This window comes from Cupressus sempervirens, chromosome 5 (assembly GCF_028749045.1).
Source record: "Cupressus sempervirens isolate cs-2001-9-10 chromosome 5, ASM2874904v1, whole genome shotgun sequence".
Taxonomy (NCBI): Eukaryota; Viridiplantae; Streptophyta; class Pinopsida; order Cupressales; family Cupressaceae; genus Cupressus; species Cupressus sempervirens.
The window spans coordinates 722487553-722631731 of NC_143122.1; the positions used below are offsets into that span (position 1 = coordinate 722487553).

The 144179-nt window shown below is 34.5% G+C and overlaps 1 protein-coding gene across 2 annotated transcripts; it reads left to right on the forward strand.

The window, feature by feature from the left end:
• The first annotated feature begins 36531 nt into the window (after window positions 1–36531).
• SURF1 (Surfeit locus 1 cytochrome c oxidase biogenesis protein) lies at window positions 36532–99992 on the forward strand. 2 transcript variants are annotated; one of them, XM_089832466.1, is made up of 6 exons: window positions 36532–36901; window positions 58908–59005; window positions 59519–59775; window positions 64374–64548; window positions 64821–65104; window positions 99504–99992. In XM_089832466.1, exons 1-6 carry the CDS (start codon window positions 36772–36774, stop codon window positions 99571–99573), a joined length of 1014 nt encoding a protein of 337 aa, XP_089688592.1. In that variant the 5' UTR covers window positions 36532–36771; the 3' UTR covers window positions 99574–99992. The 2 variants fall into 2 exon arrangements, with proteins under 2 accessions (XP_089688592.1, XP_089688591.1); XM_089832465.1 differs by lacking the exon at window positions 99504–99992 and adding an exon at window positions 98491–99038 and having other exon boundaries at window positions 36621–36901.
• Window positions 99993–144179: the final 44187 nt, after the last annotated feature.

Sequence of the window (144179 nt, forward strand, 5' to 3'; positions counted from 1 at the left end):
ATCAAATTGTCATGATCTTCCCAATAGAAGATGGAAAGCATCCATAGGAAATATGTCACAAATCAACCTATCCTTGTATCCACCAACAGAGAATTCCACCCATGCATGTTCATTCACAAAGATACTTCTCCCTTTATTCAACCATGTCACCTTGTATGAATTGGTGTGGGGTATCTTCTCAAGTCTGAGCTTCTTCACTACCTCTTAAGAAATGATGTTATTTGTGGACCCTGAATCTACAATAACCTTGCATACTTCACTAAGTATTTTACACCTTATTTTGAATAAGGCTCTCCTTTGCTTTGGCTCCTCCTTCATAGGTTGTCTGACCAAAACCCTCCTAAACATTAAGTTTTCCCTTATTTATGACTCAATTTGGTTGATCTCAAGTGACTTGACACATGATGTGTCTTCTTTAGCATACCCAATCCTTTTCTCATTGTTAGAAGAGGGTGCTTTCTTTGGACACCTATAAGTGGGATGACCCAATTATCCACAACTATAGCATTTCATGCTAGCAAAATAAGAGTTGCTTCTACCTGAACCCCTTACTTTGTTAGAACCTCCTTGAGATCCTCTACCTCTTCCATGGCCTCCTCATGATTTGGTTTCATTCCCATGCTTTGGAGCTTTAGACTCCACTTGGCTTCTTGATTTAGTCCCTCTACCTTAGTAGCCACCTCCATGATTTCTCTACCTTTTTCTTTGGAAGTCTATTCATGTTTTCTTTTATTCTTCTCTTCAATATTTATAGCCAACTGATAGCATTGATGTATTGTTTTAGGACTAAGAAGAGTCATCTCTTCTTGAATATTCCATCTTAGGCCACTAAGATATCTAGCTAGCTTACTTTTTCCATCCTCTTCCACACGTGACCTCATACAAAGCTTTTGAAATTCCTCAGTCTATAAACTTACATCAAGATCTCTTTGCTTCAGATTCTACCTCTTTTGATGCAACTAAATTTCATAGTCTTCTGGCATATATGCCTCTCTCACCTTAAGAACCATCCCTTTCCATGATGTGATAGGTTTCCTGCCTTCTTTTTCCCTCTCTACCTAAAAAAATTTCCACCATGTCAAAGCAAAGCTTCTCAATCTTGACTTTGCTACTCTAACTTTCTGAGCCTATGTGATGCCATCACACTCAAAATGGTCTTCCATCCCTTCTATCCATTCTATGACTAGATCTACTTCCATCTTTCCACTAAATAATGGAATGCCTTCCCACTCATAGCCTTTAATGCCTTCAAGAAAGGCTCCTCTATCAGAACAGGTTCTGGTGTGGGAACTTCATCCTCTACAAAAACTTTTGGTTGTTTCCCATCAACCTTTTCCTTGACTTCATTAGTCTTTTCTTACACTTGATCCAACTTATCCTCTAGTTGGGCTAATCTCTCTCTAAGAGACTTATTTTCTTCCTCTTGCTCATTCATCTTTTTGACCAATTTTGAATTGGTCACGGTTATGGTTTCTACTACTGATTCTTCTTCAATCTAAAACATCTATCCATAAGCCAAATCTTTTGTGGCTCTGATACCACTTTGATAGGGAGGTTGGACACTCCCAGTCTTCTTACAAGAATTCTAAGGTGTCTCTTCCACACCACTTGCCACCTATAGGACCTTAAATTTCCTAACCTAAGGATCCCTTAGCCTCACTAACCATCCCGAATATCAAGAAAGATCACACTAACAAGCCAAAACTTGATCCATTCACACTTCCTTCACTCTAGCCCTCAAGGCAAACATAAAGACTCACAACCTCCAAATCTTGAACTAGGCCTTGTAGAGGTATCAAGATATTGAAAAAAACTTCTACTCAACCAGTTAGGTATGTTTGAAGTCTCACCAAGTTCATCTTCCCATCTGATCTATTACTCTCTCCATAAATAGGCCTAATAGGCTAAGAGCCCCAATCAGGTCTCCTATAGCGATAAAATAGGATTTTTCTCCTATGACTTCCAAATTAACCCTACAAAATATTTTAAGTTTCTTGTTCCAGTTGGAATACCCTTAAATATGTTTGGGGTCTTGGTGTCATACTCTCCCATCCATTACCCTAACCCAAATTAGGTGAAAATAGGGCTTTTTAGGCTTAATTGTTTGGTCCATCAAGCAAGGTTGTCTTGGGATTGTTATGGAATTAGTATGAACCTCTCTCCTTCATGAGATGATGGTAAGAACTTATCCTTCAATTTCCAAAAGGAATTTGGACTCTAGATTTTCTCATCTGCAACAATTGTACACTTTAATGTGGTCTTCCCTAGCTGAACTCACCACAGGCTTGCCTAGGGCAAGACCTTAAAAATGGATGCTCTATATTTTAGGGCCCTTTCTTCTGTAAAAATGGTGTACATGGAGTCTACTCACTATCCCCAAGAGTTCATACATATTGAACGTTGGGGAAGTGAGTTAAAGCTCCAACTTCAAGAATTGCTTGGACAAAACCAGTGGCAGTGTAGAATCAAAGTAATTTTACAAAAGGGAATAAAAATAGTAAAAAATCCAATCTACTAGTGCATAGATTCAATAAAACATTCAAACTAAAATATTTTCAAGTGACAGTATCTATCTTACATACATAACTAACCACTATCATCAAAAACTAAAAAAATGCTCACAAAATGCTTTGGAATGTTGATTGTAAAGACACACCATCTGTACAATGGACTTCCAACCCTACTCATAGGTATTCTCCAGCCTTATATATGGTTATGGGGTGGTTATAAGCTCCTTACAACTCCTTCTCGACAATTTTTAACTATTTTGCAAAAAATTGCTCAAGCAACTTTTAAAAATTGCAAAGTTGCACAATGCAACTTTTACAACTTTTTTCAAAATTATTTACTAACTTGGTCAAATGACCTTCCTATCTTCACAAACTTCACCATAGACCCCAACTAAGGTAAAAAAAAACCCCAACTCTTCCTAGACCCTATTGACCTCATGATGATGTTATCATCATGCCTTGTGCCAATCAAAGGGTTTTACAAATTCCTAACCCCTAATTGCATATAGTAAGAGGCCCTAAGAACCTATGAAAAAAAATATCTAGTGTACTCCAACTATGGTCAACATGACCTTATATTCCACATCCAAAATTCCCTAAGGATTACACTTAAACAAAAAAATAAGAAACCTTAGATTGCCTAAGCAATCCTTAGGTGCTCCTGTGCCACCAATAAGGGCATCTTAACTTAATAAGAGTGTCCATGGCTGAAAACATGCCTACTACAACATCACCTCTCTTTAAATAAGGATTCCATACCAACTTAAAGAGACAATACTCAATAAATGCATTAAATGAATGATAAAGGTGAAAGGACAACTTCTTAATCAATGAGAATCTAAGTGTGAGATGACAAGATATCAATATAAATATTAATGATAAAAATAAAATTTGGAGATACAATTTAAGATATTAATTATTGAGTTGTGGGATTGACAAAGGGATGGGGAAAGAAAAAAACAAAAAACAAAACGAGATTAAGGAGGGTAAGGATGAGGGTAGATAATAGTTTCATTATTGTCATCAGCCCCCTTGTTTGTTAATTTATTGGCAAGGCTATTGCCTTCCCTAAAAATATGATTAATAGTTAATTCCTTAATGTCATCAGCCCATCCTTCTAAACTTTTCCATTGTTAAAATTTTATTTTGGAGAGCTAACCATAAAAAAGGCTCCCACTTTAGGACTTCTACAAGTTGTTAACAATTATCTTACTAGTGAGATTTCTACAAGTTCAACATTGGATTTGTACAAGTTGTTACACTATAAGTAAATATACATTTGCCAATAGATTGCATTTGCAGGTCCATAGTGCAATGAAATTTACATTATTCTAGAAGTTGAATGAAGCATAAGCTTTCTATTAAACAATCAAGAATGAAAAAGTATAGGGTTTAAGTGTTGGTGATTGTCAAGATTATATTTATGATTTGGAGACTCAATAATTCTTTGCCTTTAAAATGCATGTTCTTTGTTGATCATAATATTGTTGGCCAATGCTTCTAGGTAGCTACAAGTAATTAAGTTGATAGGGAGGATCTCAAAAGTCCTTGGTCTTATGTAGGGTCTCGTTGTTTGTAAGTATTACATTTAACTTTTCCTACGTGATATTTTATTGATTTTTGAAAGTGTTAAATTAAAAAAATAAGGGGCCTTAAAGCCTTGATTTATGAAATCCCCCCATTACATTTAATCCAAAAACATAATCAAACCCCTTTGAAAATGGGGATAAATGCCCCTATTACTATCTAACATTAACAAATACCCTACCAAACACTAAGAAGGACTTGCAAATGACACATATACGAGTAAAACAACAAGGAAGTAGGTCCCAGTACAAAAAATGGGATTCCAAATTATACCCAATCTAGAGCATACCCATGTTGCCCCCCAACACACCATCATGTCCTCCCTTGACTCATTGATCATCACTCTACCCAACATGTCCACTATGCCCTTTTCCATTTATAGAAGGTAACACCTCCCTTACAATTTTACCAAAATCTCATCCCCTGACTTTGCTTGGATTAAACTTCCTCTTTCTCCTCCTTTCCTCTTCCATTCACCTCTAGTTCTCCTCCCATTTGACCATGAAATGAAGCAATTCCATTGAGGAAGAACAAGCCCTCCTGTCCTCTACCACACATGAGTTGAAGTACTGAAAATTATGAAAGGTTGCACTCCATGCTTTGGTCCTTTTACATGTCTTCAAACACCCTCAATTATTCAAAATCTAACTCCCGCTTCTGCTATGTCAAGCCACCTCTGAAACCCCATATGTTAATCAAGTTCAAGACACAATTTGATTATTCTTGCAACCTCCTCCTTGTTATGAGTTAAGAGGAAGATCCTAGCACAAAACATAGATGTGATATCTACATTATTTTGTAGGTGAAAGTCTTTCCCCATAAAATCCTTACCAAAAAAATATCGAATGATTACGATGAAATCCTCTTCATCTATGTAAAACACCTCTGGAAGATGACCTGGCAAGATCTCACTGCAAAAACCCAACATTTATTTTTTTCTTTCACATCATAATGGAAAGATATGTCATATGTAATTTAGTTCTATTTAAGATTTTCCTTTATCTAGAAAGTTTACCAGGAATCTACGTCATTGGGAATGATTCCTACCCATTGTAAATCCTGCACACATACATGTACCTTCAATATTTGCCTAAGGACATCCCATTGATGAAAATTTCTCCTAAGTCCTCTATCACGTCTTGGTTCTCTCCTAAGTTTACACCAAAGCTAGCCATTTTATTAGCTAACCCGCTCACTTACCTTCTAGTGTGAGTGACTAGAAAGCATTCAAATCTATCTAGTAGCCTTGATATTCTTCTGATAAAATCATCCATAAACCAAGTGTCCATATTACCTTTTATAATACCATCTATCACAATCTTTGAGTCAACATAGAGATGGATCTCCTTTCCACCATGTTTCTTGGAATTTTTTAGAGCAAAAATTGTTATCTGAAATTCAACCACAATATTCGTCCCCTTCGGTAATGCCTTCACTCCTATTGCCAAAGCATTATTATGTCCATCTAAGATGGAAAACCCAACACTACTACATCCCAGATTACCTTTTGGTGCCCTATCAAAGTGAACTCTAAACCATCCTTCCTTTACCCTAAAATCCTTCTCCTTGATTTCTTTATTTGAATTTGAAGGATTAACACTTGGAATCCCATTAACAGACTAATATTACATTTAACCTTTATCAAGCATAGAACTTCATTCAATTTAATATTGACAAGTAACATAAGTATTATATATATCCATTATGGATTGCACGTGCTTCATATAAATGTGCATGGTAATTACCTAACTGGAAATATGCCTTCAAAATTTGAGAAGCTTGGAAGCCTTAGTTATTTGTAAGTTATAGCCTATATTAATAATATAAGGGTCATGTTATGAACAATAGTTGTGCATTGATAACTTAAACACAGTCTAGTCAAAGTTAGCATGACAAGTGAAATTCTAATGGTTTTATATAGAATATATCCTCAAACAATATAAAGGGAGTGATTCTAATAGAGCTAGGACATACCATAAATCTACATACATTGTGAGTTGCAAAACATTATTCTAGTAATCCAAGATATGAAATCATTTATTTGGATCCCTAAAAACCTAGTTTAATAATGTTTAGTTGTAGGAATGTAGGTTTTAGGGCTCAAGGGACCAAAATAATAGCTTGGAGTCTTTTGTTAATCATGTAACTAAAAAATCTAATAAAACTCAAGTGCAACTCATCAATAGTGAAATGAACTTATTTAATACAACTTTCACTTAAACATTTGAAAAGAGAGGGAGATTTCATGTCAAGAATCTTGAGATTCTAAGAAAGGTATGAGTGTGATCTGACAAGTATCATATCACGTGTGAAAATGAATTGAATCATTATTTTTTGAATATTCAATCCATTTTCACGCACAATATAATACTTGTTAGATCCCACTCACACCTCTTCTTGGAATCTCAAGATTATAGAAACTAAGTATCCCTCTTTGTTCAAATTTGTAAGTGAATATTGTATTAAATACCTTCATGTTTACTATTGATGAGTTGTGAAAGTGTCATTAATTTTGAGAGATTCCAAGAATTTTTTTGGTCCCTGAAACCTCCAACAAATATTTTGTCAAAATTATGTTGAAATTAAAAGAAACTTCTAACATCAAAATCATAATTCTAATGAAAGGTGTTGTTAATAACATGTTCCTTTCATTAAAGACAATTTTTGACATTGTTGGTATTGCAATGAAATATCTTAATCCATATGTCAAGGAGAATGGTGTCTATCTGATGCCAAATTCATTGTGTTCAACAAATGTTCATCACAAATTTGATGCTAGAAAATTGGACATGCAACTTGGAAATGGGTCAAAGAAGCAATAATTTTTAATGAATTTTTATTGGATAAATGATTCCTAGTTTTTATCTCTGTTTTTAACAAAACTTATTTGACAAAAGAAAGTTCTCGATATTCGTCATTTTTCGAACAGATTGACATTGTAAAAGCAACAAATGTTCATAAAATATTTGACTTAAATATACTAGTGGGTGAAAATGCCAAGCAATCATAAAGAGCTCAATTACTTCACATTTTGGGGTGGGATTAACAGTAAACCTCAAAGGGAAATTAAGGAGGTTGATCCTTTCAATTCCTCCTAGGAGATTAGTACAAACCAAATAATGAATGTGCGCTAATATAAACAAAGATTGAATGATTATAGAATTAGAGAAAGAATGCAAGATCCTTAAAACCTTAATGTAATAAGAGATATGAAATATAATTTATGATTATAGAAATGGAAAGCACATATTCTAAAATGAAGAAATAAGAACAAATGACTTACCTTTAAAAGTGAGGTGGAATATTGAATCTGATTTTCTAATTTTTGTGCAACTCCAAACAATGAGCAAATTGTGTTTCAAACTTGAAACAATGAGATCTTCAAAACCTATAAATCTTTAGGCTTTTGTTCAAGGTTGATATGGAAGGCCAAGGTTGACCTGGAAGATCAGGGTAAATTTGGAGTAGGATCAGGCTTGCACCATGTCCCTAATTTGTAATGTCTAATCACAAAACAATTTTCAAATCTCTGAAGTTTTGTGAAAAGGGTATCTGAATATACGCTCTATTTTTCCTTTTTAAATATGTTACCTACAAGAAAATTTGTTTTGGTTTCTTGATGGGGGGTTTTCCTTATTCAAACCCCAGTTTAGGAATTAACCTGAAATTGAAATAATTGAAATACTGGAAATGTAAAGTTAATGCACGAATTCACCTTACCATACTAGGATTTATCATATGAAATGCAATATGCTCACTTTACCAATTGAATCGATCAAGAGGATATGAATGTAGAAGATGAATGAATGCATAAACCCTCTCTTAATAACAAGCTCCATTATCACCAAAGGAGGATGTTAGGTCACAAAAGGTTGTGGCATAAACATGGAAGATAGATGATGAAGCCCCCAAATGAACTTCTTGAAGCTCCTTGAAAGCATCGTGAATTCAAGATATCTCCTCTCCATTGACTTGCATCCTTATGTATACTTGGGATTACTTGAATACATAAACACGTGAATTATTGAGTGCTTGTGCGCTAGCTATGTGTGTCTTGGGAGATTATGGATTAAAAAATGAGGTAAATAGACTCACTTATAAAGGGATTGGAATAAAATTAGTCCCACTGATTAATTGGATACAAAATTAATGCCTTAGATCAAACTCTATATAAGGCCTGAGAAGGGGACCCAAAAATGAGTCTAGTTTAAGGACCCATTGCATAATGAATTACACAATACATCATTAGTGATGCACTACATCCTTGATTCCAAGGTATAGAAATCCCTAAGATTCCATTGGGGTCCCATAACAAGTACCAATTTTAGGAAATTAGTTGTAAATATCAAGAAAACTCAACTCTGTTGTGGAAAAGAGATTTTGAGTGATTGAAGAAAGGGAAGGGAGGACCCAAGTGGATAAGACCTAGCTCAATCTATGTGCCATGAAATAGAAATACCAAGGAGGATCTATTAGGTCCTACCCTAATTACATCTAAGAGGAATAAAAAAGAAGAGAAAAAATGGGAGAATGTGAATTAAACACAAGTCTAGCATTAAATCTCACTAAATAGGTGCTAAACCATCATTAAATTGAAGTGCTTTCAATTTAAGATGATATAGAGTGAAAGTCTTAGAGATATGTTTGGCAAGTTCAAAGAGCACATTAAGAAGAAACAATCTTTGTCAATAGAGAATATTGTAAACTATATTCTTAACCAAATCAACACAGCCAGCGATAAACATATAGCAAGCAAGAGAATTCATGTCTGCATTTGTGCAACAATAAAGAAAACATATTTTTCAAAAATCTTAGAGAATGAAGAAAGGATAGAAAAAATTGACCTGACATAGGAGAGCTTGCCAAGATGAATAAAAAAACAACCAAAATGATAAGTCTTCGCTTGTCAAATCTTGGTCCTACTAACTCATCAATTAAATTCATTAGAAGGGAAGCTTACAAAAAAATAGTTGGACGCAATAAAGTTGGAATGAGGCCAGTTTCCTCAAGCCACAACTCTTGAAGATAATGCAAATCACATCAAACCATTAACAAATTTGAATACAATATTAAATGGATCATTGCTTTCGAGTCACTCTTCCAAGCATGGATTGTTGACGAGGTTGCAAGAAATTTACCATGACATAAAAAAATATTGATCTTCAAAGCGAATCAAAATAAAGCACCCTAAAAAAAACTTGTCGAATCATCTCATAATTGATCAATAGTAGCATGTGAAAGTACTGTCAATCATCTCTATATATTATTTGTAATGGCTCAAGTTATTTTTAAAGTTTTCAAACTTTGTTTCTTGATTAGGATAAATGTAGCAGATGCCAATTTACTGAACTAACCTATCAAATACAAAAATGTACGGTTGTAGAGAGGTTATTATACTAATTTTGATGTTGAGTTTTTATATGAGGTAGATTGACCTAAATTTGTTTTTTCTCCCTTCTTTCTATAAAAGTGAATCTGGGGTCATTTGATCAGGGTTATGAATTTAGGTATTGAATTTTGTAAACAAAATCACACGTATTTGAATTGTACTACCACTCAATGAATTGTATCATGTATACTACTAGTTAGTAAGAAATTAAAGACCTATGAATTATATCACGTGAATTGCTATATTTTCAAAAAAGTAATAAAAATATCAAATAATTATATCAGATCACATATGAGTTAAACAATATAATTAAAAACCAATATTAGTTGTAAAAGTAGTTTTGCACATAAAAAATACTATCAAGTTATGAAGTTTCAACAACAATGATTAATAATTATACAGATTTTACATTCATGATTTTGTAATATGCATGGTTGATGATGAGAACACACTACAATAAGAGGTATAATTATTAATAAATACCTAGGACTTGATACTACTAAAGTGGATTAAGTTTGCCACATCATCTCATCATTGACATCCTTAGATTGCTTGCCATCAAATTCATATCTGCCATGACTATTCACTATATTATCTTCACCCTTTGTTTGTATCTCAAACTCAATGCTACTAATAGGTTGTTAGCCCCCATATGGACCCAAATTTAAAAATTCAAAATGTGGATCTTCCCCAATCTCAATCCTTGCTTGGAATTTTTATATCAATTTGGCTTGGGTTTTGAACCTAATTGAACTAAGTTCAAAATGGTTCAAATATTTTGACAGGTTTGTGCAAGTGCACCTGAGTTCAAGATGGCTCAAAGTGATTCATCCAAAGATAGTATGGTTTAAATTAGCTTGTGTAGATGCTTCCAAGTTCATTCAAGTGAAATGCATATCTTAAACTCTTTTGAACTAATCCAAGATGGTTCAAAATGGTTCAACTCATTCAAATAGGTTTAAGTGGTACAAGCAAGTTCATACTAGCTCAAATAGGTTCATACTGGTTCAAAGTGGTAAAATAGGTTCAAGACAGTTCAACTTGGTTCAAACCAATTTAGTGAGGTTCAAGGAACTCCATAAGGTCTTAAAATCTGAATGTTTATCTATTTGTTGAACCACTTTGAACATAGTTCAAACTAGTTATTTGGTGAAATGCTTGACAGCAGGCTTAATCGACATTGCACTAATTTTGGCATCACAATGTTGAATAAAAATGATGACAGAGATTTATATGAATGTTTATGTGGGATATCATCACCAAAAAATGAATCTCAACTCAAATTGGTGATCTACGTGTAAGAGTTGATATGGATAATATTCATAATTTTTAATGCAACTTGTAACCATGGATTTGTTGATGACATAAAAGTAGTCATGTTGTCGGGGACATAAATATTAAGTCTACTTTTAGATCAGGCTAAAATTTGGATATGTTTGTGAAAACCTAATTCTCTAAATGCTCTTGAAAGCATTTTTCAAGATTCATTACAAATTAAAAGTTATGAATCTCTGAGTGAAACACTGTCGAAACAGTTGATGTCAGTCAGATACTGATAAAATGATGGGAGGAACATAATTTATTTCCATAAAAGAACCAATGTTTCTCACCTATCATAGGATACATGCAAGCAAAATTTGATGTGATAAATATCTTCATTATTAGCCTTATAATAATAATATATATAAATCATTAAGTTGGAGAAAAGAGGTTGAGGCACATGGGGCCTTTTCTATTGCTAAATTGATACATGTCATCATTCCAAATGGCAGTTGTTTAAAATAATTACATTTCAAACTTTGAAATGTTACACAACCTTTAACCTAATGCTTAAAGAAATTTTTAATAAAGGTGGAAGTCACTAGGAAAGAAAGCTAAAGGGAAGGATTAATTGAGAATATTTATAAGAAGTGGTGATTGTAACTAAAAAGGGGGAAGAGAAAAAATATTTATTGTAATTTACCTAGTAGTAATAGGGGTTTGACTTCTTTTCGAGAGGTTTGTAAGAGATAGACAGGGAAATATTTTTCCAGATCTTCTATTTGTAAAGGGAATGGGGAGTAAATTTTAATTTTTAGGCAATTTGTGTTCAATGAAAATTTGTTCTTTGAGACCTTTGTCAAGTATTTAAAGAGAGAAGGAGAATGCACATTATATCTCTAAGTTTAGGCATTTTTCTTCTACTAAAGCATATATTTGAGTCATTTTAATTGTCTTCGAATATTATTTTGTTCACAACTAGAGTTTCTATGAAATATTTGAGTCTTATGTAACTATATTCCATTCATTGAAATATTGGTAAGAGGTCGAAGCCAAGATTCATTATATTATGTGTGATTATTTATTACTATTTATTTAGTTTGTGTAAAGTCAAATCCAAGACCTCTTGAATAAAAGGTTCACAATTTACCGTTATGTTGTAAGCTCTTGCCTAAACTTGCAATAGAAGAGTTAAAATGATGGTCTTTGTGCAATATTTTTATATTCTTCCTACTTCCTCTCTCTCTATTTTATAATTAATTGTTAACATCAATGTCATAATTGTGACTAGATGTCAAACCACCTTTGTTTCTTTCTAGTGAAAATCATATTTATTTGTTCTTTCCATTCATTGAACATTATAAGAGGGAGTTGTACCTCACAATTTAGAGGAAGGTTATCAATTCAATGATAACCTATCCATCTATTAGTAACATTTGTACTTCAATATGGACATCGTGAGTCATTTTACGTTAGTATTTTTGAAGTGCAAATATGTTAACTAATATTCTTTTGTGACTTCATTGGGGAATGGAAATGAAGGTCTATGCCTAACTTGTTTCCCCAGTCATTATATTATCTCTCTGTGTAGGAGATTGGCAACTAAGTAGAATCACCATGCTAATTATAAAGGTTGTGAGGAATACAAGGCCTAATCCCACCATCATAAAAATCTATCTAATGCATGAAAAAGTATTGCACGAGTTCTTGGATAGTTTCAAAGGAAGCTTCTCCTGGGCTATTAGGAATAACATTAATTTTGAAAATGATCATGCATCTATTATTTTGTGGAGACGCCTTTGTACAAGATTTCATAAACTGAAAGATCTGCAAGAGTGTGAAAGAAAAGTATCTAGTCTGAAAGAGGAACTAATAGTTGATGATAAAGAACCTCTAGTAATATCATCTCACTTTATCTCTCACATCTTTTTTGTATTTGATGATCATGGTAGCACCCAAGAACCTATGGATAGAGATGAAAAATGTTCATCATAATATTTCTTTTTTCTTGATAGAGAAAGTTCTATGTTTAAAAATGATGACAACCATCTTGCTTTGAAGCATTCTGCATGTGAAAAAATTCTGAATAATGTGTAACTAACATTTGAATATTTGGTTTCCACTGGAGGGGTAAATAAAGATGATCCTTCATGCATAGAAATCTATAATCAACTCATGGTAAGGTCATGTCAATCTGAAGATGAAGTTCACGGTGATGATAGAGTAAAATTGCATATTGAAAAGATTTCTTCTCATGGTGTAATTTAGATTAAATAAAGAGATCAAGAAATTAACTTTCAGCCAAAGGATGGTTAAGTTGAAATGTTGAATGATATTCCCCCTGGCCAAGAAGAAAATATCATATACAAGTTATTGGCATCTATCAAACAAGAGGATTTCTATGTGAGTAAATTAGTATTGCAATTCGGGAAAACATTGGCCTATTCAAATGATATCTATTCGTGCAAGAACGAGACCGTTGAATGATCCTTGTCATCTATTGAACAAGAAGTTTCCAATAAAAGTGGTTCATGTATTAATCTAAACCACGGTGAAAATGTGATGATGGTAGATAAATCATTTTCATCTACTATATGTGATTTTGTTGGTGTAAATGGTGAAAATAATACTGAAAGGTGTGATGATACATTGGGGGAAAGAAAATATGCAATGCATTGCATATTTATGACAATTGGATTCTTGATAGAAATAAATGTAACATCTATCTATGATATCCCCAATCTTAGAGGTCAAACTAATTAAATGACACAATATTTAAATAATAAATATAATATATAAATGATTAATAAATAGTAATAATATGATATAATACAATATAACAATAATATTTATATCTTTATAACTAAATAAAAATAAATTATATTTTTTGTGACCAATTATTAATAATAAATTGCTAAGTCATAATTAGCATATAACAATGATAATGTCTAAAATAATACAATATTATATTATAAATTGATAAATAATAAAGTATGCTTTAAATAATATAGATAAATAAACAAATATGATAATACTATAATGTAATCAATATTATTATTTCATTTCTAAATTCATGATTTGAATACAAATATAATTTTATTTTAATATATATAATATTATTATATTATAACATAATGTATAATACAAATAAAATAATGTCAAAGGATAGTTAACATAGATGTTAAACCTTACATAGGTGATTTGTATAAACAAATCAATATATTACAAGGAGGTGCATCAAATCGATATGTCTCTTGGATGCATCGTATTCATCTGCAGGTATAAGAGGGCATTCAATCTCTCTTCATGAAAAAAAGGAAGAGGAGCAGTCTTCCAGCGATAAACCCACATCAATGTCCAACACCAAACTCTGTGTGGGAGTCACCAAATACAGTGCACAACACTTGAACAAAACTAGTACGAGGGAAGATAACCATCAAACATGGTCTTACTACCATCATGAGAAAAAGAGTGGACATAATTATACACACATAAGCACATAGAGCTCTGTATCTGTGAGACCAAATAAGGAACTTCACAAGACACAATAGAAGATTGAAATCCCTATGCAGTTATATTACAGGTTTCTTATTGAAGCTGATTTGCTTAGACATCTAGTAATTAAGCATAAAGATTGACAACGATCATTATTTCTTGGGTAGAATACTTCAAATTATAAGGAGCAATTAGATTGTGATCTAACCTGACATAATTAATCGCACCGATATATAAGACAAGAATGACAACATTGGTGATTACCATTACACTAAGTCTAATTTTGGAAACAACACCAACTATCCATTACAATCTTTTGCATCAATCTATACATAGAAACTCCATTAGTAATCATATTAGAGGCATCATTATCTATTATTCCAAACACTAGGTTTAATTTCATATTCATATTGTCATGCTTGACCATCACAAGTAGTTCGAATCATATAAATTTTACTTTAGACATATAATATTGAGGATTAGAAGGTGATATCATCCATGCTCTCTATTGCATAGTTCAATTAGAAGATTTTATTATGATGAAATATAGCTATTTTCCCAATATTTCAAAGATATCCTATTGGGGACATTACAGTGGTATCAGAGCATAATCCTGCCATCTTGTGAGTGAAGGCTTATGGAAACTTATGAGATAAGGGCAAATAAAACTACAATGAATGACTTAGAAAATGAAGTGAGAATATATATGGAGTAAACCCATCAAACCAACCAAACTATATTGAATCAAATGGAGAAGTCAAACTAGACCCTCTTGCAAGCATTACAAAACATGGGAAACTCGATCAATAACTTGAGACATCAACCTAACATAGGGAGAGAAAATAATTTAGTCCATTCAAAAAATAACAATATAACTTCAAGCTCCATCCTACCCCAACCTACATTCCTACCTAGAAGAGTAAATCTAAGAGAGGAGGAAGTGGTCGAGCAACCCCTAACTAGTACAGAAGATATTGCGAGGGCATATGCTACTCTAGAACCTAACATTAGAGAAGTGATATCTTTTAGAGAATTTTTTGATGATAACGAAGGGAGACATCTAGAAGGATGGTAAATGAAGAACTCAAACATAAAATTAACAAAATAAAGCTTCCACATTTTGATGGTTCAGAAAAGATTACACCGTGCCAATGGTTAGAAAAATTAAACATTTTTTTTCTAAATCCCATGACGGAAGAAGATGCATTGAAATTTTCTATAGTGCATCTAGAGGGAGTAGCATTTGATTGGTGGACCCATGGGCGTATCTCATTGGGACATAAAGATGTAAAATCCTATTAAGAATTCTCCCAAAAGCTCATGAATAGATTTGATGATAAGGACATCGAATGGTATTTCCAAGAACTAACTTAACTCAGACAAACTAGAACAATGAAAAACTGTGCTCGCAAATTTGAAGAGTTATCAGTTATGGTTCCAAACCTTTCCCAAAAGAGACTCACTCATATATTTATAGAAGGATTAAAAGACTCCACCAGGCATTCTGTTAAATTGCATGAAGCACAAAACTTGGAAGAAGCCATTAGAAAAGCAAAAATGGTAGAATCAAATTCATCAAAAGAAAGATCTAAGAATTTCTTCATAAAGACAAAGCATAGAAATGAAGACTCACACAAAGACTAGAGAGAGAAAGAATGTCATTTCTACAAAGCAAAATGGAGTAGAGGACAACAATGCCTAAGTAAGGAAGCACAAAAGAAAAAAAAGAGGATACATTGAAGAAAGACATATGTTTTAGATGCAGAGGCCCTTAGGAACTTGGATATAAGTGTGACAAGAAAAGTCAACTCCATAAAATTAAAACAATGCATGAAATAAGTAATGAAGATACTTCAAACAAGAATGTGAACAGCGATCAAGAGAGGATATGAAAACATTGAATTGTCGAAGCTTCGAGGAAGTTCAACTTGAGTTCAACTTTAGTGATGCATCAACTATTAGTTCCTCTTTCAAACTGGATACTTTTCTTTCACACTCTTGTAGATCTTTCAGTTTATGAAATCTTGTACAAAGGCGTCTCCACAAAAGAATAGATGCATGATCATTTTTCAAATTAATGTTATTCTAATAGCCCAGGAGAAGCTTCCTTTGCAACTATCCAAGAACTCATGCAATACTTTTTCATGCATCAGATAGATTTTTATGATGGTGGGGTTAGGCCTTGTATTCCTCACAACCTTCATTTCTGCAAAGCGAAATGGAGTAGAGGACACCAATGCCTAAGTAAGGAAGCCCAAAAGAAAAAAAAGAGGATACCATGAAGAAAGACATGTTTTAGATGCAGAGGCCCTTAGGAACCTGGATATAAGTGTGACAAGAAAAGTCAACTCCATAAAATTAAAGCAATGCATGAAATAAATAATGAAGATACTTCAAACAAGAATGTGAATAGTGATCAAGAGAGGATATGAAAACATTGAATCGTCGAAGCTTCGAGGAAGTTCAACTTTAGTCATACTCTAATCTAGAAATGTAAATATCAAGCAATACATATATGTAAATATTTTTATGATTATTAATAGAACTTTAATATTTAATTTAAATAAAAGGAAAGAGTGGCAATTAAGGGAGAACTGCCAATGACACCTTGTTGTTAGCGCCTTCCTAAGAGTGAAATTAAGGGAGAATAGCTAGGGTACCCTATTGTAGTGGTATGTTAGGGAAAATTGCGGTAAGGACACCCTATTGCTCTGTAATTAAGAGAGAACCACTAGAGCACCCTATTGTAGAATTAGTTGAGGGAGAACCATTGAGGGCACCCTATCATAGTGATAGTAAAGGGAGAATTGCTAGCAAGGCACCCTACTACACTGTGGTTATGGGAGAACTGCTAAGGCACCCCACTGCAAAGAATTTATTATAGAGATCTTGGGATGAGATAAAGTCTCACCTAAGTATTATAAAGAGGAGTAATACTAAAGGGATACCCATTGAGGCCTAAAGGAAAGATAAAGTCTTCCTTAAGGAAAAAAAGAAAGAAAGAAAGAAATGCACACTAAAAGATGATTGATACAAGGAAACACATAACAAGGAGCGTGGGAATACTAAGATAAGTTGTTTCTTTATTCTTGATATTTTCAATGAAATATTATATTTTTCAATTCATATTGTTTTTTATTAGATAAACAGGTTTTACAGGGATCTTGAAACCCGAGAGTTAAAACAAAATAGGTTGAAAATAAGCATTAGAAGCCTAGTCACAAAAGTAACAAGTCTAAAGGCTAATAATAAGCAGTAGGCCCAACCAAATAAACAAAGGCCAAAGATAAGGCCAAACAAAAAAGACAAGAGAAAAAAAATAGTCAAAAGCCATAACAAAAAGCCAACCAAAAAGGAAAAAGATAGGAACTAATCCTCGATCTTTCTTTCCAGGTCCTGCATGACTTGGGCAGCCTCCTAGGCCATCTGGTTCTCCTCGGCCTCCTCTTGGTGAGTCTTGTGTTCTTCCTAGTCTAGAGTAGAAAAAGTGATACCCGTGGTATTATCTTCATCGGATCTGGATTTAACCCTATCTTTTCCATCCACATCCCCTTGCATGCCTCTATCTTTAAGCCAATCAATTAAAGATAGAATGTTGTTATTGATTGAGTTGAGCAGTGAGATCATCTAGCTCGACATATTGTGATTATAATTTTCTAGATTATGGATCCTCCTTTCCGCTAGGCTATGCCTATCATCATAATCTATCCCTTTCTCCAGCCCCTTAAGATTCCTAGCTCCTTCCATTTGAACCACATTCTCCTTAAACTCCTCTAGCTCATGACAAATCCACTTGATTGACCTGTAATTGTCAATCATGCTGTTGTGGGCATTGTTCAAGAAGTTCATCCCAGATTCCCTGGCATTATTAGAGATAGCCACAATTGTAGGGTTAATGAGCTCTTCAAGATGCGGTTCCTCCTGATTGTCCACCAGGATCTGGGGGTTCATCACTTCTCTGAAAATACCCATTTTCGAAGTCCTTAGATTAAAATTTCTCCAGGCTTTCCTCCTATCTTTGGCCAGCACCTCCCCACTCTCAACTCTAAAACTATCCTTTATCTGCTCCTCCGGGTGGGCTTGGGGATGGACAGGGGAGAGAGGGAGTGGAGGAGAGTTTGAGTACTGCTGCAACCTCTCATCCTCCGTGCCCACCCTCTTGCATTTCTTCCCACCCTAGGTTTTTTTTTTTTCCTCCTGTCTCTCCTTTTCCTCATCTTCAGACTCCATAGCCTCCTCTTCATCACAGGTGTCCTGCTCCTCCTTCTCAAGCTTCTTCTGACCATGATCTCTAGGGCTTTTTCTTCTAGGGGTAATGGGGGAGGGCGACTTCTTAACATTAGGCCTAGCTTTTTTACCAGTGAAGGTAAGCCCCCCTTCCTTAGAACTAATGCTCTGTATATCATCTGAGTCAGAGGAGTAGCTAGAGCTTTCGATTTCCTCATTCCTAGCCTACGAAGGGATGTTACTTATCGTCTGAGCCTTGAAGTGCTCATAGATGAGCACTAACAACCCCTCATGCAAAGAAAGGTTAGCAAAGGGTTTCTTTTTGAAGCTTGACACCGCCTTGCTCATAGAGTTCAACAAATACAAAGGGAAAGAAACTTTGCTATCATGCCAAAAATTATTCAAAAGAACGAAATGGTGGGTGCAAACACAATCAAACCTAGGGTCAAGAGTAATGTACTCAATGACAACATGCAGAACATACCTCCAAATCTTCATTATAGAATTCAGATCATAAAACGTATCACTCTTTTTCAAGGCATTCAACTCCTTGGGGTTGTCGGCAAAGTCCTTCACTGCACTAGTCGAAAGCTTTTTGTCCCTAAAGAACTTAAAGCCCACCACCAGAATCTCAGTAATAGTCGAAATCACCTCCTCCGTTATCAGAAAAGCTATCCCATTCACCTTGACTCTACCATCCTTCCACAAATTGACCATGTTATTAGTCACATTTTGGTCGTAACCATGCAGCTTCATGACATACCTTGAAATCCTGCCCTGAACCAGCTTCTCCCACACTCTCCCTGCTTCTCCATTTCTCCATTTTCCCCATCGGTTCTTTTCTGCACCTTTCACCCACCATATTGACACTTGGCTCTCCCACAATTCTCATAAGCACATCTCTCTGAAACCTCACCACCTAATAGGGTTCTATGAGTTTTAGAGAGAGACTGAAGAAATAAGCCTTGTCATTGCTCAGGTTACAAATGCAAAAAATGACCCATGAAGCATGCTGAATAAACTATAATAATTCCCACTTCTTGCATTTACCAATGTAGTCTTTAAGAGTTGTACCCTTTCCCCATAAGCCTTTCCTATTCATAATTGCAGATTAATCTCCTTCGTACCCCCTTGGATCTTATCCAGCTCAATTAGGCTCTTAACATCCACCGAAAAACTCTTTCCTGGTTGCCAGGTCATTTTTTGATCAGATTGGACACCTTTATTTGCGAACCAATATGCCATCGGGTTTGCTTCCCAAAAAATGTGAGTGACATGGACTCTATCAAATTTAGCAAGATTCTCACATGTCTCATTAATTAGATTTGCAATTGACCACGAATAATGAGATTTTCCATTTAAACTTTTAATAATGTTATTCGAGTCCCCTTCAAGCCATAGATTAGTAACTCCAACTTTAAAAGCCAGTTTCACCACATGGCAGGCCACACTTGCTTCCGTAAAGTGATTAGTTTGGAATCCCAACAGGAGAGAGAAAGCAACTACTCCATCCCCGAATTCATTCCTAATTATGCCTCCACATCCCAAGGAGCCAAGATTTCCCTTAGAGGCCCCATCAAAATTGGCTTTATGCCATCCTTCTAGGGGGAGAAGCCACTTGGTTTCTTGTCTTTTTAACATTCTTTCTTTTTCCTTCTCCATTTTCCTACCGCCCACTTTGATCTCCCCCCTTCCTTACTAGGTAGTTTTCCTTTATATTTTTGTGAATCTTCTTCCTGAGAATAATGGTTGGTTCCTCTCTATCTCTAAAGATTCTATTATTTCTCTCCTTCCATATGCTCCAGCAGTAGTGGGGTAAGATCCAGGTACCTAATTCCTGCAAAATAGGGGAATTGAACAAGAATTTCCATTGGCAAAAAAAACCCAAGAGATTATCTGGCATGCACCAGCTAATCCTTAAGTCTTGGGTTAGGAAGTCCCAAACCTCCCTAGAGAAGGAACAGTGAATGAACAAGTGGTTGCCTATTTCCAGTTGGTTCTTACATGAACTACATCTGTTTGGCAGAATCTATCCTCTTTTTATAAGGTTATCCTGAGTGAGAATTTTGTTCTATAAGGCCAACCAAGAAAATATATTAATTTTAGGAGTGAGGCCTGGGATCCAAGCTTCCGACCAAGGAGGCTTCTCTTTTAAGCTCCAAAGAGCCATATACCCAGAACCAAGAAAGTAATTTCCACTGGAGTTGTCCCCCCAGATCATTTCATCCCTCTTGTTGCTGAGAACCATTTAATTTAACATTAACATGATTGGATCTAGATCATCAGAGATTATAGATAGATCTATCCAACCCTGGTCATTCCTATAGTTATAGACTTTTAGCCCAAAAAGTTGAATACAATGGTTTGCCCAAACATCATAGACGAGATTGTTCATTAGGGGGCCCTGAATAAGCCAACTATCAGATTAGAACTGGATATCCTCCCCATTCCCCAATTTCCAAGAAACTTTAGCCTTTGTCAGGTCCCTGGCTTTAAGAAAACCATTCCAGATAGTTGATCCTCTAGGAATGTCCTCGCTAAAAAGGGTGAACTGAATAGAAGGCCTCTTAATGTACTTATTGACCAATGTGTCTCTCCATTCCCCAATGTTGTTGAAGATGCGCCATAATTGCTTTGCCAAAAGAGCCTTATTAAGGTGAGTAAGCTTCCTTATGCCAAGATCTCCATAATTCTTAGGTAGACAAACTTTGTCCTAGGCAACTAGTGGGTATCTTTTTTTCCCTTCAACACATGTCCATAAGAAATCCCTCTGAATTTTCTCCATCCTCTCCATGAATTTAACTGGAATCACAAAGAGGCTTAAAGCGTACAGTGGCAAATTCTGAAGGGTGGATTTAACCAGCTGACATTTGCCAGCTTGACTGAGAATAGCTCCTTTCCAGCCAACAAGCTTTTTGTTGAACATGTCCATAATACCGTTCCAGAAGGAGTCAGGAGGAATCGAACCCAAAGGAAGCCCAAGGTAGGTAGAGGGAGACTTTCCCACATTACAACCCAAAATCCTAGAAATTTTCCTCGATCTATCCTCAGGGGTATTAATAAAATATAAAGAGCTCTTATCCTAGTTAATTAGTTGGCCCGACCCTCTGGAGTAGATATCCAAGACATTCTTCATGGCTTTTGCCTCCTTCACAGAAGCCTCCCCCCCCCCCCCCCCCCCCATGATAGTATCATCAACGAAATGTTGATGCGAGAAAGGATCACTTTTAGAGGAAGGTTTTATCCCTTTGATTCTACCTTCTTCTTTCTCTTAATAAGCCTTCCCATACATTCAGCTAGGATAATGAAGAGAATAGGTGTGAGAGAATCCCCCTGCCGTAGCCCTCTTAAGGGTTTGAAAAAATTTGAAGGAGCTCCAATAACCAACACAACAAGAGAGGAAGTAGAGACAAGCTAAGATATCAGTTTGCAAACTTTTAAATCAAACCCAAAAGCCTTGACACCATATCAAGAAAAGTCCAGTCAACTCGGTCATAGGCTTTAGATAGGTCCAATTTAAGCAGCATCCCTTCTCGTTTGCCAGCTTCTAAAGAGTGGATCACTTCATGCACCATCATGACTGAGTCTAAAATTTGTCTACCCGAGACAAAACCTGTTTGTTGTTGCGATATAATCAAAGGGAGGAGCTTGAGCAACCTAGAGGTAAGAACCTTCGAGATAATCTTGTAAAAGGAATTGCACAAGCTAATAGGTCTGAACTTGTCCAAAGAGTTAGCCCCAGGCACCTTAGGGATGAGGACCAGAAAAGTGGAGTTAATCTCCTTAAGAATGCTCCTAGCTCCAAAGAATTCCTGAACCACCTTTACCACATTATCCATCACCACCTGCCAATACATCTGAAAAAAGAAGGTAGGGAACCCATCAGGGCTAGGAGATTTATCCGTAGGCAAGGAAAAGAGAGCTTCACAAACTTCAACAACAGAAGGAATGGCATGAAGCATTAAGTTATGATGAGGTTGGATTATTTGAGGAATAGAAACAACCAAGTCTTCCTAGTCCACCTTTGACAGAAGAGGATCCCAAGACAAGAGATAAGAGAAGAAGGAGACAACTTCAGCTGATATTTCCTTTTCCTTAGTCATCAAATCCTGCCCTTTCATGGTGCCAACTTTTCTGTTATTAGCTCTATGCTTGAGGGTGGTTAGATGAAAGAACTTTGAATTCTGATCACCATCTTTAAGCTAGTTGACCCTAGATCTTTGCCTCTAGAACTTCTCCTCTTTGTTGATGATATTATGTAAGTCTGTAAGAATAGACAACTCAGCTTCCCTACTAAGCTCATCGTACCTGTCCTGTTGAATAGAGGCTTGAATAGAAATAAGTTTGTCAAACAAGACATCTTTCTCATGAAATATATAGCCAAAATCAGTCTTATTCAAAACTTTAACCACTCTCTTAACATTGCTTAGTTTCCTGGCAACTCTAAACATAGCAGTGCCTTCCACTTCTAAACTCCACCAAAATTTGACTTTATCCAAAAGATCAGGATGAGAAGTCCACATTTTTTCAAATCTAAAGGGGGAGTTCTTTCTAGGTTCTATAGGAGCAACTGAGAGGGAGATAGGAGAATGATCAAATCCCACTCTAGGCAGGAGAGCTAACCTACAAGAGAAAGACTTTAGCAAATCATGGGAGATTAAAGCTTTGTCCAATCTGACCTGGATGTAGTCCTTCTCCAAGTGTTTTTTTGACCAAGTAAAGGCACCTCCCATAAGATCTAGGTCCATAAAAGCCAAACCATTGATGAAGCTAGAGAGGTCGTGTTTACTTTCCCAGTTGGGGATCAGACCACCCATCTTCTCCCCATCCATAAGACGAGTGTTGAAATCTCCCATAATGATGCCTTTCTTTAAATTACTACTTTGCACCAGGTTTCCTACTTCAGTCCAATGATTTTTTCTATCTCTTTTATTGTTAGGAGCATATAAACTTAGCAAAAACCAATTTTCATTGGATTGAATATGATGAACATGACAGAGAAGAATATTACCCTCCTTAAACACTACTTCAACTCTGAAATGCTTGGTATTAAACAGGGTTAGCAAACCACCAGAGGCACCCTCTGCATCTAAAGCCTCTCCACTCATCATGCTACTTAACTTAATTTTCCTTAGAGATTCATTTTTCATCTTAATTTCTTGGATCATCAAAATATCAGGTCTTTGATCTCTGATCAAATTCCTAATAATTTCCTGTTTGTGGGCTCTGTTTAAGCCCCTTATATTCCATGATATGATCTTCATTTTCCATTCTTGGAAAACTCTTGAAGAGTTCTCTAGCGCCCATTCGCCAAGCATCTTCTAGTCTCCTCCTCTCTGGTTTGCTTCTTTGTTTTTCTACCTTTTCTAGCCTCTGTTCCCACATCCAGTTTGCAGCTACTTCTAGTCTCCACCGGAGAGGCCAAAGAGGGTTCTCTAAAAAAATTCTTCCTAGGCTTAGGGAAAAGAAAAGCTTCTCTTTCCAAAACAGTTTCCAAAGACCTAGATACTATTTGAGCTTTCTTTGGAGTTCTAGGAGGATCCTCCCAATCATCGAGCACCCTCACCAAAACTTCTTTCTCATTCTCCACAACACTTTCAGCTCCTGCTTTAGAGGAAACAAAATTATCCTCTGGGCCTTGATAGATAATTATATCCTTATTGACTCTATCCTTTTCTTCATCTTTGGCAGCCAAAATAGTTCTCCCTTCCAACTTAGGGATCCCTTCTGAATTTGCTTCCTTCATTATCTACTAAGGAGTTCCCTTGCAATCTTTAACCATAGGCTTTACCTGTTGCAAATCTGCTGCCCCTTCCATAATTTGAGAGTCTTCTAATTCATGAAAGTCAACTTGGTTTCCTTTTAGGGCATTTGTCTCTGTCTTTTCCTTTAGATCTGTAGATACTTCATCATTTGAAGTTTTCTGGGCATGCTCTTCAGAATGGGGAAAATACTTCTTATCTTTGGTCCAAGCTATTGCGACATAAGGTGTTGGCTTATGTGTAACGTCCTTCTTAACTTCTCTAGCCTTCTAACCAACCATAATAGGATCAGCCTTGTGGCCTATGCTGGTGGTCTTCCTCTTCCAAATTTTCTTGTCCTTATTGAGATGAGAGGAAAGGAGAGACTTCTTCTGCTTGTCCATCTTCACTTTCGTACATTGAAAAGCCTTATGTCTAGTCTTAAAACAATGATAGCAACCAAAAGGTACGCTCTCATAGTTCAACTATTATATGTGAGTGTCAAGCTTAGACTCGAAGCACACCACTTTCGGCATATCATCCCCTTCCCTTACTCCTATACATATCCTCACATAGGTAAGTCTGCTCTTAGATGCAGTAATAGGATCAATTGATAATAGTTCTCCAAAGGAACTGGCCACACCCATAAAAACATCCTCGTTCCAGAATTCCAAGGGCAGCTCAAGGAGTCTAACCCATACTGGAGCTTGCTAAAAAAAAGATCCATTTAAGTCTAATTTTGAAGACCATTTCTGCAACACCAAAGTTTCCCGTCCTATGCTCTAGGGCCCTTCACAAAGAATATTAGCCATGTCCTCATTACAGGTAAAGTCAAAAGAGAGAAACCCCTTAGCCATCACAGTAACACTAACCTGACCTTTAAGATGCCATTTCTTTAAGGTGAAGGAATGCACCACATCAATGTTTGGCCTCTGACCGATAAACTTTCCAACCATCATGGATGCCATTGAAGCTATGCTATGATCAACTAATTCATTTGGAATAGCAATCGTGCACGATCCCTTTTCCAGGCTTGATACAATCTTAACTGGAGGGAAAGATGACTTACCGGATGGTTTGACATCGAAGAGCGAGGCCCATTTCGTTGGAAGATTCCCTGGCCTGACCACATTAGGTTGCATTTTTGGCTTGATTTGGACTTCACCATCAGCACGTGGGTCCCCATCCCCATTTTTTGCCTCTCCACACTCTGCCTGAAAACCCTCCTTTGTACTTGGTTTCTTAGATCCTCCTCCCTGAGGACTCCCACCCCAAACCAGGTTTGAATTTTGAACAGATGCTTCCCGTCCGCTCCCCCGACCTCTCCCTCTCCCTCTCTCCATTTTTTGAGTGTCCTTGGCTACTTTTTTTCAATTTATATTGTTGTTCTAACTTCAAGATGGAATCTTTTTTTGTTTCAGGACCATGGGATTTAATATCAAAACTATGTATTGAGAGTTTGGATTGCTTGAGGATAAGCAATTTTGGGCGGGATGGACTGTGATATCCCCAATCTCAAAGGTCAAATTAATTAAATGACACAATATTTAAATAATAAATAAAATATATAAATGATTAATAAATAATAATAATATGATATAATATAATATAATAATATATTATTAGTATAACAATAATATTTATATCTTTATAACTAAATAAAAATATATTCTTTTGTGACCAATTATTAATAATAAATTGCTAAGACGTAATTAGCATATAACAATGATAATGTCTAAAATAATACACTATTATATTATAAATTAATAAATAATAAAGTATACTTTAAACAATATAGATAAGTAAACAAATATGATAATACTATAATGTAATTTCAATATTATTATTTCATAGCTAAATTTATGATTTGAATACAAATATAATTTCATTTTAATATAATATAATATTATTATATTATAACATAACGTATAATACAAATGAAATAATATCAAAGGATAGTTAACATAGATGCTAAACCATGCATAGGTGATTCGTATAAACAAATCAATATATTACAAGGAGGTGGATCGAATCGATATGTCTCTTGGATGCATCGTATTCATCTACAGGTATAAGAGGGCATTCAATCTCTCTTCATGAAAAAAAGGAAGAGGAGCAGTCTTCCAACAATAAATCCACGTCAACATCCAACACCAAACTTTATGCAGGAGTCACCAAACACAACACACAATACTCAGACAAAACTAGTACAAGGGTAGATAACCATCAAATGTGGTCTTACTACCATCACGAGAAAAAGAGCAGACATAATTACATAGTGTCTTCTTACGGGTTCAAAGCCAGAGTGAGGTCTCAAACACATCCACACATAAGCACACATAGCTTTGTATCTGTGAGACCAAATAAGGAACTTCACAAGACATGGTAGAAGATTGAAATCCTTGTGCAATTATATTAATGGTTTCTTATTGAAGTTGATTTTGTTAGACATCCAGTAATTAAGCATATACATTGACAATGATCATTCTTTCTTAGGTAGAATACTTCAAATTATAAGGAGCAATTAGATTGTGATCTAACCTGGCATAATCAATCGCACCGGTACATAAGACAAGAATGACAACATTGATGATTACCATTTAACTAAGTCTAATTTTGGAAACAAGACCAACTCTTCGTTACAATCTTTTGCATCAATCTATACATAGAAACTCCATTAGTAATCATATTAGAGGCATCATTATCTATTATTCCAAACAAAACTAGGTTCAATCACATATTCATATTGTCATGTTTGACCATCACAAGTAGTTCGAATCATAGAAATTTTACTTTAGACATATAATATCGAGGATTAGAAGGTGATATCATCAATGCTCTCTATTACATAGTTTAGTTAGAAGATTTTATTATGATAAAATAAAGCTATTTTCCCAATATTTCAAAGATATCCTATTGGGTACATTACACTATTCAAGAACTGATCCCATGCTAGATAAAATGTATTTCTTTTCTACAAACATACATAATGTTAAAAATGATAGTTATGGTGACAATGATGGTGAAAGTCATCCCCCTTTTCTTGAAGGAGTTCCTACCCTTTGTTTTTTTTTTCAATTTAGAATAGAAACTTATTTAAAGGATACTACATAAAAGATTGTGGGGGATGTCAAATTTATGATGTAAGATGGATCTTCAGGTATGATGTTGTGTTCATGACATCCCTACATACAACCAGTTCAGTTTCCAAAAATTAGGAGTTTTCCAAATGAAGGTTGTACAGGGTGATATATTTTAGGTGCAACCCATTGTTCGAGAAAGACTCTTACTTCTCCATACCGGTTAATGGGTATGTGTGAGTTCTTCTTGCCCTTTCATTCTTAAGGTGGAATCTTCCTACCTATGTTTATATTTGTAAATATGTTCTTTCTTTGATTTTTTTTGTGTGCATGGATTAGGTCACTTTTTTTAGCTTGTTTTAGTAGTGCTCTTAGTCTATGTGTTTTGGTTTGTTGTTTGCCCTACTCCCCTCCACCCATCTGCAAGCAACTCTCTGTGCACTCCATTTTTTACAAACTCTATTACCTAATGGTTCTTGGAACTAATTTATTTTGACCATAGACAGTAGAGTTCTCTACTCTTTGCATGAAAAACCAATCCCCTTGTAGAGCCTATGATAGGTCCCATATGGATCCTAATTTAAAAATTCAAAATGTGGATCTTACCCCATCTCAACCCCACATCTCAATCCTCACATGGATTTTTTAATTTTTAGTTTTTTTTTTGGGTAATAAACCTTATTTAACTAAGTTCAAAATGGTTTAATTGGTTCAAAGCAATTCAAATGGTTTGACAGGTTTGTGCAAGTGCAATTGAGTTTAGGATGGCTTAAAGTGATTCGTCCTAGTACAATATGGTTTAGATTGGTTTGTGTAAACACTTCCAAATTCATTCAAGTGAAATGAATATCTTGAACTCTTTAGAACCAAGATGGTTCAAAATGGTTCAGTTGATTCATACAGGTTTAAGTGGTACAAATAGGTTTACACTAGTTCAAACAAGTTCATATTGGTTCAAAGTGATATGACAGGTTTGAGATGGTTCAAACTAGTCTAGTTAGGTTCAAGTGACTCCTTAAAGTTTTAAAAGTTAAATGTCTATCTATTCGTTGAACCACTTTAAACACAGTTCAAACTGGTTATTGGGTGAAACGTTGACAACATTCTTAGTCAATATTGCACCAAGTTTGGCATCATAATGTTGGATAAAAATGATGATACGGATCCATATAAATGTTTGTGTGGGAGAGAATATTTAAACCATGAATCTTAACTAAAAACAGTGATCCATGTGTATGAGTTAATATGGACAATATTCATAATTTCAATGCATCTTGTAACCACAAATTTGTTGATGAATCATGTTGTGGGTGACATAAATTTTTAGTCCATCATTGGATTGGGCTAAATTTTGGATATTTTTGGGAAGACCTAATTCTATATATCCTTTCCAAAATGTTTTGCAAGATTCATTATGGATTGAAAGGTACAAATGTCTGAGTGTAGCACTGTCAAAATTGTTGATGCCAATCACATAGTAATAAAATGATAGGAGGAGCATAATTTATTTTCATAAAAAGAACAAATGTTTACCAATTGTCAAAGGATACATATAAGTGAAATTTGATATGATAAATGTCTTTATTATCAGCCTTATAGCTATAATATATATATAAATTACTAAGCTTGAGAAAAGAGGTTGAGGTAGATGGGGCATTTTCTAATGCTAAGTTGATATAGGCCATCATTCCAAATGACACTTGTCTAAATTAATTATATATATCATTCAAACTTTAAAATTTTACACAACCTTTATCCTAATGCTTATAAAGCATTTTTAATAAAGGTGGAAGTCATCGAGAAAGAAAGATAAAGGGAAGGATTAATTGAGAAATCTTTATAAGAAGCAATTATTGTAACTAAAAACGGGGAATAAAAGTATTAGTTATTGTGATTTATTTGGTAACGATAGGGGCTCAACTTATTTTCTAGAGGTCTATGAGCAACATAGACAAAGAGGAAAATATTTTTTCAAATCTTCTACTTGTAATGGGAATGAGGACTAAATTCAATTTTTTATTTTTTAGGCAAGTTGTGTTCAATTACAATTTGTTCTTTAAGGCCTTTGTCAAGTATTTGAAGAGAGATGGAGAATGTGCATTAAATATACAAGCTTATGCATATCCCTAAAAATAAAATATTTAGTTTAATATTTATTTTCTTGCAATATAAGAGTTAAAAGGATGCTCTTGTGCAATCTTTTTCTATTTTCCCCGTTGTGTGTGTGTGTTTTATAAATTCATTGTTAGCTTCTACGTCATTACTGTGAGTAGGTGTCAAACCACCCTTATTGCTTTCTGGTGAAAAGCATATTTATTTGTTCTTTCCATTGTTTTAACATTATAAGGGGGAGTTACACCTCACAATTCAAAGGAAGGTTATCAATGACAACCTATCCAACTATTACTAACATTTGTACTTAAATCTGGATGTCGTTAGTCATTTTATGTTGGTATTTTCGAAGTGTGAATCTATTAACTAGCACAGGTCCACTTCCACTTCCAATACTAGCACTAGTACATTAGTCAATAGCATCCTTTTGGCACTTCCAGTGCCACTTTGGTTTTAAATTGAAGTAGTTGAGCAATACAAATCCATAAAACCCAAAGAACACCTGCATGCAAGAACCTATCACATAGAAGAAAAGACAATGAAGAGGCACAATTTTTTCTCTAAGAATATGAAAAATTATATTATCAAACTGAAAAGATGAATGAAATTCACAATTGATCAATCCTTATAAAGGGAGATTGTAAAACCTAAACAAGAAACCCTAAGAGGTAAAATGACATTTAATAATTACTATTTAATTATTAAAGGGAAATGCAAGTGCATAAAGGGAATTCTTAAGAAGGGACAAAAGGTAATTTCATAAATGAAATTAAATTAATCCTTTACTCTAACAGGAATATTGTCAACCCTCTTCTTTGAAATTTCTTCCTTTATATTTTCACCACCTTATCATAAGAAAAAGTATGGACATCATACCTATATGTATATAATGTCAATGTTTTTTCAAATTATTGTCTAATTTATTTCTTAGATATGACTTTAGGAATCCTAAAACTCTCTCATCCGTCATTGAACCCAATATCATGGTGAGAAATAAATGAACAAGCTTGAGATTTTTTTATATTGATTTTGCTTGGAGCTAGATAGTTCCAAAGCCTTGCTATTGATCCCTCTTCGTGGGGATTCTACATAGATTTATAGTGTTCCCTTTTTATGTGTAAAAAATGGCTCAATTTCTCTCTTGAACGAGTTTCATCTAGAATCCAATTTATGGTTACTCCAATGACTTCTACAGGTTTGTAGAAATGCTTTATCGAAGTCAATAACTTATCTCAAAAAAAAGTTGAACTATTGAGACTCTGATATTGAGGAACAATAATAGCCATGGATTTAATTAGTTTGTCTAGAGGGAATATAATTATAATTTATAATGAAATATTAGGGGAAATTACTTTTGCAAGAGTAGTTATAAACTTAATGCTTTTGGAAAAAAGCCTCCCCTTGTAACATGTGACATTCGCTTCTTGGGATTCCTTCTTGGCTCTTTGTCCTCGATCTCAACCTTGGAATAATAGTGCATTGATATGTCAACTTTGTGTAAGCTGGCACATAACTCCTCATTTGCATTAACATGTAAATCATTATCGTGATTGTCCAAGTCCGTGCTTGTCATCCACTTATCAAATTTTACATCAAATAATGTTCTTTTGGATCGATAGATATTTTTTAGGGTCATATATGTCCTCTTATACATGTTAGAATATTGTACAATATATATCTCTCTTTGTTGGACATTTTCAATTATATCCCTTATTTCCTCTAACATAGGTAGAAGAGTTATTGAAATTAAGAGCATCTCTACATTAGTTAACTTCCAAAGTAGGATATGATATTTCAGTTGCCCTACATCATTGTGGTTTGACTTCATGAGTCCAAGCAATGATGGATATTATGAAAAAAACTTGATGGTTTGGTCCATCCAAAGAGATCCAAATGGTATCATTATCCTTAAGAAGCTTGTTCCCATCAGTTATTCTATTAGAAAAGAGTTGAATTTCCTAAATGGTTTTAGAATTTGACTTAAGTATTGGTAGATCTCTTTGATTAAAACTTCAATTTTTTTATTGGAGCATGTTTTCTTACAATTCCAAAAGCTAGATTCATTCTATGGGCCATACAATGAATGCCAATAACGTAGAGTGCACAATAACTTTCTATCTTTGCACAAAGATCATTCCTATGACCTTCCACTATTGAAGCTCTATTTGCTCCAACATACACCAATTTTTTAGCATTTCTCATGTTATCCATACCTCCATATTCAATTAAACTACTATGAACTAGTTCACAAATATTTTTCGTTGTCACACTATCCTTCATTTTAGAAACAAATAGTAGATAAGGTTGGCGAACAAGATTGTCTATAGTATTTAAACATGTGTGCATACCCAAGAAGTATTGAATGCATGACTACAACTTCTTCTAAAGATAATGGAATAAAATTTGACTCTTATTTTTGCATTTACATCTTTTTTTTCAACCTTAACAAAACAAAGTCACTCATTCCCATGCATTATTTATTGACAAGTGCTAATAACCATAGTTATGAACTTTTGTACTGCAATAAAACACTCTTTGTTGTGTAGTCTTCATAACATACCCTTTGCACAAAATATAAAAGACAACACTTAATTGAACAACCCATTTGTTCTACTTCCATTAATTTTCCAAGATAAGATTTAATAGAACCTTTAACTTCAACATTCTTCCTTTATATTGTCTTTAGAAAATCATATATTTTGGCATTTATAACATGCTAACATTTTTGTGTTATTTTCCAAATTGCCATGGATCTTTCAACCCCATTTGTTATTCCTTTTTGGTAATGTTTACTTGTACATTTTTCTATGATGTCAATTTTTATCTGCAACCTCTTTTCCTTTATCTTTATCATGGTGCAAATCTTGCATCTACACTCTATCCGAGGTTTGCCTTCAATTGGATTGGCCATTGGTTCAATGAATATATACTTTGAGGCCTAATCTAAATGAAAATTCCTCAACATACCATAACTCTAATCATTTTTGGAATTAGATTTATTTTCCCCTTCTGTGCTACATCATCATCTCTGGCATCCTTACCAAATTTGAAGTCCATTATATAATTTTGGCTAGTATGGGTATCTCCTTGTAAATCATCTTTGTTAGGAATAAGGTGTCTCAACCTTGGATAATTCCTATTCTTATTATTTGTTTTGTAAAATGTATTTCTTGCAAATAATGTTGATGTGTCGGCATCTTGAATTGTGTATAAGGAGATCATAGCTAAAATGATCATGACAGATTCCTATGACACATAAGAGCTATGTTAGGAAGATTCAATGACAGGTGAAGACATGTGGCAATTGATAAATTTGAGTACTGTACACTTTACCCAAATAGTGGGGTTTAGGGTTTCTATTTTCTCGAAGAATGGTAAAACCCTAATATGGTTACCTTTGGGAGTAACCCTAAAAGTGAAGTGCATGTTATAAGCATTTTTAGGGTTGCGAAGAGGAGTATGCGAAAAGTGTACTGTTGGTACTATGAGTTGCTACTGGAGTCTTCTATTGTCGCTGTTGAACTTGCATTGCAAGTGTATTGTAACCTTGTGTTGAAGATAATACATTGTGCAGGTTCTGGAGGGGTGGGGTTGTTTTACCGAAAGGTTTTTCCCCACCAGCAAATCTTTGTGTTATATGTTTCTTTCTCTGTCTAGTTTCTTTATGCTTGCTTGGTTGAAATATTGTTGTTTACATGATATTGAATCTGTAAGTGAAAAGATTTTAATAGGATTTGCACCATACTTCTCTTAAGAGATTAGTGTAGGAAGCTGTTTCCGCACCTGAGTTTCCTTACAATCTTTAAGTCCATCATCATCTAAAATATCAAGTTCTTTTCCCTATTCAATATGTTATACATGTTATAAATTTTGTAGATGTAGTCAAACTTATGATGATGTGGCTTCTTTAATATGTCGTGATGATGCACCTTCCTATTTGTCAACACAATATTTTCCACCAGCTGAGTATGATGATAAGGTTTTCCTTTTTGCTGACCTCTCTTGGCTTTCCCCACATCCAGGGTTCCTACCCTGCTTCCTGTTTGACATCTCCAACCAAATAAAGGATGCATATTAAACTTATGAAGAAGTGACAATACAATATAGGCTACATATAATAATAATGAATTCTTTGGCCCTACGACCTCGAATATAAAATCTAGAATGATGTTTGAGGTCTTGAGGGTGACTACTAACAACTAAGTTACTACTTACTAAGGGGTCCCCACTCAAATTTCAATAAGAATGAACTCAAAATTATAAAATTCTAAATAATATTATAACACTTCATAAAATAACCATTTACCTTTATCGTGACTCGCCAATGCACTCAACAATTCGAGACTTCATTATTGATCATAATTAAGAGACTACAACTGAGAAAACTGTGTAAACTAATACAGATTTACGAATGTGTCTAAACAATCCTTTGAATATTTTTGGTGAATTCAACAGGAATCTTATATGGTATGCAAATATTTGGTGAAGCCTATGTAATCATAACACATCTTATGTAATTTTCCAGGTGATTATGGGTTGTCCAATATTTTGGTATGGTTAAAAGAGTAGGCAAAATGGTGTGTTTTGAGACATGCATCAAAAAGATGGAAAGTGAATTTGTTGCCTCCTCTAAAATTTATTTGTAATACTAAGGGAGAATTAATCCTTTCCAACAAGACATGTTGAGAAATTTGGGCAAAAAAATTGAATTAATCATGTTCAAAAAATAGATTCCATTGGTGATTGGATCAAATGTTCAACCCAATATGTACAAACCAATGTGCGTTTGACCTGAGTGTTCAACCCAATAATTATGAAACTTCGATGACATGACCAACACCATTTGTTGGTTTTATTCACCAAATCCATGACCATCGATATGAGACATTTGCCACTAAAGAAATCCCCGCTACTAGATGTGGCCAATACATATCAACAAAAAACACCTTAGTTGTCCTAACTATTTGCTTATCTATATGCTTCTTTGCAATCATTTTGTGAAGAAATTTTGTGTAATTGATTATATTATAAGGAAATAATCAGTTACAAAGAATTTGAACAATTACTTTGGTGGTAGTTGTAAATACGCAATTTATTAACACTAGCGAGGTTAATTTTTTTGATAGAAGAACACATTATAGAATTGTGATTTTGTTTGTATTTAAGCTAAGTCTACAAATTTAAGTTTTGTAGATCACTTTATTTGTGAAGTTTGAAATTCGTGTAGATATTTTCCTATATTTTCCAAATTTGTCCTAATCCTTAAAATTTTAATCAAGTTTCCATTACAAACTTATTAATCAATGCATTGAAGTTCTATTTCACTTACCTCTCAAAAAGTAAAATGATTATGTTTCTAAAATCATATTTATTTAATATTTACAGTTGTTTCTTAAGTAATTTTTGTAGTGATGAGTAGATGTTAGGTAGGGGTCTCATGGAGGGGGCTTTGGCTCTTTTTTTTAAGGAATGGTAGGTTCAATGCAATTTTTCTTAGAGGCTAGATGCTTATTTGAATCTTTTCCTCCAAATAAGAGCTCCTAGATTTTAGGCCTCTAAATTTGTGTAGGTGAAAATAGGTTGGGCTTGAAATAATCCCACAAGCTTAGGAATTTTTCGGGTGTATGTCAAAAATTTGTTCATTTTTCCCACAAAAATTAAATGAATCCCTCCAAAAAGAAATTAGAAGGAAAATATTAAAAAAAATAAAAAATTATATGCTAGAGATCTTCACTATAAAATTTATGGGACCACCAACTTTCTTAAACTTAGGAGCTGGAACATGTAAGCTAAAACACACTATAAAATTAATGGGACAACTCACATTTAAATATTTCTAAAAAATCTCAGTGGTTACCCTTCATGAGACCCCACCTTTAGTTGGGCTTTCTACTTTTTGATTAAAAGTTTACCCATTTTCAAATCCATGTAATTAGAAGCATTTGACAAGGGAGTTGTACCTTTATTTAAACTCAAAGGGAACTAACCAATAGCTCACCCAATTGATTTTAACAATTAGTGCTTAGCATTTCTAGTATTAGAGAATTACTTTCAATCTAAATTTTAAAGGGATTAATCTCTTAACTAATAGTTTGTAAATATTTTACATTTTTATCATTATGGGTAATGGGTTGAAGTCTAGATCATTTATCATTTATTTATTATTTGATGAGATTAATTAATATTAAGTATTAAGTTTGAAAATATTTGAATCCAAGACCTCTCACATGAGTAGGGTGGCATTTTATCAATTGATTTCATTTGTGAATGTTGTATCACAAAAAAAATAGATATAACGATTGAGACGTACCACTATCATGCACAACTATTTATTAAGAACAAAATAATAGACACAATTATTTATTAAGAACAAAATAATAGACACAATTATTTATTAAGAACAAAATAATAGACTATCTTCTTTATAAGACTAACTATTACTATGTGCTAAGTTCAAGCAGACTCGAGCCAAAGACCTCCCTGATGAGAGACTTGCACCTTACCGTTGTGTCATAAACTCTTAGCTAATTATTTTACCTTTATTTGAATTAATTACAAATATCAATATATTGGAATGCAAGAATATGCGATTAAATGATAGGACAATTATATTTAAATTGATGGTTGACATGAGGATAATTGACTTCCACATAAGTAAGGTAACATTCTATCAATTGATTTTTATATTTTAAAAATTCAAATACAAAGATTAAGATGTCTCTACTGTTATACATGACTACTTGACAAGAACACATTAATATATCATATTCTTTATAAGCCTAAATTCATTCAACTCTATTTGAAATGTCCCTAGATCATATTTTTTATAAGCCTAAATTCATTCAACTCTATTTGAAATGTCCCTACAATCATGCATAATAGTTTGACAAGAGTGCATTAATATATCTATCTTCTTTATAGCACTAAATTCATTCACTCCTATTTGAATCAATTACAAATATTAATTTATTGAAATAAAGCTCAACCATCAAATGAAGATATATTGAACTAATAAAAATAATAATAATAATCAAATTCGTATTAGAAGAGGGGAAAAAAGTTAAACGAGTTTTTAATTAAAAAACGACCTCACTCTTCTTTTGTTAGGGTTGAATGCTCCCAGTGGGCAGGTAGCATAAATCATCTACTCCGTCGTCTCGAGGACAGCGAAACTACAACGCTCAATTTTCTCCTTAACGGGAAAATAGGTACCCTACCAAACTGATGTAAATAGGAAGAGTTTGCCGAGGGTTGCCAGGGTCAAAATCCAAAGAAGAAAACTACAATCAGTTATGTTTAGCTTTCTTGAGTAATGAGTCCCACCAAGATCCAAAGAGAGAAGTAGCCTACTTCGATATATTTTCAGATTAATGGCTCCATTTCCAGCGAGATTGAGAGGAATCAAAATGCATTTTAAAAAGACATTGCTGATGTCTTCTAATCGATCTCTGGGAGCAGAGACCCCAGCTTGCCTTGTTACATCCGTAGAAAAGTTTCAAGGTAACATCAATCTGTATATTTATCCATTTGTACATTACGGAAAATAGTCTCTTCATCAGACTGATAACATGTCCTGCACTCATCTGGGTGTCTGAAAGTATGCACGCTTAAAGTGAAACTAAGAAAAAATGGTTTAATCTATTATTAATTTTATCTCGCTTCTTTAAACGAAACGTTTGTGACCTATGTTTGGTTTTGAGAATTTAGTACATTGTACCGTCATCTGGAAACACGGTCCAGGATTAGTTCTAAAGAAAAGAGGGGAATTATCGGATTTGTATTTGGTTGACCAGGAGCTTCTGATCTGATACACATTTAGGTATTCTTGAAAAGCACCTACGTAATACGAATACTGTCTAAAAAAGGTTTAAGTGTCCAATGCTCAATTCATTCAACAATTTTTGATGAATCTTCCCCGAGTTATGTTTGGTTTTCCCGAATTAGGGTACTGCAGCTTAATTAGGAACATATGACGACTTCTGAAGGAAATTAAATGAAAGATTGTTAATGACGTCCATGAGACCAAGCAGTCTAAGGGACCAATATTCCTTTCAATTTCTAGTCTTCTGCTAGGGATCTTAACAAAAAAATCAGCAGTTTGGTTTTATCTTGTCAACTTCAAATAAGCTATGCATACTGTTGGCTTTCAAGATGACATCATAATAAGTTTGGATGTTGTCGAATGCTGTGCATTCTGAGAGAGAATGATCTTACTCCACTCATTCAACCTTCTTATAAGTAGGAAGGAAAAGGTCAGTGCCCAGTACCAAATTCATACACTACCTTTATGTGAACTTTCTAGAATCTTGGTTTTTAGAGGTTAGGGTACTCTAGCTCAAGAAACAGATGCCAAGATCTGGCATGGGACTGTTATTAATTAAAAAATGCCTAAAGGCATAACTCAATGAATTCGTTTTTGGATGCCATAAAAATATAACTTCATTCAAAATTGAAATAGTGTTTGGTTTGCAGTAACTAATTGCTACAGAAGTATTTTGTAAAACTATTGTGCCAGATATTTTTGGTACTCCAAATGGACTTCCCTGTAAGCCTAGAAATTTTTATCAGCCTCAGTTTAGCTCCTGGGGATGTGAGTTATTCACGAATGCAGAGATCACAATCAGATTACTGTAGGATCTGGGCCTTTAACAGGTGAGGGTAATTCTCTTCTGCAAAATCAAGGGGTTATTCGTAGGATCCTGTGATGAGTGATTTTTGCATCACTTTAAAACAACTCTGCAAAACAAACTGTACCCTATGTGTAAAGATGATCCAATCCACTGTAATGAGAACAAAACATGAACATGAATGAAGAATATGTCATAATAAGTTGAGTAATCATTCTCCAAACACAATTGGCTAATCCATTTGCTTACATATTGCTTAGATGGAAAAGTATTATAAAGGCCTTCTTAAAATAAACCTGGATTATTAGATGTTCAACACATGTAACAAGCTATCAAGTAAATGCCTGAATATCTCAGCAGTGTAGCTGTAATTCTAATTCAAGTGATCCAGCTATCTATTATTTTGATGTGGAAAGCTTTTTACAGTTCGTATTTGGGCTTCTCTGCTAAGGGTTCCACAACAGAAGCAGAATGTCTAAGCAGACATTAATGCAATGTTTGAACCAGAGAATTTGGGATAGGGACTACCATCCCCAGGAATACTTTGCTAGATTTCACTCCTTAGTCATTACAAATATTAAAGACACAAAAATTGGAAAACATTACAATAATCGCACAAATATGAAAAGATTAACAATCAATGTTTTTGCATTTCTCTGCCAAGTGGTTCACACCAGAAGCAGAATGCCTAACCAGACATTCATACAAAGTCTGAAAAAAAACTTGGCGGGATAGGAACTTTAACCACAAAATTCAGAAAGAAAGAGGAACATATGCAAAGCAAATTGGATTCCTATTCATTAGGCAGAAACTTCAGATTAAGCTAAATGAAATCCATACAACTATATTTAGCCATGCATCATCGAATATGAATTCCGTGGTAGAATGAATGTGCTCAGCAGATTTGGAGTGTATTTGCTCAAACAAACACTTCAGAATCTTAACAGCATGAACATATTTACACATATATATTTTGGACCTTTAAAGCACTATTTATGATTTTTGGGTTGAGAGGAAGGATGGTTGGGATTTGAAGATCAGATATGTGGTGGAGATTGGTTGAGAGTATCTTTGTTGGATTTAGGAGAAGATGAATGATCATGGTTTAGTTTATTCAAAATAAATGAAAGAGTTTGCATTGATAAAAAGAAGTGTTACAACCATAAGATGGATAATAAAAGACGGGGGAAATCATTTATTTATATTTGGGATATTGACAAAGGTTAGATTAATTAAATAATAGAATTACTTAATTAGTTAGTATCGTGTGATGGAAATTAGATTAATTAATTATGTAACAACATAAGATAGAAACTACACTAATTAAATGTGATGTTTATTTTAATTAGTTAGGAATGTGTGGTGAACATTAGACTAATGCGAAATGCCATGGGAATCTGGCCTAAATTTTTATCATGTAATGCAAAGTATTGTCCACATGAGCAGACAGTTATAAGGGGGCTGAGAAATAATTACGACCAAGCTGGCACATGCAATAGGCCCATACTGCCACTGTAACTTGTGATTTTGTGTGGCAGTTTGTTGTAACTGTATTAAATTTAGTGAGATTGAAATCTAGGTGTGCCTCTCCGCAAATTTTACCACTATTATTTACACGATGGGTGGGGACCACTTTTGTATTAAACCAAGCAAGGATGATGAGATAAAGAATGACTCTACCGTGTGTTATATCTGCTATGTGGGGGGGGGAGGTGGTCTCTTAGTTTGTTGAGTGTATCAATGGCTACGATGATGAATTGCCTATGCAGTTTACAACCTCTTGGGAGGATAGGAGAGTTACTGTGGGAGAGATTCTATTTGAAATCAATGAGGAGGTTATTGCACTAGCAACTGGACTGTCGACTATTGGCAGGAAATGGAAGAAGACTAGTTGTGTGCAGACAATGATAGCCTTAACAAATTTCTTAGAGGGAATGAAGGTCTGGTCAATTGTACGGTGGATTCAAAAGTGAAGAGCTGCTGCCCCCTTTGAGCCAGGTATGCCTAATGATAGTGAAGTATTTCACTTTGGAAGAGAGGTTCAAAGTTTACTATTTTTACCGCATGCCTCTCTTGAAACATCTTTCAGAATCATGACCTAATTTCCTTTCCCTTCTTCCCACTAAACTCCTTGGAAAGCTCAGTTTGGGAGGTTGTTGAGGCTGCAAAAACCCAAGGGAAGAAACCTATTCTTCTGCATTAGGGCCTAATTTATAGGCTTTGCAAGTTTCACTTGGTCCAATGCCCTTGTAAGCCTATTGTTGTTTGGGAAACCCTCAGTTTGAGTTTACTGCCTCCTGCTCATAAAGTTGATACTCTCGGCGCTAGCAAGGAGAAATGCATCTTTCATTTGGGTGCTTAAAAAAATCACCTCACAACTGGGAATTCCGAAAAGCCTTCCACAACCTCCATGATTGCTATTGAACTTTGTGACATGAAAAGCAAGGCTACCATCCCCTTAACGACCAGTAAGAGAAAGGGCACAAAACTCTTCCCTTTAACCAAGAAGCCCAAATTTACTGTTCAAGAGGTGATTAGTGAGGAAGAGGAAGAGGTTAGGGAGGAGAACAATAGAAATGAGAGCAACCCAAGAAGGTCTCATAGGTTGGGCTGAGAAAGGTAAAGAGACTCAGCTGGTTGTTTATGATGCCAAGGAAAAAGATGAGGAACAGAGGAGTGGAAAACTTGCAGAGATGGAAGGGAGGAAGGAGGCTGTTGAAGGGGAAGGCGGTGATACTGAAAGGACAGAAAGTTTGGATAAATCCTCAAACTATAGTTCTTCACATATCTCTGACAACATAAAAACTGAGTGGGTGGATTCAACACAAGATGGAATGCTTGAAGAAGAGAAAGCAAATAAGACCAATGTTAAAGGGACCTATGTGGAGGGCCAAGCTATGACCAAAGAACTAGGGATGCTGAAGACCAAAGTACTCAATTTGGCAACAAAGATGATTAGCACCTTCAAGTTTAACCTCTGTGTAATGCATAGCTCTACCACATTTTTGTGCCTTATGCAGAAGAAGGTATTGGGGAAGGATATCAAGGATGAAGGGAATTACAAGGAATTGTTTAAGTTCTTGTCTGAGGATTGTAGCCATGCATTCCATCAATTTTGAAGTCCGCTGATCATGCCTAGTTTGCATTTCACTATTGTTACTCTTAGTTGCCCATGGAGGCTTTATGTTAAGACTCTATAATTTTGTTGGTTTAGTCGACTATGGTTCCAGAGTTAATACTTTAGTAGTTTATAGTATGCTGTTAGAAGTAGCATAGAATTTGCTGCTGGACTCTATATAAACTTTGATGCTAATTTGTTGATAGCGTGCTGTTGATTTTCTGCTACGACAGTCTTGAAAGGGACAACACCCTTGTTTTGCTTCTATCTAATATCAAAAACATCAGACTAATGAAATAATACTCTATAATTAGTTAGTGATGCGAGGAAATAGAAACTAATTGATTCAATACTAGAATTATTTGATTAGTTAGTGATATGACCATATGATAAATGTGTCAGATTAAATAAATTATTAATTCATTTTTAAAAGGGAAAATATAGTTAGGAAGTGTCAATTTTGTATAATTAGCAGGGTGATGAATTGTTAGAATCTGAAAAGATTAATAACCCAGAAAACTAGTGCAAAGAGTAAATATCTAAACTATGAATGCAAATGATACAAAATCAAAATAGCATCATAGAGTTAGTTTCCAAGAGAGTAATGCAAATGCTGGAAGCAAAATAGCATTAAGAGGATGCAAAAACAAGAGATACAAATACAAGCCAGGTAGCATGCTTATATAGGCTAGGAAAAGGGAGGAGGTGGCAACACCAACCAATGAGGAGCAACCATCTATTGGACTAAAGATAGCAAATTATCTTCCCAAGATAGTTAATGGATGCTCACATGTAGGAAGGTGACACCTCACAACCATTCACCTAATAAGACAGGCTTTATTAACCTAAGCGAGATTATTAAAAGTGTAGGAAAAACCTACCAAAATAAGAAAAATAAAAAACTACACTAACAACCCCCCATAAGCGAAGCTTAGGTGGATGCTAACCTAGCAAAGCTATGAAAGCAGGAAAATGGGTCCCGGCAACAAGGCCTGATCAGGTACCCAATATAAGAAAAAGAACTAGATGAAGGAAACTAAGCCTCCAATCTAGGAAATGTCCCAAAGAGAGGAACAAAAAAAGAGCATGAAGCTGCAAACACTGTCAGAAGAAACTACTGGAACCCCCACTAAAATAGTGCATGACCAGGTAGAGAAGACAAAGTCTGAAGAGCTGATCAATCGAAGAGGTGACCTCCAAAGGTAGGAATGAATGAGTGTCTATATAGTAGATGAACCATCTCACCGAAATGCATAGGTGCCTAGCCACTGCATCCGCCTAGTACATAGGAACAAAAACTGAATACGTAGATCACTCAACCGAACCAAAGAAGCAATAGAGCCAACAGGTGAACCCCCCCATAATGCTGAACAGGGAGAGGGGTGACAGGAACACTGAAATGCAATGCCAAAAACATCTGCAAGAAGAAGAATCAGGAACACCAACAGTGCAATAGAAGTACAAGCACAGGATAAAGGGCAGTGTCATCGACACACTACATGGGCTAATGTCGTGGAAGAAAAATTCACTTGACAAAGGTGGATGAGCACAAAATGGCAAAACATCATGACCCCCCATGGCACTTTATAACTGAGTGCGAGTACAAACAAACACAAGGTGTACAAGATCCCAGATATGCAAAAGCAGGCACTTTATCTCAGTGCGTTTACAGAAAAAGGAATGCAACAGAATAGAAGGATACAATGCTCAGAAGTCAGAAAGAAGAGTGAGCCAAAAGAACAGAAGAAGAGATTCCAAGACCTGTAGAATCCAAGTAATCCGCTAGAGTGTGAAAGTGCAAAACTCGAAGGAGAAAGAACCTGGAGCAGAATCTAGATAAAAGACCTCTGCAACTGAATAACTCATAGAACCAGCTTTCCAACAATATCTGGCGAGCCCAGAAAAGAGTCTGAATGAGGGAGATATGGCTCCCGGAAAGCAAAATAGAACATCTGGCTTTGACTGCCAAAAAAGGCAAACAGACTATAGAAAAAATCAAAAAAACTTGTACCATCATCTCCGTCTCAGAACCAGCTTTCCGACGCATTTTTCGGATCGAAAAAATACGTCCGTATGCTCAAGTTACGGAAGAAAAACCGACAGGGTCTCCTCATAAAGAGCATATGCTAAAAGTGAAACTTGGGCACAATAATCAAGGAAAAAAATAGCACCACTGCGATCTACTCGAGAAATCATGCACTTTCAAAAAAAGAATCGCCTCGATATGAGGTCGTATGAGAAAGTTATGATCCTCCGAAGTTTCCAAAAAGAGAACTGTGCACAGTCACGACTGAGAATCTGCAATTTCTGAAGAATTCATGCATGAAAATCAAAAAACAACTCCACTAGTGGATAGAGCACAAAAAAATAGCCAAGTTCATAATAAGAATTATCAAAATCGAAGTTCGTATGAGCAAGAATGAGACATTTGAAAACTGCGTTCAAATCTGCGACTGCCAACGGAGAGGAGTATGGCTGTAGCTTTGCATGCTCGATTCTGCAAAATATACAGCTTGCATGCAAAATTTAAAAGATACCCAGATTGTTTTTCGAGGCTACGAACAAAACCCAGAAACCGTTTTTCTTGCTGATGTATAGAAGATGTTGCTGTAGTGTAAATCAAATGCCTTTAATAGTAAAAAACGGCTCCAAAAATCAGAAAACGACCCCAGCAACCAGAATATGACATGCAAATGCTGGATCAGCTTCCTAAGTCCATCAATGGCATGCTGGAACCTGCAATACTGATTGAAAACTCCAAATATGCAAGTTGGTTGTCAGATTTGAGATTGAAACCCCAGAGAAAAACTGTTTTTGTCAAAACTTTTCTAATTCTCAGGATCATCCAAAGGTGCAAGAGAAGAGCATACTTTGTTTTTCAAAAAACTACAATAAAGTTTATTTGCCCCCCCCCCCCCCCCCCTCGAATCTCTCAAATAAGGAAACTAAAATCTACTCTTGCACATAGAAAAGCTCTGATACCATGTTAGAATCTGAAAAGATTAATAACCCAGAAAACTAGTGCAAAGAGTAAATATCTAAACTATGAATGCAAATGATACAAAATCAAAATAGCATCATAGAGTTAGTTTCCAAGAGAGTAATGCAAATGCTGGAAGCAAAATAGCATTAAGAGGATGCAAAAACAAGAGATACAAATACAAGCCAGGTAGCATGCTTATATAGGCTAGGAAAAGGGAGGAGGTGGCAACACCAACCAATGAGGAGCAACCATCTATTGGACTAAAGATAGCAAATTATCTTCCCAAGATAGTTAATGGATGCTCACATGTAGGAAGGTGACACCTCACAACCATTCACCTAATAAGACAGGCTTTATTAACCTAAGCGAGATTATTAAAAGTGTAGGAAAAACCTACCAAAATAAGAAAAATAAAAAACTACACTAACATGAATATCAACTAGGTATGACTCTGATTTAAAAATAAATGTTAATTGTGTTATTAGAAGAGACCATAAGGTAAATTTTAGGTGTCTATACGGATTACTGTCCCCATGGATGTTTTGTTAGATTTCATAGCTAAGTGTTCTCAAACTTCACAGACATAAGCTCAAACAGCTAATTCACAAGACACTACACCTTTGCAGAGAAGATAAACTTGGCGCTCAGAGGACATAAGTGAACAAAAAGAAATGCACACATGGGGAAGAGGTTGGATCCTATTTCAAAGGCAGCAATGCTAATCTAATAGATGATTAACATCTGTCCTTAGCTATAGAATTTAGTGATAAGCTCTTTCACAAACATCCTGGCCCACCACCCTATGGGCCTAAATAGAATGCATGCATGCATTACCTCTTCAAGTCGGTGGGCAAATATCTCCAAGCTTCCCATATAGATTCTGCATGGTGCGACACACCACTTAGACATATTGCATTTTTTTTTGGACTGACTTCCCAGATTATGTAGCTCTTCTCCTGCTACATTGATATTAGATGAGTTAGCTTGAATAGTTACCAGACTCCAAATGCTCTCTTATTTCTCTCTGATTTGCTGTAAGCAGTATAAGGGCCTTTCTTTCAAACTCTATCCATGTGCACAGTTTGAACCTTCCTTAGCATACCTGTATATGTGCTTAATTTCTTCTTTATTTTTCAGGGATCATTTGGTTGGTTTAGGCTGACAGTTGCACCTGATAGTAGATGATGATGACAGCTTAGAGTTAGTGGAAGGCTAAGATGGTGGAGCAGAAGATCCAGAAGCAATTGATAACTTATTGACAAGCTTCTCTACCCCACTTTTCAAAAATGAAACAGGATATACTTAAAGTATGCTCCATCATAGAAATTTTTCCTTTGAAAACCAGTGTATCCTTTCAACAGGCATATGAAACCAACTCTCTTGACCAGAATTTTCTGCAGTGGATGCACATGAGACTTTCACACTTTATTTCCTGGTCGAACAAGTTCACATGGACATATCCCAATGGCAGGTGCAATTAATGCACATGAACACACACAGACTATACATGATTGCAAGATTTACAACTGTACAATTCAACGTACATGTTAAATGTGTCTATGCAATGCCCTGCACATACTATGAAAGAAAAAACTAAAAGAAAGTAGAATTAATGTAATCAAGAATGAATGAATTAATTGATGAAATGTTGCCAAAACTGGAATCATCACTGCCTTGGAATTCTCTACAAGTCAAATAAAGTTACAGAATTTAACTTAGTCAGTATGTGATGGAATCTGCACAACTATGATTTTATCTATGTCAACCAGTGTGATTTCCTACGTATCATCCCATATGAAGTCCAATTTCCTAAAGTACAGTTCAGTTTTGTATTAAGAGAAGTGACATTTTGCCATGTATGCTGAATCTGCTCCACAGTAGGAAGGTCAGCTTCTATGATTCGTTTGTAAAGATATAGAGCATATTTCTGATCCCAGCAATCAAACCATATTCACCATTGCTGGACCATATCCATTTCATGGACAGGATAAATTTTGGTTTAATATATTCTTGAGGATATCTCTTTTGATGCCACGATGATACCATATTATCGAGTGATGTGTAATGTCCCTTGTTGGAACATTAGAGGATTTTCAGATATATCCTTATAATATTCAAATTTATCTATGAGAGGTGGATTGAATGGAGCAATTTAATATTATAAGGGAGGGGCTAAAGGTCAAGGAGGAATAAGACGAAAAGCCACAGGGAAGTTGAAGAGTCATAGGGGGAATAAGATGAAAGCCATAGGGGAGTCGAAGAGTCTCAGTTTGTGTATTAAAAAGGGAAAGAGGCTCATTCCTAGATATGCTTGGATTTATTGTTTCAGAATTCAGTTTCTCTCTTGTGAGAGTATTTGGAAAGTTTGAGTTTTCAACTAGTATGAGGACATAGCCCCGTGTGCTGATAGACAGTGGATGCAAACCCATTGTCCGGGGAGACATCACTTTAGGTGTTTCGTATGCACTTACAGGTTCTTCTCTTAATGTTCCAATTTGACTGTTAAATTGTGTTTAAGATTGGATTTTTAGTGCTGGTTATTGTATTGCTGTTGTATAATGCAATAACACTTTTTTGAGGAATTTCCTTAATTTTATTATCAAAGAATGAGTTAATATCTTTGGGTAAATCTGCTGGTTTTTTATTGTGTTCTGTAATACATCTGCCTATGGTTTAAGTTCTGAATATCGGTTTTTAGGAAACAACTGGGTAAACAACTATTGGGGATATTTTCTAAGATTTATATTACTAGTTTTTACTATGCAACTTCACGTATATATGTTTTGAATGTTATCTGGGAAAGAAATCCGTAAATATATGGTTAGGGATATTTCAGTGGTATCAGAGCCAAAATATCCTGCCATCTTGTGAAGTCTATTCGGAAATTTTATCTGAGACAAGTATTTGCAATTCTAATTTTTTTTATTGATGCACTTTGACAATCTGAGCTAAGGCGATTATATTTGATAAAGAAGATTAAAGAAATCTTACTGTCTAAGATTTACAGAAAACTAGCTCTGTGCGGGACTGTGCTGAGGAGGAACAAAAATATTTAAGTTTAGAAATACTTGGCAAGAAAATGTGCATAGGCCATCTTATTATAACAAATTCTATGTAGTGACAAAATCCCTTTGGTTGTCGATGGTAGACCTTTTCGGGCTTAGTACTCCAGAGACCTCTTCTCAAGCCACAATTATTTTAAAATTGGGCCTATTCTTCAATCTACGAAAGAGTTGAGGGAATTGTTATTTCTGTTGTTGTCGTGGAAAGCTACTTAGTTTGAAAAATTGTATGGAAGCCGATATATTCTATAGTAGAGAAAGTTGATTGAAATAAGAGGTTTGAGTTTATGTGCAAGGAACGGATAAGAATGCTGGGCAAATGACTAAATGTTACGAGGCAATGTGTTGAAGAACATGACTAATCAAGCGTTGCGAAGTATTTTCTTGAGCACTTACTATTGCCGTAAATCTTAAAATAGAAGCTTGAGCTAAAGCTAAGGTATTATTTCACCTAGATTAGCACACTTGGGTGATTACTTTAGCGTTATTAGGCAAGAAATAACCAACAATAGGAGATGATCTTTGCATGTAGAGACTATCGTGAGAGGTCAATCTTTCATAATATGGTGGTTATAGGTTAGGAGTTGTTTCCTGAATTAAGCGGTGAGTGGAAGATTGTTATTGTAGACAATAAATATGGACAAGGTTAGAATCCATGGTAAGTGTGAGTCTTTTCGGAAATAAGGAAGGTTGCCGAGTCAGAAATTGAAAAGCAAGTGATCTTTCCTACCAATTTTGTCTACACTGGGGTTGATTTCTGTAAAAGTCATGTGGAGTGCCAATTATTCGCAGTGGGGAAACATGGAAAATGCGTTATGCAACTCCTCTTTGCCCGACTCGTGTTTCTTATTAGAGTAGTAACGATAGTGGAGGGATTATTAGCACATATTGTTAAATATTCCTTGATATCGATAAGTAGTTGTATTGTCTTGGGCAACATATTTCTGCCTTCACAGAGGTGCAAACTGGTTGGAGATTGTCAAGTGGTGGAAAAGACAATAATCGAAGGGGTTGTTCCATCTCATTGGGGAATATTGAGACATTTGGAGAAACGTCCCTGACATTACACGATATCAGTTCCATTCAAATTAGTAACCTGTCTACAAGGTTGTGAATTTTGACTTATGTTTGACAGTTGCTGAGATTGAAATATCGAATAATCTCATTATTACCTCTTGCCGTGAACTTGCAAATTGCTATCAGAGAGTCCTTGGGTGTTAAGTGAAAAGAACGTTTACGCTTTGAAGTAACAATGCTTACAAATTTGATATGCACGACACTTTCAACTGTTATTCCACCCATCATTGAGGGGCACTATTGTACGCTACTTGTTCTATCTTGTGGTTGTATTACATGGCAAGCATGTCTCCGTTAACATTGACTAAAGTTCTAGTCATTCAAGGTCTTTGCATGTGCAAGCCAGAAATCCATTAAATATATGGACTGCCCCTAATAATATCAACATTATGTTCAAAAGTAGTTTATGATATTGGTGGAAGTGCATTATTGCAACGTGGAAATATTGCTAACAGACCTTCTTTTGGAAGAAAGTCAAGTCATTAGAATGCGACTTCTAACAACACTGAACACATAATTGGAGTTTTTCCCTCTGAATCCTTTCTACGAGGGCGATCATATAGTATCAGAATAAAAGATCAAGTTTTAGTTCGATTCTCTCCAAAGAATTCTGATGCAACTTTCTACTTCGGTGATACAATTGGAGGAATACGTTTTGTATCTACAATGACTTATCCATTATTCAGTAATGCTATGTCAACATTTTCCTAGTGATTGAATCACAGTAGCATATGGGAGTAGCTGGATGGCAGCTCAGACTCTCCTCATAGTAGATCCTGTAGGTGAATATCTTCATTTTAGTAGCGACATGGTAAGGTTGATAGCAGGAACAGAGTGCAGTAACTGAGGGAATTACCAGACGTCTATGTATCTTGATAGTAGCTCTCGGATTAGCGCATGACATTGAAGAAGATAGCCTCGCCGTTCCTCAAGACACGTACAACCAGTATAGCTGTAAATGCATGAAATCTGGAGATTGTGAAGAGGAGTTTGATTGTAGTCGGGCTGAGCAGACTCCATAGTGGCAAATGGCATGGTGTTTAGGTGTCTAGAAGTGGATACTATGCGGGCACTTACAGCACAATCAGATTTCCACCATCAACACCCACCAATAATAATAGGTATGTTCAATATTTACTCATTCCACATATTAGAATTTGAAACTCAGCCATCCATGTATTGTATAACAGTCATTGGTTCACTGTCACGAACCATTTGATGAGTAAACAGGAATTGGAATGAGTAGCAGTGACATTGATTTGGATTTAAGTCCAACACCTGCAATGTTAAAATCTAATTTGCAAACCAGAGATCTTGGAAAGGTTCTCGTGTAAGAAATAAAGATTTCCTAAGCAACAGATAATTTTAGTGATTACATTTGGTGTCGCAGGTGAGCACTTCTGAACATTTACTTGCACAAGAAAGTAATTTATCTAAGGGAAAGATACAGGGCTAAGATTAAATAATGAAAAATAATATGAAGCCACAAGCGTAGTTAGCCCATGATTTTGAATCTAATAGAAGAGCAGAAATACTTGACATTTACGGGGAATATAAAGAACTTCCTACCCGAATTCAAAATGATTTATCATTCAGTGATTACTTGGATCTTCATCTACAACAACAAAATAAGAGGGACATGGCAAAAAGAAAGTACTTTGAATTGGTTCAGGATCTCCTTGAAAAAGACCAGTGCAAAAATTTGTATGAAGAATTTCCAGTAGGTCAAAATCTTCTAACAAAGGGTATCGAAAAAGAAGAACTATCAACCACCATTGATTTACAGCCTTCTCATGATCCCGTAGGTGATATTGCGCAGGGTGTAAGTTTCTATGTTGGTGAATGGGAGGTTAGCCTTGATGAATAGGTTGATGAAGTCGGTTGCACATAGGGTAATAGCATGATAGGGACTTTGTATGATGAGTCTAACATACAAATGATAACCTAACAACACTTTGGCCTTTGCATGCAAGTCAAGAGAAGGGAGGAAAGAAAGCCTATGAACTTGAAAGGTGTGATGAACCAGGTATTTCTTATGCCCATGACATAAAATTAGAGGGCTACTATTTGGTTGAGATAGTTGGTCCCTACTATTCTATGACAAAGGAGAGAGAGTTGGCCCAGCCCGGTGAACCAAACCAAACATGTCTCGCTGCATAGGGGCGACCTATATAGCCGTGGGCTCGGTTGCCCGTAAACATATTGAGATGACATTGCAAAAATGATGAACCGCTTCAAAATTGCAAGAATGAAATGCATACCTTAGAGAACCAACTAAAGGTTAGTAAGGACATGGTTGTGGCATCATTGGTACGTTATTGTAACATACGGTTTTTCCATAACAAGTTTTAGTCTAAAACTAAAATGTTTTCTAACTCTATTCACATGATTAAGAATTCCAACAACTATTTAAACTGACATGAAATCTATTTACGTTACTGAATTTCCAAGAATACAAAATGAGATGTTAACAATTAACTTCTTAATTAGCTAAAAGTAAATATCAGATGTATTCATTTAACTACTTCGAATTATTCAACTGAAATTAAGTAACAGATGTTCTTGAAAAGAAATATCTAATTTAAGTATAGGTATTTGTAAAAGCCTAAAAGAAAAGTAAATAACTTTCGTCGTGAAATGAAATAACTAAACATTCAGAGGTGAAATGAACATACAGTGAATATTGTGAAACTTCTTTTACTTGTTGTCCAAGCCCTAGCATTGGTGAGAGGAGAAGCATTGACATAAGCTTAATCTCCTAATCGTGGACCATTACTTATCTCCACTTATTCTAATTTAATAGAACGACCCTCCCTACCCCGAGGTCGGGCTTGGGATGTTCATAAATCCAACCATCAGAGTATCAAGGTGGGTTGAGGTCCCAACAGTTATTCGACAAAATAACTAAAGCGTTTGGACAATCAACATAGATCACTTGTTCCGGCAAATTTGCCTAATTCCACCCTGGCCAAGGATTTCAAATTGTGGGTTGACAAACCCGATCTCCACCTCTTGGCTTGACAACTTCATGTATGGAATATGCATGAGCTAATGCATTATTTATTTTATTCTGATATCATTCTTGTTTTGCAGATAACTCTACACCTCCTCACCATATTCAGGTTATCAAGCCGGTGATTCCTTGGTGCCTTCAGATTAACTTTACATAGATACTTTACACCTTCACCATATATTGGCATTTTCGCTTGGTGAATTCCTTGGCGTACTGATTTCAATATCTCAACATCAGTTAGTTGTATAATATCAGGATGTAATTGATATCCAACTAGATGATAACTTTCTAGTCATTGACCTTAATTGATTTAGTGAAATTCTACATATTCGGATATGCATATGGATAAAAGAAAATCATCAAACTTGTGTATGAATCAGTGTAATGTTATCACAAAAGGAAAAATGTCATTCTTCTCATGGATTACGATAGACTTCAAGTAATTATTGTTGTTATATGACCACAAAAGGAAACGACAAACTTGGTAATGGAAAATGACAAACTTATTTTCAGTTTGGGTTTTATTTCCACATGCGAATGCTAAAAGAAATCATGATTAGAATTGCCGACTCAAGGATTATATTCTGCATTCAAAACATCAAAAGGAAAGTGTAATGGTTACAAGAGTTAAATCAGATATCTTACGTGGCTCTCTGTCACCAAATTCTGAGATGAGCCTGCGCTTGAATAGATCCGTCGATCTTGCTTTGCAATCTGCGATAAATGCTATTGATTCAAATTAAAACAGGATATTATCTAAACAGGGTTTAGTTTCTATAATGATGGCTAATAGGGAACTCGATTGCTAAGGAATTAGAGAAGCCGAAGGAGAGTGAATGAAAGAATGTCGATAGATGACTAAAGAAATTCAGAATATAGAAGGAGCCTGTCTCTACGGCTATCTACAGTTACAAGATTCAATTCGAATGCCCTCAAATCGACTTAAGAGAAAAAAGAAAGAAAGGAGGGAAAAGTAAGAAAGGAAGAAGATGAAAGATTTTAAAAATTAATATTATTTTATTTTCTCAGTTATGCTTATGTGTACGTAATGATAGGGTGGCATCATTGGATAATTAATTTATAATGTAATGGTGTCATCTTATTATTATTTACATATGATCATATTTGAGAAAGTAAAATAATAACTAAATAATATTTATATTTGATAATTCTTTAAAGGTAAGAATTTATGTTTATTTTATATTATTTATTATAATGTTCCACTTATAGCTCATGCAGTTCCACCATGAAATATGTTGCCAAGTCCAAGTAACCTTGCCAAGATGGTTTTAGGTCAAACCTGTCGATTTTGATGACTGAACTATTCGACCATCCCCTTCCGATGACCCCGTTTCACAATGCTTCCCCTCTCTCTTCAGTTTTCATCTTGTAATCATTCAAAACAACATTCTTGCCAAGACATCAATTCAAGATTTATAAATTGCTAATTCGAAATCATCAAGTAATCGTTAAGGATTTCATCAATGTCAGAATAACTAACTTTACATGCTCATCATATATGTACAACGGTTATAATTAACTAACTCAATTTCACATGACCATGAATTAGATTGATACAACAACTATAATTAACTAACTCACTTACATATGATAATTAAATTGATACAACGGCAATAATTAACTAACTCACTTACATATGATAATTAAATCGATACAACGACTATAATTAACTAACTCAATTTCACATGATCATGAAGGAATAATCAACGGCTATAATTAACTAACTCAATTTCATACGAACATGAAATAATTTGATTCAACATCTATAATCAGTTTAAAATTTTAGGGCAAAATTTGGGATGTAACAGTTATGACAACACTCACAAGATGGTGGAAGATCTCTATAGGAAGATTCAAAAGGGAGTGGAAGTAGATTGGCTTGTTTCTGATTTGCAAGTGATCAAAATGGCTCTTGAAACTATGAAATCAGATTATTTATGTCTACTTTCCGACAAGGATAATATTCTTGAAGTTGCTGAAATACATGTTGATCAGCTGAATAAAGAAAGGAATGCGATTATAGGGCTCAATAGAGAGCTTAGGTATACTCATGAGGCATTAGATGATGCTCAAACATCCTTTCAGGAAGCGGAAAATCAGATTAGGATCATGAGTCACTCTCAAGAACATAAGGATAAAGAGAGCCAGGAATTTTTCCTAGAGGTAATTGATGAACTTGATAGCATTCAGTAGACGTATGATTTGGATAGTTGCCCCAAGTGACCAAGTTCCAAAACTTTAGATCACATTTAGCTTATAGACAACCCTTTGTTTGAGATAGATGCTGTTTGGATTTTCGATAGCCCACTTTTTGAGGTAGAAGAGAGAGTTCCTCTTGATTTCCTGGAAGAGGATGATGTTGATTTCAGAATTATGGATCTGGGTACAACTCCTAACAGCGAAACTTGGTCACATGATGGGAGTGGTGAATTGACTACCGTTGTGCGTCATTGGATCAGTCTAAATAGGGTTCCCGATTTCACACCATACAGGAGTTGGTTGGATTATATACATCAGCCTTTGGATAGATGTTGGTGTAGTATTGAGGAGAGTTATGTGTTAATCATAGGGAATGCTCTTTCAGCTTCATTCTTTCTCATGACCCCTATGTATTTAGGGATTCTTCGGAGCAATGATGGCAGTATTATTTTTTATATGCCCATGGTGCTGATTTCAGCTTGTGGGCAGCTCGTTTCCTACATCATTTATTTGGAACGAATTGTCACCGTCTACTGGGGTATACCTAACTTCTGGATACATTTTTATCTCATCATATCAGTTGGTTATTCTATCAGTGTTTGGGACCCAGGTGTTGGCCGTATGCATCTATGACTTGTTGAGAGTTGGGTCACAATTCTACTCAATTTGACATTGGATACAATGACATTCAGAGTTTTATAGTCCTCAGGTGCAATGACATTACTTGGATGAGCACGGGATCCAGGGATCGGGTTGATGGAAGCATCGCAGTTCGACACTTTGTTTCTTAGTATGGCAAGACTTTTTCTCAGATCGGGCTATAGAGCTACCAACAAATTTATAGGGGATCTTGGTATTAATTGCTTGATGACAAGCAATTTTGAGGAGGGGAGATTTGTAATGCCCCTTTTTGGGACATTAGAGGATTTTCAGATATATCCTTATAATATTAAAATTCATCTATGGGAGGCGGATTAAATGGAGCAATTTAATATTATAAGGGAGGGGCTAAAGGTCAAGGAGGAATAAGAGGAAAAGCCAGAAGGAAGTTGAAAGAGTCACAGGCGGAATAAGACGAGAGCTAGAGGGGAGTTGAAGAGTCTCAGCTTGTGTATTAAAAAGGGAAAGAGGCTCATTTCTGGATATGCTTGGATTTATTATTTCAGATTTTAGTTTCTTTCTTGTGGGAGTATTTGGAAAGCTTAAGCTTTCAGCTAGTATGAGGACATAGCCCCTTGTGCCAACAGATAGTGGATGCAAACCCATTGTCCTTGGAGACGTCATATCAGGTGTCTGGCATGTGCTTACAGGTTCTTTTCTTAAGTTTTCCAATCTGACTGTTAAGCTGTATTTAAGATTGGATTTTGGAAGTTGGTTATTGTATTGCTGTTGTATAATGCAATAACGTTGTTTTAAAGAGTTTTTTGAGAGTTTACTGGTTTATGCTGTTGGTTTGTAACACATTTCCATATGCTTGAATACTGAATCTTATTTTGATAAAGAACAAGTTATTATCTGGTGGAGAGTCTTCTGGTTTCAATGTTGTATCGTATTACATCTGCATCTGTTTAAGTTCTGAATGTATGTTGAGGAAGAAATCGAGTAAATATCCGGTTTGGGATATTTCATGATGCCATGATTGCTCTAATCTTAGGCTAAATCTCTTCTGGCCACCTCATTATGTTTGAGACATTTGTCATGAAAGCTCTGGCTAACCATGCATCTTTAATGGGAGCAATTGCATCCCATGCAATCTTCTGCTGATCCCTTCCTTTTTCCAGTTTGACAGTTGAATACCATATGTCATCAACAGATTTAGTGACATCTTAGAACCTAAGGGGTTATCAAATTCTATAGCTTATCTTGATTTGAGTTTTCATAGACTCTATCTCTCTTTGAGCATAGTTGCTCACTCATTTCCATTTCCCCTCCTTTGTTGACTTATTAAGGACTCAAAATGCTAAATCATGTTGACGGATGCTTTCAGCAACTGTTGTTTGCTTGGGAGAAGCACTTGACACATTTTTTTTAATGCTTTGTTGGGGTTGCAAAGTTACATGACAAAGATGTTTGCAGTTGGGGGAATAGGTATCACTCGCGCATTTATCCACCCAACCATGGATTGTAACTCGATCCTCCTTGTCCACTTCAACTCTAGAAGCAGAGCTGATCCTCCACAAGAGATGGTTGTGCCAAGAATCTGGGATCTTGTGTAAGATGACCTATAATTTTAGTTGGTCATACCCGTTAGCCCATCTGCCAACTCAATATGACACCTCACTACAATTGTATCAGGTGATCTTATTCTGACTATCATTGAGTATTTCACCTTGGCAAAGGTTTTATCTTTGATTATTGAGTCAGCATCTCACCCTTCCCTCTTGCACATATTTCTGAATTATCTCTCCTTGAACTAAGATCCTGAAGATATTCTATACAAGTCTCTCTATGTTTAAGGGTCAGTTTCCCATTTCCCCTTGTTTTGAATGGGTATGTCTAGTTTGTTTTCATGTCTTATTGAACCCTGACTCTGTTTGGTTTATATGGATAGAATAAGTTACAAGCTCTGCTAATTAATTAATGTTTTTTGCTGTAACTATGTGATTGACTTATAAGATATCTCAACATCACGTCTCTTCAAGACAGTATATCTTGATGATTTTTAATGCCCTTAAGGCTTAAATGGTTTGTTGTTTGAGTAAAATCTCTTATCCGATCAACCCTTCTAATTTCCTACTTTGTGTTCAACTCATTCTCTGTTACTCTATAGTTGAGCACCTAGAATACAGGACTGGGATAGGGATTTATTGTAACATACTCTCTGTGTAATAATAGCAACATTATTGAAATGGAAGCTTGGAATATTCAGCATCCTAGTTGAGATTAAATTCAGTTTGGATAGAATAACGGTTTTCTCAATTTTCCAGCCAAGTTTGGATTACTGTTTGCTGACAAGGAAAGATCTAATTCTTTAAGTTACGGAATCTTCTTGAAGAGTCAAGATCATAAGGGAAAATGATGTCATTCAACGTGGTTTCCAGAAAACAAACATTCGAGTTGCATGGAGTATATATTGGTGTACTTTTCTTAGCGTTGAAAGAGTAATTGGGTGATTGGCAACAATTAATGAGAAGATAAGTAAGGAGTTTTCTCAACTCTGTTAAAGAAAATGAAAGAAGTCAAGAATATACAATAATTGCTGCTACTATTTCAAGAAGCTAACAAGCTCTCTTTATACTCTATCCCAAAGAATAACTGGATACAGTGGGAGTCTATGTCTATTCACAGTTTTTTACTTATCTAAAAGCAAGAATACACAATTTCTTATCATAGATTTCTACTGCAGATTGTACATGGTTATGTTAAGTTCTCAAAAGCTAAGGATAACAATATTTTGAGAAAGCCGATTAGTGGCTGAATAAAGCAAGAAACTTTTTCATCACTAGACTGAAGGAAATAAGAGTTCAATACTTGCTTATGGAAACTTGGACTGCTCAAGAAGTTTGCTAGGAAGTTCATGGCCTCAACTACAACTTCTCCACTAATTTCTGTACCTTCTTCTAAAGCTTTCTTTTTCATGAGCTGGTCAATATTTCCACCACTTCCTATCGCCTTTATTGCTCCCACTCCCAATCCAATGTTCCTCATAGGACGACAAACTAGCTAAAAGAAAGAACTCTCATGGTTCTGCATTTTTCTTCACAAAATACGGATCAAAGGTCCTTTCCGCATGTTCGCCACCTTATTACTTTTTCCTTAACTCTCAAAGTTGGAGCAATCATCGATCTCTGCTGTAGGATGAGTGAGTTGACCCTGGAGATCCGCCACCCTTCCATTGTGCACCACAATATGGCTTTCCTTCTTTCCCTCGACTTGTAATTTCAATCTGAACTAAGAAAAAATATTTCCACCGAAGGATAACATTATGATTTGGCCTCCTTGCCGACCAAAGGCTTTAGGTGAATCAACAAATATAGGTATAATAAGGTCTTATCCTAAGTTATAATAAGATCATTTTTTTTAACAATTTAATAATTTGTTTTTGTTTATAGTATTAAAATTTTGCTTATGAAATGAAGTAAAACGTGACCCATGAGAGAACATAAGGGGTGGAGATTTTTGTTGGAAGAATATAATGCCAAGAGTAATTCCCGATCTTGAATTGGATGAGGGTGGTAAGGAAACAAAAGGTTTCAATCAAGGAGTTTCAAGTACGCTAGGAAGAAAAAGACACATTGAAGGATCATAGGACTTAATGACCTTGGCCACTTAGGTGCTCTAATTCCATGATGTCAAGTCTTACTACCCATAGTATTGTCTTTGGTCACAACCACTCAACATCCCCCTTTCCTGGTGATATCCTCTTCGTACTGACCATGATGCTCTTGTGTCCAATTTCCAGAACAAGTAGTTAGAAAGAAACAAAGCATTTATAACTTGACATATATCAAAATTTACTTTTACTCTATAGGAATGGTTTTCCACATGTAATGAATCGTTAGATCAATCTAAATTCATTAATAACCTGAATTAAAATCTTACACTTAAATTTGTAATTTAAACTATATAGGATTTGTTAAGCAATGGTCATAAAATCCGGGACTGGAATCCTCTCAGGGCACAATCTGCAAAACCATGGTTTAGTCCAAATAAAATCATTAAGGGGACACTATTAAAACCACTGTATAATGTAAAACCAACACCACTTAGGGCATAAAACCATTGTTTAAGGAACTGCACACTGCTTATGGGACATATACAATACTACTATTTAATGAAAAGACAAACCATCTAGGGCACAGAGCAATATGTGCAGTGAAATATAGTAGTTCTAAAAAGGGTTATGACATTAATGCTCAAACAAGGTCTGTAATAAGTTAAATCAGGTATCAAATAATGAAAGTTTAACTGAGTGAAATAGTTGCTTTCTTCCATTTGAAATTACTGCTTCAATCTGCAAACTCTATAAAGGAACTAGATAACTATCATTACTGTAGCTGTTGACTATTATTTCTATGTTTTTTTAAATGTCTGAGCAAACTAGATAAACCTGTATTAGAATGTTACTAGAAGGGTAGACAATTATAGATTTCTTTCTATGTAGACATAATGTAGGACATTTATAATCTTTAAAATGTTAAGACATAACATTCCAATACGTATTTGAAGAATTAGTATTATATTTAATGGTTCGAGTGCTTTTATGAATTATTATTTGTGTTTACTACCCAACTTTTGCAACAGCTTTGTATAATTTATCTGTGGTCTGTACTTATGTTTAGTGCAGGTCTGCTTTTCAATCTAAAGAACCTTAAGGTTTAGTAATATTAGAATAATGTGCATTTGGAGAGAGGGGATTACGTTCATGGCCTGAGTGCTCTTTTCTGATTGTTGGTTTGAGTTCAGAGAAGGAAAAATGGAGGTGGTTAGATTTGTTGCTTTTTGTTCCAGGAGCTGCAACTTTTGGATTGGGAACATGGCAACTCTTTAGACGCGAGAAGAAGGTACGAAAAACAGAAATTTAATTTTGATTCGCTTGCCATTAAAAATGGCAACTAATTTCATTCCTTCTGCTAGGTGAGTAAGCTTGGGTCTGTTCATAAGATTTTGATAATGTATCACACTTGAATTTAACCTCAAAATTGTTGTGTGAAAACCACCTCATGCCCACCAGATTAATAAGTTTGTTTACTCCCCTTGGGAATTTGAATTATTGTGGTCTCAGACAAAAGCAGCAGGAATTAGTGTCGTTGATTTTCAAAAGGAATTAATTTACTGGATTTCTTTAAGAGTAGTTTTATGAGTTGGTTTCATATGGCAGATGCTAATCATTTGGTTACCTGCATCTACATGCACAATTGATATCTCAATATGAAGGGGAAGGAATTCCTGCTCATGAATATTCAGAGTCTTTACAGCCTTGCAACTTGAATTTTGATCTTTGTTGCAGTATTCAAAATGTTCCTGCTTGTTTCAATCTAACACATGCATTTTTCGTCATTCTCATTTCAATACAGATAGAGCTTTTGGAGCATAGACAAAAGAGGCTGGAGCAAGATCCTGTTCCACTGTCTAATTTTCTTTCAAATGCTTCAAATCCACAAGCAGAGGCAAATATAAACACTTTAGAGTTCAGGAAGGTGGTCTGCCAAGGTGTTTATGATGAGGCTAAATCAATTTATGTTGGTCCTCGTTCAAGGAGTGTTTCTGGAATAACAGAAAATGGATACTATGTAGTGACACCTTTAATGCCTGCACAGAAGAACAATGAAAGGTAGGTAACATCATCAAATTAGAAATGCAGTTTTTGTTCCCTTTTAGACTTGATGGGTTATAGATGTTTTTTTAATATTTTTTCGTTATATAAAATAGTTGTAAAACCAAAATACTTTAAGTTTATATAGTCTGATAAGTCTTTAATATTGCCTCTTTGGAGAATAAAAAGCAAGGGATGGAGATCGGCTGTACCCATTTTATATGGTTGTCTTAAAAATTAAGTTGACTCTAGCCTGCACAATCTTTGTTGCCAAATCACATGATGTCTATATTTTGGCAGTTTTTTTACTTTTAATTTAACTATGGGGCTGCCATATGTGAATTAACCTGTGAAATTAAACCATACCTTTTCTTTATTTTAGATTTCAAAAGGCTTTACAAAAGTTTCTTTCAAGATCTACGATTTACTTGCAACCAAGTCTTGTAAATGGATCAATACAATCATCTTTAGATTCTAGACCCTAAAATGCTTGGTGCTACTTGCTTGGAGTGAACTATATTTTGAAACTTCTATTACATGTATACTTTTTAATGGCAGGTTCCCTCAAGCTCTTCATTGTCAATTGTTCTTAATTTGTAAAACTATATGCGTTGTGCAAGGAAGTGAAAATAGTATAACCGTCCACTCAATTCGCCTGACTAGTGCTGATTAATATTAAGCTATCTGTTAATAAAACAAAGCTATTAAATTCCCGGGAAACATTATATTTCAGTATTTACTGGGGAGTTAGATGTCTCAAGTGAAGTTGCAATTTGGTTTTTAAATTGTATAAAAGAGTGGGGGAGAACAATATGTCTTTTACAGCAGAGTAAAACAAGAACAATGCTTTCCTTTTTTATCCTAATGCCAAGTTAAAATCTCTGCAGTGGTTTTCAAAACTGTCATAGGAATTCCACCTAGCAAAATGCCTTTATTTCAGTTTGAAGGATCCCCTTGTTGCCTAGGCATTTATGATTGTGAATAATCTCAAGGGGATGCTTTTTAATGGAAATGGTGGGGTTGGTTGATTTTATACAAGTTTAATTACGGCTTTCCAATGCATTGGTTATTTGTTTGGAAATGTCTTTCCTGCTTGGTTTGTGCTATTGTTCGCTATAGTGTAGGTGCATGGGAAACAATTTTCTTGTCTGTGGTAAAACTCCACAAGATATGAATGCAAATCCATTAGTTATGAGTTGAATGAAGATCATCACTAAATCACATCTAGAGAAGAGCATCCTTTGATGTTCGCTGCAATCTTTTTGGTTAGTTGACTAATCAATTTGGGACTCCAATTAACTTAGTCTTCTCTATCTATCCCAAATACAAGTGCTTCTAATAATGAAATGATTAATTTAACTTAAAATTCCTTATATCACATCAACACCTCTTGAACTATCTTGATAGAGGGATTATAAAATCAATTGATGTCCTAATATTAATCCAATGACCCATGGCGATGGGCCTGGACATTCTGGGCAGGAAATGGCAGAAGATTACGAAGGTGGTGGATGAAGCTAGCTTTTCTAGTTTCTTCAGAGGCAATGAGGCCCCAAATCGGTACCGTGGTGGTTTTAGGAGGAATAAGCTTCTAGAGCCCTGGGATGACGTGTGTTTGGTGATTATGAAATATTTGACGCTGGAAGGCAGATACAATACTTTTACCATTTCCCTCCTTTTAACCATTTTCGTAATAGGGAGTTAGTCTGCATTCCCTTCTTTCTCATGCATGCCCTTGAAGAGACTGTGATGGATGTTAGAGAGAAAAAGAAGGGGCCAATTTCACTATCCTACACCAAGGGCTCATGTTTCGTCTTTTTCAGTTCCACTTGGCCCTTTGTCCTCCCTGTGTGATAGCCATTGATAATGTCCTCCCCTCTGGCCCCCCCTACATTTGGAGTTTGCGGGTGGCAGCTATGCCCCTACTCCTCAGCCCTCTCCCAGCCAAACCCCTGTTAAGGGTAGGAAGAACAAAACTCTGGCCCTGGACCCGGCTGCCATTAAATGAATTAAAACGATTCGGATGAGGAAATATGTGGGAGCAGAAGGTCGGGAAGAATTGCTAAGACCCGTGGTATATATAAACAAAGGGCCAGTCGCTTTCAAGAGGAGGAGGAAGATACTAAGGAGAGTGATAAGATCTCAAGGGACGACCAGGAGAAGGGGAAAGAAGAGACTAACAAAGATGTGTAGAAATGGGATGACACTCTTGATGGCACTTGGGGTTTTGAGGCGGACAATCCTACCAAGGACCCCTCCCTTGACCCCACCCATGTCTCTGCCACCATCACGTTGCCTTTTGCTGACAACCAGGTGAACCCCAAACTGTTAATGACTCCCTTGACACTATATCCTCCCCGGTTAGGAAAGATGGTCTGGAAAACCTAAAGGCCCCCACTAACAATCTTGTTGTGTAGGACAATAGGAATTCTCTGGCAAATTGCAGTAGGGCTCTAAAGCTGGGAACTGAGGAAGATGGAGCTGTTACTCGCAAGGATCTCTAGGAGTTGAAGGACAGGTGCAATGCAGTGGAGGAGGGCTTTACCCTCTTCTCAAAGTTCACTCTTAAGGTGACTCATGCGGCTGCCACCACTCTCCAGCTGCTGGCTAATGCGTCGGAGGAGGAGAGCCTTGGGAAGGAGGACTCGAAGCTACTCTATAGCTTCCTTGTTGACAACTGGGACAAGGTTCTCCTGGCAGGGAAATAAAAGAAAAAAGATGCTAGTTAGTGGCCTCCTAGTTCCTGGTATTTTTTGGTACTCTGCTGGTTATTACTATCCATCATTTGGTGATGGTATTGTTTTTTTATGTTGAACTTGGTTCTGGGCTGTAGGTGGTACTATGCGATGACCACCTATATGCATTTTGTTAACTTGTTAAACTCTGCTGGTTTTAAGGGTAGGATCCCTAGTACTTTTAATTACTGTTATACTTATGTTTTTGATGTAAACCGTTAGGGGGCTCTGTGTGGTTGTCTGCTGGTTGTCAGCTGGTTGTGCTACCACTGTCAAAAACATAGATCAAATCTTCATTAAGTGTTGACCCAAAAGTAACTTCGGCCAAACCTTAATCAATTAGTTACCCATGAGTGACTTTGATTCACTGTTTATCTGCACTAGTAACTGTGTCAAAGAATTTCTCTAATAAATGACATCTTTGTGATCTCAATCGAGCCCTTTTTGAACTTATCTTCCTGAGTAACTCTGGTTTGAGGTTCCACTCAATCGGTGGTCCATGACTAATCTCAATTGAGCATTGTTCAAGTTTCAACTGATGAATATTTTTTGATTGAGGGTTTCAAACAAAGAATACAAATACAAAAGTATTTATGTCAATAATTTAGCACGTAGGACAATAAATCAGATTATTTTCTGTGATTATGTTAATATTATACATTAGTCAATATTACAATTGATCAATATCAATGGGCTTCTTTTTTTGAGTGGAAATTTTATATATAGACCTTAAATTGTCAAAATAACTTCCCTTTATAATGGAAAAGAAAATTTTAAATAAATATGTCATCCTTAATTCTTAAATGTTTTTTGTTTGGAAAATAAATTTGCCTACAAATTAACTAGAATGGACGTGTCTTTAGCAGACTGTGTATACATTTATATTTATAGTTTTATTAAGATCTTCATTTACTTGCAAGTTTGTAGGAATTGTAGCATGGGTGTCCATATTCATATAGATGATAGTTTAAGGTATTTTTTAGTGTATGTTTCATTGCTCTTTCTAAGTTTAAATACTTGGTTATTTTGTACCTTCAAAGGCTCAATTACCTTTACCATTATTATTACCTTCAAAGGCTCAATTACCTTTACCATTATTATTTCATGCAGATTTTATCTCTATGGTGTTGGAACTATTTAACTCTAGTTATATGACATAGGAAATGAGAAGCAATGCAAACTGTCGGTTTCAAATAAATAATCTGAAATCAATTGTTTTTACCATGTTTTCAGCACTGCCAGGGAAAAAGCACATTAAAATTATAAAAGCATTTGGATATCTTAAGCCTTCAAAAGTATATTAGTTATGAAAATGAATCATGAAAATGTAAGTTTTATCAACATTAAATTTTATTTTATTTCTATACAACCAATGGGCATATTTTGAATGCAGTTCTCTTTTTGTGTAATGACAATAAGAAATGATCCCTTAGTTTTGTTCAATGTGTCTGGCTGATCTACAAGGCATTTTGTTATTTCTACCTTTTCTCCCATCCTTATCATGTGTCATTCCTATAAAATATCTTCTATAATTTATCCTCATGCTTGTCTTTTTTTTTGGGTTCAAGATGGCTTCATTATTTATCATTTTGTCACTGGTTCTTGGAATAAATAACACAGTTATAATGAATAGTTTGGCCCTCATACTCTATAGACTAATTTTAAATTTGTTTTTCCTATTGCATGGCTTTATGCTCTAATTGTTTTGATTTCTTACCACTAAATGTTTTAACATATTTGTATGCACACTGTTCTTTTTGATAATGTGATTGTTTTATTTGCTTTTGTTCCCATAACTGTGATTGCAATCATCTGATCGCTTATAGCATTATAATGCAATTTGAATATCGAGGACTGAGTCACAAAAAAGATCTATGCTAGTGTGCAGTTACCTTTACTAGTTAATCGAGGATGGGTCCCACGTGGTTGGAGAGACAAATCTTTTCAAAGCTTAAAAGATGCCACACCACTCTCAAAAACAACTTCAACTGAAAAAGAAAAAGCTAAAGGAGGTTCTTGGTGGAGATTCTGGTTCAAACAACGTGATACTGTGAAGGTCTGCTCCTTGTATGTCAGTTTTTTGGGAGAGGATTCCTGTTCTTACTCATTTATTTAGAAATAATTGGCATAATATCTTGTTCTCATTTATATAAGAAGTTAAAAAAATTAAGTATTTATGTTCCTATGCTCTTTCGTTCCCCTTTATCCATGTGAATATCTAAAGTCATCTTTTTCACTTTAACAAATTAGAGGTTGGACTATGTAATTGTACAGAGCTTTTGCTTCTTGCCTTCATTTTTATCACTAACTAATTTCTTTGCCTATTAGGATATGGACACTGATCATAATGTGGTTAAAGTGATTGGGGTGATACGGGGAAGTGAAAACCCAAGTATTTTTGTGCCGCCAAATGATCCTGAATCTGGTCAGTGGTTTTATGTGGATGTGCCAGCTATTGCCCAGGCAGTTGGACTTCCTGAGAATACATTTTATGTAGAGGAAATTGAGGAAACAGTTGATGCTAGCAATCCATATCCCATTCCTAAGGATGCAAGTACATTTGTTCGTTACTCAGTTATGCCACAAGATCATCTGAACTATGCACTAACCTGGTATTTTCCGGGAACTCAAGCTCTTTATACCTTAGTTATTCCCTTTTACATATCTTCTTATATCAATATATAAAGATTTGCTTGAAGAATTCTTTAGCAGAAACACTAGGATTTAGTGATACTAAGATACACAACATCAAATTTTAACATTTTAACTTGCTGTATGATAAAAGGAACCTTACTGTGCTTATCGACAGATTACATTACTTTAGAACCTTCCCATTTTTCTCTCTTGAATATCATTTTCAAATATTCTGCTCATACAAGTATCTATATGAGAACAGTACAAGTTCTTGTGATTACTTATTAGAGATTAAGACAAGCTCCTTATGAAAATATACACTAGAAATCACATATGGAAGACCAAGAATCACTGCATAGAAATCTACTTTATTTAAAAACTGCAGTTACATTAGAAGTCCAGAATGAAAGACCACCGGTCATGACTTAGAATTCCACGTTAGATGTTGATGTGGGGGTTTGAACTTGGGTCTCCACAATGAGAACCCAATGCTTCAACCAATCAAGCTCAACCCTTGGATGGAACCTTTCCATTTTGTTTCATTTGCTTGTTAGAAAAGAAATTAAGTATTTTATAAGGTTGCAGCAGGCAACTCTTAAAAAGTGTGATATACAAATATTCTCTGAGAGGCACCATCCATGATTTAAAGCATGGTATTTATCATAAGAGTTTTTGTTCAACTGAAAGTGATTTACATGATAATCATTTTTCACATAAGCCAGACTTTGTTTTATACTGTCAGTAGTGAAGACTATAAACTGAGAAATGAGTGACTGTCCATATATCATTAAATTGGTAAGTGTGGCTCAGCTGCTTCAATTTGGCATAATTGTCAGGAAGTTAGAAAGTTTATATATAAACTTTGATAATTTAATATAGGGTGAAGTACGATTTACATTCCAATGCAAAAACGAAGAGGGATCAATAAGATCAAGATCCACTTGGAACATAGGAAGATTAGAGATCAAAATCGCTCTCAAGTCTAAAGAGTCCATGATCATCTAGTGCAGGAATTGAAGGTAACTATGCTTAAAAGATATGCTATTCACACCAGTACACAAGAAGAGTCATCCACATTGATGCTACAGCTTTACACCAAATATTTATTGTCTGCATCGTATCTTTTTTTCCAATCAATTAACTTTTTAAAAGGAACACGAGAAAGCTGTGTACACTTGAGAATTTAAAGCTATAGAAAAGGAGGATGATATGGATAAGCAAAGAAAGAAATATATTTATAATATTTTATAACCAAGTTTGATCAATGGCACTGCGAATTACAACTTTTAAGAATATATCCACAAGGAGATTTATACTAGTAAAAGAAAGAAGACAGTCATACACTTGAGAATTTAAAGCTATAGAAAAGGAGGATGATATGGAGAACAAAAGAAAGAAATATATTACTAATATTTGATAACCAAGTTTGATCAATGACACTGCAAATTACAACTTATTAGAATATATCCACAAGGAGATTTATACTAGTAAAAGAAACGAGACAGTCATCAAAAGGAATATGCGGTTGGTACCAAATTAACTAAAACCAAAAAACTAAATCTTTCTTCTGTCTTTGAGCACTTTGAATATTCAATGATGGTTACCACATTACAAGTCCACCTAATCAGGAAGGAAAGTCAGATTGAAGACATGGTTCCAAAGGAATTAAATATCACCTATCTTAATTTCAAAGAGATATAAATGCATGATTTAAAAGTTGGAGTCACTGTTTGAGGTCTGCAGCAAACTCATGATGGTTTACGAATCACATTTATTAGCAAACTAGATTACCAACCAATTTACCTTCAGAACTGGTCATTTCATGAGTGTTCTGCTACGGGATATTTAATAAAATGTGCATAATGACGTTTGCAAGATAGTACGAAGCTTTGCAACATTGTGCTACAATGTTTTTTTGTTATCGGTTTGTAATATACCCAGGGTAGAGTTTAAGATATTTTGAATTTTCCCATGTAAGCTGGAGGGCATAAATTAGGGCTGGATCTTATATGCTGTTTTTGGTTAGAGTTAAAAGCAGATTTTGAGGGGACCCTTATAAGAAGATTTTAAAGGGGATCTAGAACCTCAACAAGCCTGAACTCTGCCACCAAATTAACAGAAGAAAGTCCAGCAGTCCAATATAGATAGACAAACTGCAGGTAAGACGGAAAAATGCAAAAGAAAAACCATCTGTCAAAGGGAAGCCAGCACTCAAGGCCGGCCTCACTAAAAGGAACAAATCTCTACAGGAGAGAAATCAATGGGGTTTTGAGGTTCCACAAACTGTGACACAGAATGATCATGGCACCCTGAGAAATCACAGAAAGCCATGAGAGGCCCACAAAGCATGTAATGTGAGAAGAACTACACTCCCACCAGGTTCTTTTATGCTGTTATTGTCTACTGGTTGGTAACTTTCTATTCATACAAAGCTTACACTACTATCCAATTGATTCATTAACCATTAAACCACAAAACCCTATAACAGAAAATAAAGAAAATTCTGGTACATCATATCCTCATACAGCAGCAAATAGAGAAACTTCAAAGTGCTCTCAGACAATTTGCTTTCAAGGAATCCTACTTCAGTCTAAGACATGGAAACCACTCCAAATCTGTCATTTTTACTCAAAAACTAATTTTTAACAACTAGGTTTAAGAGGAGCAAAAGAGTGAGTGGAGGAGTGAAATAGTGTGATTGAAGTGTTGCAAGTGCAAGAGAGGTGACAGGGAGCAGGAATTAGAGGAAGAGGAGGGATTCTACACTAATTTGGGAGGACTCTCCAAGCAAATGTTAGGATTGTATGACAGTATTTTTTTGTTAGTTTTATTTTCAATATCTAGTTTAATTCCTAACTTCATAGACATAGCTTGAAGTGCATATTCGTAGATTCATGTGATGTTAATCATTTATCAAGTGTATCAAATTGGGCTGAAACTTTTCTTTATCCTTCACTTATAAACTTCGTGTGCCCTGAAGTAAGAAAAACAGAAGTGAAATCCTTGGTTGACAATGATTTTGAACAACAATCTATCTTTGTCAAGGTTGCAAAGAGACGAGTCTCCAGTCCCTTGGGACATGTTTTCTGTACCTGAGACGGGATACGAGATGTCCCTGTAAGGTAGGATTGTATGACAGTTTTTGTTATTAGTTTTATTTTCAAAATCCAATTTGATTCTTAACTTCATAGACATAGCTTCAAGTGCATTTTTGTAGATTCATGTGATGTTAATTGTTGATCAAGTGTATCAAATTGGGCTGAACTTTTATTTATCCTTTACTTCTAGACTTAACGTCCCCTGAAGTAAGAAAAACAAAGGTGAAATCCGTGGTTGACAAAGACTTTAAACAACAATTTGTTTTTGTAAAGGTTGCATATAGACGAGTCTCCAGTCATTGGGGCACTTCGTAAGTTAGATGGGATAGAAGATGTCCCTGTAAGTAGGAGATGCCCCAACACTGTCTCTGGGCATCTCCTTGAGATTCCATATAAAAAAAATTAAAAAATAAAACCTAAAAAACAATGCAATAAGGTAAAGTGCTTAGTAGCAGTTAAATCTTCTCCATTACAGCAGGGTACTAATAATATGGTGGAAGCTCAAGCATTATTTGCAGGATTAGTTCTTGCTAGAAAAGGCGGATTTCAGCACATACAAGTGGAAGGTGACTCAGTGGTTGTTATTAATGCATATATTAGGCGGGAATCACATAATTGGAGACTTGCATATATATTACAACAAATTTGGCTACTATTAGATACTTTTTAAGAAATATGTATGTCACATACTCTTCATGAAGGGAATATGGTGGCAGATTACATGGCCAACCGAGGGTGTGAGGGTCTGGACATTGAAACAGATAAATCAATGTGCTTGTTTCGGCATGATAATGATCTGCAAAAACTCATCGCAATCGACAAACAATATACTCAGCCTATGTAAAGAGTTTTTTGCCAGCATATGTAATGTTTAGTGTAGTTTGGCCTGTCTTTGGGACTTTCAAGGGTGTCTCAAGATGGCAGCTGCACTAACTTTTTGATCTCATTCTCTCGCTTATATCATTTGTATTAAACAGTGATGTCTGGTTTTCTTTATGGTTCTTTCCTGATTGAGTTTTTGAACCATTTTATTATATAATAATATATATATAGTGGCATGTCCACTTTTGCTTTAAAAAAAAGAAGATACAATGCTTAGTGAAAGTTGGAAAAAACATGACAAAGGAAGAAAAGAATGTGGGGAGAAGAAAATTGAGGTCACGGCAGGAAAACCATGTGCAAGAAGAAAACTGATGCCCAGTATTGACAAACCATGGATTTGTGGCAAGTGCAAGCAGGAACATCTAGGTAACCTTTGGAAGATGCAAAAAGTACAATAATTTCTGCAACTCAAGTCTGTAGTTCAAAAGTCCTCCTGGAACAACTCACTTAACTTTATGTTTTCTCTAAATTTCTATAGGCACAGATAGGACGAAAATATTAAGCACAATTTTACTTTCAATATTTATATTATTATAGTACAATTTTTTTGAAGCATTTAAGAATCGAAAAAACATATGGTTTGTTTAAGCCTTTGAATTTTGACGGAGAATATCTATTAGCATGCAATGCTAGTAATCTTGCCTAAGTCCCATAAACTTGGTAAATACCTTTCCATAATAGTTTGTTATATGAAGTGTCATAAGGGTTCATGGTCTCTAAAACAGAGTAATTTCACAATATGACCTTATAAAATGAAGTCATGGTCTCTAGAAGAGACAATAATTCTCTAGAACATTGTGAAATTCAGAATCCCTGTCTCTTCTAGGAACCATCGGCTCCTTGACACTCTTCAAATGACAAATGAAGTTGCTGATGCAAAACTTCAACCAGGCAAATTTGAATTTGAGAGTCTTCACTGCAATCAAATTTCACAACCTTATTTCATCGTGTACGTGGAATATAATGTTGAGTATTGTTTAATTTTAATAAACTCAAAGTTAAAATTGATTTTTTTAAAACTTAATGTTAGGTTTGTCAGTGTTGGAGCTGAAGAAATTTTCTATACAAGTTAAAATTGAAAAAAAATACCAATGTGAAATTTTCACATATAATTTAAATGTTGCATCTTGTCACAAATTTGCCAAATCTGATAGTCATTTTTTTTTGGTTCAGTTTCAAAGTGTTAGGTGGGAGAAGACAAGGTTTGTACCCTTTGTAGAAGTATGTTGATTGTGTTTTGGGGCAAAAAGTTACAAGTGGCATAGACATGATAAAATGGAAGTTTTGTGCAGCATGGTAATGTACTTGCACAATGGGGAAGGTTCATTTCCTTCATATATCTACAATAGGTGTTGATCTTTGTCCAAATGAGGGAGAATGATATGATGCTACGAGTGATCATGAAAGGGCTGTTGGGAAAGCTGCCAATTAAAGCTCTCATGCTTCAACAACAGGGGAAACTACTCTGAAAGTCAAAATAGAGAGTTAGAAGTGGATGTGTACTCTAGAGATGTAGCAATAGAATGTTCTTGCAAGGAACTATGCATTGGCAGCTCAAACCCCATTGGAAGATTGTTTGGTGTGCGAGGTTGAGAAGTAGTTGATGCAGTGATTGCATGATTTTTTAATAAAGAAAGTAATGTCATTTATTGTTTCTTGCTCGCCTTTTCTTTGTGAGATTGTCCAAGTTGTTAGTAATGCACTAGTAGGATATAAACCACCTAGCTAAGGCAAAAAACTCTAATTGATAAAAAAAAAAGGTCATTTGAAGGAATAATTTGTACCTATGGAAGAGTGTGGGCCACAAAAGGCTTTAGTATTGTGATGGATGGGTGGACAAATGCTAGAACTAAAACTATCACACTTAAGGACAACCACTCTACATACTTCAATTACAAAAATAGGACAAACCACCCAAAACACCCAAAACCCATTAGCAACTACTTGCTATAAAATTCTCTGCGTACTGTCAATTAGTTGCAGATTACATTACAAAACAGAAATATCAACCTTCAAAGAGGCTTGACAATGTGTCAAAATCCCGATAGTATTAAAATAACCTTCATGTTTCTTTTTAATGCTCACTATTATATCTTATTATATCTCTGTAAATATTAGAATGTTTCTAATATTTAGGTTTAGTCTAGAATAGAATGTTTCTATTCTATTCGACTCCCCTCTTTGTATATATAGATCAGTTTGATCTCTGATTAATTCATTCAAGTATTCCGCCATTTAGATTTGTAACATGGTATCAGAGCTAGGGTTTAAATCCTCTGTGCAAATCGATTGAAAAATTGTGTCTTCAGCTACTGGCGTTCTTGGAAACCCGTAGCTTAGTCTGTAAGTCACAAATCTGAAGGTCGTTTTTTCAAATCTGGAGGTCGTTTTTTCAAATCTGTTCACATCCAGATCTCAAAAAGTGGGATTTTTTGGTTTTTTTTTCAAAAACGGGTCTGTCTATCCCTGTTGGATATTCTGCTCGCGTTTCAGCTGCTGGCTTTTGTTGTTTTTTTCACTTGCAAACATCTTTTTTCTGCTTTTTTGACCTTTTTGGCCGCCGACTGTTATTCTGCTCGAAACCCTAGTTTTTGACTTCGGAAAATTTTTTTGAGCACATATTCTTGGTGGGTTTTTTGAAATCTCAAATGGGTCTTCATCAGATTTTTGTGGGTGCCTCGTTTTTTGTGCCTCGATTTTCGAGCCAGCAGATCCGAATTTCGACAACATTTTATTTCTGGGTTTTTCGAGCTCTTTTCTGGTTACTTCTCCAATTTTTCTGGGTCTTTCATTTTCTCACCTCGAAGTTTGTGCCATTTGAAATATTCACATATTATAAGCATCTGTATCAGCAGCATCAAAAGTTGGACTCAATTAAACAGCACGCCAATGCTGCCCAACACTCAGAGCAGAAAGAATCTATCTACCATGCCTTTATGGCCAGCATACCTGCAAATCATGTGAAATCTTCTGCTTGGTACATCGATTCTGGTGCCTCCCGACATTTCACTCATAGGCGTGATTGGTTTGTTGAATTCAATCCCTATTCTGACTCAGTAATCTTTGGAGGCGGTGAAGAATACAATATTGTTGGCAAGGGCAATGTTCAGATTCAGTCTGGAGGAAGAAAACTCATGTTTCTCAGTGTATGTTATGTTCCTGGCATGAAACATAATCTTCTGTCTGTTAGTCAGATTATGAAGCACTCTCCTCAGTTGGATGTCGTTTTTAGTGGAAATAAGTGTTCGATTATTGATCGTGTTTCCCGCACTACCCTTGTTTTCGGTCTTGAGGATCATGGTATTTATAGGCTTGTAGATTCAGGCGATTCCCTTGAGCATGCCTTCATCGCCGAATCATCCGCTCTCAGCAGACTCTGGCATCAGCGATACGGTCATCTGAACATTCAATATAGCACAACTTGCTCGAGATAATTTAGTCCTTGGCCTACCTAATATTCAGACCCAGAACCATCGCGTTTGCGGAGCTTGCCAAGCAGGGAAGCAACATAGGACACCATTTAAGAATGGTGAATCATGGCGGGCATACAAAGTACTCCAGCTAGTCCATGCTGATGTATGTGGTCCTATGAATACTCCTTCTATTACTGGGAACAGGTATTTTTTACTCTTTGTGGATGATTTCAGTCGCAAAATGTGGGTATATTTTCTTAAGCAAAAATCAGATGCCTTTCTTGTATTTCAGCAGTTTAAAGCTCTAGTAGAAAAAGAGTTTGGTTCTTCCATCCGTACTCTTAGGACCGATAATGGGGGGGAATTCTGTTCTTCTGCTTTCTCTACCTTCTGTACTACTCATGGCATTAGACGTCAGTTCACCACACCTCACACCCCTCAGCAAAATGGTGTTGTAGAGCGTCGAAATCGTACCATCACAGAAATGGCTAGGACTATGCTAGAACATAGAAATGTTCCCAGAAAATATTGGGCAGAAGCAGTATCCACAGCTGTCTACCTTCTTAACCGGTCACCCACCCTTGCAGTTAATCATAAGACTCCTTAGGAAGCCTGGTCTGGTCGCAAACCTAGGATCAACCATTTGAAAGTTTTTGGCTCTCTGGCATATGTATGGATTCCTGATGCCAAATGCACTAAGTTGGATTCCAAAAGCCAGAAACTTATGTTTACAGGATACAGTCACACACATAAGGCCTACAGACTGATTGATGTAAATATTGATCGTTTAATCTTCAGTCGTGATGTTGTGTTTGATGAGGATTTTGGACCATTTCCGCTCTCTGACTCCCCACCACATTTCGAGATTCAGTCTTCAGCAATCTCTGACTTGGGTTCTTCTATTTTATATGAGTCATCTGATGCTACTGATACACCACCTCAGTCACTTCCAGATATTACAACTCCTGCTCCTGCTTCTCATTCAGCTATTCCGTCAGCATCTGATATTGGCTCCTCGACTTTTCGGCCAAAATGGTGGGCTCAAACGATTAGTGATCTTCGTCCTGATGAACTCATTGAGGGTAGAACCTCTAGAAATAAGAGCCTTCAACACAACACAGTTAATATAGCTCTTATGGCCAACATCCACAGTATCCCTGAGCCCCAGATATATGCAGAGGCCAAAGGAATTTCAAAATGGGAACAAGCAATGGATTCTGAGCTTCAGAGTCTTCAAAAGAACCACACTTTGGGTTCTTTCAGATCTCCCTCCTGGGAAGAAACCCATTAGCTGTAAATGGGTCTATAACAAAGGAACAAGAATCGGAATCGGATCGAAATCGGCAAGGCCGAATCAAATCGTGAATCGGCCATGAATCGGAATCGAATCGGCCATGAATTGGAAAATTAAAAAAACCCTTGAAATTTAGTGAGTAACTTATTTCATAAACCCTTTATCGCTGATTCGATTCACCGATTCACAAAAAATCGTTTGGCTTGAATTGAATCGCCGAATCGCGTGAATCGCATGAATCGCCGTGATTCTTGGAACTATGGTCTATAAGGTCAAGTACCATGCAGATGGTACCTTGGACAAATACAAAGCTAGACTTGTTGCTCGAGGATTCACCCAGTGCGAAGGCATTGATTATGAGGAGACATTTGCACCGACAGCCAAGATGAGCACTATTCGCATTCTTCTTGCAATTGCAGCTCAGTATGGTTGGAAAGTTCATCAGATGGATGTGAAGAGCGCCTTTCTCAATGGTGAATTACAAGAAGAAGTCTACATGACGCAGCACCCAGGTTTTAAGGTTGCCGGTTCAGAACACAAAGTATGTAGACTCCAGAAGGCCCTCTATGGTCTTAAACAGGCCCCTAGGGCTTGGTACATAAAGATTGATCATTACTTGGTTGCTCAAGGATTTCAGCGTAGTTCGTCAGACAGTAATCTATATATTAAACACTCTGGTAATGATATTCTTTTTCTTGTTGTCTATGTGGATGATTTGATCATTACTGGAAATTCAGAACATTTGATTTCAGAAATCAAACAGGATCTATGCAGAACTTTTGATATGACAGATCTCGGATTGCTTCATTATTGTTTAGGTATTGAGGTTTGGCAGACTGACAATAGTATTTTTTTTGTCTCAGTCCAAGTATGCCAGAAGTTTGCTTGATAGGTTTCGAATGCAGGATTGCAAATCTGCCTCCACTCCAATGGAGACTGGTCTGAAATTGTCCGCACAATCTGTTTCTCCTCCTGTAGATGAAACACTCTTCAGGCAGCTAGTAGGTAGTCTCATCTACCTTACTACTACTAGACCTGATCTCAGTTTTGCAGTCAGCTACATCTCACGGTTCATGACAAACCCCAAGACTGATCATTGGATTGCAGCGAAACGTGTGTTACGCTATGTACATGGTACTTTAGATTATGGTCTTCTTTACACAAGGAGTACTACTCCTTAGCTCAGTAGATTCACTGATTCCGATTGGGCCGGCTCAGTTGATGATAGGAAATCTACTTCTGGCTATGTGTTTAGTATCGGATCTGCAGCAGTTACTTGGACCAGTAAGAAGCAACAAGCACATGCACTCTCCTCTACAGAAGCAGAATATAGAGGAGCTGTCAAGGCAGCTTGTGAAGCAATTTGGCTCCGGCAGATGCTTGCAGATATGCATATTCCTCAAGCAGGTTCGACTTCTTTGTTTTCAGACAATCAGGGCGTACTCAAACTTGCCAAGAACCCAGTGTTTCATGAATGAACCAAGCACATAGAGCTTCATTGCCATTACATCCGACAATTAGTAGAAGATGGATCTATTCAGTTACGCTATGTTCCTACCTCAGAGCAATCAGCAGATATTTTCACTAAACCCCTTGGTCCTGACAAGTTTGTTAAATTCAGGGGATCTATTGGTGTAGTAAATAGATTGAGCATTAAGGGGGGTATTAAAATAACCTTCATGTTTCTTTTTAATGCTCACTATTATATCTTATTATATCTCTGTAAATATTAGAATGTTTCTAATATTTAGTTGTAGTCTAGAATAGAATGTTTCTATTCTATTTGACTCCCCTCTTTGTATATATAGATCAGTTTGATCTCTGATTAATTCATTCAAGTATTCCGCCATTTACATTTGTAACATAGAGCACTTCAAAATCTACTACCTCCGAAACACAAATGAGTCCAAGTAGGTTTCTACTCTTGAGACATAGACTTACTTTATTTACAATGATACACTAAAAAGAAAAACTACGCATGGCCTTTCCTCCTCTGGCCTCTAGAACCCTTCACTTAAACATCTGTTACTAGTCAATGACAGGTAACCATCTGTGATCTAACCTTGCGTGGCATAACCAATGGAAAATCTTCTGCAACCCGCCCTCAATCTTGTTAAGCTCCATCTTTAACTACACCCAAGCTTCCCGCCTCTTAGCCAGGTAGGCTTCTTTCTCATTCTTGCCATTCCACTTGATAAAGGGAATCATGCCAAATTCTTTAGCATCATGCTCACTCTCAGGAACAACCCACTCCAAAATGGAGTCAAGCCCAATTAGAATTTCTTTCTCAAATAAAGACCGCCACCTATTTCATAGTTTCTGTGTCGACACCTAGCTCCATACCCCATTCTGTCACCATTGACACAAAGTCAATTTTCATTCTCTACCTCCAATGTTGCTGAAAATTTTCTCCCAAGACCTCCAACACTATCAAAACCAACTTCTTTGATTTTATCTTTAATAGCCATGTCATCTTCTTTCGAATGAATAGAGAGAAATTGGCCTCCATTGCAAACTCGAAACCACTTTCCTAAATTCTTACGGAGTTTCCAAACGTGTGATGAGAATTTACTACCATCTAAAACCACTGTCGAGCCTTATTTATGGTGAGTGCTAATATTGTGATAATGAAATGATGCCCCATTTGAATTCACCTATTGTGATTAGACATTGGCGTAAGGAATGTAAGGATTTTTTTATTAAAAGCAAGCTACCATTCTCTCCATCCTATCTTTGAACCATATTAATCAGACACTCCAAATAAATTTAACGCCAACTCAACTCCCTAATCAGGTCATGATTTGACATTTCATAGGTTCAAAGACTTTGAAAAATAAAAAATGTTGCATTCCCAATATCTCCTGTCGATTATCTTATCAATCTAGAAATACGCTCAATCATATTTGTAGATTACACCTCATTTAATAATTTCGTAGATTTGATAACTTGTTGACCTCCTGATTCCCTTCTTTGTAGAAATGTTTAACTTTGAGATTTTCAAACTTCTTCAGCTTGGCCAAGCTATAATCTGCGCTTTTTCAATCGCCTTGTAATTTTTAGAGAATCACCTTCTAGATGGATTTACTGAACTCCCAGAGCCTTTTACAAATTCAAAGCTCGCATTGCAACTCTCCCTTTAGCTATATTACTTGTGCCACATGGTAGTTTCATAGCTCCTAACGTCACAATGTCTCCTGCGTAGTCTCTAAAAATCACCCCAATACTCCAACTCTCTCCATTTCTTAATGCAACACCATCAAAGTTTACTTTGATCCATCCTTTAATTGGTGGTGACCAATTAACCATATTTTGATCAATCTTCCTCATCCCTTGCTGGCCATTTACGTCTAATCTAAATTGAAGGCCTAACCATCTTGATTTGCATTGCTGATCCCATTTTGTGACGGGAACATCGATAGGTGTTCTTGAAGCCACAACACACAATTTCTTTGATTGCCATATTTTACTCTAAGCAACAATCTATCTAAGGGTGCAAACTTATTTTGAAAAATTCTCCTATTCCGCTCTTTCCACACTTCCCAAATGACAATGGATGGGCAAATTAATCCAAAGGCTTGCGTAAATCGAGCGAGGCATTTTGCATGGCCAGTAATAGAACAAGTCTCTTAAAGTCTCATGAAGAGAACCTTGCCAACCTAATTTACCTTGAATCATTCTCCAAACCTCCATAGCTTCCTTAAAATCGATTTTAAGAGTATATGATTTGCATTTAAATCGCTTTCATCGCAAACAACATCTAGATGGGCCTTGTTCACCAATTTTTCTTCTGTCATCTGTAAGGATCCTACCTTTTGTAGGTAACCATAAAAAGGACCTAGCCTTTGGTAAACAATCCTTATCCTTGTACAACGTAGTAGGCCACATTTCCTCCTCCACTTTGTGGCAAGATTATAGCTATAGTCAGATTGATTTAATCTTAAGATGCAATGTTGATATATATATATATATAAATAATATTATAAATATATTATATATTATATATATATCATATGTTATATTGTGATATATATTAACTAATAATGATTAATTATAAAGACATGTCTCTTCATGAGATATGCCTGCGACTCTTATATTTATAAGACTTTGGGATCTGCATTTGAAATATATCAATTAGAACAACAATATTGTTACATTTGTGGAGATCCTAGAAAATAACATGGTATCAGAGCCAATTGCAAATGTAACAAAGGAAAACAACAAGGTGGATATGACAAATAAAAGATCGGGATCGAATGTGATACAAAGGAGAACCAAAGCTGGTTGATATCTTACATGTTTGAATGAGAATGTCCCAAAGTCAGTAAAGTACTTACGCAGCGAAATATTGGACTCGAACCCCATAAAGGTTAATGATTTGGTGTGATCTGAATAATATAACAGGCCTATGTATTTCAAGTCTGAAATCCACCACTTCCTGAGATACCATCAAACGGGTGTCCACGCCTTACAAGAATCATATTATATCAAGATTGAAGATAGCAATCCCTAACAATGTTACCACAGTTTACAGAGAAAGAAGGGTGTTAAAGACAATCACATGAAAAGACAATGTATCATACTAGCAAATGAAGACTATAGTTTCAGACCAGTATATTTTATATTGCACATGTATCAATAGGGAGAATAAGAGACAATGAATATTTGAAGATAGAAAAAACCACATGAGTGGTTGAAATATTACATCACCTTATCCCATGTTTAGGTCTGTTTGTTAGTTTGCTCATCCTCAAAGTTCCTGTGAATATCTTGTGATATGCTTATCTGAGGAAGAAGACAACCATGCTAACTGCTCCCAATAAGCTGCTATATGTATAATTACATTTGTATGCTATAGCAATAAAGTGTCAAGATTTCCATTATGGTATTAGAGTCAAATGTGGTGAAAAAGGAAGCAACAAAGGTTTTGATTTGATTGGATTGTTAGCAATTATCCTTGGCTGTAGTAAATGCAATGATTACAGAGGCCTTGAGATGGAGGTCCAGTGAGATTTGAACCTTCAAATTGTCATTATACTTGTTTCAAATCATTGAAATGAGTTGTTAATTGGATTAGGAATGCCATGAAGTTGATCGACATTTTGGGCCTTCTTTGTGGTTGATTTTACCTGTGGAATGAGCATGAGATACAGAACTTTTTATTCCCGTATAGTATGAGCTGTTGAAATATTTCTTGCCTAAGGTTTCAAAATAGTAGAACAAGTGAATTTTTTTTTAAGAAGCTGATTGGAGGAAGTCATAAGTCTGATTCTCTTAATTTAAGTTGCTACATATCTATTGAGGGCTAACCATTTGGTAAGTGGAATAACTGATGTTCTGAAAGATCTTTATGAGTTTGGTCTTAAGAGGTTTATGGTGAGTGAATATGCTACATATGGCACTGCAATCTCAGATAAATGTCAGCTCTATTTTGTGTAGCATTGAGCTGAAATGCTAAAAGCTTCAATGAATCAAAGTTCTGAATCCATGCAGAAAGAGATTGCATTTTAAAGTTATAAATTGGGCACCAGTTAAGAGCTAGGAGAATGAGTTGATTATATCAAAATAACAGGAGCAAATTGCAAAAGTGCGACTGTGAGCCATGTTGTCCGGTCATTTGAAGCCCTTAGCTGTTTCTCTGCTTCAGAGAGAATCCTCAATGCCCTCTGCAGTTTATCTAGGTCATCATCTGTGACTGCAAAAATGCACAAGATTACAATGAAAAAAAATCCAATTTAAACAATAGCTACATTCAATGCATGTCCAGTGAAACAGTACATTGGAAATATTAGAAAGGCACTTGGCAATGGAGAATTTATTTTGTTTCTTATATCTGTCCAAGCAGATCATATCTTAATAAATTGTTGCACACATTTACATGGAAGACACGTTAGAAAGGAAAAGCGATTATGGTAAGAAGAAACTTGAAAGCCTTCATACACTGCTAACTATATTGGGAATCACTGACGTGACAAGGTCATTGTACCTCGTGGTAGAGAAAGCTTTGATTCAAGTTTAATACAACCACATAGTAGGAAGGCCCACGTGGAGGAAGGGACGAATAAACATGGAACACAATAACAAGGCATGAATATATGGAGTGGACCCTCACTAGTGCTAAAGCATTGGGGACCCACATACCCCATTAAAGGTAGGTACTAAGGTATGGTTAGTATTAACATTCATTTTATAAATATATGAAAGTGTATATATATGTATATAAAATGAATGTTTCAAAATATAAAAGGTATGTTAATAATAGTTGATATCTTGTGAAATCAACGTTCTTATAATTAAAATATAATTATTGAAAATAATTATTAAGAAGAATTTATTATTATTATAAGAGCTATTTGCCTTGCTTTGTTTCTTTGAGTATGTTTTTGCAAGAAGAGGGAGATTGAGATTTAGAGGGAACCTGGCATTTCATTAGAGGAAACCTTGAAAGAGAGGGATTAGATAGAGTATATTGGTCCAGTTAACCTTCGATGATATTGGTCTTATTGATGAAGATTCAAGAGGGAGTAAACAATGTTTGAGATGGACTTCTCTAGTGATCAATAAATGACCACCCTCAAGAGGACCGTGATTCATACATCGTGACAATGTGATTTTAATGGGCTTACCCCTTGTGTACATCATGAGGAAGTAATGACTTCTAAATGATGTCACTTGTATTTGTAGAAGTTACTGTAAGGAAATTTGAGTTGTTGCGAGACATTAATGAAGTTTTTAAGAATTCATTTGAACCATCTACAAGTCTCTCCTTGATGAATCACACTTGACGTATGAGTTGTAGAGTCATTCATGCGGCACAATCAAACTTAATCAAGATATTGGCATATTGTGGACGAGTTTGATAAAATGGAAGGACATGTTCACTTATACTATTAAATTAAATGAATGTTTGGACCTTCTATGGACGAAAAAAGCAAGTTGGAACTTAAAAAAGAGTTGTCATATTTGATACAAAATTGTTCAACAATATAAGAACGAGTGAAAATTTTACATTAATGTTCCATTCCCACTTGAACCTTATTTAGAGGGGAGATGTTCCATTATCAAATAATCTAAAAAGACAATTTCTGAATCTTCATGTGTAGATAAGTATTTTTATCTTTTACATTTATCTACTCTTTGTAGTCTCTCTCTTATTTGTAATTCTATACATATTATAAGGGTTATTTGCCTTGATGTTTTTCTTTATGTTTGAGGATGTTCTTACAGAATTGAAGGTTGGTACTTTACACATGCCACCAAATATTGTGCAGAATCAATCTAATGATAGTAGCTTCAAAGACCTTGATGATCAAGATGGATGAAGTGAGGCTCTTGAAGCCAACATCTTTGACGAATGAAATTATGAGATCATTCTACATTAAGAGGGAGTATGACACTTTTTCTAAGGCAACACAAGAACTTAGAAGATTGATACTCAGAGGGAGTCTAGAAATAAATTTGGGTGACTGCATGATTTTTTGATGGGCCCACTCCTATGTATATCATGAGGAAGTGATGACTTATTAGTAGAAAATTAGATATCAGATTCAGAGTGAGTCTGACAAGAATCCTTGGGGAAGAGTTTCTGAGGAAGTAACTAGAGGACCTGACTTCCCAGGGAGAAATTTTGAGATGCAATCCTTTGTGGATGATATCTTCTCTATGAGGAGAAGTTCTAAGAAAAATTCTATGTAATGCGCACTCCTCAGTGAGAGAGAAGTCTGAGGTGAAAACCTTTGTTCCACCCTCTAGTAGCAGCTATGGTGGGCCCACCCTCTGACTTGGTTCATAGTGGATATCATGTGAGTTACTACATGATGCTGTTGTGATTATGTCATGAAAGGTGATGATCTTTCATTGATGTATATATGTAGAGGGGAGCTATCAAAAGGTGATGATTTTATCAATAACTGGGCCTATTATCATAACAAACTACATGAAGTTGTTGTCCCAAAGTGTCAAAAGTTATGATAACAAACAAGAGGTAACTATTGAAAGCTGATGATCTTATCAATAGTAGACCTATCTCCTAACACCAAAATGTGTTGGAGCAAGTGTTATCATGGTTCTTTGGGCCGGATTTTGCCGAACACCATGAAAGTTGTTATGGTTCTTCAGGCCAGATCTTGCTAGACACCATAACTTAAATTTATCATCGACCACACTTAAGGTCGTGTTCAAATCTTGTAATCAAATTGTTTTAAATCTCTCTTTGTTAAAGAGGGAGTGTTGAGAAATTTAGCCTCGTATCAAATTGAAGCAAATTATGTATGTAATATATGTTAATATATGTGTGAGTTAATGGAAGTTTGTTGATATCCGTAAATATCACATTGAGATTATATATCTCCATATGCTTGAGAGCATGTTGTGTTCCATAACAAATCCTCCTTAACTAAGAGGGAGTGTTAAGATTATAGCTATAGTCGGATTGATTTAATTTTAAGATGCAATGTTGATATATATATATATATCTATATAAATATATTATATTATATTATATATATACTTGTATATATATATTTATATAAATATAGTATTATAAATATATTATATTATATTATATATATACTTGTATATATATATCATATGTTATATTGTGATATATATTAACTAATAATGATTAATCATAAGGCCATATCTCTTCACGAGACATGTCTCCTACTCTTATATTTATAAGAGTTTGGGATTTGCATTTGAAACATATCAATTAGAACAACAATATTATTACATTTGTAGAGCTCCTAGAAAATAATACTTTGTTAGATAAAATTTGATATTCCACTTTGACCTAGTAGGCACCGCTCTTAGCTGCACACCACACTAGCTTATCCCTTTTCCCGGATAAAATAATGTTTCTATCTTTTAAAATCTCTGTCATCTGATTTTTGAGGTTCTCTGCTATATTGTGATTTTCCATAGATTTCCATCTCCACTCCTCTCCATAAGGTGTTTCCCTAATTTCAAAGTAATCTCTGACCTGGTCTCTGTTATGGTAAATTGATGTTGTTGTAGTTGTATTAAACAAAGGAGATGAAAGCTCCTTATATAGAATTACAAAGACGATGTTTCTAAAAAAAAAAATCATGAAGTAAAGACAGAAATAAAAACTACCTAATAAATTAAAGACTATTATGATATTAGATAGTTTCTATGTACTCTCTCTTCTGTCTTTTTCTAATGGTTACTCTTTTTGTAGTGTTGCCATAAATTCCTTCAGTTTGTTTTAAAATTGTAGCGTCAAACAGATTCAAGGAAACATCCTCTTATTTCCCTAAATCTGATAAACTCAAGTGTGCATATTTCTCTTAATTTTGGAATTCATATTCCGGATCAGTATTTGCAGTGCATGAGGATCGAGCACATGATGCCTCAGATTAATGGCTTCATTTGTTATGTTTTAATCATGCCTGATAATTTCTGGGCTCTCCAATTATCTCACCCAATCCTAATCCGGTTAGTTGGATCAGTCAATATTACAACTCGTGTCTCTTCATTGAGACCATTCGTTGAACAGTCACATCTGTTCTTGTAAATGCCCTTTGGATAATAAATATATATTGATCGAATGTAAGAGAAGAATCATTTTAAAATCGATAAATACATTCTTCTCTACAGTTTGGCAGTTGTAGAAATATTCTATTCTATTCTGTGAGTTAAACCTGTCATATGCCTAACAGTACTAAATTCTGATCAGAAGTTTAATTGCAATAACATGGTATCAGACCGTGGTTATTAAAATCAAAATTAAACTTGAGAAATCAGACAAATTATCTTTTAAGTACTGTCACTTTTCCAGCCCTCAAAATGACAAACCCTATGAGATTTGAAGATTGCTTTGAAGGGGCCAACAACTTCATAGCATGAAAATTAAGAATCATGATGATATTAGATGAGCACAAACTAGATTCATATGTGAAAGATAAAAAGACAGAACCAGAGGATGAGACAGAAAAATCCCAATGGATTGAAAATAACAAGAAAGCTGTGAAACTAATAGTGGATTTTGTGAGAAACCACATAGCACCAATACTGGCAAAACAGATGACAGCATACCTTATGTTAAAATCTCTAGACAACACCTTCGAGATAAATAATACAGGTATAACCCTTGCACTCAAAACATAGTTGAATTACATAAGTATGAATAAAGGAGAATCTGTGACTGCCGACTTCATGAGAATAGTAGAATTAAGGGATCAACCATGAAACATAGGGTGCGAGATAGAAAGCAAAGAATTATCCCTTACAGCTCTAAGTGGGTTACAAACTCATGGGAATCATTCAAGCAAGTTATAAGTGCAATGTCAAAACTCCCATAGTTAGACCGCCTAAGATTTGACTGCATACAAGAAGAAGTGAGGCAATTACCAAAAGGAATTAAACAATAATCCACAAACGAAGACATTGATGTTTTGAATGCCAAACATCAAAAGAAAGGAAGAAAAATTCTCATGGAAAAGGAAAGGGTTCTTGTAACACACGGATTTTCATATCTAAATTAAGACATTTTATACTAAAACCTCCCAAAGTTTATATAAGTAACTGGATCCTTTTCACATGATAATGACTACTTTTAACAATTAACAAAAAATAACTGTAATCATATTCAAGATCGACTATTAACTATTTATGACTGTAACTTCATGGTCAACTGAAATAAATAGAACAATGACTATCTATCATAATTGTAATCATGATCAACTGAAATTAAACATAATCATATTCAATTGAAATAACAATTAACTATTCCTAACTATAGTCATGTTCAGCTGAAATAAATAGAATAATGACTATCTATCTTAACTGTAATCATGTTCAACTGAAAATAAACATATTCCTTTTCAATTGAAATAACAATTAACTATTCCTAACTGTAGTCATGTTCATCTGAAATAAAACGACAAACATATATATATATATATTTATGATAAATGATTAACAAGTAAAGTAAATGCTTAACAAGAAAGAAAGGAACATACAAGCATCATTGGAGGATCTTTTAATTGGTTGTGCAAGCTTTGGCATTGGTGAGAGGAGAAACATTGTCATAAGCTTAACCTCCCAACCTCGGACCATACTTATCCCCACACATTCTATTATATTAGAATGACCCTCCCTACCTCGGGATCAGGCTTGGGATGTTCTTCAGTCCATCCATCCGAGCATCCGGGTGTTTTGAGTGACCACTTAGTTATACCTATATAATTGATGTTACAGATATCAAGTGATCATTAGATGGCACATATGTCTATAAACTACTTTGACCAAGGATTTCCGATGGGTTCAACGACCCGATCACTGCTGCTTGACTTGACAACAAGATTCATTACAGAGATGAGCATGAGCTATTAGATAAATTTCATTTGAGGTATTTTTCTCTGATTTCTCTTTTGTTTTCTTGCAGATATATTCCACCTCTTCACCATTCATTGCTTCACAGCCAGTGATTCCTAGGTGTATTAAAAGATTATGGGCACTCTGCCCTTTCACACCTCTTCACCATTCTTGGCTACATTGCCGGTGAATCCCAGGTGTATTAAAAGATTATGAGCATTCTGCCCTTAATATCTTCCATCATGAGTTGTGACATAATATTCTTGAAAACAACGACATTCATACAAGTTCTTATTGTATTTAGACACTCTTCTTTATGGAATGCTACTCAACTGGATATAAAGAGATTAAGAAATTCTTTGTAAGTCTTCAAGGTTAAAAGAAAATAATCATGAACATAAACATAAGAAGAAGTTCTGATCCTAGCCGACTGCTATAGATTTGCATTTATAAACTTGAAAGGTTAAATCATGACCTGAATTAAATTCTTTGGAAGACTTGAATCTTATCGGCTCCCCCTTGGCTTTCTTCAATGCTGATCCTCAGTATTTTAGCCAGAATTTACTTGCTCGGCTATGTTGGAATTGCTCAATTTGAAGAGGTTGATATCAATGGTAATTTTTAGGAGACTTAATGGCGGATTGCAGACGTTTTGAGGCAGATTGTGAAGATGTTTTAATGGCTGAATTGGAAAACGTAACAAGGCAGATTGTATTAAGGCAGTTTTGCAAAGACGTATTAATGGCTGATTGGAAATTGTATCAAAATAGATTTGTAGTCGTAGCAAAGCAAGGACGAGTTGGTAAAAGAACATGAAAATCTAGACTGTAGCAAGGAAGGAAGAATTCGAGCACCAAGGAGAAAGGTGATCCCGACTCTCTCTCATGGCTACTTTAAAAAGAAGAGCAAACATGACTCCTTGGCTTCCACCGGTTACAAAAAGATTATAATCGATTCAAATTTCCAAGTAATAAATCGATATGAAAAGAGAGGGAAGAAAGAATAAAATAAAAAGTTGAAAAGAGGAGTTGAAAAGATTATAATTTTCATTTATTATTATAATATATTCCTATATATGTTCATGTAAGTATATGAGTGGGGTGACGTCAATAAATTACATTATTATAATTTATTGGTGCCATTTCATTTTTATATTTATGTGTACGTATGTGAGTATTTATTATAATAATATGATGAAGATTAATTAAAAATCTCTTGAGGTATGTATTATATTTTAAATTAGATTATTTTATGTTTTTTTTAGATTATTTTTCTTAATAGAGCATTCGGTCCCAAAAATGTATACTGTGATCAAGTCGTTGCGTCCTTTCCAAAGAAGTTTAAGGTCATACTTGCCGATCCTAATGACTGAACTTAAGCGAACATCTCATTTCGATGATCCCGTTTAGCAATGCTTCCCCCTTCTTCATCTTCTCCTACAATCACCCATGAAAAACACTTCTGCCATAATAATAATTCCTTAATAATTCATAAAAATGTATTAATTGTTTATTTTCATCAAACAACTGCTAATCACCTAATAACAGTTATTGGTTAACAACCATCTTCATTAACAATTAATACAACATATATAAATAACTACCTACTTCACATGATCATGAAAGAATAATTCATTAAATCCAACAGTTATGAACAAGTTTAAAATTAGGTAAAAAATTTGGATTGTAACAGTTCTTCCTGTATTATTTATCTCAAAGGTGCTCTCTAGAGATTTCAACATAAGGTATGTGGTCATTTGTTTTGCTAGTATTGGTGCTATGTGGTCTCTTACAAAATCCACTATTAGTTTCATGGGTTTCTTGTTATTTTCAATCCATTGTTTTGAATGTCAAACTTTAAAAGGAAGAAAAATTCTCATGGAAAAGGCAAGGAAAGGAGAGATTTTCACAAGTCCAATGTTTTAGATGTGATGAATATGGACATTATGTTGCCAAATGTCTCGATAGACTTAAGAAACAAGTATCCTATGCTAAAGTTAGGAAATGAAATTTGAAAGAAGATACTGAGAAGTTTCTATTCTATTCTGCACTGTCAAATCATGTGCCAAACAAAGTCAATACTTGGGTGATTGAAAGTGCGCCTTCTAGACACAACGCCAGATTATGAGAACATCTAGATAAATAGTTGAAGAAATTAAGGAAGAGGTAACCATTGGAGATGACTCAACACATCCTGTAAAAGGAGTGGGGACTTATAACATCAAATTAAACTCTATCATCACTATCCAACTACAAAATGTATTGTTTGTACCAGGAATTAAAAGAAACCTTGTATCTTTATTTTCCGTAGAAGATAATGGATATAGAGTCACTTTCATGAATGGAAAAGTCTTGGCATGGCCAAAGAATGCTACTTTTAACAAGGCTAAAACAATAGGTGTAAGACATTGATACCTATACAAACTTTGCACTGAGCCAAAACAAGCACTTATCCATGAAACCCATTACTCTAATGAAATCTGGTGTAGAATATTAGGTTGTATACATCTTCGAGCTCTAACATCTATGGAAAAATTAGTAACACGACTTCCCAAAGTAAATGCAATCCATAATGGAACATGCAAGGGTTATGCATTAGGGAAGAGCACTAAAGGACCTTTCCAAAATAGTCTAAGTAAAATTGAAAATGTATTCGAAATAGTCCATTCAAATTTATGTGACCCAAGTCAGCTCCATCAATGGGAGGATCACTATACTATGTTATTTTTGCGGATGACTTCTCCAGAAAAACTTGGATCTACTTCCTTAAATGCAAAGAGTCCAAAGAGATCCTTAAGAAGTTCAAAGAATTCAAGGCCCTAACAAAAAACTCATTTGGAAAGAAAGTTAAAACCTAGAGAACTAATAATGGGAAAGAATTGACTTCCGAAATCTTTAAAGGATTCTGTATTAATGCCGAGATCAAGAGGTAGTTCACTGTACCCTATGATCCTCAACGAAATGGGGTAGTTGAGAGGAAAATTAGGACTATTGTTTAAGTAGCAAAATCAATGATAAATGACCAAAATCTTGAGACTTCGTTTTGGGCAGAAGCATCAAGAACAACTACGTACAAAGTAGATGTCCTCACTCACATCTTAATAATAAGACACCAGATCAGGCCTTTACCAGGATGAAACCTGATATAAGCCACCTTAGGATATTTGGATGTCTTGTGTATATACATGTACCTAAAGAGAAAAGGACAAGTTTAGAACCTTCTGAGAGAAAAGGATTTTTGTAGGTTATAGTGAAACTTCTGAAGGATATAGAATTTACCTACTTGATCAAGGCCAAGTATAGCTAAGTAGAGATGCCACTTTCGAGGAAGACATTGCATTCAAAAGGTCAAATGGCTCAAATCAATTAGAAATTCAAGACTCTCCTGAGAACATGGGGAAGATCCTAACTCTGAGACTCAGAGGGAGTAATCAAAAGAAAACCCACATGAAAACCATACTTGTCCTGAGATTCAGAGACAACAAAATCCTAATAAGAGGAAACAACTGCGTTGGGCTATAAAACTTGTTGATGAAGCGGAAAATTTTGCTGCACCAAAAGGCACTTTTAGTGAGAGTAAGAGGCCAAATATTTTATCAAACTATATAGCACTAATGAACGAGATTTTAAATGCTGAACCCACTAGTGTAACTAAAGCTCTTAAACACCAAGTATGAAAAGATGCCATAATAGAAGAATATCAGTCCATTCTGAAAAATGATGTATGGGATATAGAGCCTAGACCTAAAGGGAAATCTATTATCTCCTCTAAATAGCTCTTCAAAATGAAACATGCTGCAGACGACAGTATAGAGAAACTTCAAAACTAAACATGCTGCAGATGACAATATAAAGAAACTTCAAAATTAAACATGCTGCAGATGACAATATAGAGAAACATAAAGCACATTTTGTTACAAGAGGCTTCTCACAGAAGGTGGGAATTGATTATGAGACATTTGCAACAGTTGCTAGATATATGTTTGTTAGAGCAGTTATAGCCATCGCTGCTGAAAAGGGCTGGAAAATACAGCAGATGGGTGGTAAGGACAACATTCTTGAACAAGATTATAGAAGAGGAAGTCTATTTAGAACAACCTGATGGTTTTGTGATTCATGATGCAACATCCCATGTATGCAAGCTAAGGAAAGCCCTGCACGGACCCAAAAAGGTTTCTTGAGCTTGCTATGAAAGAATTGAAAACTATCTTATTGGACAAGTGTTGAGGTTTCCTGGATCTACTGCAAATGTAATAGCACTGCCATTGTAATTTGGTATGTGTTTTCCAAATGGCAGCCATCTCTCTAATATAGGATGAAGTAGGGATAGACATGTCTCTTTACGGGATGTGTCTATTCATTAAAATGTAATTAATATTATGACAAATAAATATCTCATTCAATATATTAATATATCCTGTATGGACTCAAAAAGGCTTCTTGAACTTGGTACGAAAGAATTGGAAACTATCTTATTGAACTAGTGTTGAGTTTTCTCGGATCTATTGCAAATGTAATAGCATTGCCATTATAATTTGGTATGTGTTTTCCAAATGGCAGCCATCTCTCTAATATAGGATGAAGTAGGGATAAACATGTCTCTTCACAGGACATGTCTATTCATTAGAATGTAATTAATATAATGACAAATAAATATCTCATATTTAATATATTAATATTCATTAGAATATAATTAATATAATGACAAATAAATATGTCGTATATTTAATATATTAATAGACATGTCCTGTGAAGAGAAATCTCTATCCCTACTTCATCCTATATTAGAGAGATGGCTGCCATTTAGAAGACACATACCAAATTACAATGGCAGTGCTATGACATTTGCATTAGATCCGGGAAAACTCAACATGGTATCAAAGCAAGGCTGCAAATGATTGATATTATATGCAAAATATGCTTGCACAAGAATATATGCAGAATATAGGTCAGCTTTCCGAATTAAATGATTCAAGAATATGCTTGTACAAGATTCTTCATGACAAGAGACATACCCAACATGTTGGAAGTCGCTTAGAGACTATCATCCAAATGTAGATGGTAAGTGTAAACTCTAAATTCTACTTTCTTTGGCAAAGTTTCTTCATGTTCACGCACGAGGTGAAGTTATTTATGTACATTGAAGTTCGATGTCATTTGATTATAGTTGCATTCATGCATGTAACAATATGGAGTCAATGTTAATGCACCCAATGGCTATAAGAACATCTCAAACCATAATTTATAATAGAAATATCAATTGTGTATTGCTACGGAAGCTCCACCAAGGTAGCTCACATAACCTTCCAGATTGGAGGAGGAAACACAGAATAATTTATTAACGTCATAAACCCAATATGATAAAATATATACAAGCATAAGTAAAGGGCATCAACCTAATTTTGGACCCGATAAGATGTGTAATATCATTACCATCAGCATTGCCTTAAAGTAGAGAGGACAAGTCATATTCAACAAAGGAGACACTTGCGATTTGACCATTGTTATGCGGTCTGAATAAAGTCAGATGCATATGCTATGTATTAAGGAGGGGGTAGACAAGTGTTATCACATTAGAGCTATGTCACAAGCAACTTACAAGAGTATGAGATTCTAAAGGTCGACGTTACTGGAGATGGCCTGCATTATGATGTATATCGAAGGTGCTCGTTGAATAATGTCAACTTGATATTGGACATTGTGCACTGTTTTATAAACAAACGTGTTTAGTATTGGAGGAAGTGTGCAGATTTGGTCGCAGATTAAAATAAGCCATTGACAAATATCCTCATAATTGTCGTAAAGTTGAATCTCAATGCCTCCCAAATAAATTTTCAGTCTTTTCAATAAATGATTAAATGTGTAAATAGTTCAACTCGAGTAAGTGAAATATAGAATAGATTTTGCAGTGCTCTTGGAGAATGAATCTTTATATAGTACATGTTTGCAAATAATTTGATGGATCATCAATCGCTTATATGATCTTTAAAATGTCTTGGTTAACGGGTTTCCCAAGTTTCTCAGCGGTGATAAAGTAATGTAGAAAATTAAAATATTCATGCAGAGGAAGTTTAAGTATCTCATTACACTTGTGAGTATAAAGGCGGATTTGTGCAATTAATGAATTTTGAATAAAGGTATTGGTAAATACTGACACCATAGAAGGTTGTTGGAATTAAGGCCGAATGGGTGATACATGGAGGAAAAACACGCAATGCCAAGTGTATGAACGAGACATTCCTACACGTATTTGAGAAAATTAATGGATAGTAGCAATCTTCCTATATTATTCCATGACTCGATGGGGAATAAACAATTGCAGTGGAAAATGATGTAGATTTAGGAGGTTTACATCTCTACTGTCAACAACTTTATTGTTTGAAGATACATTAAGAAACACAAACCATATATCTAGTGAATGGATGGTAGAGTCAAAGCGATAAATATTCATGAAGGATGAAAATTGATTCATGTGTGTTATTTCCTATATGGGCTTACCTTATGAAAGGAAATATTTGAAACACAAGGAGGAAAGCGTTTGGAATTCAAATTCAGAGGGAGTCTAGTATCTTAAAAGGTCTAAATGTTGATGAACTTGAGCTTTAGAGGGAGTAGATGGGTTCAGTCAACTTGTGCCAATCTCGATCATAGTGATTGAGAGGGAGTTTTCACTGTTGAAGGTGAAACACTTATGAGGTAAACTTGATTTAATTGATTATTATACTAATGATATCATTTAATGCCTTATGAGCCCTGTGTAAATCATGAGGAAGTAACGACTTCCAAATGATTATCACTTGTATTTGTTGATGTTATTCGAAGATGACAATCTTACAATAATCTTCTATTATGATAGACATCGTGTGATGGCTGGAACAAATCAGGATAGATGATTTCTAGCATGGTAGATTCAGTTCCTTAAATAGACCACGACCTTCTAGATTGTGATAGACATTGTGTGATGGCTGAAACCGATCACAATAGATTATGAATGTTCCTATGGTAAGTACACATTAACTTTGAACAATTTTGAGATATGGTGAATATCACGAGAGTTGATATTCTTGATCATACCACATCTCTGATATCATATTGAGATGATATCTAAAATTGGGTATCATGTGTTAGGTGATTCCTCATATCACGTGTTAGGTAATATGTAAAACTAGGTATCACGTCTTAGGTGATGCCTCATATCACACGTTAGGTGATATGTAAAACTAGGTATCATGTATTAGGTGATTCCTCATATCACTTGTTAGGTGATATGTAAAACTAGGTATTATATGTTAGATGATATTTCATATCATGTGTTATGTGATCACAAGATATGTAATATGATTATACCATTTATCTTCCCTAGCTAAAAGGGAGTTTTGATGTTTGTAGCATCAAGTAGATGTCAAATGAATTGACATTTGCCAAATGAACTGACATTCAATAAACTGGGAAGTCAATTGAGTTGACATTCTGGGAACCATTATTTACGTTGAAATAATATGTTATTCATATTGTGTATGAATCTTGTTTATCCTCTCTAGCTAAGAGGGAGTGTTAATAATTGGTAGCTTTAGTTAGGATAAACTATAGTGCAAATATATATATATATATATATAAGTGTGAGATATAATATTTATATTAATCTATTAAATATATGAGATATTTATTTGACATTATATTAATTACATTCTAATGAATAGACATGTTCCGTAAAGAGACATGTCTATCCCTACTTCATCCTATATTAGGGAGATGACTGCCATTTGGAAAACACATACCAAATTACAATGGTAGTGCTATTACATTCGTAGTAGATCCGGGAAAACTCAACAACTAGGCTTTTCAAAGAAGGATGTAGGCCCAAATCTTTATTTTAAAGTTATCAAAACGTGATATGTTGATATTAATCCAATATGTTGATGACCTACTGGTTACAGGAGAAGGTCACCTCATTGTTCAATGCAAGAAAGCTCTAGCTTCAAAATTCGATATGAAAGACTTGGGTATTTTACACTACTTTCTAGGACTAGAAGTCTGGTAGAAACCAGATGGTATTCTACTAAACCAAGGAAAGTACATTGTTGATATTCTGAAGAGATTTGAAATGCTAAATTGTAGGCCTATGTCCACACTTATGGAAACAAACCTACATAAGTTAAAAGAGGCAGCAGTAAAGTCCATATTTGCAGACCCTACTCTTTATAGACAAATTATCGGATCACTAATATATTTGGTTAGTACGCATTTTGACATTTTCTATGCAGTGAATCCCTTGAGTTAGTTTATGTGTGAACCAGGAGAGATACATCTTGTTGCTGCTAAACATATTTTGAGGTACCTACAGGGTACCATTGGTTATGGACTCAAATTTAATTTTTTTGATTTAGACGTACATGGATATACTGACTCAGATTGGGTTGGAAGTGTGACTGATCGAAAGAGTACATGTGGGTGTTGTTTCAGTTTGGGATCAGCCATGATCTCTTGGATTAGCAAGAAACAAACTTCAGTAGCACAAAGCTCTACAAAAGCAAAATGTGCAGCTGCCATGGGGACTAAAGAAGTAGTATGAATGTGCAGCCGCCATGAGGACTAAAGAAGCATGGGACTAAAGAAGCAGTATGACTCAAAGTTAATTGTGGGACTATTTGGTGAACCTTTGAAGCCTACCACTATCTATTGCAACAATCAAAGTTGTATCACGCTTTTTGTGAATCCTGTATTCCATGATCGGTCCAAGCATATAGAGATTCCTTATCACTATGTGAGAGGCATGGTTGAAAGAAACGAAATCTAGTTGGAGTATATTAGTACAAGTGATTAAACAACATACATTCTCACCAAAAACTCTCTCTAGAGTTAAAGTAGAACACTTTGGAAAGAAACTTGGTATAGTTGAAATGTAATTGAGACTTGTCTCAAAATTGTTTTATTTTGTGTACTAAGATATCAAAGATGTTTAATGTGTTAAATCGTTTGTTATATGTGTGACTCTATGACTTTATGGGCCTCTTGTCTACGTTATTGAAAGGTGACGATCTTTTAGATAATGTACACTTGTATTCTACATTGTGAAGTGACAACTTTCAATTGTCTCTTAACATGAAAAATATCATGCTGACTTGATATTGATGGAAATGTCTTGATAGTTAATATCTCTTTGACTTAATGATTGGTATCATGCTCACTTGGTATCTGTCATGAATCAATATAGTCTTTACGAGATAATCATGGTGGGCATTATGTGACGTAATGTCTGTAGACATGCCTTGACATGTTATGGTTCACATCACATACCATAGCTAGAATATTCAAATACCACGCTGACTTGATATTTGCATATTCCTTGATATCATGTGCTAGGTGATATCAAAACCTACTCATACTTGTTATCTTCCCTAGCTAAGAGGGAGTGTTAAAATTGTAGCATCGGTCAGATAACATCTCTCTTATTTCGTTTAATTTGATAAACATTCCTCAGACCAATCGGCTTCATTATGTTTTAATCATGCCTAATAATTTTTGGGTGCTCTAATAATCTCACCTAATCCTAATTGGGGAAGTTGGATTAGTCAATATAAAAAATCATGTCTCTTCATTGAGACATACATTCTTGTCTATAGTTCAGCAGTCGCAAAAATATTCTATTCTCCATTGGCGATCTGATCTACTTTAGTATTAAATATTGCTCAAGAACCTGGAATCATATTTGAAACAAAAAAGTCAATACTTTGTGAGTTAAACCTGTCATATGCCTAACAATACTAAATTCAGATCAGAAATTTAATTGCAATAACAATTTGTTATGGAGACTTCCTTTTTCATTCTACAAGAATGTTTCTATTTCGTCTCTCTTTAGTTATAGAAACATTCTCTTGTATCTTGTATATATAGATCATTAATGAGCTTTGTGTGATAACACATTCATTAGTTTACCATATTGTGGTATCATAGCAACTTCTTAGCCTTTTTAAATTTTTTAAATTTCTTTTTTGAAATTAGTTGTCTAAAAGTTTCGAAATATTTGTCAAAATGTGTTAAAAAATTGTATCTTTTTTTCCCTCCAAACCTGAGTAAGGATTCAACGTCCAATTTTTTGCAATTTTATTTGTGCAATAGCGCAGGTCATTGAAATCACATTTTTACCTAGATTATGGGCATCTTCCTCCCCTTGTAGACACGTCTCTGCCTTCTGGTTGTGTTTTTCTTGTTTCTTGTCAACGACTCGGTGTTTTTTTTTTTGTCTTCTACAACTTTTTTTATTCACTCACGGTTTCTTTTTTTGCAAAATGCGTGAGTTTCATCACCTTTTTTAGTGTTTTCCTGCTATATTTTATTCATCCTCTCAGTGCTCCATTTTCTTGAGGAGTGACAGGAACAATCTTGATTCTACAGATGCCATTATCCGCACAAACTGAATCAAACTATAATGAACAAGACTCTCCACGATTATCTGTTTGCAAACACTTTATTCTATGACCAATTTGATTTTTATTTGTTTGCTGATTTTGATCTTCTACGAGGGTTGTTTCTCCCCCTGTTGTGGCTAACTTCATCATGGACCAGCTTGCTCTTTGCAGAATTAGCAGTGCTAACTGTTGTAACTATGACATCCCAACTGTAAGGTAAGGAACATAACTAGATAATAGCTTTAGATTCATCATCTTAGTCTTACCAACCGAGGTTGCTTGACATAATAATGCAGTAAGATGAGTGATATGATTTGACATCGCAGTCACTCCCTTCATTTTCAGCTTGAGAAGCTTCTTCATGATAAAGATTTTGTTTGCAACAGATTCTGTTTTGTATGTACTTTGAAATTTATCCCAAATTTCCTTTGTTGTTGCTTTGTTCAATATATCGAACAAAACATTCTGTGATAATGAAAGAAAGATTGTCGCCATTGCCTTTTCATCAAGCTTATTCCAATCTTCATTTGACATTGTAGCCGGCTCGTTGGTTTTTCCCCCGATTGCAAGCGAGAGATCTTGCTTAACCAGCAACAAATGCATCTAAAGCTTCCATAGACTGAAATTCTGTCCAGAGAATTTCTGCACTAGAAAATCTTCCATGAGTCCAGATTTTTGAGCACCGAAATCGATCCCAGCAATTATGCCAAACTTTGATACCAATTGTGAAGAATGCTGAAAGTGCAAAGTGAAAAGAAACAAAACAACAAACGGAATTAAATACACAACACGAGTATTTATTGTGGTTAACCACAATTTGTGGCTACGCCCACACTACATAAAATCTCTTATTAATATAAGTTCAATCTTACATCACAGCTATAGCTTCAGCTCTTCCAATACAGAATGAAAAATAAGCCTCCAATAACAAATATTTATAGAGACTCAAAAGACATGAAGAGTCATTACAATTGGAGGGATGGAAACAATAATACAAACTGAGAATAAAAAGAGTGGATGTTGGGCTTCACACATACACCCAACAGGTAGAGCTGTGCTACAAATTCTATATACAGAACAAGGTAAGGGTGTGATGGATAGGGTAGAGTATATGGAAATTACTCTGCATTGTTATTTAGTTAGGATAATTGATATATGCAAACAATTGGGAAATACACCTGAAGTGATGAAGTTGTCTGTATATTGGTTCGACACAAATCTGTAGATGCTTGCGACATGTTTCTTTTGCTCTGATGATTATCTCTGAATATGTGCATCTGAATGCCAAACAAGGATTCTGCTCCAAAGAAAAGAAAGAAGGAAATCGTTTGATGGTTCTATGCTCCCAATAAATGCCTTCTTGTATCCTTTAAAATATGATAGGTTGTGATCAATAGACATGTCGCATGGCTATTCATAACTGTCCTCTTACTAATCATGCCTCTTAGTTTCCAACTAACAAAGCTTACTTGCAATCATTCTATCGATATACATATAATTTGACTTATATATTCATACCCGCATGATGACAGAGGGGGCCTGTTGTTTGACATTGGTTATTTTGGCAAACTATGTCAGAATCCACCATGGTCTGGAAAAATCATTTTAATTGATGTCTTATACGAAGGGCAATTTCTTAGATAAGCCTCCTCTCTTGGCATATACTGCGAATAGTATAATGTTTGAGTTTTGCACATTTATTCCAGACGTCATCGTGTCGTGGAAGTGATTACTGAATATATCCTCGTCACTATACTTAGCCATCATGGTTAGCCAATATGTCGCCTATTATTATTAGTTAATAGTCAATGTTTAGGTCGATGTAAATATCAGTTTAGTTAATGATTGTTAAGTATTGACTCCACACCCAAATATGCCACTATTTAACACTTCATATAATTTGACTTATATGTTTTAGGTCTAGCATATTAATATATTTTTCAAGGTAATATATGTATATTCTTTTATATTTATATGTTATTTCAAATGTGTTGTTGATAAATGTTGACTTGTAACATTATGTATATATGTTATGATAATATTGTTTACTACGTTAGATAACATATGAAATTCTTCTTCTTCTTCTTTTATATATATATAATAACAATATATTTTATTTAATAATCAATTATTATAATTTTTTTATTATTATTAAATTCTATTATAGGAATAGGGACATTACAAAAGACAAGCGCACAGAGGAGCATAAGCAAGCAACCTTATTCAGGCTGCTGTGTATGATAGTTGACGTTTATATTATTTGACTCAAGAACTTAATTTATGTTTCTAAGAACGCAGACGTGCCACCCTAGTATGTATAAAACAATCCATATTCAAAAGCAAATTTCATTAACAATGGTAGGTCATTGGCTGACTCAGACATTACTACAATAAATTGATTATTTTATTATGTATGGAAACCTCCTTCCTTCAATAGTCAGCTAGAAATATGTGCAGCCTGTCACGGGTTAATGTTGATGTAGGATCGCCATCAAAGTTACAGCCTCCATAAATAAATATTTTTGAAGTTACTCACCCAATTCTACACTCACATTAATTCATTCTTGGTCCTATGAGAACGTCGTTCTGTTGAGGCATACTACCAAGACACATGCTTTGGAGCCTTGCAGTTTGCAAACAAAGATAACAGGCAACACAGTTCTGCACTATGCTCACACCACGCAAGCTAACACAATCTATTTTACAGGGGCTGGCGGCAGACTTGAAATTATAATCTACAACTGTTCAAACATGTGCAGGGAACTTCTGCGACTTCGATTATTAGTTTTTTTTGCCATCTACCCCACATTCAGTGGCAGGCCTGCACCTATAGCTATACATTATATTTTGAATTATAATTATAGGAGACCACTGGTTTTCCTCAGTATAATATTTTTTTTTTGAATTATAAACCTGTGCATATTTGTTCTTACAGGGATATGGTAATTATCAACCTACAATATCTCTTCCTTTGGAATTTAATGACCCTATTCAAGTTGTCGTGGATTATAATTATGAGTAAACTTGAATACAACCGTGATTCATTGTAGCCGAATGGGGTGTACAATAGGGCAGTTGGATCGCAATCATAGTTGAAGCAAAGCATTGAATGCATTGTGCTCGATCGTTAACACAGGAATGTGTCTGTCACCACTCATTTGAAGGCACGGTACAAGCTGAAACAACATGCCCATTGATAATGATTGATGGAAACGCACAGCTATTGATTGCGTCCAGGCTCGAACAGCTTTTAGTGTGACAACCTGTGGCCATGTTTGGCAGTACGGCAAGCTTTGTGTGTATGAACAGAGAAAATATATTGGCTTTGTGTGAGACAGAAAATGTGACCGTGAGACAATTAATGCATGTACTTTGGAGCGTTCGATCCATTGGAGAAGCCTATCGGCTTAATTACTAGATGAAGTGAATACTTGTGATTGGTTGGTTTTCTTTTTCTAATATCATCAATTTTCCTTTCTGTGAGCTAAATTTCTTAAGATAGATGACTGGATTTTCTATAAATTGGTACATTGAATCCCATGATCTCTTTTATGTTTGCCACGAAATTGTTTTAATTTTTTGAAGTTCTACAGTATTGAATATTGCTTAGCCACATTTATTTTAACTGTTCTCCATAAAACGATTTATGGTAGTAAGTTGTTGAATAGATACTCTATTTACATGGTCTTTTCAATATCACAATATATTTTTGCAGAGGTGCTGCATGTCAAAATTTTGATTGTTCAGTAGACATGTCCATGATACATTCAGACAACTCTTTTAGTGTTCTTGTTTTTAACATGGGAACATTTCAAACTTTAACCAGACAACTCTTTTATATGTGAATTACGAGTGGCACTAATAGAGTGTTTCTGCTTGACAATATCAATTTGGTGACAAGCATTAGTCCCTCTTTCAAGGCATGATTTACCATGTTTTTTTTTGTAGGTATACTCTATCAGCTGCAACTACCTTTATGGCAAAAAAAAGACTGCAGAAAAAAGCATTTCGAAAATAAGATGGTCTTTGGTTCGGAGAACTTGTTTTTTGATACCTTTTGCAGAGATTATTTTAATAATTTGGTGAGCCCTAGTGTCTTTTAGTATTATGTTGTAGAAAATTCAATGTCTGGGCATATGCGCTTTAAGTAGGCAGAGATTATAAGTTTTTGTGAGTCTTAGTATGTGAGTTTTCTTTCCGTATTTATCTCATTGCCCGCATATTTCAACTGATCAAATTTTGTTCTATGTACAGAAGTGATACTTATAACTTGTTTTTCTATTTTAAAATCTCCCAGAGTAGAGAAAACCAAGTTTTTACCGCACAGGTGCTTCAGCAATCTGTGTTTGGTTTCTTAATCAATCTGCAATATTGCTTGATTCAAATATGAACAGTTTTTATGATCTGCTTGGAAGTTTAATATAATGGTATTTGTAATCTGATGTTTACAGTAACATTTGTGGAGGCCTCACGTAGCTTTCTTTCATGCACTAGATAATATGAAATAGTGTTCATTGTTAAATCTTGGAGTTCATGTTCTGAAAAATTGCTTGTCAAAACCTTATCATAAAAATCAGTACTTGTTTCCTGTTGTAAAAAATTGAGACTATCTTTAACGGCGCTGGCTAAAAGTTGAATAGAAGCACACTTCAGGATCATGGTTTGGGATTCAGAAATTAGCTTCCGTGTAAACAATTCATATTCCTTTTATCTTGAAGCGTCGGTTGACGGACTTCTAAATATATGTTGGATTCATAGAGTATTATTTATTAAATAACAGATGGGACGTATTAAGCATTGGTTATAGTCAGCCACTCATGAATTTCTGAAAGGGAATTCATCCATTTTATTGCAGTTAGATTCCATTAATTCGAAGTTAACAGTACTAGTGATCTTTTTAAACCTTTAATATCACTAATGGTTGTTCTGGATATGAGAGATATCGATAAGTAGTTTATGATCGATTACAATAAATAGAAACTTTCAACTGATTTAGACTGAAACCATGAAGCCTTCCCCACGATATTTGCTTGTTTATCCAGTTCGTCAAGTAAATTCAATTATTGTTTGGACAAGTGGAAATGTTCCAGTTTATATAGCACAATTTCAGACGTTAATGAAGTTTTTGGAGTAGAGAAGAAGACACATGCCAACCAGAGATGGGGATAGATTGGTTGTAACTTCATTCTGTTGAGTTTTTCGGATCTGCTACAAATGTACTAAGTACTATCAGATTGGTATGTATGTTCCAAATGCAGCATCTTTTTAGATTTATAAATAGATAATAGGTTGTGAATAGAAATGTCCCTTTATAGGACATGTCTATTCATTAATCAAATTATATAAAACCTTACATCTCAAATATAAAGAACACAAATATAATAGGTTTATCTCTCAACACTTCCTCTTAGCTTGAAAGGATAACCACATAAGAACAAATATTACTTCAATGTAATATATATATATATATATATATATATATCTCAAATATAAAGAACACATATATCATAGGTTTATCTCAATACTCCCTCTTAGCTTAGAATGATAACCACACAAGAATAAATATTACTTCAATGTAATATTACTAATAACAATTTTAAGGATATGTTACTTGATATCTCAATTTTTATTCACAATTTGATATCGCATTTGATATCATGAGTATTGGTCTTTTTGAATATCAACACATGATATTCACGAAGTATTCAAAATTGTTTTGATATAACATATGATATCAAGAGTATTGGTCTCCGAGAATATCAGTGATATTCACCAAGTACTCAAAATAAAGTTTGATATCACATCGATATCAAAAGTATTGGCCTCCGAGAATATTAATAAGGTTTGATATCACATTTGATATAAGAGTATTGACCTCTCAGATTATCAATGATATTCATCAAATACTCTTTTTGAGTAATGGCCTTCTAAAATGTTGAGATGCAAGACATTCACCATATACTCAATTTGTTTGATCTCATAATACAAGTTGTAAGATCGTCATCTTACAGTAACTTTTGCAAATGCAAGTGACATCATTTGGAAGTTGTCAATTCCTCGTGATGTACACAGGGGTAGGCACATTAAAAGCACATAGTGACGAGGTATATTCATGAATCATAGTCCTTTTGACCGCTACAATTTATTGATCACAAGATAATCCATCTCAAAATGGTTTAATCCCTCTGAATCATTAAGACTGAAATTACCAAAGGTTGACTGAATCACATCTTCTACCTGTTCTCTATCTTTCAAGGTTGGCAATAATGAAATGTCAAGCTCCCTCTATATCTCAAAATTTTTGCTTTTCTTGCAAGAACATTATCGGAGGAAAAGAACAAGGCAAATAATCCTTACAGTATGTATTCAAAAATAAAAAATAAAAAAGAGAGATAATACTCATGATAATAAATAGTTTTGCATAATTATATAATATCATTAAAAAATAGACAAATATCAAGTTTAAATATATACTTTAAACATATATACATATATTCAATCCTCAATGTATATTTTAATCTACATTTTCGACTTAATATGACCACTAATTTGAAATAATTTGCATACCTCCTTTTTTTACCTTGTACTAAAGCCATATACAACGAAGTCTTTATGCTTGACCAAATAATCTTAGTCGTTTGCAGGAATGACTTTTCCCTCCTTTGCTGCACATTCTTAATGTTGGAATATGATTGAAGACTGTGTAATTACAACTCTTTCTTCAATCCAAAAGAGCCTACTAGGAATATGTATATTTCCCATAATAAATAAAACTTAGCCCCTCAAAATCACAGATTTGGTGCCCCACGTCAAGTATCAATCATCTCATCTTACGCCATATCACAGGGATCCTCCATTAAGGGTCAATTCACTTTGACTATTATACTTGGGGATCGCCAAGTATTTATTCATTTGAGTCATGTATTTGTATATGCCCTTGACATTTAGCAACTTGTATCTCTACACAACAGTGCATCTCATATTTTAGGTCGTAATATGCGGCTTTGAATCAAGTGAAATTGAAACATACTAGTCCAAGAGAATACTCTTGAATTTTGAATTCCACGAGAGTTGACTTTGTTAGTAACAACAAAAGCGCTACTCTGTAGATTCAAGTGAACAACATCCATAAGTGGCTGAGGGGACCAAAAGAAATAGATGGTCACACAAATGATGAAGTGCAAAGGACAAACAAGCTCACACTCCATTTTAGACAAATTATGGGAAAAAAAAAAAATGAGAGGCAGTGAACAAACATATCACTTTGGCATATTCTTCTTGCCCTTCATGACTTAATTGGATATTTGCCGATCTAAAATGCAAAATATGGTAGGTAGTGCATGAAACTTTTTGAGTTGCGCAATCCTCCAAGAAGGCAAACATAGATTTCAATCCTGTCCTCGTTGGCAGTGGTAACTATAATTTAGACCGACTGCCGACCCATATTTATAAAAAAATTGCCGCCATCCAAAAAAAGGATTTTCGCTATAAATTTATCTTATATTATCTTATCTTATAGATTGGAATTTCGAATCTCACATGTTTCATTCCCAATCATTTCATTGGAGTGTAATGAGAGACTTGAACAGGAGTCTACCCAATTATTAGGCACATGCAGTTTATCAACACACTACGGGGTCGTCCCCAACAAGGTCATGGCGTTGTCTATGCAGGGGTCAAAATGCACTTTTATTAATTAATTTTAAAATTAAGAATCTTGTGGAATATGAAGCAGTCAACATCATGACTGCAAGACCCCTCGATTTTTAACAATGTGAAACAACATCTAGACATTTGATTTAAATTTGTAGCTTGGCTCTGATACCATGTTGAGTTTTTTAGATATGTTGCACATGTACTAAGCATTGACGGATTGGTATGTTTGTTTCAAATGCAACATCCTCTTAAATTTACATATTGAGAATAGGCCGTGAATAGACATGTCCCTTCATAGGACATACATACATACATACATGTTTATTCGATTGAAGCTATCGAACATCAAATTCTTTCATTCTTTTGAATTGAATAAGGTCCACAAAATTATTCCAACCACACATTTCATAAGATGATATACATTACAACATTTATAATGCTGGATATACATTACCCCACACATACTTTCTCTATACATTTGATTTTTTTTATATGAAATTATTTATTTTCTCTATATTGACAGCTGGATTTAATGTAAGGTTATGAGTTATAGTGTATTTTTAATATTTAGTTGAAACAAATTGTTTAAAAATAATTATTCCAATCACAAATTTCATAAGATGATATACATTACAACATTTATAATGTGGGATATACATTACCCCACACATAGTTTCTCTATACATTTGATTTTTTTAATATGAAATTATTTATTTTCCCTATATTGACCATTGGATTTAATGTAAGGTTATGACTTATAGTGCATTTTTAATATTTAGTAAGACAATTTGTTTAAATGTATGGGCCAAAAATGAGTATGGGCAAAAAATGAGTATGGTTGAAATATTAAAATCAACTTTTTATATATTATAAGTTTGAATTTTGGAAAAGGTATTAGGTAAACCTAATTCTAAGGTCAAATTCAAGTGGACATTGTGGTATATTCGATTTTTCATTTACATAAATTGTTTATGGAATTTAGGTTAAGGATGAGTTTAGATATAGTAAAAAGTCTATGTTAGCTTTACCATTTAGACGGGTGCAAGCCAAATTAGTTTAGTAGTTTGTATGTATAATTTTATTATATAATATGAAAGTAAAATATAGAATGGTAAAAGTAAAATTGAGAATTAGATTTTGTAATATAATACAAACAAAATTAAACTCATTTTTCTTATATAATTTACACAAGAATCATATTGTTGGGATATACATAATTATAAATTCTAATTATTTAAAAGTACTATTGATCATACAAATAAGATATTTAATAACTATTATTAGTTTAAATTGTTAAAACTTAGTTTATTCTTGTGTCATTACATTATCTTGGTATATGGAATCTTGGTATTAAAGTTACTATAGTAATAGAGCTCACACTACTTAATTTGATAAGGATCTTTATGACTTTGGAGTTATTGATTAGAGGTATAATCTTCGCAAAAACAGGAAATTGATGAATGACGAACATACTTGAATAATATTCATCTAAGCTTAAACACAGGGAATTGTGAAGGTCACTAGACATGACTTTCGTACAAGATATTTCGATTATATGTGTATTCCTCTAAGGCATCAAAACTTAATATTTTATACTTGCAATTGGAAATTCAATGTTTAAATTTGAATTACTCTGAGAATTGGGAACAAATATGATCATAACAGTATGACCAAATCATATTGTAACTTCAAAATGATGGAGGAAACTATTGCATTAGACTCCCTTTTTTAATTCCTTGGTGACCTTCTCAAGTAAGTTCTAAATTTAGGTAAATTCCACTCACTCGTCCTAAAACATTTCTTAGGTCTAACCAACCAGATTAGTTTACATTAACTTTGTTAAGTTAGATAGGGAATTAATCTTTTTTTGTTAAAATTATAACCAAGATTGATAATAAGAATTCGAATGAGACCATTAACAATTAGTCATATAAGATTTTATTAAATTAATTAACCATTTGCTAACTATCAAAATGATCATCAAAAAGCACTTAGACACTTAGATGATCTTGAGCATATTTCAAATTACAAAGAAATTAGATTCGATTCACACAAGAAAAGCAAAATTAGGATAAAAACAATGCTATTGTTAGTTTTGCCTAATGATACTAACGATTCATACGAGTTGCAACACTATGACAACAGGTGGAAATAAATAAAGAAAGAACCAATTCAGTGAATCTAAAAAAATTCAGGGTCAAAGTTCAAAGAATTATATTAAAAAAAGACACATTGGGAACCTCCCTTAAACTTAAACTGATAAAAAAGAAGACTCCACTTTCTTCAAAAGATATGAATATGTAATGTAAATGCTGATACAAAATAAATTGGGGTATGCCCCTTTTAAACTTGTAACAGTATAGGATGGAAGTCTCGGGCAAGATTGAAGGTTTTCTTCTCCGTTCTTTCCTACCAGTGCTCGTGTTTGAACGGTGAAACATACTTTTGTATTTTACTTCTTATTTATATAATACAAGGCTTCGACCATTTACCAATTAAAAAAAAAAAAAAAAAAAAAAATAATAATAAGATTACTTTAGTTTATTCTTGTGTATTCACATTATCTAATAATAAACTACATCATGCAAGCTCCAACCATTTCACAAAGAATTTTTTTATAGATATTAAAACCATTCTATTGGCTAGGAGACATTAATTCTAGTTAAATTTGTTAGTAGTTATCTGGATTTTAATAATCTTGCTCATTAATTTTCGAAATTATTCTAGTTAGTTATTATACTGAGTTATTTATATACTTTTTTAAAGCCAAGAAATTACCAATATTTTTACATATTGCATTAAAAAGTATTGTTTATTTTAGGAGAAATGCCTAGCTACATGAAGTATTTATTTAGGTTCATAATAAAGTTGTATACGACATTGGTTAGAAAATTAATATAAGGATTGTGCATGGAAAAGTTACTTAGTGTCAGAGTAACATGATATCAAGGACATAGATATCGAGGTTAATGTTTGGCACATTCATTGTTTTGAGGCACATACTTTTACTTTGCCACTTGTTTAATGTGAACTTTAATATATGAAGACAAGTACATGTCTAGTGGATGATGTTGAGTACTTTGTTGGTTGAGTGGATTGTCATTTGTATTAGAGCTCCCTTGTTCTATGTATATGTAAAGCATGTGATGAGTAGCGTAGTTACATGCTTAGCCATATGGAAGATTTATTACAGTTCAATTGTCTCAAAGTATTCATAGAGACCTTATAGGTGTATTGTAGTTATTTCATTATCATCCTATCATTGTTGTACATATTACACATACTTTATTGTAGAATGGAGGATGATCCACCTTTTGTGTACATGTAATTCCACCTTGTGTGATTGATAGGTTATCTCATGCATTACTCATAATTATCATAAATTGCCTATATTTTTAGATAAACCTACATTGTATTTATTGATTAGACATCAATATGATTTGGTCAAATACCGAATAAATCATTTGATAATATCATTTTGCCTCTCTTATTTGTGCAATCAATTAAGCTTTTAGATCTTGGCATTTTTAATAATAACCATGATATAAATCCTTAACCTAAGCATAATCTTAAATCTAATCTTATTTAGCCATAACCATAATCAAAATCCTAAACTTACTATAATTAAAATCTTGAAGCAATAATACTATCCAGAATGTAAATCCTTACCTAACTGTAATCCTACCCTTAAATCCTAAACCCTAATCTTATCCCTAAACCCTAATCTAGATACTAAACCCATCCAAACACTAAACCCTAACACTATTCCTAACGTACACCCCATCCTAATCCTAACCTAGGTAATCACAATTCAAATCATAACCTTAATTGTAAATTTTCAATATAATCACATTCTTAATCCTACCTTTCCCTAACCCTAATTCAAATATTAATGCACAACTTAACCCTAATCTCAATTCTAATCCTAACTCTAATTCTAACCCTAATTATATGTCTAACCTAAACCCTAACCCTAACTATGATGTAAACCCTAAATCCTAAACCCTAAATTCTAATCGTAACTAGTTTTCTAAATTAAAAATGATCCTAAACTTAATTATATTAGTAATTCAAAAACCTAATCCTAAACCTAATTCAAACCATAACCTTAAGTCTAGACCTTAGCTATAACCATACTCCTAACCCTTTAATCCTATGTGTTACTATAATTCTAAACCTAATTGTAATCATATGTCTCTCCTAAATCTTAACCCTAATGATAATTCTCAGCCTTGTCCTAATTATACCCTTAACCTTAACCCTAAACATAATGTGTACTCAACAACCTTAATTGTGATATCAAACCTAAATCTAGACCCTAATACTAAGCCTAACCTAAACCCCTACTTTAGTCCTAGCCATAATGTAAAACCTAATTACATTAAATGATAGTTAATAATATTATGTTATAAAATTATATATATTTTTATTCAATGTCTTCAAGTTAATAATATTATGTTATAAAATTATATATAATTTTATTCAATGTCTTCAACATGTCGTGACTGCTACTAGCAAATACATAACCTAAATACAAAATACATTGAGATGTTTACTTATTTTTGATGAAGCAACCCTTTCTATTAATATGAATGTAACGTTACATATTCATAGAAAAACGGTCGGAGGATACATGATCACCTTGCAAAGTCACTTGACACTATGGCCGAAAAATTATAAAATTTTAAGTATTTGTAAAAGAAATAGTTTTGAAAGCCCTCAGCCTACAAGAGTTGTACTAGTCAAGGGAGGTGGATCATGTCAACCATCAAAATTCCATACATCAACGAGATTTAGAGGTGGGCTAGGAAGAGACCACCCACCTTCTTCATTCTTTTCTTTTTCTTCTTCCTCTTTCCTAGACGATGAAATTGCAAGCGCCAGCCAAGGAAACCATTTGTTATTGGTGGTAGAGGACCACCCTATAGCAGTAGAAAGAGAAATAGGAGTAACAGCAAGGGGCCATCTTGACCCGTGTTGAGGAGGAGAGGCGGAGTGGTGGCACCACTCACCCGCACCTCTACCAAAAGAGCAATGAGGGGCCAGTGACAGTGAGATTTGAGAGCAACATGTAGAGGAGTTGCGATCACCATGGCATCCATGGAGAGGCAGAGTGCAGTTAGAAGAGGAATCAGTTGACGACACTCGTGCCACCATACATGAGGTATTTCCCCAATTCTCAAGAAGCTCCTAAAGGTGGACCATCTCTAGGGCCATTATATTAGCTTGCACTTGAATCTACAACATAACATTCTTACAAAAACATGGTTTAGTGTACATAGTGTAGGACTAGAAAAAAGAATGACAATGCATAATAAGAGAGAACCACAAATCTCATAAACTATGCAAATAATCCTAGTCTACCATAAAAGCAATTTAAAATAAAAGAGATTAAACACAAGAAACCCCCTTCAACTTTAGCTCCTATGTTCTCCTTTCTTCTCCATAATATTGAATTTGATGTAACTCTTGATCTTGACAAGATGCATCTATAAAATTGATAGCAAGTTGACAATGATATGATAGCAAAATGACAAGATGATAATGAGAATACAAGGAGAAACAAGTGTACATTGACTCAATTTATAGGATTTGAGAGCCAAAATGCAAAATTGGAAAATGTGCAATTAGAATTTGTCATAGTTAAATTACAAAATTTAGAAAGTTGCCATGATTAAAAGATTTAAATTAGAAAACGTGTCATAAAATTGCACATTATGATAACTTGTAAGAGGTGCATAGAAACATGTAAAAATATTTGGTAGAAGAAGTGGAAAATGAAAGGGAAGGTGTAAGAAAAGGAATGGAAAGTGTAAGAGTTAGAAAGTGGAAGGTGTAAGAGTAGAAGCTAGAAAATAGGAAGGTGGAAGAACAATTAGTTGGAAAATGTTAGAGTTATGATTTTTGAATTTAAATACTCATAAATCCATCAAAAATAGAAAATAGAATTAGGAAATTGAAATAATCTCCAAATTCATGAGAAATGGAACGATTAATTAATAAAGATTAATTTAATTGTGAGAGTTAGAAAAGAAGAACAATTAATAAGAGGGGATGAAATTAAATGATTAAGATAGAGGAGTAAAAAATGGGTTATTTACTCCTATAGGGAAAATTAACAAATTGATTGACCAAAATGATTACATAAGTGCATGATAACCCTATTGAAGGATCATGATGAAAATGCTGATAAATGCTATGATATTGAAACGACCAAGGACATGATCAAATTGATGAAATAAATGATGCTAGATTGATTGACACAAATCGATGACCTGTTGAGGACACATGAAAAGGATTGACAAAATACAACATTTAATGAACATTGTAAATGCCATAAATTGATTGATAGGATTTATCATAATAACATCAACAGATACATGCAATGTTATTAAATTCATTAATAAGGACATGATCAGACATTGAAGGACTCAACAATGTCAATGATCGAATTGATAACAAATGACAACAAGACACCGAGGAACATGACAAGGCCAAATATTAAATTGATAAAATGATGACATGCCAAGGACACATGACATGAATTAGCGATTGTTGATAAGGCAGTGTAGGATGTAACAATGCCTAAAGGATTGATGATGACAATTGATTCGATTTGATTTCAAGTGATTTCGATGACATTGAAATGGGTTTGAATTGGTTTCAAAAGGTTTAGATTAGTGTTAGTCTGAGTTTTTGAGTTGCCATTATTTGTATTTTTTCTCTTCGTTTATCTCTTTAGACTCGAATTTTTTGAGCCTTTTCATCTCGTTCCTATTTTCGTCTCACTTGCCAAAGTTTGCCTTTCATGAGTTATGTCGATCCCTCCAAGGGTATTGTGTTGTCCTAGGTGTAGGGTTGAAGCTATTGTGAAATGCTTATGATCGAGTCTTTGAACCTTTTTGTACCAATGTTTAAAGGAGTTCAAACCGAATCCATCAAAGATTTTGGACTAACATTTGTTTTGCAGGCGAGACCTATCAAATATGTTGTAGATTGCATCCACACCACTTCAAACCACTTTGCACCAAGGTTCGAAGGGGTTCAAATGAGTTCAAAAATTGAAAATTGGCGTTGAGAGGTAAAATCAATGATTGATATGGAAATTGTCTCAAAAGTGTGAATGGTGACATCTTAATGATGATGTAAAATCCCTCCTGGAATCAATGCCGTTGAGTATAGATGGTGAGTTGGAGGTGTAAGTGGGAAAGCCAAATCTTCTAATGAAAACTAAATCCAAATTGTTAGAAAGATGTTAATGATGATCGAGACACTTTCCTCAAGTGAACATTTAATGAAAGGACATCATGACTTCTTGAAGCTTGTATACTACCCCAAGATATTCTCACCATTAAGGCCCAAATTTTTAGTAGTACTTTCCCCATTATGAAAATCATTCTAAAATCTAGTCTAAGCTTATTTTCATTATAGTTTGCAAAGTTGAAAGTGAAGCGGCAAACAAAGAAAGCGAAGTGTTTTGAATTTCAGCTGTTCATAGGTGAGGATTGTAAGCTTTTCTTTCTTCTTCTTTTATGTCATTTTTCTTGAAGAAGGAATAATTTGGAAAGTTCTTATCCTTGTCGTGAGTATGAAGTCTGTTATACATTTCTTTGGAAACACTTCTAGTCTCGAAAACCGATGACCCATAATTTTTGATACAAATTTAATGGGAGTCAAAGTTGAGAAGTTACAAGAAAGGTTTTTGGAATAAGAAAAAGCTAAAGGATGTCTCGAAGTTTTGACAAGTGGGCTCCTTGAAGCTACTGCCTTACCTCTTGCCTTAGAAAGTCCAGATTTACTTCAATACTGTCTTTGACCATTATGATGTCAAATCTAAGAGCATAATGAGTAAAAATGGTGAAACCTTTCTATCTATTACTAGAGAGACCATTTCATCTATCCTAAAATTAAGTGAGTCATATTTTTCTATTTTTAGCCCCACTCAATCCTTGGTCCAATTCCAAGAAGACCCTCCAAAGAATTGTAACTAGATAGCTAGAAATTGGACTGAGACATTTTACAGGGGAGGTTGAAGGCTACCAAATATACTAACTAAAGATCACATGAAGTCTCATATACATGATCTAATGATTTTGTTGTAGAGAGCTAAAGGTTTGATTGATGTCCTTGCTTTCAAGGAATGGATTTTTCATTACATAGATATCATTTTGACTAGTAAACAATTCCTTGATTGGGTTAAGTTGATAGTTAGTTCATTGAGAAACCAACTAAAGTATTCAGAAGCCACAAGGCATGAATTCTATATGTCCTCCTATTTAACCTATTGTCTTGCATGCCTATGTAATCTCACTACAATTCCTCATGAACCATGGAGCGAAGATATCATAATGTATCTATACAATCCTCTATTGAGAAAAGATAGAGTGTTGGAGGATTTTAGGAAAGCACATGATGTTTTCATGGGAAATTTGCATCTCAATCTCACTAAAACCCCAATGTAGAGAATGTCTTCAAAAGCCTAGATCTTAGTTCAAAGCTATGGAAATTTCTACATCTAATTCCCTAGGTTCACCTACATAAGAATAGGGATTTTTGAGGAGGAATTAGTTAAATTGCCAAGGTATGTGCTAGATTGTTTTGTTCTCACTTAAGTATGTAGGAAAATGTTTTCTCTGGTCAAAGACCATATCCTTAGGAAAAATGGGAATACGTGTTACCCATTAAACTTGGTTCTTTGGATTGCAATACAATGATCAATGCTTCAACAATTAGGAGTGATTCGTTAAGCTTCAATTTGGAGTTCTACCATGAAAGCTAAAAATTTGATAATAAAAACTTTGAAAAACTAGTACTTAGCTTAGGAGACCAGATTCAATCAACACCTCACCTCGAAGACCCATGGGAAGAATATAGCAGTAAGTAAGAAGTCACAAAAAGAGATCACTCAAGGTTGACAATTCCTCAAATCATAGCGCTGAAGTTGAAACTCAAAACATAAGGGCTTGTTGAAGATAGCTCAGGCGTCGTTGAACCAGGATGTAAGGGAGAAATTGAACATGTCCTTCCTCAGATTGATTGGGATAGAAGTGAAGAAGATGACATAAACTTCAGGTTCAAGTTCATAGTAGAACACATTAAAAATTGGTTGTGAGAGAAAAGGATCAAATCAACCAATTCAATGCAAATTGAAAAACCAACAAAAGGTATTTCTTTCTCTCAATCCTTGCCTTCTGACATTCCCTTTTTATTCGATGATGTAGGTAGCATTTCCACAACTAAGAAGAAAAAGGGAGTGGTCCCACCTAAACTGTCAACTAAGGCACCACTAGTTCATCCAACGACTCCTAGAACGAGATCTAAAACTAGGTCTGTGGTGCTGATTCAGACAACTATTCAAGAACCCAACTTGATGGATTTAGAACTAGATAAGGAAGACAACCTTATACTATCAGAAAATCAAGGGATGGACACATAAGTGTCAGGAAATACAAATGTGATTTTAACTAGGCTTCATGACTCCTGCTAAATAAGGTGATAGGTCATAGTTGCAAGCACTATTCCTCCCTGGTTATCTAGTTCAATGAACAAAAAATGTAGCTCAAGGCTTGTCTCTTTGACAGTCAAGGACATAATCACTAAATATGCCACTCACACTCCTAAAAACAAGAAGGTAAAAAACAATTCTCGCCTAACCAAGAATCCTACTATAGGAAAGATGACATAAAAAATAACCACTTATAAACAAAAAGGTGTACATGAAGTGGAAGATGAATATTTCGAGGTCATGGCCATGGATTTGGGAGTCCTTGGCTGAGATACTAGTAATCATCTTTTTAAATTCTTAGATGATCACATGCTAAATTAGTCTGAGAAAGATAGCCAGGAAAAGAGGGAACTAAAGTGACTGGTAGTCACTAAGGCTGAATATATTGATTCCCCGATGAATGTTGGCATTCTCCCCCTGATTTAGGCTCTCCAATCATTTGACCCCAATTCTTCTGACAACCACCAATTGGTCAAGAAAATGCAAAGGGGGAAGCTCTTCTTAGAAGCAATGAACAGTTGGATTGGGTCTGTTATAGAAGAAGGACGTAAGTTCATTATGGAATTCACTACTACATATACAAAAGGGGAGGTGTTACTTGGAGAAATCCAAACCCTCATATTTGTGTGGGAAGTAGACGAGCCTCGATGCTGAGCAATAGTTTTTTAGGTACTAGAAGTTGATACGTATGGAGTGATGAACTTCCTTACTAAAAATCCCATGCAAATTGTAAATCCTTTTATACAGGAAAGCAATACGGATTCGAAAAACTCCTTGTTTAAAGCTGCCTTAGAAAAATATGAGAAATTGAGAATGAAATCAAAGGAATGCATAATGAGGTCCTGAGAGATATACAAATAATCAATCCCACCGATATTTTACAGTTTGAGGATGGAAATATAGATTCAAAGAATTTAATAAAAAGTTTCTAAGATGCCATGTTTAAGATCAGAGACAATGCCATCCCAACTCCTCAAGGTATTACCTTGATGGCTAACATGGAGTCTGTGTTGTTCTTGAGCCTCGAGCATTTACCCATGCAAAGCAAAAGAATTAAGGAACTAAAGTGACAAAGGACGTCTGAAGGGCAAAGTTACTAATTCTAAAGAATCCACATTCATGGAGTCCATGAGTTTGCGAGGATTTTAGGAGTTTGAAGCTAGTTAAGTAGGCCATGTCAGGGGAGGATAAGCTTGATGAATTAGATTAGTTGTATGGCAGTTGCCTTTTTAAAATTTTTTAAATTTCAAAGATTGTTTTAATTAGTTAGTTTTCATAGTTCTGCATTGTAACTGAGATGGTTGGGTTTTGATGGAGGCATCTCGTATCTTGGTACTATATATGCTAGAGCATAAGGCTGGCAGGGGGAAGATTTTAGATAGAAAAAAGTAGCTTAATGGTAGTTGGAACTAAATAGTTTCTTTTAGGATTAGTCAGGAAGGAAAGTTTTGATAATCCAAATGTTCATTTTAAGACTTTGAGCTTGAAGAATCTTATATATATATGTGTGTGTGTGTGTGTGTGTGTGTGTGTGTGTGTGTGTGTGTGTGTGTGTGTGTGTGTGTATATATATATATATAGACACACACATATATATACACACATATATATACACACATATATATACACACACACATATATATATATATGCATATATATATACACATACACACACACACATATATATATATATGTATGTATATATATATATGTATATATATATGTACGTATATATATATGTATATATATATGTACGTATATATATATATGTATATATATATGTACGTATATATATGTACATATATATATATGTACATATATATATATATGTACATATATATATATGTACGTATATATATATGTACATATATATATATATGTACATATATATATATGTACGTATATATATATATGTATATATATATTGTATATATATATGTATATATATACATATATATATATACACACACACATATATATATATATATATACATATATATACGTACATATATATATACACATATATATACATATATACATATATATATACATATACATATACATATACATATATACATATATATATACATATACATATATACATATATACATATATATATACATATACATATACATATACATATACATATATACATATATACATATACATATACATATACATATATACATATATATATATACATATATGTATATATATATATATATGTATATGTATATGTATATGTATATGTATATGTATATGTATATGTATATATGTATATATGTATATGTATATGTATATGTATATATATATATATATATATATATATATATATATATATATATATATATATATATATATACAATTTGAAACCTTGTGTTTGAACTTGGATATGATAGTTACTTTGCGGGTTATTATATTAGTTGCTTTGTGATATTAATTGCTATTCATCTCAAGTTGTCATTCTTTCGATATATTATTTAATATCTTTGAATTTTCTCTAATTTTCAAGCATTGTATGATTTGATGAAACTTTGGGCTTCTTAATTTACTAAGCTTTTGTAATTTCTGAATTCTTCCTCCGTACCTACGAGTATATGAGAGATCCTTGAGTACTTTCTGGTAAAAGTATACATGTATGTTTTTATTAAAGTACAAACTTATTGAAAATCTATCAAGAGGGAGTTGTACCTCTCAGAATTCAGAGGGAAATGATTAATATATGTTTACCCAACTGTTGTGAACTTTATTTATTTTCCAACCTGGGTATAGAGTTAGTCATTTCAAATTCATAAAGGGAAGACAAATATGTTTTCCAATAATTAGATATGAATTGATTAAGAGATGATCCACATTTGACTAAATAAGCATTACAAATGATGAATAATATGCCAAAAGATATTCAAAGAATATTGTCAAACATGTTCTAATGATGGTGAAGCTTCCCAATAGATTGAAGTAAGTTAATTTAGAAAATGGGATGAGTTAGCATGTAAAGGTGAAAGAAAGAGTAGACGCGAACCATTTTTTGAGTGTCTACATTTTGTCCCTCTTTGATACAATGCAATTCTGAGCATTCTGTCAAAGAGTAATAAAAATAGCATGCCCTAGTGAAATTGAAAGAAGGGAGGTAAGATGCCCCCTCAAAAAATTGGGCAAGAAATTGACTCAAGGATAAGTTTTTGAAAAGAGAAGATTATGAGAAAGATTGATGGATAGAGAAAATATTTTTAGAAATAGAAAATAGGGGTATGGGTCTTGTTGCCTTGTTGAAGTTTGTGACCTTGATAGGATTGACATGATGTATAAATAAAAACACACCTAAGTATGAGGGATGTATGCAAAATGCAATTTGTTTTTTTGGGTTTTTGGATTTTGAAAATGAAAGGTAGGATATGCAAGATTTGTTTTTGGATTTTTTATTTAAGGTATGAAATTGCAAACTAAGGGATATAAAAATGAAACTAGGGTACGAAATTTCAAACTAAGGTATGATAATGCAAAGGTTATGAAGGTATGAAATGAAAATTAAAGTGTTGTTTGGAATTTTGACTAAGGGATATGAAAATAAAAGTAGGGTATGTAAAATGCAAAAAAGTTTTTGGTCTTTTTGAGTTCAAGGTATGAAGTGAAAATATTTTTAAAGGTATGTTATGAAAAATTTAAATGATGTTTTGGATTTTTGAAATATGAAAATTCAAGCTATGGGAATGTATATGAAATATTTTGGTATTTTTAACTTTGGATTATGCAAATGAAACTAAGGACATGTGAATACAAGATGTTTCAAAATTTCGGAGTTTTGATTATGGAAATGCAACTAAGGGTTTATGTATGCAAGTATACAAAGGGTTGATAATATTTAGGACATGCAAGGTTTCAAGTGAAATATGAGATTATGCAAAGGTTTATGTATGCAATATGATGTTTGGTTTGAAATGTTTGGACTTGGACAAAGTTGGTGTTTGATAGCGCTCCTTAGACTTTGGAGGCTTTTGATGTTAGGAGAATGTTTTTGGATTTGATATGAATTTTTTTGGGACTTTGGAAATGATAATAAAAAATGCAATTGTTTCTAGATTCTTGGTATAAATAAATGATATATAAACCAAGTTTTAGGAATAGGATAAAAAAGTTATTGAGAGGCGGGGGGTGGGGAGGAGGGGGGTGAATTAGAATCTTAAACACTTTAATTTTTTCACCAATTCATTCACATCTATCAATAAACTTGTGCACATAAATTTTTTAATGTAGATTGCCATGACATGTAAGTTTGATCTATCATGTGCATGAAAATAAAACACATAACACAATATTTGTTACCTAGAAACCCTCCAAGGTGAAGGTAAAATTGGGGTGGGTATGACACACAAAAGTCTTCATTACTACAGTAATATAGTGTTGGAAATTTGGTCAACACTCCCCTCGAGATTCATGACAGGGGCGTAATCGCCTCCTACCTACTATAAGTTGAGTGTTTGTATCAGGCATTGCCAAATTGGTCTTTTGGTGCAACAACAACCCCACTCTAACAAGTGGTATCAGAGCTTGGTCATAGGTTCAAACCCTTAGACCCTCGGGTAACGTTGAGGGGGAGGTTGTTGGAAATTTGGTTAGCACACCCCTTAGGATTCATGACCAGGGCTTAAACACCTCCTGTGTACTATAAGTTGAGTGGTTGTATCAGACATTTCTCGATTGGTCTTTTAGTGTAATGACAACCTCACTCTAACATAAAGTTAACCTATGATGGTTAAAATGTCTGATCATGATATATGATCTACCCTGTGAGGGGTCTTTCCTATTAGAACCTTAAGAGACTTTTAGGTCTCACCTTGTTAGAGGATTTAACAGTTGCAATAAAGTAAGGACTCTGTTAAGAGATTTACAAAGATTTGTTAATACCACTCTATTAAGAGACTTACCTTGATTCAAGTTGAATGAAATTGATTCAATACCTAACTCTGAGTTTGCTCTGTAAGATGATTTTGAGTCTTCTCCTTGCAAACTGATCCTCTCCTTTGATTTGATATTACTTCTCTTCCCCTTTTACTTCATTGCTATGAATAAGTCACTTCTATGTTAGATGATAATATAACCCTTCATTGGCTTATGATATGTTCTCAATCCTTCATTGTATATTACTCCATGTTAGCACATATAATCTTCCTTCTCCCTCTCATATTCCACACACAATCCACACGATCTAGGTTAATATCATCACTATTTAAAGAGTTCTCCAGATGCTTCCATATTTTGCCTCTTCATCTGACCTGTTGATCACACAACATAGAGATCTATGATCCATTCCATTTAAATATTCTATAACAATCTCTGCATACTTTAAATGTTATGTAACAACCTTTACAAACTTTAAATATTCCTTCCAAGTTGTCTTGTAAAACGTGTACCTCAAATTCTGTTCCATTTCTAACTTTTATGTAAACTTTGTATTGCTTGACCTTTATTGTTTTCTGTTGCTTGGCATTGCTGTTGCTCGACTTCTATTGCGCTCTTTTGATGCTCGACATGTATTGCATTGGACACACAATATGTAACTCAACACTTGTATGCTTGAAACCTACTCAGTCATTGTTGAGCTCAACTCATATATAAAATACTTGGTGACTATACACTTACTTGACTCTTATAGAGGTCGGTACATACTTTCTTATGTACATGTAGTACCTCTTGTTTTTGTAGTCTGTACCTTGTTTATTTTGATTTGAGAGATACTTGATACTCTTATTATTTGTACTTTGAGATGACCTGAGGTTTGAATGTTATACTTTGATTTTAGTATCGTAGATGCTATAGTGATATGTTGTTCAGTTTATCATATTTTCATGTTGATGCCATTTTGAGATGACACTAGGTCTATGATGATATCTGGTTATTTGGTATTTGGACATTTATTTGATTTTGTAATGTGATGGATTTTTATGCTATGGCGATTTACTTTATTCTTGCTCTTTATGCTTTATGTGAATGTGGGTGATGTAAATGGATTATTTAGGTATAATTGAATAAATGGTTAAATTAGTTATTTAATGCATTTATCACTTCGGCTATGATATTATATGCAATTGCACTTGATCATTGTTTAGTGTGCAAGATTTGTATCCTTGGTAGTGGCACATGGAGTTAGTGGTTCAACTATTCATATTTCACCAATGTTGTCCTTTTATGGTTGATGTATCTTTTAAATGTTAAATTAAACCTCTGGTGATTTTTTAAATCTAGACTCATTTTCATTATGTGATTAGACTAGTGAGTGTGTTTGTGTATTTAGAGTTTCACTTTTTTGCAAAGTTGTTAAGGCCTTCTGTGATTTTGGTTTTGGTGTTTTTAGGCTTTATTTTATTGATTTTAAATTTCTAACAGCTTTGCCTTAGGTGAATTCTTATTATGAGGAATGCTTTCATTTGGGTCGATTTGGAGTCTAGCTAGTCTAACTGGCTATTTTCTCTAATCGAATATTCACTCGAAAAGTGAATAAGTAATTGTTTTCACTTCTCACTTTTGCAAAATACAAATTTGAGAGCTTTTTTGAGAATCCTCTTTTGGAGGATCATGTTTCTATTCATTGTAAGATTTGTGAGCATGGGATCTTCACGAGGTCAATCTTGTTGGATCCAACTTGGGGAGACCTTGCTTCTCCGTCAATTTCAATAGTATCGGTGGGTTATTTATTTTGTCAGGTTGATTTCAGTTTCAGCCCCTTTTTTTGTCAGGTAGGGCTCTTCCATTTTTTTGTTTCAGCTTAGATACTATATATATTTTTGGTAGTTGTTGGTTTGGAGGCCAAGAACTAGTGTTACCCTCCATTTCTATTTGTTGGTTCTACTCAGTTGGTTGGGTATGAACATTTTCCCTATTTTTGGGATGAGGGTTTGGGATTTCGAGCCATTATGTTGGCCATTTTTGCATATGGTGTCTGAACCCAAATTTTATTGGATTTTTGTGACTTTTGTGCCCAAAAAACAAATGGGTTTTATTTTTAACATTTTTTGACTTTTGGGGGGTTTACCTCGATTTGCATGCCACCTAATTTTCTCAGGTTTTCTTGGCATGTTTTGGATCATGGACTTGGATCATCTGTAGGATCTCAGTCAAATCATTATTGCATGTTTTATGTTGCATTGGGATACATGCCACATGTGTCCGCCTGAGTTCTTTGGTTGAGTGTTATTTCTACTTGTGTTCTCATCCAACCCTTATGTTTGATCTTGATGGTGGTGTGCCACACATGAGCACATGCACGTGCATTTGTTAGGTGACTTGCGGGGCCCGATATTCCATTTGTATTCAGTGCAGTTATGTTCATTTGGGGTTGGGTTGGGAATATGCATGCCTACGAGCACACATCATGTGATAAGTATGGGTATGTAGGGTAAGGTTGGTGGAGGGGCTTCTAACACATCTGTGGTGTCCTAGCCCAAGTTGGTGTTAGGAAGTTTCTAATTAAGTGATAACTAAAGAAAAATTGTTTGAGAATTAAACAAGATAAGACTACTAAATTCATCCTCCTGAGGGTGATGCTGAGGGGAATGGTCAGTGATACACAGTCCATGCGGTTATGCTGCGAATGAAGCATGTTAGCCTCCCGAGGGAATACCTATGGGAATAATTTGTTAGCATGTTACCAACTCTCCACCAAGAGTCCCTACATAGTTACCCATAGAGCATTTGACTAGGACTTGTTGTAATTTCATTGTTGCATGGCCTTGGTTTTAGTCATCACTACTATCTGGTGTGAGTGATAGCCATGGATGTTCGCTTTGGTGTGTTTGTGGTTGGATCATTATCTCCATCACTACGACAGGAGTGGACCTACGAGTTCTACATGGTTGGGAGGCATAGCTACCTTGACCACTATTGGGGACTAGTGTACAAAGATGATTCTTTGTCCAATATGACCATTGCTTGTGTTTCACTTGGTACTTCAGGTTTTGAAGTATGTTATCTTGTGATTTATGATTTCATTGGAATGCTTACATATCATTTTAGACGATGTTAGTTTAATTGATGCATTCCTATATTATGATATTTAGCATATGTTAGATGATGAGTTAATTTGTGGGATTATCTTATGTTTTACTTGTAGCATGTTAGATCTCCTTATTCTTATGTCATAGTATATTTTAGTAGTGACATCATCATAAGACGACTCTGACAATCTGGTTGGTAGTTTGGGATGTTATGTGCGAGGGATGGCTAGGACCTTCAAGGTTTCATGATGCTATTATGGATGGGAGGAACCATGTACTTAGTTTGGTTGCTCAGTTCACTGCGATGTTGTTTTAGTACATCACGGTGTTGCTTTCAGTTATTTTCCTTCACTACCATGTTAGATGGTTAGATGCGGTTTCGTCTAGTAGTTATTATTTTGAATGTCTATGCCTTAACTGTAGATCCAGTACTCATTGGTGTGGAGGTCTTGATTTCCTATTTTATCCCTTGTTTTCCTTAGAGTTATTTATTACTTTTCCTAGACGATCATGCATCAATATTAGATGATACTTTAAAGTATCACACACCCAAAGAAGAAGAATCGTGCGATCCTAAAAAGTATCACACGCCCATTGAAGAATGGTCATATGATACTTATGAAGTATCGCACACCTTCTTGAGAAGTTTCATCCAAACCCTAAAAGTGTCACATGCCTTCTTTATAAAAGTTGTACAATTCTAGAAAGTATCGCACTGTGCTAATTTAAAGTATCACCTAGGTTTTGGAAAAAAAACTTGTCCGGGCGCACAATAGACACTTTTTGGTTTGATCAAAAGTTTTTTAGAGGTGTTTTGGATACCCTCATAGGTGTTCCTGAATACCTTGGAAGTGCATTTTGAATTCAAAATGTTTTCAGATTTGAAATCGTTTGTGTCTTTCTGTGGTTAGTCATTTTGGTCAGTAATGGCGTTTGGAGATCCGTTGGTGTCTGGATGTTGTTTTGTCTTTCATTGCAATTTTTATGATCCTCATATGTCATATGTCATGTGCATCCATACTTGTTTAAAAAATAGCAATCTTGGATTATATTTATCCCTATTCCAAGGATCTCTAGGCGGAGCATTACATACATGACTTGACCTATATAAAGAAGCTTGGTCGTAGTGATAAATTTTTGACTCTGCCTTGTAAATGATTAAGTGTTATCACTATTTGACTCTTCCTTGTAAATGATTAAGTGTTATCACTAATAGGCAACAATGGCTAGAGATACCAACAATCTCCCCCTTTGACATTAGTGGAAAAATATCTTAGTCATATTTACATCTTTACAACACAATTTGATAAATGAATTCTCCCTCTAAGCCTTATGACTTATGCCAATGAATAATGAGTAAACAATGTAAAACTGAATAACAAATCCATTTCATCTTTATTCAAATCTATTTCTCCCTTTACCTTTATTTGACATTTCATTTCTCCCTTTACATCATATTTCTCCCTTGTTTTTGAACATTATATGTCACTACTGCAAAGGATGAATGGGTGGAATTAATCCATATTGCTCAATGAATTCCTTGTGAACTCTAGTAATCATGGACAATGCATGATCCCATGTGATTCTTGTTACCTCTAAAATAGTAATTTGCAATTGTAATCTTACAACCAGATCAATTAAACTATCATCCATTGAGAGATTATGATCTTCTATGATAAGGTCTTGGGCTATTTTCAATTCTTTCAGCATGACCTCCAAATGAGGTACCATCATTGGCTGAATTGAGATCAATTTGGATCTCATAGTGCTGTTAGCTACTTGAAGCTTGGCCAATGTGCCTTGAACATGTAGTAGATTATTATAATGATCAATACTTGATCTTGCTGACTCAGAAATAATGTTGTTGGATCTCTTCATTTCAACCTAAATTTTATTTATTTGTGCTTGGATGTTATTATTGAATCTTGGCACATCTGATAAAATTGTGTATAGATGTTGTACCTTCTGTATTAGCTCAATCATAACCTGTACTCTCTCTTGTAATTTCACTTTCTACTCGACAATGGTTATGGAAACGTCCACAACCTTGTTTTCAAATCTTCTCGCTTACCAATCCATTAGTTTCTTATTTGTTTCCATATTTCTAGCATTGACTTGATCAACTATATTTATAGGTTGGTGGATGATTGGTGCATCTTTATCAAAATTTTGAAATTCAAAAGCATTAATAAAAATATGCTTTACATCATATAATACTTGCTTCTTCTTAAGCTCTCTACTTAACTCTTCCATCATTTTCTTCTTCGCCAAAACTTCTTGTCTCTAAGGTGAGATTTTCTAGACCCAATTATGGCATCTCAATTATTTCATCCAGACTACGCTTGATATCTTGTGAAACATCTTTTATTGCTTTCCTCTTTCTGCTAGGTGAAGGAGTGTTCCTGCTTGGCTCTGCTTTAGGAGTTGGTGAGGGGTGTCACCATTCGGTCTTTCTTGTGTATCTTTGCTCGAGACAACAATAGTTGCACTTAGTTCAGTTTGATTTTTTTATTTCCTCAATATGAGTTGCTGAAACAATATTATTATTCACACTTGTATCTTTCTCTTCACCTTCTACCTATGTACTTTTGAGCCTTGACTGCTCAGCCTCTAGAGTGTTAGGGGTGTCAACATACTTCCCTGTGGACTTGACACACCTGAACTTTCTCCATTGCTATAATCATCTTCGATGTTTACAGTGTCTGTCTCTGCTCTCTTTGTTGATAACCCAAAAATGCTTTTCCAAAGAAACTCACTTTGTTGTTCCACAACTTCCTTTTTATTTAGTAAGATAAAATATGTTCTATAGTTTGGAACAAATTTTCTTCTATACTGCTCCAAAAATGTATTCTATTTCTCTTGGGACAAATCAAACATTTCTTTGATTAATGTGTCAGTCCTTATCTTTTTTCTGTACCTTCTCTACTTGTTCCCATCTTACCTTCAATCTGTCATATAGATCTTGAGTATCTATTTCTCTATTTCAGTAGGAGATAATTTAAAGTTTGAGATCATTTCTACCATAGCATCCTCAATCTTATTTCTATCAAAATTATCTAATGTATCATACTTTACAAATATGAAACCAGATAACCTTGGTGAACTTCATATGTCAGCACATACCTCATCAATAGACTTGGATTTTCTCATAAGTGGTCCTCTGACCAATCTCCATCTTATGATTTTGGGGGCATTGGGCTCAGTAGTCTCTACTACTTTCTTTTTAGTAGTCTTTTCGGCACTATAAGCTTCCTTTGTCCTTGGCTTGTTTGGTGGTGAAGAAGAGAGGGGTGTCACTGTCAGCTTCTTCTTGGTTCCTTGAGCCTTCTTGCTTGGCGACATGACAACAACTAGGGATTTTCCCTTGTCACCCTCTTCATCTTCCTCATCATCACTATCTTTTTCTTCATCTTCACCAAGACCTCATGTCAACTGTAATGGTTCTTTTCCATTGCCTAGGGTGCTCCATTTTCTTCAAAACATTCTATCATCTTCTTCCTCTTACTCTCCTTACAAGTAGTCTTGATGTATACAATTATTCTTGCTTTGGATTCTTCATATTTACCAAAAGGTTTAGCCTCGACATCTATCTCTTCTTTCAATAGTGCATCAATGTTTGCACTCACTACATCATTGTCTATTTCATAATCAAAACTTTGTAACCAAGACTTCCCCATCTTCACTGCCTCTACAAAAGTATTATCCTTACCCACAAGAAAACATATGCCACTGTAATATTTTGTGACCAATTCTTTAGGTATCCTCATTCTCCTTTTCATCCTTTTCTTAAATTCATCAAAATATGTATTCATTACATTCTCAAAATTGTCTCCCAATTGAGTAATATACTCATTTATTTGTTGTTATTGGTTTGTCTTACTCCCACACAACATCACCAATACTAGGAAAATACTTTTGTATATAAAAGAAAATACAAACAATGAGAGATCCAAACTTACACATTGAATTCTTTACTTTTCTTATGGATGTCAAATTCTTTGCAAGTTGTAGTTTCTACAACTAGGCAATATCTTATTCATGATCTTTTATAACTATCTTCCATTCTTGATCCACATCCATACATGACAGACTGTTCAATCTGCTCGATTGATAGAATTTGTGAGTTATAACCCTCATAAAAAATTCAATAAGTGGATCATATATGTTTGTAATAGACAGACCATGTACATTCCACTCAGCTCTTGTGTTTTCCTCAACTTTCTCACAACTCAGGAATCACATTGTTTTCTTCTTGTCTAGGGTTGGATAACCTATAACCCTATGAATCATTTTCTTCATGATTTCCACTAATCCATTCTATAACCAGTACTTCATGCCATGGATTCTTCTCAAAATAACTTTAATCCATTCAATTTTGGAATTTCTCAGGAATTATAGGGCACGAGTTAACCCTTTCCTCTCAACAACTTTGAATTCATCCTTTAAGATTCCTCCATTGCACAACTTTTCATAAGATTCTCTAATCTCATAATCTCCTACTTATCCAATTTTACATATATAACAACTTTTGACATCATGGATCATAATGAGTTTAGGTGGTATTGAGGATAACACACCTATTGAGTCTCCTTCCATTGCAATTTTTGGAATAGCACAAAACTTTGGTGGAGGACAAGTGTCACCCTTCACCAGTTGAATTCTACTAACCTCTTGACTCATTCTAGTAGTTGATGAAGCTACCATGTTCATAGTTAGGATTTTAAGTTCTTTCTTCTCTAAATACTCGACACAACTCAGATCTTTACTTGTTCAAGCTTCTTCATCCAACTTGCTCTTGAAATCTTTGCTAGCTGCTAAAATTTCCAACTTGCTCTGCGCTCTCAAAAATATGTGTGCAAGGTATGTGATAATATCTTCAAAGTTCAATATATATCTTCTTTTGATCGATTTTGGGTCTCCATTAATGTTGTATCCTTTGGTAAGTGGAAGCCAGTTGTCTCGGTCATTAATTATGCCTTTTAACTAGGTCTTTACTTTATAGCTCGATTTCTTCCATGTCACTTAGTCTCTAATATTACATTCGGTCTCTACCATTTCTCTTATGAAGTTCTCGGTCTATGTTGCAATGCTCAATCAACATAGACAATTTTATTGACATTTGACAACCTTTCATAAATTTTTTCTTATGCATCTTAAATATGCAAATATGAACTTTTGGCACATTTACATGCAAGGAACTGATGTATGATATATCAATTAAGTATATGGTTCTATACATACCTTTCTTTCCGAGTTTGAGATGACATGATCACCTTATCCATTGGATTGGTGGACCTCAAATTCATTTGCACCAATATTTTCATCTTCTACTCCCTTTTTCCATTTTTGGTTAATCTCTTTCCTGATCTAGTCCATGTCCACTTTTCCTTTGCCTTTGTCTTTTGTCTAATTTGCTGAATGTACTTGAGTTCTATAATTCTTGCTTAGATGTCCAAACTTGTGACATTTGGAACATGCATTTATAGGTGCATAATTCTTCCTTTGATTTATCGAGTGAGGTTTTGTCTATGATATGCATTCATATGCTCTATGCCCATACTTTTGACAATTATAGCAATATCCTTCAAATCTAGGTGTAGTAGATGCATTCCTCAGTCTTGACCTACGCTCATGTATTTAATGTCCTTGTTTCTTGTAGTAAAAATAGTAATTGGTAAACTTAGGTTTAGAATTTTGCATACCATGTTTACTTTTACAGATATTTGCATTATCAACAAGTTTTCCACAGTGATAGCATATGTTGGTTTGTCCTTTGACTTTGCATTCCTCAGTTCTCCATTCTTGGATGATTCTACCTTTTCAGTGCATGAATGTCATGACCCATTAGAACAACTAGATGAATTCATAAGTTCTTCAAAGTACTTCATTGCCTCTTTTGGTTTGTTGAATCTCTCCATGGATTCTTTCTCATTTTTTAGTTCATTCTTTAGTATGTCCTTTTGTGATTTGAGTTGTGCAATTCCCTCATCCTTTTGATTCAATTCCTGATTTGCAAGAATTAGTTGATTTATTAGATCTAGTTGAGTGTTTGTGATCTTTTTGTACATCTGATATCCTTTCTTCAAGTCTAGTAGCCATTACCCTTATGTCTTCTTCAACCATAGTTTTGTCTTCTTGAACCTTTTTCTTTTGTTTAGTTACTTCACATAGTCTTACTGATTGGATTTCATTTTCTCTTTCCAATCCTCTTATTTCTTTATTCAAGAGTTTGTTCTTGTCAAGTAGATTTGCATATGCTTTGTCATTTGGATTGATTGATTCAAAGAGTCCTTCAGTCTCAACTTCTTCATAGGAATTTTTTTTTATTTGGATGGAAATTTCCTTTCTCCTTTTTAGGGAATCCTTAAGATCTTGTGTTGCTTTCTCAGATTTCTATAGTATGAGTTGGATGTCAATCACCTGATTTTTAATAACATTGTCTAGTTTGAAAGCCTCCATCTCCAAGATCTAATCTCCAAGATATTAAGCTTCTCTTAGAGAACAAATGCTCTGATACCAATTGTTAATTGATGGAGTTATAAATAGGATAAACAAGCTACTGAGAGGGAAGGGGGTGAATCATAATCTTAAACACTTTAAAATTTTCACCAATTCATTCACTTCTATCAATAAACTTGTGCATGTAAAACTTGTAATGCAAACTGCCATGACATATAAATCTGATCTATCATATGGATGAAAATAGAATACATAATACAATATTTGTTACCCAAAAACCCTCTAATGTGAAGGTAAAAATAGGTGGGGATGACACCTAAATATCTTCACTACTACAGTAATAAAGTTAACTTGTGATGTTTATTATGTTTGATCATAATATATGATCTACCCTATGAGGGGTCTGCCTTGTAAAAATCTTAAGAGACTACTAGGTCTCATCTTGTTAGAAGATTTAACACTTACAATAAAGTAAGGACTCTGTTAGGAGATTTATAAAGATCTGTTAAGACACCTCTGTTAAGAGATTTACCTTGATTCAAGTTGACTGGAACTGATTCAGTACTTGACTCTCAATTTTCTCTGTAAGCTGATTTTAAGTCTTCTCCTTGCTAACTAATCCTCTCCTCTAATTTGATATTACTTGTCTTCCCCTTTCACTTCACTTCTATGAATAGGTCACTTGCTCTGTACGATGATAATAGAAACCTTCACTAACTTTTGATCTATTCTCAACCCTTCACTGTATATTGCTCCATGCTTACACATATACTCTTCCTTATCCATCTCATATTCCACACATATTCCACATGATATAGGTTAAGATCATTACTATTTAAAGAGTTTTGTAAAGAGTTTTTCAGATGCTTCCATATTTTGACTCTTCTTTTGACTCGTTGATCACACAACACAGAGATTTGTGATCCACATCATTTAAATATTCTGTAACAAGCTCTACATGTTTTAAATGTTCTGTAACAACCTCTACAAACTTTAAATGTTCCTTCCAAGTCAACTTGTAAAACATGTTACCTCAAATTTTGTTCCATTTCTTAATTTTATGTAGACTTTGCATCGTTTTTCCTTTACTATTTTCTAATGTTCAACATTTCTGTTACTTGGCTTGTATTATGCTCTTTTGATGCACAAGAGGTGAACCTATAATCTTCATGCCCTATCCCCTGCATGCATACCCCTTATGTTGGAAGACGTGTGAAGGTTGGTAAGGGTAAGGGGAGGACCTACCACTATAGCTACCTACCCCTACAGAATTGGCTAGGTTAGGCACCTACAATTCTAATAGGCCGGTTGGCCCTATGGTGGCTAGGGCAGGTTGTGTAGACAAGGGAAGCTATATTAGCATATTTAGTAGGCTAGGTTGTTAGGCCAGGTTTCCCTACTATTCTATTATGTTCCAGGTAGGGGTAGATAGGCATAACACTAACAGGGATCTTTTATGTCAGCCCTTTAGAATAGTATGGGATTGTCAGTAGCTTATTATCTTTGCCTAGATTAGAGGTTGGTTTCGCTTTCATGGCCAAGTGGCATGGAGAGCCTTAGAATAGTAGGCAAAAAAAAGTTTCACTTGGTCGAACCTCTACTGGCTTGGAGAACAAATCGGGAGCAATGATTTCACAAAACAATGACCATATTAGAGCACCTTTTACACACTATATAACTTGACACTTGTATGCTTGAAACTTTCTCAGTTACTATTGAGCTCGGCTCGTCTAGAAAATGCTCTGTGACTATATATTTACTCAGATCCTATAGAGCTTGGTACATACTTTCTTATGCACATGACTTGACCTATATAGAGTAGCTCGGTCGTAGTGATGATTGTACGACTTTGCCTTGTAAATGACTAAGTGTTGACACTAATAGACAAAAATGGTTAGAGATACCAACAACAACTATGGTATATGAAAACTAGGATCATACAAAATAAGGATGAAAACAAGGTTATGCAAATTGAGGATTATGACAACTAGGCATATGCAAAATGAGGATCATGACAAACTAAGGTTATGTGAAGTGAGGTTCTAGTTTTGAGGAAAATCTTTGGAAAATACAAGGATAAGAGTCTAACCTTACAAGAATAAATATTGGATCATGACCAAGAAGAAATAGGACAAAATCAAAATGACAAAGTTGATAAAAAGTACCAAGTCAAATCCATCAGAACATAGATAAAATTTGACTCAAAGAAAATGATAAAAAGACCAAGGTCAAGATCCTTTATTCATACAAATAAGGGAATACTAAAAAAACTATAAATTATTTGGATTTTCAACAAGACTGAAAAGGTCCTAGGTTTAAAATCATGGCTAAGAAAGGATCAAAATTAGGCTTATGCAAGGACCTATATGGAAAGTGAAAATTATGATGGGATAAAAAATAAGGACTAGGATTGATGGGGATACAACCCAAGAACAGAATGGACACAACAGAAAAGGGAAATTGTATTAACTGAGAAAATAAGCTATTACAAACAGTACAGAGAAAATAAACTTCAAAACATGCCCTAAGGGCTTACAATAGCATAAATCTGGAGATAATTTCTCCTTTCAGTACCTCCTCTCAAACTCCACTCCGAACTGCCTTTTACAATGCCAAAAATCTCCTTAAATAGACCCCGGAGGGTTAAGGACTAGGAGTACATTCTAGAAAGTGATAGTAGGCATCCATCGACAAAAAAGAAGGTTCCAGAAGTTGCGTTAGAAGTCGGTGCAAATCTAGAAGAATCCAGAAATGGTAACCGAACTTCTGGGAGGCATAACTTTTGAACCGTAGCTCCGATTGACAAACCGTTTACATTTTCAGAAAGCTCTCAAAGTGCTTTATAGCCCTATGGACAAGCTTCACTCGTCCCCCATTTTTTGGCCCTTTTTGAGGTTATTTAATGCCCCTAACCTGACTTTGAAGCATTCTTAGGAGGTCTCCAAAACTCAAAAAATTGTAATAACTTTCAAACCGTGGGGCCTTTTGACTTGATTCTTTTTTTGGAATGCTCTAAATTACAATTACATTCATCTGGCCAATTTATACCTTCTAATTCACCAAAATGATGGCCAAATTGCATGCTCCTACTTTTTTAGGATTTTCTAGCACACTAATAGTTGAACTGTGAGAGTTGGAACCTTTATTTGACCCAAATGGGTATCCAAAAATGAAAAGACATGAAATAGAAACTAAGTCTAAGTACATCTTTTTGGGTGACACAGGATTGCCCTTATACCTCTGGATGCTCCTGCATCAAGGATATGAAAAATGAGGATAATGTAAGATGCCCTAAGTCCAAAATAAAGATAGCACTAGGATAAAAATGAGGATTATGCTATGAAAAGTGGTCCTAAAAGAAAAAAGGGAAATTATGCAATGAATATGACAAGGGTATGATAATGCAAAATGCAATATGGGTATACAAAATGAATTCTAAGAGACATGCCATAAGATCCTAAGGCAACAAGTTTTAGATTCCAGGTTTTTGCAATGCTTGACAAGTGTATGTTGGAAATGTATTTTTGGGTGTTTTGAACAAGTGTTTGACAAGTTTATCATTTTGAAAATGTTTTGAAGGTTTTTGACAAGTATTTCTACAAGTTAATTAATTTGACAATTATCTTGATTAGTGAAAACACTCACACAATACACATTAGACATAATGGTTGTTAAAAGTGAAAAGACACACCACAACCTAGGTTGAAATGACTATATCCACTAAATTTCTACTTGAACCAAAGTTCAACCAAACTTATCTAAAGTGGACAACCTAGAATCTTGGTAGCATAGGACCCCCTTACAATGCACCTACTTCTCGGGCATACCAAGATCCAATTTTGAAGGGGAATCACTTCCCAATGAACTATTGTCTCTACTAAGGACTATGAGTATGTGGGATGTCTTAACATGCATGGGTGATCCCTTGAGATAGTGAATAGAAGGATTTTGACCACTATAATATGGTTTGTAGTGTAAGATACTGTTTAGTAGGTGAATGATAAATTCCCACAAGAGGTCTCCCAAGCTTAATAACTAGGTTTTTACGCACCTCTAAGGGTACTGGAGGAGAGCTATCACCCAATCATACCATCGATTGTGTATTAATCACAACTAAACCTTTATAAATTGGTTAGAGTAAAGACCTGGCTTTGGATATTACCAGTTTATGTCATCCCTTGGCATACCCAATATCAGATACCTTGGTCTAAGGTAGGCTTCTCTAAAAGAATTGCACAAATTTCTCTTACACTAAAGATCCACGCAGGTGAAGGGAGAGGATACATACGTATAACCCTTTGGAATCTAAACATCATGGAAATGCCAAGAAGAATAGAAAAATTTCATTTTAAATACCAAATGAAGTGTTTTCTAATCTAAGAAATCAAGGTACATTGGTTTTAAGGAAAACACACAAGGCCTTCAAACAATATCCTGCATAAAAAACATTAGTAGTTTGCATTATATGGTTTTCATCCCAAAATAGACACAAGCTGGAAAGAGAGCATTATTAACACAAATAATCCTACTCTAAAATAACTACACAAATTTATCTTCACCCAAGTTCCACAACGGCAAGGGGAGAGGATATGTCTATATAGCACTTTGGGATTAAAAATGATAAGAAAAACCAAAAACTTAAAAGAAAAGGTGTTTTATCATTCTTCATCCAATTAGAAAGGAAATGTGATAGGAAACATGATTTATTATTCTTTTCCTTCCTAATTAAATCTAAGTGAGAATTGTAGAGTTCTTTGGTCCTCTTAATTAGACTATGTGAAATTCGATATTCATTAACCCGTTAAGAAAGGAAAAATTGCATGATTAAATAAAATTGTTGTTCTTTTGCCTACCTAATTAAGATAGATGAGATGATGTGATGTTCATTCACCTCCTAATTAGATCTATGTGATTTTTTTGTTCATTTTAGATTCCAAAAATAAAGAAATTGAACAACAAATAGAGTTAGACTCCAAGAGTGCTCCAAGTTTTCTCCTTGGACCTACAAGCACACAAGAAAAAGAAAGCACAGTTAAGCATGTTCACGTTGGGTTCCCCAAACATAGGACTAGAAAAAGAGTGAGAATGCATGACAAAAGAGAACCACAAATTTCATAAATGTTAAGCTTGTAGCTTTAGTCGTATTGCTTAGATCATGAGATACATTGTTGATGGTAAATGATCATTTAGACAAATATTTTTATATATAATATATAATATACATTATATTATATATTTTATATACATACATACATACATACATACATAAATACATATATTTTTACTTATATTACTGTTAGTATATTATTATCTAATGATGATTAACCATAGAGACATGTTTCTTCAAGAGACATATCTCCTCTCATATTTATAAGTTTTCAAATTTATATTTGGAACACACTAATATTATTTATATTAGTGTGTTCCAAATATATATAGCTATCCAAACCACCTTGCAAGAGTTAACACAGCAAAAATAGAACACACAGAACAACAACCAAAGGAGGAAGAAGAGAAAATACTTATTGATTCATCAAATAATCAACATACATGCCCAACTGTAAGGTCTTTTGGGTTACAACCATATACAAAATATATTCAAGAACAAAGACCCAATATCAAATTCGTAGTGCTAGATATATATGTAACAAACCTTCCAAACTTTCGTGTTCTACCTCAGACTCCTTCTAGAAAAAAAAACTACCCTAACTCTAAGCCTAAACACTCTATTTATACTAATGGCTTACAGATCATTCTAGAATATTACATAAGAGGAAGGCCAACCTAAAAATAGTCTGGACACATCCCAAGAAAAGATCTTAACATAAATGTCACGATCAAAATAAATCCTACAAATTGGCTCACAAAAATCATGTCCAAATGCTAAAACTCGACATAAATAAGAAAAATTGACACATGAAGGGTCACTTGGCATACACTAGGTAACTCAGCAGATGAAGAATTACTCAACATACACTAGATAACTTGGCACATGAAGGTACACTCGGTCAACACTAGATTGCTACAGTAACTCGACATCCACTAGAGCTACAATAACTTGACATCCATTAGAGCTACAGTAACTCGACATTCACTAGAGCTACAATAACTTGACATCCATTAGAGCTATAGTAACTTGACATCCACTAGATCTACAGTAACTCAACATCTATTAGAGCTATAGTAACTCGACATCCGTTAGAGCTACAGTAACTTGACATCAACATGTAGAATGAACAAAATGAGCAAGATAACAAGGCAACCCAAGATGCTCTTGCATCAGACAACCGAGGTTGAAAGAAATGATTCTCTTGAATCATTGAGATGTCACAATCTGAGTTGAATCCAACTTAGATTGAGAAATCCATGAAGCATATTCAATAGGCATGTTCTTCCACTTCACCAAATATTCAAAGTAATATTTTCCTCTTGTGCTCTTGCCAACTCTCTGATCCAATATTTGTTCAGCTTCTTCAATCTACTTCTTAGGATAATCTTCTAATACAAAAACTTCAACATTTGACTCATGATACTTACACAAATCAACAATTTTGAATATAGGAGATATATCTATATCATCAAATAACTCAACTTCTACCACTGTCAAACTTTTTCAAGATCTTACAAGGTCCAAATTTCTTCATCTTTAGCTTACTGTATGTTCCAATAGGAAATCTTACTTTCTTTAAATGAACCATTACCTCATCACCAAATTCAAAATCATGATGTCTTCTAGACTTATCAGAATTTTCCTTATACTTCTAATTACTTTGTTCCAATCTCATCTTCACTTCTTTATGCAAAGACTCCATAAAATCAACAAATTCTTCTCCTGTAGCACTTCTCTTTTCTTCACTAGTAACATCTCTCAAATTTGATATACCTCTAAGCTACATTCCAGTAACAATCTCAAAAGGTGTTTTCCATGTACTCCTATTCAAAAAATTTTCATATGCAAACTCAACTTGTGCCAATACTACTTCCCAATTACTTGACTTATCTCCAACTAAACATCTCAGCAAATTACCCAAGCTTCTATTCACAACCTCTTTCTATCCACCTATTTGTGGATGGAAAATAGAGCTAAACTTCAACTCACTACCCATATTCTTCCAAAAAGTCTTCCAAAAATAACCAACAAACTTACTATCTCTATTAGAAATAATACTTCTTGGTAATCCATGCAGTCTCACAATCTCTTTAAAGTAAAGTTCAGCAACATGCTCAGCATCTGATGTCTCCCTACATGGTATGAAATGAGCCATCTTAGAAAAATTTTCCACTAAAACAAATATGGAATCATACCCCTTCAATGTCTTAGGTAATCCAAGAACAAAATCCATACTGATGTCATTCCAAGGTTTCTTAGGAACAATAATAGGTGTATACAAACCAATATTTTGACTTACTCCTTTTGAAATTTGACAAACTCCACAACTCTTTACAAATTTCTAAACATCCTTATACATTTGTGGCCAATAATACTTCTCTTTCAACAAACTCAATGTCTTATCAATTCCAAAATGTCCAACTAATACACCACTATGCTTTTCTTTAATCGGATTCAACCTCATAGAACTTCTAAGAATACACAATAGAATGCCTTTGAACAACATACCTTCTTGAATGAAATACTCATCATACTTACTTATGTGATCTATTAGATTTGGTGCTCTGCACTCTCTCCACACCTCATAAAAATATGATTAACATCATACAACTCTTTCATTTCATCAAAACCAAGAACTTCAACCTTCATTTCAGTCAACAAAGAATGTCTTCTACTCAATGCATTAGCAACTTTGTTAGTAACTCCACTCTTATGCTTAATAAAAAATGTGAAACTCTACAAGTACTTAACCCACTTCATATGTCTCTAATTCAATTTATGTTGACTTCCTAAGTATTGTAAAGCTTTATGATCAATATACAACACAAAATCCTAAGGAATCAAATAATTTCTCCACTCAAACAATCCATTACGTCACCCATCCTCAGCATAGGAAACCTATATTTCACTATGATCTTGTTAATATCTCTAGAATCAATACACATTATCCATTCTCCATTCTCCATTCTTTTTAGGTGCTAATATAATAGGTACAACACATGGAATCAAGCTTTCTCTGATCAAACCTTTCTACAACAACTCATGCACTTGTTTATTAATTTCTTTATTTTCTGTAGGTATCAATATATATGGTGCTTTGTTCAACAAACTAGCTCCAAGAATAAGATCCATACAATGACTTATACTTCTCATTGGAGGTAAACCATCAGGTATATCCTCTACAAAAATCTCTTTATACTCATTCAACAATTTTGTAATTTCTTCTAGTACTTGGTCGATACTACCATCTATCACTCAATCACCACTAATTGGCATTTGGTTATTGTTGAAACAACTCAGTTTCTTTGGAATTATAGCAAAACAAACTTGATTCTTTTTCATTTCCTTTTCAAATTGTTTCCCATTAACTATGCAAATTTTTACAGTAGTATAATTAACCTCATCTGGACTTTCAATTAAAGGCAACAATATTTGTTTCTTCCCATTCACCCAAAGAGTGTATTGATTCAATCTTCCATCATGCATAACATATCTATCATATTTCCAAGGTCTACCCAACAAAGTATGACAACAATCCATAGGCATTATATCACACAAAATTTCATCAAAGTAATATCCAATCTTGAACTTCACAAGGCATTGCTCACTTACCAATATCTTATGCTCATCTTTGATCCATGAAACATGATAGGGTTTAGGATGCTTCAGCCTCTACAATTTCAACTTTGTAACTAGCTCTTTTGATGAAAAATTTATAGAACTTCCATTGTCAATGATCACTTTGCAGCATTTTCCAGCCATCTTACATCTTATCTTGAAAAGATTTCTCCTTAAAATAGGTTCCTCATCACTTCCCTTATTACATAAGCTTCTTCTCACCATCAGATTTTCTCTAGCCTTAAGTCCACTTGGTGAAGCCTCATCATCTCCTTGAATCACAATATTTTTGTTACCTTTCCCACTTTCAAAGGATCTACATTCAAAATATTTATGTCCCTCTTTATCACATCTAAAAAAATTACCATGAAATACACCTCTAGAATAAGAATTACCTCTTCCTCAGTAAGAATTAGTACCTCCTTGGTAAGAATTACCATTTTTCTATCAGGTCTTGTTTCTATCATCACTTTTCCATTTAGATTTTCCCTTATCTTACATAGAATTGTTCGATTTGCCACCTTCGCCATAAGATCTACCTTTGTCTATTTGGAATCTACCACCTTTACCTCTTTGTCTTTGTTCATGCTTCTTTGTCAAGATCTCCTCAGCCTTCAGGTCATATTGATATGCTTCTTCTACACTTTCCAATTTCACAAAACTTATTTCATCTTGAATTCTAGATCTCAATCCATTTATGTACCTTATAATTTTCTCAACATCATCATCCACATGTCCATATCTGATGTCCAATCTATAGAATTCCTTAGTATAATCCTTCACACTCATGTCTCTTTGTCTCAAATTTTGCATCTTTCTCAACAAGCCAACTTGGTAATCAGTAGGAAGGAATTTGTTCTTTACCTTGTTCACCATCTTTGGCCAAGTTCTGATCTTCTTCTTTTCTCTCCTTTGTCTATCAGTTTGCAAATGCTCCCACCATAGTGAAGCATGACCTTTCAACCTAGTAACTGCAATCTTCACCTTCTTATTATCAAGAGTGTTTTCATACTCAAAGAACTCCTCTATATTTGAGATCCAATCCAACACAACATTGGTATCCAATTTTCTATCATAAGCAATAACTTCTACAATAGGCTTTGAATTTTCCCTAGACAACACTCTCAACAACCTTGCTTCATCTTGGTCTTCTTCAAATTTTGGATTGGGGTTTGGTGCTACTGCTTCATCATCATTTACATCATCTAGATGTTCTCCTCTCCTTTGAGCTTCTCCACAACATCTAATTTGGCTACAATTTGTCTCAATGTATCTAATATTGCATTATCAAGATTTCCTCTACCTCAAACCATCTTTACAAATTAGGTTCTTGCAAGATTGTAACCCTTTGCAAGTTATAGGTCAAATCTATAGATCTGTAACCCTATAACCAAATCTAAAATAGGGTTCTACATGATCCAATCAAAACAAGGATGAACCTCATGCTTTGGTACAACCTGACATAGGGAGGGATGAATAACTAGGGCCAAAGGCACACCCAGTTATCCAAACCACCTTGCAAGAGTTAACACAATGGAAACAAAACACACAGAACAACAACCAAAGGAGGAAGAAGAGAAAAAACTTATTGATTCATCAAATAATCAGCATACATGCCAAACTATAAGGCCTTTTGGGTTACGACCAGTTACAAAATATATTCAAGAACAAAGACCCAACAACAAATTTGTAGTGCCAGATATATATGCAACAAAATTTTCAAACTTTTGCATTCTACCCCAGACTCTTTCTAGAAAAAAAAATTGCTCTAACTCTAAGCCTAAAAACTCTATTTATACTTTCCAAAATGGCTTATAGATCATTCTATAATATTACATAAGAGGAAGGCCGACACAACAATAGTTTAGACACATCCCAAGAAAAGATCTTAACATAAATATCGTGATAAAAATAAATCTCACAAGTTGGCTTGCAAAAATCATGTCCAAATGCTTACACTCGACATAAATAGGAAAAAGAAGCACATGAAGGGTCACTCAGCATACACTAGGTAACTCGATACATGAAGAATCACTCAACATACACTAGATAACTCGGCACATGAAGAAAAAAATGGTCAACACTAGATTGCTATAGTAACTCGACATCCACTAGAGCTATAGTAACTCGTCATTCATTAGAGCTACAATATCCTAGCATCCACTAGAGCTACAGTAACTCGACATCCATTAGAGCTACAGTAGCTCGACATCCACTAGAGCTACAGTAACTCAACATCCATTAGAGCTATAGTAACTCGTCATCAACATGCAATATGAACAAAATGAGAAGGGTAAAAAGTCAACCTAGGATGCTCCTACATCAAAAGCTTTGATGCATGATGAGGAAAGTGGTGCAAGAAAAGAGATGATTATTACTAATGAAGTGGAAAGACCAATCTCATTTCGTTTATCACATAGGAAACTATTCAACTCAACATTTCTAATACAAACCCTAATGTATTAATGCCAATGTTATATAAGCATCATGTGAATCATTCAGAACATATACGGATTCACGAACCAAAAATGGCTCAAATGTAGAAGCTCCTTTAATGGTGTAGAGTATCAAGTGTTTCTTTAGGAAAATCAATTAATTTTTGATAGAGAAAAGATATTACAATGATGATATTTGGAATGAATCCAACATACAATAATCATTTGACAATGAAAACTCATAAGCTTGTGGGATTTGGCTAGGGTCGACCATTAGTCTATACAAGATAACTGGATATACTTGATCTTGCCAAATTTATTGCAAGGCTTATGATATGTATTGTAGAGGAAATTATCCAATATCAATATAAGTTGGTGAGGATAAGAAAATATATTATTAAATGTAAAAAATCATTGCACAATGATCACTATGATGTTGAATGATTAAAAAGGGAGCAATGTCATAAAGTTTGAGTGGTTGAAATTAAGGAATTGGTAGCCATTTTCATGAAAATTGGCTTCATAGAAATAGTAACTAATGTAATGAAGTGTTGACTACCTATATGCTAGAAGACAAGTCAAAAAGGTTGACTAACTACTACAATTCATGTAGGATAACAATAAAGTCTAACAAATTGGGGAACATATTTTGAGCAAAAGATAACAAGAATAAGAAGTTTCATGATCTAATGTTTAAACAGATCCTGTGATTATTACTAAAAAAAATGATGGTTGACTTCATATAGTGAAAATTAATGGAGAAGCAATGATACATAAAAAGAGTTAGAAATTTACATTGTGGGAGGGTGGATAATTGTCTTAGTAGATGTTTTATTCCCTATGGGAGGTATTTCTTAATGTGATGAGCCTTTACTAGATTTATTAATATTAAGAATGTTGATGTACATATAAGTATTTATTAGTATTAAGTATTACATTTATCTACTCATTAAAGTCTCTCTATCATTTGCATTTTTGTATGTAATATATGAGTTATTTTCCTTGATCCTTTCCTTTGTGCCTGAAGTTGATCATACAGAAAAAGAAGAATGGTACATTGGGTAGCTTATGATAGTAGCTTCATAGAAGTTGTGATTAGGATAGATAAAATGAGGCTCTTGAAGCAAATATCTTTGATGATTGAGATTATGAGTACCCTCATACATCAAGAGAGAGTATGCCACTTCTTCAAAGGAAACACATGAGATTAGAAGATTGATACTTAGAGGGAGTCCAAAAATACATGTGTGTGACTACATGATTTTGATGGGCCTACTCCTATGTACATCATGAGGTAATAATGACTCATCACCTGAAAATTAGAAGATTGACATTGGATTCAAAGGGAGTCTGACATGCATCCTTGGGCAAACAGAGCCTCAAACGGAGTAACTACAAGACCCAACTTCCTAAGATCATTGTTCAGAGGGAGAATTTTGAGGTGAAATCCCTTGTGAATGCTATCTTCTCTATAAGGGAGAAGTTCTAAGTGAAATTCCTTGTAATGGATTCTTCTCCATGAGAGAGAAGCTTTGGTGAAAGCCTTTGTTCCATCTTCTAACTTGGCTCATGGTGGTTACTATGTTGCATATGTGGATTATTTCATGAAATGCAATAATCTTTCACTGTGATATATATATATATATATATATATATATATATATATATTTGGAGGCTTTCTATTGTAAGGTGATGATATTATTAATAGCTTGACCTGTTGTCATGACATACTACATTAAGTTGCTGCCCATAAGTGTTGGTAGTCATGATAACAAACATATCATGATCATACTACATTAACTTGCTATCTTGGAGTGTCAAAGATCATGATAATTTTCATGATAGAGTTCATGACATGTTGATTATATTTATTTGACTAACTTCATTAAGTTGTTGTCCTGGAGTGCCAGAAATCAAATAACTCATATCCTACTAGGATATAACATATTCTTGTGGTAGGCATCAAGGATTTGAGTCTAGTGCACATACCAAAATAATATAAGTATGATGAATATTATATGATTGATATTTCTTGTTGAAACATACTTTGAATTATATTGAAGGATAACATCTAAGTTGATGGATATATGTTGATATCCTTAAATATGCCATTCCAAGAATATCATACAGAGATGATATCTCTTTATATACTTGAGAGCATAATGTGTTCTATAAAAATCCTCCCTAGCTAAGAGGAAGTGTTAAGTTTGTATCTTTAGTCAGATTTATTCGACCATGAGATACATTATTGATGGTAAATTATCATTTAGATAAATATTCTTATATATAAATATATATTATATATAGAATAAAATATATATAATATATATAATATTATATATGATATTATATATAGATATATAATATAATATTATATATAGATATATAATATAATATTATATATAGATATATAATATAATATTATATATGATATAATATATATATATGGTTATTTATATTATTGTTAATATATTATTATAATCTAATGATGATTAAACATAGAGACATGTCTCCTCCTCTCATATCTATAGGTCTTCAAATTTGCATTTGGAACACACTAATAACAATGGTAGTGTTATTATATTTGTAGAAAATATTCCGTGTTACTCAATAATAAACTATGCAGACATTTCTAGTCTACCATAAAAACAATTTGAAATAAAAGAGATTAAACACAAGAAACCCCCTTCAAGTTTAGCTCCTATGTTCTCCTTTCTTCTCCATAATATTGAATATGATGTGGCTCTTGATCTTGAAAAGATGTACCTACAAAAGTGATAGCAATATGAGAATGATATGATACCAAAATGACAAGATGATAATGAGAATAGTAGGAGAAAGTGGTTAGCAAAACAAGTGCATAATAACTCAATTTATAGGATTTGAGAGCCAAAATGTAAAATTAGATGGAAAAGTGTGTAATTAGAAATTTTTCATAGTTAAATTACAATGATTAAAAGATTTAAATTATAAAATGTGTCATAAAATGATACATTATTTCAACTTGTAAGAGATGTACATAGAAACATATAAAAATATTTGGTAGAAGAAGCATAAAATGAAAGGGAAGGTGTAAGAGAAGGAATTAAAAGTGTACGAGTTAGAAAGTGGAAGGTGTAATAGTGTGGAAGATAGAAAATAGGAAGACGAAAGAATTATTAATGGGAAAATATAAGAGTTAGGACTTTTGAATTTAAAAACTCATAATTCCCTCAAAAAATGAAATCAAAATTAGGAAATTAAAATATTCTCCAAATTCATGAGAAATGAAACAATTAATTAATAAAGATTAATTAATTGTGAGAGTTAGAAAAGAACAATTAATAAGAGGAGACAAAATTAAATGTTTAAGACATAAGAGTAAACTATTGGTTATTCACTCCTATAGGGAAAATTAACAAACTGATTGACCAAAATTATTAAATAACTACATGATAACCCTATTGAAGGATCGTGATGAAATTTCCAATAAATGCAATGATATTAGAAAGGATCATGGAAATCATCAAATTGATGGAATAAATAATGCCAAATTAATTGACACAAAATGATGACCTATCAAGGACACATGACAACGATTGACAAAATATGAAATTTAGCGAACATTGTAAATGTGATAGGTTGATTGAAATTGATTGATATAATTGATAATAATAATATCAATAGACATAGGAAATGCTATTCAATTTATTAGATAAGGACATAGTTAGACACTAAAGGACTCAACAATGTCAGCGATCAGATTGGTAAAAAATGATGACAAGGCACTAAGGGACATGACAAGGCCAAAGATCAAATTGATAAAATGATGACATGCCACAGACACATGACATGAATTAGTGATTGTTGATATGACATTAAAGGATGTAATAATGCCTAAAGGATCGACGACGATGATTGATTAGTTTTAATGTCAAGTGATTTCAGTGTCATTGAAATTGGTTTGAATTGGTTTCAACAGGTTTAGATTAGATATGAGTTGATTCATAGATGATCTACATTTGACTGAAAATAGTTACAAATGATGAAAAATATGCTAAATCATATTTAGAGAACATTTTGAAACAAGTCTGAATGATGATTAAGCTGGCCAAAAGATATAAGTTAGTGAATTGAGAAAATGAGATGAGTTAATATGTAAAGGTGAAAGAAAGAGTAGGCACAAACTATTTTTGAGCATCTTGTTAGGATTAACCATGGTAAAAAATAATAATTACATGAAAATATAAGCAATATTAGAAAATAATAAATCACACAAAAGAGAACACAAGACACATGGATATAATGTGGTTCACCTAATCCCTAGGCTACATCCACCAACAAGAAGACCAATATTATTATTATCTAGTGATTACAATTTACAATCCCTTACAACTCAATACATTATGAAATCCCTAACCCTAAGCCATTTTATACAAGCTTTTTGCACTTACAAAATTAGGGCTAGAGTAAGTCGTCCAATGGAAAAATAGTAGTTGACGCCCTTTATACTAGTAGGTTCATTTTTGGCTTCGGGGGTGCTTCTCTTGAAAACTCCTATGAGGGCATTGCCCCTTGACCTCACCCTATATTGTGATAGGGAGCACACCTGGGGCATTGCCCCTTGACCCTATCTTGGGGACGTTACCCCCAAACCTCCGTAGATATAACCTGGGAGAAAATGCACTGAATCAACCTTCGAGTCTAATTAGGCTCCACATCACAAAACGTCTACACATAGAAACATGAGTATCCATATGAACTTGAATAAAAATAACTATATTCTATCTTTCCAAATAGTGAAAATGATCTCCATTATTAAAGCATGCCAAACTTGAGAGTACTTGTGAGGAAGCTTGGTCGGGTCCCCCAACAAAGCCATATGCCAAGAGAATTGTTTAGGCCTAAAGGGCTTACAAAAATCATCTATCCAACTCCACAAATGTTGAGCTCAAGATGTTTACTTTTTTCATTATTCAAATTGAATAAAAATTAAAGTTGAAAAGATTTAATGCCTCAATACATTACGAAATATTTTAAATATAGGGTATATATTTTCTCGTTACACAAAGAGACATAACTCTATAGTTTCATCAATCTCCATAGAAGGTGATCAAAAGTAATACAATAAGAAAAAAATAGTTCATATTCCAATGTCAAATGGATTGAATTGTGTTTTTATCATATTATTATTTGTGACAATTATAAATGGATATTGCAAAGTTCATTCATATTTACTTCTTTGAAAGTTACAAATACGTATAGATGTGGTAATGCGTGTTGTTTGAATGCTTGGAAATTATCATCCTCTATTCTAATACATCAAATAGAAGTCTTCAGATATTAGTTTATAAAGTTTCCTTTTCTTCAAGGGTTTTCTGAAGAGATATCTTTAATTTTTTTTGATATGTCTTTCATATATGCATTATGCTTTAATGTTATCATTATTGTTAATTGATGAGAGTAATATTTATTTATGTTTAGATCTTATTTTAGTAGATGTGATACAAAGTTGAAGCCATGCCAATAAAATAGAAATTGAGAAAAAATAAATTAACATATCCAGTATGTATAATTTTGGGGTTGTAAACTTATAGTTTTTTAATTGAATTTTGTGTATTTTTGTAGATTTATGGTTTGGAAAAAGAGTGGATGAAAATATTTTTAAATTCATCATAAGAGCTCGAGATGTTTCTTAAATAATCTCCAGACAAAATAGGTATTAAATACAAATATTGGTTGACAATTTGAGCTATCCTCAATGATGCATAATAGAAACACAAGGTTGCATATCCTTTTTATAAAGAAGATAACATATGGTTATTGTTGCCCCACCTTTTTTTTTCTAATCTATTGGAAAAAGCGAGTTC

What these genes read in the sequence shown, in the direction of transcription:
- SURF1 (XM_089832465.1), top strand. Translation starts at nt 36,772, where the DNA reads ATGGCTCCATTTCCAGCGAGATTGAGAGGAATCAAAATGCATTTTAAA. An exon ending in ATCCGTAGAAAAGTTTCAAG is followed by an intron (nt 36,902 to 58,907) that starts GTAACATCAATC and finishes GTTTGAGTTCAG; the next exon opens with AGAAGGAAAAATGGAGGTGG. An exon ending in AACAACGTGATACTGTGAAG is followed by an intron (nt 64,549 to 64,820) that starts GTCTGCTCCTTG and finishes TTTGCCTATTAG; the next exon opens with GATATGGACACTGATCATAA.